This window comes from Cygnus atratus, chromosome 22, assembly GCF_013377495.2.
Source record: "Cygnus atratus isolate AKBS03 ecotype Queensland, Australia chromosome 22, CAtr_DNAZoo_HiC_assembly, whole genome shotgun sequence".
Taxonomy (NCBI): Eukaryota; Metazoa; Chordata; class Aves; order Anseriformes; family Anatidae; genus Cygnus; species Cygnus atratus.
The window spans coordinates 1,190,333-1,334,219 of record NC_066383.1 but is presented as its reverse complement, the minus strand read 5'-3'; the positions used below and the strand labels follow the sequence as shown (position 1 = coordinate 1,334,219).

Sequence of the window (143,887 nt, the reverse complement as noted above, 5' to 3'; positions counted from 1 at the left end):
GCTCCAGTACCTGACTTGTCATGTGAGATTAGGTTCTTCAAAGCTTTTCCTAAACATTTACCTACTAGGCTAACTAAATATGAACGAAAGGGACAATTACTAAAACTGAATACAGGTATAATTCATCTAATTTCAATGGAATCAGTCCAGTGTAAATTTGGCTCAAAGCTGTGAATCAGGACCAATGAAGCACTTAATTCTTTCCCTTCTCATTTTTTAGGCCTTTCTTTTTGTTCTGGTGATGTCGTGTCAGTGTTCTTTGTGCCACTAATCTTTTAGCCTGCTTTGAAACACCTACAATTCAGTTTCTTTTGGTTCAGATCACTAATGGGAATTTTAAAGTAGTGCTTACCTTAAACCAATTCGGCAACCTAAAATTCCCACTAGAGTCAAATCCAGATCCCCTCAAGGGACACTAAAGCTCCCTGCTTATTACTTCCCTCTTCAAAGGGGAAGCAGCCAGCCAACTTCTGTTTTTGACCTCCCCAAGCTCTCCAAGCTCTCTCCCAGTATGGTAGAAGCAATAGACGGGATTTTCTGTATTGGCTCCCACTCTCTTGCCTCTCAGACCTGTCTACCCCCAAGACCTTCTGTGTCAATACACTATTTTCAGAAATCAGAAGCTTCCACCCCTTGTGCACCCTGCAGACAGTGCACCATAAATGCAGGAGGTGGCTCACAATGCAAGTTCCTAAGAACCTTCTTTGACCTTTCCTGAAAAGCACTTGTTGATGCTACTGTTTTCTCTAGATCGCTTTCCATTATCACACTCATGCTTGATGTCTTATGCCCCAGCGATATTTATCTTGGCATCTGTTCATCTGGCTTAACCACCAGCCCTAGTAACAACAGGCAAATTGCATTGCTACCAACCACAGGCTACTATTGGTTTCAGAACCTTCCAAGGCATTTAAGTGAGTTTTGACATGTGCAGGAGCAGCAGGCGACCCCTCCTCAACTTTCAGCCACCCTTTGGCGGGGGGAACGAGACAGGTAGTAGAAAGAGGCTCTCATGCCTCATTTCCTTTCACCAAGTTTCTTGCTGGTTTCCAGCTCCATCCAGATCTGTCTGCCCTTGACTGTTCCAGGAGAAATGTAACAGAGAACAGCTCTGGGAATTCACGTTTCCTGGCAGAAGTTCTGTGGACCCCCCCCAATGGCTGGTAAGCGGTGATATTCTGGGGTAAATGGCTGGTCCTTGAAGGGGCGTGATAGTGGAAGGTACTTTCCAGCCATGCAGTTTGAGCATCCTGTACCTGAAAGATACTAATGGCCTCTTGTGTTTCAAATGTAATCAGCAGCTCATCGTAACACTAAGGTACATCCTTACATCTCTGGACTACAGTGGGAATGAGGGAGTTTGGCAGAAGGATGCAGCTTTACCCTCCTTTACATACAATCACAAGACAAAGCAAAGTTGCTACAGAAGTGCCAGGCATCTGTTCCTTAAGCAGCACAGCCCAACAAAAGATGTACTAGCACTATATAGCCTGAGGTTCTATTTCTTGTCTGCAAAACAGGCTTGTGGTTTGGCGAGCATATTGAAGAAGGAGATTAACAGCTGAGATTCACACTTCTGTTAGTTCACCCTGAATATCTTCACAAGCCTTTTCTACAGAACAGGTAACTTGGACCACATTCAGCCTGTGGGTGGCTGATAAGTTTGCACATGCCATACTGAGTGCTCACAGAGATAAGATAGTTTTATTTATTTCTTGATTTCACAACACAGAGTTTTGATATGCAAATGTGCCTTCTCCACAGTATCCCACAATAAAAGCAAGGTAATTTAAGTTGGCTCATACTTTAATAAACTCTCTCAACTGCCTTCTGTGCTTCTGTTTAGGGAGATGTGTTCACAGAGTAACCATGAAGCAGATAACAAACAGCAAAATATTTCCTGTTTGAAGCCCTAGAGCTTTCCGTCCCAAAGAGAAAAACAGGGAATTATAGAAGCAACGTTCACCACATAGATACAGCTACTGCAATCTGAACAGCTACTGTGTGTGGGAGTAAGGTCAAGAGATAAGGGAGTTGATCTTACTTCCTTCATTCACCTGAAATTTGGATATTATATCTAAACTTGTCACACAGGATGTCCACACAACCTGGTGGTGTGCAGGTGAGATGAGATGCTGTATAGAACAGCTCTTCCAGTCCTCTTACACTCTAGCTCTGGTATCCCAGATCAGCTGCCTGGGCTTTCCTAAAACTTTGAGGGGTAAAGTGAGGTGAAATGAATCCTGCATTGGATTTACACCACTTTGCTAGGACTATAGAAATCTCAAATCACATCCCAAGGTCTGCTTTGAATTCTGTATGAACTAGGACAACTGACACAAGATTTCTAAATGCTTGTTAGTAACTGAAATAAGAGCCATGTTTTTGGAAGTAACTTAGCCCTGTGTTCAAATTAGGCACTTAACAGAAATAGTTAAAATAGGAATTTTGGTACCTAGAGCTTGTGTAGCTGGAGAGTCAGCTATCTAAGTTTGACAGGAGTGACGAGATGGATGAAAAGTACCTTGAGGTGCCAGTTTTTGATGACTGGAGAGGAACTCTGAAGAATCTGAGCTACTAATGTAGGCTCTTCAATAAATTCCCTCAGGTCGGTGGAATGAATCCACACTGTAGAAAAGATTTTCAGTGAGACTTAAGCTCATAATGCAAGCAGGACAGATGCAAGTTGTCTGTGCAGATTAAGCTATGCTTTCCACTGGAAAAGAGACAGTGGGTTATTTGTAAAGGGTATCTAAGAATGCAACATTCATCTCATGTCTGTCTGGTCTTGTCTGGAATATAACGACCTTCTGCTGGAAATGCGATAGATGTTGAACATTATGAGGCACAAAGAGCCACTGGGCACTTTGTTGATAGGATAACTTAAATACAAGACTTGCCCAGTGTGAACACTCAAACTAAAGACTTTCATCTGCTTAGCACCTACTAATCAGCTTAATATTTGTCCATCTCAGAAAAACATTGTATATGCCCCTCTTTTCAATCCTTACTGAGAATATTAAGATATTAGGCACACATAAGCTTTTCTTATTATTATTCTGATAATAAATAAGTTTCTACCAATATGGCAATTGGGCATCTTCTATCTATGTATTCTCCTAAAACCTGAGCTCCATTAAAATACTGACTACAGTAAACTGATGCTCTTTGCAGTCACTGAATTCATCCACACGACATCCTAGTTTTACTTCCATATTAAGAGTAGATGGGGAAACAGATACTAAGAGGAGAGCACTTGTCCCATAGTACACAACAAGAAGGGAAAAGCTGGGAACTAGGCTCCAATATTTGGACTCTCCAGGGAATATTTTATCACTTGATTATGCTTCCTAGGTGCTGCAGCCAGAAGCCTTCTTATTAGGACAGATCAACTTGCTTTATGGGTTGAGACACAATATATTCACTAAGTTTACTCTTTACTGTGAAACAACAAAGAATAGAATGTGCTGAATACTAGTCTCTGACCTTGGTAATAAGTTGATTTAATTGGATTTGATTTTTCAAATGTAGCATCTTAAGTCAGCCATAAACTCTGGAATTAGCATATCACATCTCAACACAGGAAAGATTTTAAAGTAGCATAAGGAGATGAAGTCCATGCCCAATGAATTTCAAATTACACTGAGGATGAACTCAGCCATATGCATGTTAAACTAAAATTGTGCAGACTCTGAGTGCATCAAGCAAAGTTATTAATGGCTTACATTTGCTATTAAGAATGCGAAGTAGCTATTTTGTACCCAGTTTGTTCATATGTCTCTTCACATCAATGACCCATGTGATGGGTCAATAATTCACTCAATGTGCACTGAAAGCCAGAAATGTCTTGCAAGTCAATTACACTTATATAAATAATTAGGAACACAAAAGTAACTGAAGGGTTGGAACAGAAAAAGCTGTACTGCCGAAACACTGCATACCCCAGGGACAGCAGACTGTCTCTGTCTTTAGATTTGCAGCTGGTGTACCCCAATACCTTCAAAAGGCACTGTGCATGCCCCTGAAAGCAGAAATTAGCTTGAAAGGGGCAGTTTGGAGTTTTAGTATTTCAGGGAATAATCAGCTTTCTTCTGTAACTAAAAGTTGTTTGCTTTCTGCTGGAGATGTGGAAAAAAAAAAAAAGTAGAATATTAGGCAAATAGCTGCCATCTGAGATTTGATTCTCGAAACTTGCTCCTGAAATGTTCAGCTTTAATGGCATTCAATTGTAGTAAGTCACAAGAACATTTTAACCAATCCATTAGGCACAGGTGGGCTCTGGCTCTCTAATTCAGACAGACAAAACTTGCTTCAGCAAACCTCATATTAAAGAGCACAAAAAGTCTTTGATACCTTTGACTGCAGCTGAAAATCTCACAAGTCAGATGCAGCAGCCAAGCAGAGATGAGGGAAAAACTGTTGAGATGAGACTGTAAGGGGACAAGATGCATCTAGACAGCTTGGTTGAACATCATAGAAATCAGACATCAGGAACCGGAGGTAGGACATAATCTGCCAATCAAAGTTTGCAGTGCTGCCAGCGCTTGTGATCAGAGCACTGAATGACGGAAAGAAATCTTTCAAACTACTGATGTCTGATACTCTTACTGTTGAACCTCAACTGATTAAACATGCAGCATCAGCCAGCAAGTGCCAATCTACCTTGCAGCTGCTGTGTGACAGACTTGCAGGCGCAGTGAGCAGAAAAAGGAATATGGCAGATCAGCAGGTAGGTGATCATGTGTTTCAGTAAGTGCAGAATGTCAGATGGGCAGATTACTCTATGACATTGCCATGAACTTCAGTGCCCTAAGCTTTTTTTTTTTTTTTTGACTGCTTGAGGGGCACATTCTGGTAGATAAGGGGAAAAAAGAACAGGTGTCCCACAGAATATTTGAGGCTTGTAGTCAAATGCATGACTGATTGACTGATTACCTAACTTCAAGATTTCTAGGAAGACCTCCTATACAAGAGAGTCTAAACTATCCAAAAGGGTATAAGTGAATGTGCATCTCTTCAAAAATGCAATGAGCCATTTTCATTTTTAACAATTTTATGATCTCACTTGTTTGTTTCTTTGCTTTTTAGACACACAATATGAAGTGAGATGCTACATTGTCCCTCCTAGATGCTCCCATTCCCTTTTACCAGCTGTAGCCCACCTGACTGATTACAGGAATCAGGGTCTCTCTTTATCCTTCTGGGATAAAACAGTAAGTTCAAGGAAATAAGGCCAAAATTTCTATTAATGGAGAGCAAGTCTGGAATGATACTCCTTTGATAAATCTACTGGAAAACTTCTAAATGTCCCTTCTGAATGTCAGACAGGCCACAGTCATTCAGAGCGTCCTAACACATGCTCATGAAGGAAGTAGTCTGCTAATATTTCTGCCTAAGAGAAACTATGATCCTTGGCACAGAGACTCAAGAAACCAGGAGAATTGGATTACAAAACAATGCCAAATAAAATCAATTAGCAGAGAAAAGCAACAAATAGATGGAAAAGTAGTAAAAGAACTAATAGTAGAAAAAAACTCTCATAAAATATACGTGGGTTTCACTTATGAGAGTACTAGTTACCAAAGGAAGGGGAATGAGAGGTTCTAAGTATTAAGCCTTATAGAATTTGTGCTGCAATGTAGCAAGTCTTTAATGTCTGGCAACTGATTTGTGCGGACTGAAAACTACTATACACACAGTTCAGTGATATAAATTTTCCAAGGAGAAAGATACACAAGAACACACACTTTCATCTTGAGAAAAGACCTTCCTCACTTTGTTCTTTATCTTAAGAAAGCAATCGAAAAAAGTATGAAAGAGCTGCCCTCTCTATGGAAAAAATAGCAATAATTTGTATTCATAGTGCACCATTGCTCCTGAAAGATCCAAAAATACTTTATAAATGACAGCTGTGTTCAGGGATCATTTCAGTTACTACTGAAGCAACATGCTACTCAGTACAGGAAATCCGAAAGTTGCTCTGTAATAACATAACATTCTACAGCATGAAAAAAAACAGTATCAGTACTAAAATAGCTTTGCAGTTGCATATAAAGTAGTGGAATTACTGTTATTTCCTTTGCAGACAAGGAAAATGAATTAGAAAGCAATGGAAACAGTCTGAGACCACACATTCAGGACTACAGATTAAAAACTGCCTGTTTCCAGACCAATGAATCCAACTTTCTTCTCTTCACATCCTTAACCATTTAGGTGGAACCGCAGGCTACTGCTGCAGAATGCAGCTACCATCTATCACATCATCTGGTACATCTCCAGTTTCTTTTTTTCCTCACAATCTCGCCATCTGAGAAATGCCTGAGGCTGAGGCTCCCAATGGCAACCTTGCAAAGCAGGGATTTGAATTTGGTTTATCAAGATCAAGGTTGCAGCTATTCTGCTGTGGTTAGATTGATGGTTTAGCAATATTAAAGTCACCTTGCTAGCCACAAAAGATCGGGACGCTAAGTTTACAGCCTAGCTAAGGTAAGGACTGTAGTAGGACAGTGTTCTTAAAGCTATATGAAAATATTCCCGACTGCTGACTGGGACAGCCACCCACTGCACTGTTTACCCTGTTTCTATAAGCAGCTGAAAGATTGCAGCAGAGCAACAACACTGCAGTGTGCAGTTCATACCATGAGTTGCAAACATTTGGTTGAAGCACCGATAAGCTGTGTGCAGTCTTTGTCACCAAAACACAGAGACAGAATTCAACTCTTCCTACTGCAGTATAATCCAGGTTAGGTGCTCATTTGCCTTTCTCTTATCTTCCTCAGGTTCACACAGAAGGAGTGTTACAGGTCTGGCAACTAGTAAATCCAATCCTGTCTCTAAGGCTGACTGAGCATGCCGTGTGTGACCACACAGCAGGGCACGCAAGGCTGTTGCAGCCTGTTCTGAGTATTCTCTTACTGCAGCTCTACTCAAATTAGCTATACCCTGTGATGTGAACTACTGTGAGAAAACTTGGTATCATAGCAACATTTGATTTCTTGCTTTTCTTTAGTGCTGTGCAGAGTGCAAAGAGAGCAACTTCATGCTTTTCTTGTGCACTGAGTAAGCAAGAGCCTTCTTCCAACCATGCTGGGAGCTGTTGTAACAATGCCAAATATTTTCTCTCGGTTCTAGGTCCTTCTGTCATTATCTTCAGTCATACCCATTGCTAGGTCTTTTTTGGGGTGGTACAGAGCCACTATCAATTTAAAGTCACCAACATGTTGGACAGAAAGAGTTTATGTGAATGGAAGCTCTGAAATGACAGGATAATGCTGAGATACCTTGAGATTAGATGCCAAATCAGGGTCAGAACTGTCACGGTGTTCAAAGGTGGTCTTGCCTTGGGTAGCGGCTGTCTTCTAGCTGTGTGGCTGATACCTGAGTCAGCTGCCTCTCAGCCTTCAGGGCGTTTGCAGAAAGCCCTTTCAGTGCACCGAGCTGATGACTGAGACTTGACATTGCCAATCTGCAGAAACAAATTGTAAGTTAATGATTCAACCCGTTTAATAACTCAGCAAAGAATAACAAAATGAGAGTGCGCGCAGAATTGGCTCACATGACTGTGTCCATTTTCCCCGTGACTTTTATAGGTGCTGTTTATGCGGTACAGCCTTCCCAGCACACACATTACTGCAATAAGCTCTGTGGTTACAGATTGCTTCTGCTCAGTCACACAGGTGAGACTTATTACAGCCTCCATCCCCACACCTTTAGAGTGTAATGCCTTTTTCTGGCAACAAAAAAGAAAAGTGACTGGACAAAACTTGCCTTTCTCCTTTGAAAAATTTAACAGAAAGCAAAATATTTTATTTTCAAGATTTTTTCAGTAAATCAGTAAGTAGAATACTCAACTAGCATAACACTTTGGTTGTGTTAAAGCCCCAATTTTTTCTTTTGCAACCGCAATGACACATCACGCACAAAAACACTGCAAGGAGAATCTTTTTCTTTTGACCAAAGAGAAGTCCCAAAAGATATAATTTGCTTGAGAAATAATTTCTCCCAGAGAGCCACTTCCTGCTGAAAAATTAATGTTTTCAGTGAAAACCTAATTGTCTGAAAATAGAAATAGTTCTGTTGGGAAATCCTGCTACATGGTAAAGACAGCTTAGCTCCCAGTTCTCTCTTCTCCAGAGGCAAGATACCCAGCATGAGTGCATATCTCTCGACATATCCTGAGGGTGAACTGGATCATCTGCAACACGGGAATTCTCTGTCATAGTAGAAGGTGTTACGGGAGATGCAGTCTAGCTGAGAAATTAGTCTGGCATTGCAAAAATATATAATCAAATAATGAAGTTTCCTTTAGTCCCTATGAAGTGATCATTGCTAGAGAGCGCTGGCAAATGTTTTTGTCTAGACAGCTGTTTTACAAGTGCCATGTTTCCAGTAAGTGGCAGAAAGGGAGTATCTGTGGGCCAGGGCTGGCCTCTTGCCTCTGTGGCTCCTAAGGCAGGAAGAAATGCTGCTTTTGTATGTTTACCCAAGCGTCGATGGTGTTTGCATATGAGACATATGCTCTCCACGCAGCTGAACTCTTCAGGCTCTCTCCCTCAGTAAATGCAGCCATGGATTAACTTTGTGTGCAGCACTAAGTACCAGAATATTAATTGCTAACAATGACAGTACTGGCCTTACTGCTGTAAACCTTTTATTTGTACACCTCAAGTGTGTTAACCTTTGAGGACCCCAAACAGCCCCAGCCTACAAGAAAATATGATTTCTCAAGTGCCTGTTGTTGTGGTGCATGTTCTTTCATTTACTCATTTGCCTGTGTTCTCATCTATGAATTATTCTTTCAAGTCAGCTGTGTGAGGGGAAACTGCAGCTTGTCTTTTCAAGCAATGTGCAGCAGGCATAGTGTGAGCAACGTTTCTGGATGCAAGCAGCTACTGTGCGTTATCACTGACGCCTCAGTGAAAGGTACGGCTCCAAGGCACGTTCATGTGAGTGGCAGTAGGGATGCTCAGCAGAACAAAGCAGAGAGCAAATTCCATAAAGCAAGCACAAAGTAGAATGAGAAGGAAGATCCAATTAAGGTAATGGGTTAGAAACCCCTACTGTAACCAGCTGGCAAGGCATTACAGCCGTCTTCCTGAAGTCTCTTAGTCCCTTACATAATGATGGTTCCTGGAGAATCCATACACCCCATACATCAGTCCATACAGGTTTCCTTCCCTTAAGAACCAGGACATGGGGGAAGCAAGGGAGGAGATGGCACATGTACTTGTGCTATCAAGGCCAGGGGTGGCTGGAACACTTCCGATTCACCCAGTTTGAATGACAGAAGGATGAACCTTTCTTCCCCTCTGACTACAGAGGATAGGTTGGGCACTTAAGTGGACTCACATAAAGCTGGATAGATCATACCTATGTGTTTACAGTAATCTGAGACAAAAGGTACCTGTTCTAAAGATATTTCATATTCACAGTGATTACAGAAAATGCACAGCCCACAGGTAGGTATGTACTACCTTGCCTCTTGCTTAAAAACAGCCATCACTGGAATGGGAAAGGGTGGCTCTAACACGTCGTAGTAACTCTGCTTGGCAGGAGAGGGGACAAGGCAGTGGATAAAATCCTTTGGTGTACCCACTAGAAATTCCAGTCGGACTTTAGGTTAGCAAAACATAGTCACTTGGAGTGGGGCTGTGCCAAGACTCCCAGTTAGCATGCTTCACCAGACTGAAGGATCACGTCTCCCAGGTGTAACTCGAATTTCAGTCAACGCTTTGGAAGTACAGCCACGGTGTTCAGTGCTCAGATCTGATATCAGGAATAAACACCTAACAATGACATTGCCAAGTCCAAGAAGAAAGCTTGCCTGTGTCATTTTGACAGTACCAGCATTTCTGGTCCCTTTGTTAACATGTCTGTCATAGATCAAGTGGGCACAGAGGATGGTGTAAATCAGATTCTTTTTAGAAAAATCCCTAGGGCTGAATGTAACTGGCTGCTGTAGGCAAGGTTATATTCTTTTTGTACTTACAATTGATTCAATTCAAGGCCAGCTCTCTTTGGCAGTCCTTGATTCTGATATAGTTTTGATAGAAGCAGCGAGACAGGGAGTTGGGATACTGCTACTGCCCTCCCATCCCAGCAGGCAAATTCCTGCTCTAGCCAGGGCATCTACTGAAAAGCAAATGAGCTGTACTCTCTAAAATTCTCAGTAGTAAAGCAGCCAACAGAAAATACACAATGAGACTAAGTGTTGTGGTTGGCTTTTCTAGTGAAAAAAAAAAAAAAGGGATTTTATAATGTATTAGGAACTGGATATTTTATGTACTTTGTTCAGAGAAAGTTCAACATAAAGAAACTATGAAAAGGACTGAAAGAAGACCTGATTTTTGAAAAGACCAAAATGGGACTGAAAAAACAACCCTTTAACTCTGTTATCCCCCTTTCTTCTGCCGAAGCTCAATAGAACTTCATCTGAATCTCTAATAAAAATGTATTTCTATCAAAAGTTGCAAGTTCAGTGGGCTGCTTTTCATATATGCTGTCTCCCCCTAATGATTAGTCTCTGTCAACTTTGCTCATACATCCATTACTGAGGGAAGAAATATATTTGAAGCTATGGATATCAAAACTTCAGTGAAATAATAGGTGACAAAGCATTGTTCTTGCCCGACCTCCATCAAGCCCCAAACACCTTCCCTTTCCTTCACTCACTGATCTCCACCAGTGCTGCACGTGACTGAGATTAAAGCCATTTCCCCGGATTTCCAGCATTGCATTCAGGACTTACCCAAAGATCAGTTAAAGCTCCTGGTCATTATCCCCTGCGTTCAAAATTTTTCAAAACAAAACAATTGAAAACAAGTCGGAGTGAAGAGGACCACTCAGTTACATTTCTGGGTGAGCGGAGGAACTCCGGCTGGTATGTAGCAATCAGGAACTCTATGGCTCTTGTTACCTACTTGCAGGAATATAGATGGAGGAAAAGCAGAAATGCATCTCTAAAGAACTAACTTTCTTAGCATTTATAAATTACTCTGGATAGAGGGAATAGGTTAGTTAGGAAAGATCAGGAATTTGAGAACGGAAATCTAAAAGTTTCTGCTTATGCCAGTGATCTCTGTGAAATAGGAGACTGGAACAGCAAAGTGGAGACTCCTTGTTTTTGTAGCTAACCTTGACCTGTCATCTGTAGTCAGAGTGGTTCTATTGGTAAATGTCCCATCGCTTAATACAAGCGGTGCATTGCACCTTCTATAAACATATTATGCCGGGGGACAACAGCAACATTGCTAACTCCTACAGCAAGACATTTCACATGCAGAACAGACTGCAATACCACATTTATTTGGGCCCAGCAGGAAACATATTCTGGTAAATATTAGCTAAGACATAGTTGGGTTACTTTGCTGATTTTAACTGAAAGGACCGAGTGCTATATTATATAACTTGCTTTATATAATCTCCTCTAGACAGTCTGTGATACACTTGCAGCATGCTTTTATACAGGAGGGAATTTTTGTCTTGCTGAAGAGAATCAACATACTTCAGTTGTGTGGGGGAGCAAGAAAGATTTGATGAAGGGACAATTCCTTTGTCATCCTGCCTGAAGAAGGGTGTAATTCTTCAGACTTTTATCTACTTGGGAGTAGCTAAAACAGGGCTTGTAAAACAGTCTGAGGACAGCATGTAGGATTTAAAGAGGCAGGAAAAGAATGGTAGAGCTGGGGATCTACTTTCAAGGTTGCAGTCTGGACCATGCTGATTAGCTTGCTGTCATCATCTCTTCTGTGATTGTTATCTGTTGATTTGTATGTCCAGATCCTCGTCAAATTTTGAAAGATTTCTAGTGAGGGCTGAATCAGATCTACCAGAATTGTGGTTATGATTTGTCACAAACCTACGTGGAAAGATGGCTAGATTAGAAACCCGTTTTCTCCCTCAGATTTCTCTCCTCCACACTTGTTCAGTAGGATTAGGAGCTGACCTATGCCAAAAGCATGCACACGCAGCATAAGATGCACAGGGTGTGGCATCTGAGCACCTCGCACTGCCTCTGTTCAGATACTGACAGTGTCCACATTGCTGCCAAAAAGCATGAAATGAATAGCAATGACAGCTGAAGCTGCATGTTTCCACACACAGGGGAGTTAAACACTGGAACATTCCTGGGAATGGTGTGTTGCACATTAATGTTTTTTTCTTTTGCTCAAACTATGCATTAACATGAACACATTAATAGTGCATCAAGAAAATAAAACTTGAGGATTGTTTAGAAAGTGACCTCATTCTCCCCCTTCCTCGGGTACCTGCTTAAAGTTTAACCATTGTCAGCTACATTCACAACCAATAAATTAGCAGCAAAAGTTTTAAACAGTGAAAAGCTACATTACAAGTGACCTTCACTTTTGTCATCCTGAATTTAATAAGCAGAGAAAGGTGGTTTCACTTAAGTGCAGAAAAAAGGCAGCTATATGGGACAGGAACAAATTCATTCTCAGTGCTGTTGATACAAGCAAGGACATCAAATCACAGAATTTGCTTCTGGCTTTACAAAATAATTAATTTTTACTTACTGATAATATTTTCCCTTTGCTACTGATTACTGTATCAAAAGGTAATCTGTGGTCCCCATAACCATAACGTCTAATGGAAAGACTTGTTTTAGCCAGCTAAAACATCAGGCAGCTTCTCCAAGTCAATCTAGATGCCTCCAGAGTAAATGAAAGAAAGATTTGCCAAAGAGCAGCTCATCACTTTGTAAGTGTGGAGACAAGACAAGTGGCTCCTCAGAGGGTTCATATTCTTCCTTTACTGGCAATTAGGAGTCAGCTGTACAACTGGTATAGGCAATTACCTAACATTTAAATGGCTGAATCTTAATAAGACAAATTTCACAGTAAAAAACTCATGTCAATATATGTAATCCACTGCATATTCCTATGGATTACTCCCATTCTCGATAGAGGATATCAAGGCTTGAGGCAGCTCAACAGCTCTTCCTGCACATAATTCCCACTGAAATCAAGTGAAAATTGGGCAGTCGGTTTTACTATGGTTTGAGCCCAAGTGTTTTGCACCTAGCCAAGATGGAAGCCAGGGTGGGACAGTGATATGACACAGGCTTTTGGGTTAGTAATGTAGCATCTTTAGCTCGCATCTCAAAAAGTATTTGTAAGTGTTCAGTGCCACCTTTTACTGGGAAGGGTAAAATGGCAGCAAAAAAAACAAAAACAAGCCAGTAGCAAACAAAAAGTCCCCAGCACCGCCTTATCTGAGATGCACTACTAAGTGCCACCTCTTTCTAAAGCAAACAGCAGCCACAGTAGCTGCAGGTCCCCGAAACATTCGAATCTCTGCATGGCTGGGGACTTTATGCCCTTAGAGATGCGGTAAACTCAGAACATCCTTTGTGTGAGTCACCAGGGAGAATAGTTTCCCCTCAAGTTTTTAATTTGATTTTTTTCTGAGCTGAAGCATTTTGCCCCCAAGAAATGAGATTACAGTACATAGCGAAATTCAGCTACACAAGAAGAATTTTGTTTAAACAAAAGGCTAAATAAATAGGCATACAGGGTACATTTCCAGGGCGGCTTAGCTAATCTAACACATCTTCTCTGGCAAGAGAACACATTTTATGCTTGAAGGGTGATCAGTTCTGAAATGAATTATTTCTTCTAAGAACTTTCCTAAGTTGTGGGTCAAAATCTGACCCCAGACCAGCCTGTGAACACAGCAGCCGCTAACTCTACAGTGGATCAACCTCACCCCATGCCTGCATGTCTGAATAACTCCAAATCTGGGAACTTTCCAAATGCAGGCTGATCCAAATTCCAGTCTGAACACATCTGTATTATTTTCCCCATCAATGACTCATATTGCCTGGGTCTCTTGTTAACATGGCCAGTCAAAGGACAAAATTAACAGGGACACAGAGCTGCATTTTCCTTTAAGGGTGGATTTCAGAATCTGACTCTTTTAGTCTTAGCATTACCTTTGTGGTGAGAAAACATCCAACACCCCTGTTGCTGGAATATAATCATTTACTTTATTCTGACCTAATAGTCCCAGCTTTTGTGTTTCCAGAATTTGAAATTCACACCCTCAAACCCAATCTATAACTATGCTAAAAATAACCGCATCTGCCTGTCTTGATTAGACCTTCTGCACCCTCTATTATTTCTTCCTAAATTCACTGCCTGTGTCACATTCAGGGTCTCCTAATGCCGATGTATGCACACACATACTTCTTAGGCCCCACTTCATCTTCTAGAAAGCAGAAAAACCTCGAAACTCAGCCACTTCCCACCTGGTCTCCCAGTTCATGTCCACAATGAAGTCAGCTGCTTCTCTATGCCTCTGCTTATTCAGCTGAGCAGGGGACAATGTTAACAGTTGACTGATTCAAAGTTTTGCGAGTTTACTGAGCAAGCCAAAATGATTATTTTTTTTTCTGGAATGCTCCTTAGGCAAGAATCTGTTAGTTTCTTCATATACTTACTGGAACTTCTCCCCAGTAGCAAAGGGAAAATATGCAAATGATGTAACTTTTTCCTAAGCAAGTGTCTTGAGACTTCGTCAGGCTTTACGTCTTGCCTGCAGGTAAATGAGACCTGCATTACCCATAATGTTTATTACTTCTCATTCTCCAGAGCCCTATCAGCAGAGGGAATGTTCAACTACCTCCGGAAACGCTTTGCCAGCCAAATCACAGAGCGAAGCCGGCGAAGAGCAAGGCTTGTTTCTAAAGATGGAAGGTGCAACATAGAGTTTGGCAATGTAGAACAGTCAAGGTTTGTCTTTTTGGTTGATATATGGACAACTATCCTGGATCTGAGGTGGAGATACAAAATGACTATCTTCATTTCAGCATTCTTAGGCAGCTGGTTTCTTTTTGGTCTCCTCTGGTATGTTGTGGCCTACATACACAAAGATCTTCCAGAATTCAACCCTTCCATAAATCACACCCCCTGTGTTGAGAATATCAATGGTCTGACTTCAGCTTTCCTGTTTTCCTTGGAGACCCAGGTAACCATTGGCTATGGCTTCAGATGTGTCACAGAACAATGTGTCACTGCCATTTTCCTGCTCATCTTCCAGTCTATCTTGGGGGTAATCATCAATTCCTTTATGTGTGGTGCCATCTTGGCCAAGATATCAAGGTCCAAAAACCGGGCTAAGACCATCACCTTCAGTAAGAATGCTGTCATCAGCAAACGTGGTGGGAAGCTCTGCCTCCTAATAAGGGTAGCGAACCTCAGGAAGAGTCTGCTAATTGGGAGCCACATCTATGGAAAACTCTTGAAGACCACCATCACCCCAGAAGGAGAGACAATCATTTTGGACCAGGTCAACATAGAATTTATAGTTGATGCTGGCAATGAGAATCTCTTCTTCATTTCCCCATTAACTATTTATCATATCATAGACAAGACCAGTCCATTCTTCCACACAGCAGCAGAAACCATTCTGCAGCAAGATTTTGAATTGGTGGTGTTTTTAGATGGCACTGTTGAAGCCACCAGCGCTACCTGTCAAGTGAGGACATCTTACATCCCAGAAGAGGTGCTCTGGGGTTATCGCTTTGCTCCCATCGTGTCCAAGACCAAAGAAGGGAAATACAGAGTAGACTTCCAGAACTTCAGCAAGACAGTAGCTGTGGAGACTCCACACTGTGCCTTCTGTCTCTACAATGAGAAAGAAGCTAAAGCCAAAGAGAAGAAAGGTTATGACAATCCTGGTTTTGTCTTGTCAGAAACCAGTGAAACCAGTGACACAAAAATGTAGCTCCAAATAGTTACCAGACTGCACTTTTTCATAATGAATTCAATCTTGAGAAGATTAATAACTTAGTAAAACAGAAAAGAAACACGGATTTGTTTTAACTCTAAAACAGCATTTATCTTCTCATAAGCCTCAAATCAAAGAGGACCCACACACCAGTGATCTCCAGAACACTATTTAACTATGCCATATATTTCATAGAATTTTTATTTTTATACCTATGGGACATTTTATGAAGCTGCTAAGTTGGAGTGTCCAACTAACCTAAGTTCCCAGAGGCATGCAGGTCTTAAAAAGCCTGAAAAGATGGAGAGAAACTTTAAATCATGCTAAAGATGCACAGATGTCAGAATGAGAACATGAAAAGGAGAGACAGAAGGTAAATATGAAAAAAATACAAAGGGACTTAGGAGCCAAAATCTCCAAAAAACGTATGTTTCTGGTTGCCAAAGTCCTCTGTGAAAGGAGATTCTTTGGCTCCATACCACTTGAGCACTTTCAAATATTTTCAAACAATCCCTTCTTTCTTTGAGGCTGGTACATCTACAGAAATGGAGCACTAAGGGATAGGACATGCTTGGAAGGTAGTTGAAACAACAAAACTTGGCTTGGACCATCCTGCTGCATCTACAACTTAGTTAAAAAAAAAAAAAAAAAAGCTTCTCTTCTGTGAAAGCCTCTGATTCCTTCCAGGGAAATAGCTAAATGTAGAAGAAGTAGAAGGTGAAAAACAAGCAGAAGCAGAGACGACCACAATGGGAGAAGAGGAATTTTGTAGCTTATTCTTAATTGTGTCATCCTTCAGATACTCTTCTCTCCATTTCCCCCAGGAGGTGACTACTTGTGATATATTGGAAATCTCTGAAGACAATTGTCCAGAAAGGTGAGCCGCAGTGGGGAGATGAATACATTGATTGCTTCATGCCTGGCAGAAAAGCAGTTCTCTGGGAAAAGACAGGAAACTCCCAGCAATAGATGTATCCTTCAGAAAACCCATAAAACAAATACCAATGATCTCTTTCTTTGAAGAATGAAAGTCTTCTTAAAACAAGAACACAGGAAAGACGCAGAGGTTCCCCCACCATCAACTTCAGGTTTAGTTCCAAATGGTTCATCTCACCGCAGCAAAATGCGCACCTCTATAGCAAATGAGTCCCGCTCAGTGGTAGCTAAGTGGTGGTGAACATTTTCCTGGTACAATTTTTGACATTTAAGTTTCAAATACGAGATGCTTCAATAGCTTTTTGGTGAATTTCCACATCCTCACAGCTTTTGTTTTCCCAACTAGTTCTTTTGCTGAGAGTCCAAGTGACGGACCAAAGAGGGAGGCTTTTTGGGAACTCTTCCAGTGACGTAATTCAGCTCATCTATTTTCACCACTTTGGTGAAACAGAAGGGCCTTTTAAAATGCTGTTGGACTGAGTGGTTTTTAAAGAAAGGGAGAATTAAGCAGTCAAATGATAAGACAATTCTGTAAATGAATGGACTGTGAGAGTAGAAATATAAACATCTGGAAACCAAGACTGTTCAGGTCTCAGCCCCAGTGCAGCATCAACCCCTTTGTTGGTTCAGAACAAATCACTGTGTTTCCTAGTTGCCATCGGTAATGTGGGACAAAGTACTTTGGCTGTACAAAGAACAATGTTAAGAACAATTATGTGACTAAAGCACTTTAAAAGCCAATTCTCAACTGTCTCAGTCTTTCCTCTCTTCAAGGCACGGCTGTTACACCCATCTTCACTTCTAGGTGGAAAGGTCAGCACAAAGCTCTGTTCCCAGCACGGCTCACAGCCACTAAATACGGCTGCCCAACAGCTGGCTGCAGGGCATGCTGCAACTGCCAGCAGAGATCTTTAAGGTAATTCACAGACATTGCCCAGTATCTCAAGTGTACTGATTTTGCAGTCTTGCAAGCACTGCCAACTGTAAAACTATTTTTACCGCCCCAATCACCACAGCATCTGAGCCCCCCCGACCATTAGTGCCTCGCAGACCATCTGGAAGGACAGTCATTATCGCCCACATGGAGTGGCACAGCAAAGCACAAGCAGGGAGCGATTAGTGGCTATCCACAGAAATCTAGGAGTGAGCAGGGAAGTGGAATGAAGTCTCAAGAGTGCCTGGCTTGTCTGCACCAAAAGGCTACTTCAGTGCTTCTCAGCCCTTCCATAACTGCTGCTATATTTCCTCTGCAGACTTCCTGCACAGTTGCCCTGTGTGTAACTTCCCTGGAAAGCAGTACTGTCAGCACTCAAGGCTTACAAGTCACACCCCTCACCCCTGGGAGAAGAGACACACCAACATGCCCCTAACTGAAGAAGATAGTCTTTACTGCACAGAAAAAAACAAATCAATCATAAATCCATTTAAATAATCCATTTAAGTTCAGTCCACCTCGACACTGAGGTGACAGGGATGAATCCTGTTTTCTTTAATGAAAGTTGGTCTGCGATGTTAGTGCTGGGGAAAAAAAGGAATCAAAGACTACTTTAGTGCCTGTCCAAGGGCAGCGCACATCCTCCAAATCTTAAAGGATTTCTAAACAACGCACTTTTGGGCACCTCCCTCGTAAAGCTATCTCACAATCCTAAGTCTCTAAGTTCTTCATGAGACAGCTTTCCCAACCTTTTCCCCTATGCCTCTATACCACACGTGTGAGATGTTATTCTGTGCCTAGAAGCATTTAGAGCTACCACAACTCAAACAGAAGACAGTTGATCTCACTGCAAGGATTGCTCAGTCTGGATCGCCACCTGATTGCTGTTTGCCATTGATGACTCTGAATGCCATCTGATGTTCTGATGTTCACACCTTCTCACTGTTCGGTTGTACCTTGCTCAACAGCCACCTTGCTGCCTACAGTATCAGAAAGGCGATTGCGTTCTTTCACGTTTTAGCACTACAGAGGTGGAACCGGCTGCTGCACGAACAGAGACAGCACCGGGGGGACAGACCCCAGGTTGACAGGACCATGGCTGAGCTATCAAGCTTACCTGGAGAGGGATCATACTGGGACTGAACTGGGAATCTAGGAGTGAAGCCCTCTTGCTGACTGTCACCTCAGGAAGCGGCTGCCAGTGCCGCCTGCCCGCGATGCAGCCGGCAGGAGATAGAGCCCTGCAGCCAGAGCCCAGCAGCAAGAGAACAATGAGTGGAATTTCCTCTTTCTGTCCAGAGAGGGCTGTTTGTCACCAGAGAGATAACGTCCCAGGGCAGGGAAAAAAGGTTATCGGGAGACATGCCGCACACAGTGCCACTCAGGACAGACTCCATAGGAAATCTATTTTGGGGGCTGTCACCCGTACTGCCATTAAAAGAAAGTTCAGTTAAGACGATGAAAATAAATTTAATCTTGCTAAGCAGAAGTGGCTGGAGGGAACCACAGATCCGATACTGGAAAACAAAGACTGGTTTCTTTACCCGTGACAGCGTTTCATTTTTGCCTCTCTACAGCACTCTTTTCTAAAGCCTTATGGTTCTCTTCTCCCTCCCTGTCTGTCCATCCAGTCTGCAATCCGTCCATACTGTAGCAGAAACAATTAGCCCTTTCCACAACTAGTCCTTTCCACACAGTGGAGTATGATGCAGGGGCTAACAGCTGGGTTGGTATAAAGCAAAGCAAGTCTCTTTCTCTTCGGGAGAGGAAATCAGACCATGTACTTACTGCTGGATTAAGGCCTAAAGGGTTTAGCTGTGAAAGTGCTAGCCAAGCAGCTAAGCTTGGGAATAATGTGTCTACACTAAATTTAATTTATCTTCTCATTTCACAAACAACATGTTTCTTCTACTGTATTTATTTTAAACATTCATTCAAGCTGTGCATAATATTTCAATCATTTTGAAATAGATTTACCCCCCTGCTGGCAAATGAATACGGCATCCTGCTGACTGCTGGAGAAAGGGCCATGAATTAAAATAACTGCTTTTAGTAAACTGACACGTGCTGGTTAGCTGTCTCCACACACCCTTTGGTAGTAATGGGTGAAGAGACCCCTAAATAATAATAATAAAACAAACCCTAGCAAACTGTTTAGATACTCACACTGACTCGCATCGCAGGAATGTGGCACACCACTGCTAACCAGCTCACAGCAACTGCCTAGATAACTTCTGCATGTACGTGCTTCTTGTAAACTCAACTACTCCCCCATAAACGAGTCAGCAGTGTGCAAAGCCCCAACACAAATGAGAGCAGCTGAGGTGTCACAGCCTCCTTCCTCTCCCCAGGCACCAAACTGATGTGGTTAGACACAAGTGAATTCAGCTGGGGAGAGCCTTTATTTCCCTCTCCCTTTTATTTTGCCCCCTTCAATTAACCCCTGCCTTGAACTGTCATGGTGCAGGCCCAATGCTTGTTCCCCACACAAGCAGAGGGAAACCACAGCACAATGCAAGGAATGTGAGCAGAGCCCCTGCTGTAGCACGGATGTGGGAAACAGAGAAAGATCCTAAACCCTCCAGTGAATCTGTGCCCACAGCTTGCTGCTGCAGCCTGGGGAACCTCTATGACAGCACTGTCACTGCTCCTAAATCAAGTATAACCCTGTGACGATTTCACTGGGACGAGAGTGAGGAAGGCTAAAGCCCTCTCTCCACAGCTGGGCGAATACACAACATGTTTCCTGAGGCCAGGCTGACATTCCTGTGGCGGAAGCATCTGCCTGGTAAAACTCATGAGTTGAACAAACTCTCTGCTGCACGAGAAAGACAAATTCTCCCCATTCCAGGGAGCTGGACAGCCAAGGGGAGGCTGCAAATGAGACCACCTCTTTCCACCTCCCATCTGCAAACCGCTAGCCAGCTTTAAGCACAGAAAGCATTAAAGTCCTTGCCCTCCCGGGTGGCCACATCTCACGTAAGTTCTGCAGCTCAGAGACGAAGTTACTGCAGAGTTCTGGTAAGAAAACCCGCCACCGGGGCAGGCTAGGATGCTAAAGCCCAAGCAGGGGAGCTGTCAGACCGAGCTGAGCCATCCACGAGGTGTCTTCTGTCCTTTGGTCGCTGGGTGGCACCCCTTCCCTCCGGATCAGCTCCGCAGCCGGCCGGCAGCCCGAGCAGGCGGCAGTCCTGCGCTTCGCGTTGGCGGCGCAGCGAAGTTACCAGTGCGAGCCATGGCAATCTTGAAAGAGCAAAGCAAGAATTTATTGGAAGTGTTCCTTATTTTATTACACAAAGTTTAATGCATTTAGTGACTTATTTTTGGCATGAGCTCTGCTCGCTGGATATATTTAGCCACTTCACAGAAGTGTTGGGAGACTTAATTCACTGCAATGAATTCAGAGGTGGTGTGTAAGTGGAGGGCTGGGGGCTGTAAACATCACGTCCGCAGTGGCACCTAAAGCACCCTTAGCAGAGCCTACGGTAGGTGAGGTGGGTTAGTAACGGCGAGGCTGGGTCTGGGGAGACCTATATTCCTTTTGTGACTGTTCTGTAACTCCAAGCGAGTCGCATTCCCTGCTTGGAGCCTCAGTTTCCCCAGCTGGAGAGAAAAAAAAAAAAAAAAAAAAAAAGGCAAAAAAAAAAGAAAGAAAAAAAAGCAGCAAAACAGGCTACCTTGGGAAAGCTTTGAGTTCTAGCTCTGTGTTAGTTTTGCAACAGTGCCCAGAAGTGCCTGCTCAGCTGCAGCCCCCCTCTGATTTGGGAGTGTTTCTGGTACGCTGCAGAGCCTACAGAAACTCGCACAAAGGACTTGCTGCCACCGTAGCGATGTTCATAAACCATTATGTGGCTGGGTGGTGTCTCCAGAAGTCCAAATTATGAACTTTCGTGCTCCTGTGCTGGGAGCTTTACCAACACGACCAAAAACTCCTCCCCAGCACCCAGAGGGGAAGTCACTGCCCGGTGCCCCCTGCTGACCACCACATGCCCCTTGCCCAGAGGGGAGTGGGCACAAGCAGCAGGAGCTGTGGGACGGGCAAGGAGAGGCTTGTTGGAAGGGGGCAACCACCACCCGCCCCACTGGGCAGTTTGGGGCCACTCTCCCCCCTCGCTGGGGAGATGAGCAGCCGTTGACTGCTCCCTCAGTGCCCCCCTACACTCCGCTGGGGTTTGGGGTGGCTTCAGGCAGGCCCCAGCACCCCAAATTATCCTGACCAGGCTGGTGGTGCTGATACCCCAGTGTCTGTGGAGCCTGTGGTTTTTGTGGTGGCCCCAAACTTGAGGCACAAGAGCTTTAAGGTTCAACCCCTCCACAAGGAGCAGCTGCCTGAAACAGAAACACCCTCCAGTCTGTTTTAGCTCATGGTTGCGGTATGTTGGTCCCCAGAACCCGAGCAGGGGCTGGGTTATTTCCAGCACCAGCTGCCACCCCTGCATGGGGGCACCAGGACCCCAGAGCTGGCGCTCCAGGGCTGGGCAGCGCTGCCCTCCCCGCAGGGCTCAGCACCCAGGGCCGCCGTGTGGGCTCCTTGGCTCTGGTGCACGGGGCTTTGCAGCAGCAGGGAGGGTAAAGTAGGTCCAGCTCCAGGAGACAGAAAGCTAACAAAAAGCCAAAGCAAATAACAAGTTTGCAGCAGTTCCTGGAAAGGAAGAAGAAACCTCTTGTGTTGAAGTAGCTGTGCATCGAACTGCCAGAGTCCCTGTGCTCCTTCTCCTTTAGCAGTTACAACCAAATGTAAGAAACACAGCTCCTTTTTGGCCTGCTCCCTAGCCATGGGGATAAGGAGCAGGTAAGTCCCCTCACCAAGAACACTTGCCCTGCCCAGCAGACCTTTCGGTGTGTTTGCTGTGGCCATTCATACTGGTTGAAGTGGCTGCTCAGCTGCGAGCACACCTGGCCCTCACTGACACACCTGCTCGCCCAGGGCCTTGGTGGGGGCAGCTCCTTCCCTGCTGCTGGTGAACGCGAGGTGAAGAGCTGATGAGGGATACTGTGGTGACCTCAGAAAGCTGCCTTTCCTTCTTACCTGAGTTTCTTTATAGTAGGTTTAATATTGGGGTCTGTTTGCTAATCTTGGAGCCTGAAGAGTTGAATTTTGTCAAGGATCTCTGAGATGTTCCTTATCTGGCAGAAGAGTGTGAATTTTATGTGCAGGGATTTCTACTTCTACAGATGAAAATATTAACACGTAGGTTAAATTAGTTCTTTGTGTGACCTAAGTCTCATTTCTTTTCTAATATGTTAGAAAAGCGTGAGCTTTATTTGCAAGGAGTTCTGCTTTTACAGATGAAAATCATAATATGTAAGCTATGCTAGGTATTGTGCAAAAGTATACAAATAAGGTCTTTGAAGTGAATTTATAAACCACAGTCTCAGATGTGCCTCTAGACTACAGCTCTAATTAGCACCAAATGCAGCAACACTCAGTTTGATGTGGGAGAACCTACTTTGTTAGGAAGCGGGCTGAAGTCTAACAAACTAATTTCACAGATGTCATTAAAAATACTATATCAGCATAACAAGGCAGCTTGTAAAAATCTGTTATTGTAATAGTATAATAAAGTGAAGCTGGCTCCCTTAACCCAGAATCTTCAGACCAATGGCTCTTTGCTTGGGATAGTAGGGGTGGGAAACAGCAGCTGGGTTCATCAGTGCTTTTAATACAAAGCTTCAGGCACAGTCATTTACTGTCACTGTGGACATTAAGAACGCGTATGAAATATTATCAGATAACTCCAGCTTCCCATTAAATATTTGGACCAACAGAAGTTATAGCAGATTTCCCATGTAGTTAATGTCTCACTAAGACTGGAAATCAGAGATGCTTGCTGGGCAGAAGAATGACAAATCCTTCCTTTCCTAATGACAATAATTTTTACACTGTAATATATAATATGAATAATATATACTTATAAATAATTTATATAAACACTTCCTCTTTACTAATGGGAACGTCTTAGAATGGGAAAATCCCTCTCCATTGCAAAGATGCCTGTTAGAAACCCAAAGTTGTTTAGAAATTGACCTTCAGGGTTCAAATATAATTCTTAGGTGTAGGAAATCAGTAAGCAGTCTCAGATAATGCCAGGTGCTTCCAAGGAAAGTCTGCCACGTGTATGTATAGACGATGGCTTCCGTGGGCCCTTATTCTCATTCACAGCTGGCCTATGAGCATTGTAGATAGCAGTAATCTCAGATGCTTGACACAGGAAGAATTTGGCATCTCCTAACTTAAAGCATCTAACAAGTGCTTAAGGAGCGGCCTTCATCCTCTGGACTAAGGAGTGATCAAGTGGGAATAAAAAGGGTTCTCCAAAATATAACTGAAAGCAGGTTCTAAACCTGATATCTGTAATTAAGCAGTAAGAATAACTTTTTGTTCTCCCTTTCCAGGTTCCTCTGATATGCAGACACTGAGGCAGGTACATCTCAAATATAAAAACCTGTGGGATAGAACCCAGCCAAAGGAGCTCTGAGACTGTAAGGCCATCACAGCTTCTACTTACTCTATAAGCTGCAACACTTAGAGAAGGTGACATATAAAGCTAATTCTAGTTCTGCGTATTTAAGCTAGATCCCATTAAATGTTTGAATTTGGGGAGCAGAGCAGAAGTACTGGGTGAATACTAGACCACTAGAAAATAATAGCTAAATTACCACTCATTTCAATGGGAGCAGGGCTTCCTGGTGAGGTCTGAGTTCTGAACTTCAATGCAGAGATGATTTTCTGCTATCCCAGTTGCCTCATGGCTCACAATCACATGATCCCAACCATCTGTTTTGTAAACTTTCTGATTTAAGCTTGAAATACTTGAATTCCATCTGCCTTGTCCTCCTGGGAAAAGCAAAAAGTAGCTTTAGTACCATCACATTCCTTGTTTATTTTCTCTCAGTTTGTCCCAGAAACTTGTGTTGGGAGGGGAAATCCCCCCCACAATCCCTAGGGCTTCCAACATTGCAGTTAGCCTGCTTCTGGGGGTACAAATGGGCTGCTCCACTTTATGTGTTATCTATAGCTTGTTCTTCACCTGAGGAATGTGAACTATTAAGATCTTATGAAAATGCTAAAACGTGCCTGGGGAAGTGCCCCACCGGTCTGAGGCTGTCTAGCACTCTGGTGTGAGATCTCTCTACTCTACGATCTCTTTATCTCTTTTTTTTTTTTTTTTCATGAGAATGCAGCCTGCAGTGGGCTGCAAACTCTGTCTAAAGCTAAATATTAGCAAATACTAGCAAAGATTGGTATCAGCAAGTACCCTGAAGAGATAGATGAAAAGAGACTCAAGGGACTTGAGCTGTGGTGGATGCTGTTCCATCCTTGTCAAGCCAAGCTCCTCTGAGATGCTGCAAGATGGACAGCCAGAAACAAATGCTTCTCAAATTGTTGGTTGTTTTCAAAAGAGGTGATTTTTTTTTTTTTCCACCAAGGATGCTGCTGGCCAGATTTTGCTGTCAAAGACATCTTCTTGCTCTGATAACCTTCAGATTCTGCCTCTAGGCATTTTTGTGCAATCTCAGTCTTCAAATTTTCCTATAGCAGGCAACTGGGCAGGCATATTGTATGAGAAGAAAATACTTGATACTTCTATTGATGATGCATAGCCAGAACGAATCCAGATCACAATGAAGCGAAAAACAATAGAGACATGCAAAAAACACTCACTTTTATGGCTAAATTGAGCAACTGTGGCTGAATACACAAAGGGAACAGCTCTGTGGTGCTTGAACACACTCTTTAACATAACTCTTTTTCATAGCCCAGGCTTGCTAATTAAGCCGGTGAAAGCTATTGTACTAGAAACTTAGCAACAAAAGGTTGTGTGTGGAGGAAGGAAATGGTGTACTTGTGCAGTTGTGTATTTCTAAGGGTTTATCAAATCTGCAGAAAGATCAAGCTATCTCTCAGGACCACCGTGTGTCTGAAAAAATACAGGAAGTGCCTTTGCCTGACCTTTATACACAATCAGAAGATTCCTTGGCGGTGCTTGTTTTTGCAGACTCTTACTCCATCTCAGGAATGCTTTGGAGCACTGGGTTTCCCTGGGGTTTGGGGTTAGGTGAGAAACATGAGCAGACAGGCAGGCTGGTAATACACACAGCATTGCACATACACATTCTGCCAACGGCTTGTTGAGTACCCTGAAGAGTGAACAGTCGGAGATGTCCATTAGGTCGGTTGTGGCGCTCACAGGGAGGCTGCATGTTCCAGCACTCGGCACAGGGCTGTGACCCAGTCGCTGGGGCACTGGGCAAAGGCCTGCTCACAGCTCTGCCACCGTCCTCATGCAAGACACTTCACCTCCTCGAGCTCCAGCTACTCCATCACGTTCTCATTCTCTCTCTCTCTCTCTCTCCCCACATGGACAAAAGATGGAGCCTAGGTTTCTGATTTAGACACTTCAATACCTAAATTAGGTCTGATAAACGCCAGCTCCAGAGACACAAATTTTCTGGAATAAGAAGTTGATATTATTTTACAGTGATAAGGATGATGATTGCTACTACTATGGAGATTTGTTGTTTTCCTTTTAGTTGAATTTAATTTAGATGCAAGTTCATGCTCTTTCAGCAGGCATGAGAGGGGAGGGAGAGAGTGGGACAATATGATGCCTTAGAGAAGAAAACCACCATTTATTTTGTCACATTTTTTACATCATCTTCTTCATACAACAGTTTCATTGTAACACTTAATACATTTTTAAAAAACACCAAGATTACTTGCAAAATTATATATATTTTAATATCCAAAAAGTACATTGCATATATATAGTAGCAAAAGCCCCATTTCCATGGGTAATTTCTTCATACTTAAATTTTGCGATTATTGCAGTAATGTTACTTATAAACATCCCAAAAGCACTAAGACCTAAACTGATTAGCTTGATCTTATTCTTCCTTTTTGTTAAATAATGGCATCAGTGCTTCTGTTTAAAGTTATGAGCAGACTATAATGTTCTGGTTTCAGGCTCTCATCCTGCAATCGGATGCACATGGACCAAATCTTGCACACACACAGAGTCCCAGAGGTTATGTCTAGATTAGATATTTGTGATCCTGTTAATTGGTTGCCGGTTAATACAAGTTAGCTAATAGGTTATAGATGTAAGTCTAACCCGTGATAGACATCTGTTCTAAAACATGAATGATTGTGGTTTACCCTTCTGTTTATGGCACCAAATCACCATTTGTGGATCATCAAATTAACACGTGCAAAATTAGAGATGGCTGAGAATTTTCAAATGTTTAGCATTTAAATGACAACCCATAGCAAAAGTCTTCAAAAGATGTCGTGAGAAGTATTTGATAATTTTCCCTGTGAAGTGGTTAAAATGTTTCCAAAGTTCCAGATTTTGGTGAAAAATAATCACAAAATATTGAAGTAGGTCACTTTAAAATGTCAATGTATGTTTTCAATCAGCTTCAGTAGAAACATGTTAACTAAATGGAGTTAATTTGCAAACAACTATGACAGGCTAATACAAGAAAAAAAAATCTACTCTAGACAAACCCAGGAAATCTGGAAGGTTTCTGGCTAATTTGGGAGTCAATTATGGATCCAATTGCAGGACCAAGACTATCTCCAACAGATACATTACTCATGTCTTATTTTTTTATTTTTTTTAGCAAAAAAGTACAAAGCTACAGCCCAAATGTACAGATTGGAAAGATGTACAAATTACATTAAAAAAAAAAAACAACAAACAAAAACAACCCACAAACAACTGAGCTGATAGTAAAAAACAAACCTGCATTTGTGACCGAGGTCAACTCGTTTTATTTACTCTCTCTTTTAAAACTGTGAGATATAGGGAAAAATAACTCTGCATAATTTATACAGTAATTTGCCTTCTGATTTGTTGACCCTTTGAATGACGGTCTGACAAACGCACAGCGTTCGCGAATCGGTAGCATTTAGCGATCCCTAAGACTCTGGCAGAGCTCAAGGGCCTGCTGTCATTTATTTTACTTCACTTTTGCTTTCAAAGAATGTCTGTGCTTGATATTAGGTTACTTTTTGTTCTGGTTTCTGATGTTTCTGGAGTTAATACACAGTCTACTGAACTTGTACAGCCTAGAAAAGTTCCTTCAATGCCCTTTACTTCTTAAAATATACATGTACATATATATATATGAATATATATATTTTCTTAATTTCCAGTTGGGTGAAAATCCTCATCTGCCTTAAAGCTAAGATTCCAGTTGTGGTCCCCTGCAGCCCAAGGTCCTCATGACTTTATGGTCAAATTGCCTACCCTCTTCAAAGTGAGAAAAAAAAAATGTAGTCATCTTTTCCTAAGACCCACAGTTGGGTCTATGTCTTGTCAACCTCCTTTGAATTCTTAAAAATTTCTCTCATCAAAAAGCTAATAATCATTCCAGGTAATGGTGAACAATCTTCATAGTCAATTCCTACAGAGGACATAAGCATTAAAAAAAAAAAAAAAAAAAAAAAAAAGAAAATGCAGAGTACTGGCCCAAAGAAGCATCCATCTCTCAGTTCAAGACACAAGAGGCAAAGTTACAAAAGTAAAAGGGTTGATCCAGGAATAACCAATATCCAGTTTTAATTCTTGCCCCAGAAAGGCCACAATTATCCATTAAGGGTCCCCCCAAAAAACATAAAAATACCAGAAGTAAAGAAAAAGTCCAATGAGACTGATTAAGGCCACTCGAAGATAAAAGCATCTAGTAATAGCTGCCCAAGTGTGGTGATACATGGGCGTTGGGATGGCGAGGGACATTGGGGTTTGGATAAATGCTTCCAGCAGGGGAGGTCCAATAAGGTGAGGCAGCTCCAAAGAAACTGGATGATGTGACAGGCATAGAAGAAGGGTGTGGGGGTACAAAGTTCACCTTCTGCTGATGGGCATGGTAAGAAGGCATGTAGGAGAGATCTGATGGATACTTGTACATTGATGATTCAGTGGGATGAGGCTGGAGAGCCTGGGCAATGCCATGAAAGTCAAATTTGTAGGCATACCTTTTGCCATGCACTTTGGTCATAATGTTCTTATCATAGTAGTATCGGAGGGCTCGGCTCAGCTTGTCATAATTCATATTGGGCTTGCTTTTGCGTTCTCCCCAGCGCCGTGCCACTTCATCAGGGTCCGTCATCTTGAATTCCCCATTGGTCCCTTCCCATGTGATACAGCTGGCGTTGGAACTGTCCGACAGCAACTCGAGGAGGAACTGCCACAGTTGGATCTGCCCGCTCCCTGCGAGAAGCAAGCCAAAAGGAAAGGAAATGACATTGTGCTTCCTGCTTAAAAGCAAAGACAAAGGCAGGAAACAGAAGGACTATCTCGATCTTTACTGGGAACTGCTCCTTCAAGCCTTAGAAAATCTTACGTAGGAATGGATAAACTATTTCCAGCAAACAAGTTAGTCAACCCTTTGTTCTGTTTATGAGTTTGAGGTCAGATTAGATTTCATAATGGTCGCCTTTGGCCTTAAAATCTTTGAGCTATTCATAAACAGGCCTTTTCCCGAGCATAGTGTTCTGCAAAATTTTTCTCTGAATGGTTGACATTCAGACTATTTCAAGTCTATTCAGACTATTTCAAGTCTGAATTGCTTACTCTTTACCATAGATATTATTTTGGATACTTACAGTTTATTTGCCAGTTGGTAATCTGAGATACATAAGATTATTTCTTCCCCAGATGAGATGTTTTATTTGGTGTGGTTATACTAACAGTAAAGGTAAAGAAGCTTATGAGGGTGTTTCCTTCACTATTGCCTTCAGACATTACATCAGTAAGCAAACAGTATCAATGCAAAATGCCTATAGTTGGCCTGGCCCTCTCTAATGATTAAGCCCAATTTTTTGAATTTCCATTACTACTCCTGAGCAGTATAGGAGTTTGTTTAGTTCAAGCAAGATTTAGGCAACATCTTAGTCCCCAAAGCCAGGAATTGTTTCCTTCATATGACCTGCTGGGGACAGTCACTATGCTGTGACTTTCAGAGATGTTTTGTGCCTTCCCTGCTCTTAATCCGCAGCAGACAGAGAGTTTGTTTGGAGAACAAACCTGCGCTGCAAATCTGAGAGAGTAGGAATTAAGTCCCCTAAAAGGCTCTTCTTTGGGAATACTAGTTTGGGGTAAGCACATTCAGGATGGTGATTTTATCCTGATAAAGGTGATATCACACCACTTTCCTTACATTACTGTGGTGATTTTTGCAAAAGCGGTTGTGAGGCCACAACTACTAAGACCCATGACCCTCACAGTGTACCCCAAAAGCAGACAGCTACTCATTCAGTACAGACTGGAGCAGTAGATCACATGGAAGTGACAATGGTGGTCTGGAATTTAAGAGGAACTTACCTGGATTGGCAAGACGGCTACTGGTAGGCCCCAGGATTTGATAGGGATCTAAAGAAAAAACAAAAACAAAACAAAAAAAAACAACACAAAAGCTATTTAGAAACCTGTCTCATCAAAAAGAAATAACAATTCATTATTATTTATTCTAGAAACAAGATCAAATGTTCACCTTCTTGCTTCACTTGTACTGCCTTTTCTCCTAGGCTACGGAACAGACCTGATGTGTCTATTTCTTTTTTAGCAATCAACCACCAATTATTTGTGGAATCCAAAATGGCACTGTTGTTCTGACAGTGGTTTCAGACTTGCCTGCTTTCAAAGATCGTAATCTCTTTGGACATACCCTACACTTATGTGTCAATTAGAACATTTAGCTGCGTGGAAAAAAAACAAGTGTGGGAGAGCAAAGAAGTAACAAATCAGAAGCAAATATATTTCTTATAAAAATAGCTAGTCAACAGAAGAAATTTTCAAATTCACTTGTTAACTGTCTAGCTTGCTTCCCTCTGAGGTCAATGAAAAGTTCACCCAACTCTCCGTTGCTGAAGCAAACAGAACGTTAGACAAATGAGAGTAACAGGAGTTTTATCACTGGCTCCAATGAGGCTGTGTTTCTTGAAAACTCCACGATGCATTTATTAGGAATGAATTCCTTCCCTTTTTGTGGGGCCTCCTCAGCTCTAATGTCTACACTTCTCCTTTGCTTCCCTCTGGTTTTGGTGATTTGGATCTATAGCATTTGCTCGTGGATTGAAATGATGCCAAACGAACCAACCCCCTAAAAAAAAAAAAAAGATAGAAAGCAGCTGTGCAAAGCAAAGAAGGTGGTGTTTAGCTTTTCAAAGGCCCCTCGGGAAACTAGAAGGAAACACTACTGCTCACTGTCCAGCAGGGTTTGCTTTTCTTATTTGGTTTTCTTTGACACTGGGGAACCCCGTGATTCTGTTTGGAGATGCCTCCATTGAACATCACTGCAACGGAGGTGAGGGGCTAGCGAGCAGGCACTGCACTGCTGCAGCATTAACAGCTCCATGCCTTTAACTGCTTCAGGACCCATTGCACTTCATATCATGATGCTTCAAAGGAGATGCAACTGATGCTAGGCACTGCATGTGACTCAGCTGAAACAAGGATGTTTCTTTTGAATGGGGAAGGACAATAGAGTAAAATAGAAACATTTTGGAACAATTGCTGTCACTGCTGGGTCACAGTTGACTCATAATTCTAAGACTTCCCTGTAAGGGTCTGCATGTTTGTCCTGTGTCCATGGTTGTTGCTGGTTGACACATTTATTCTCCCAATCTAGTACAGTTACTTAGCAAATGCAGTGGTGACACAATCAACAGTTACCTGGCTGGGGCCGTTGCTGTTCTGTTGTCTTATTCACATTTTGCGTCCCTGCAACAGGAGGGCCTGTAAAAACAGGAAAGATCTTATATGTACTAGAACAGACAGGGAGGAATGGTCAGAGAACAAGACAAGATACATTGAACAGGAATAATAGTGACTGGGAAGTTTTCTAATCCTAAGAGCTGGTATTTTTGAGATTGCACTAGAAAAATAAGAGGTTTCACTGGAAACTTAAAATTTCACTGTAAAATGAAAATATGTAGACTAGGCAAGGAAAAATATTATGTAGATACCTCATTCATTTTCTGTCTTTTATTATAACTTAACTCCCATTCTAGTTTAGATACATGCTTTGAACAGGAATTGGAATTCTTTTAATGTATAAATTCTGACCTACTTCTATGTCGGAACTTCTTTCAATATTTCTTTGGAAATGGGAATACTTTTTTAAACCAACCTTTTTAGGCGAACAAGTTTTGGTTTTATTAAATCAAACATTTAGTTGAAAATATCATGGCCATTTCTATAAATCACTTCAACATTAACATCTGTTCCTCTTCTTCATATCATTTCTTGTAACAGAAAACTGTAACTCAAAGACTAGTCTTCACATTTAGAGCACATGTAGTTCACAAAGCTGCAAAGCAAAGGAAGCATAATCTGACAGCCAGGTTCTGCCACATTTATTTGCACCTCATAGGTTCTTGTTGAGGGTCAAGTGAGTCCATCTTGCACTGCTGTACAGGGATATGCCCCAGCAGTGGAAGCAGGGGAGAGTATGGCTTGATATCAGCTGGTTAGGTTAACTAGAATACAGTCTTTAGGGACAAGGAACTGATATTTCCATTGAGATATCAGCCTATGACCCAGAGTGTATTGTGAACTCAGGGACACAATAAAAACAGTAAGAAACAAGAACAGTTGTGTGAGTAGCAGCTCATGTAGTAGGGGCCCTAGCTGCCTGCTTGGCTTTGTATGGAATCTTACTTCCTGAAAAGTAGTAGGAAATTGAGAATCTGCCCTTGCTGTCTATATCTGTCCCTAAAAATACTACACCAAAATACAGGGAATGTGGTTACCAAGAGTTTCTGTTTATAGGGAGGACCTGATCCTGGCTCCTTAATTAAATCTGGGGTGTAGCAGAGGTTTGTTCTACTGTAACAGCTGCAGTTGTCTTTAATACACGATTCAATGATAAAAGTATTTGTGTCAATTTTCTTTTCATAACATAATTCTAGCTCTTGTCTTAGTATCCCTAAGTCCTCCACCATTCTGATGCTCATAACACAAGCCAACCATGTCCATCTTTCCCACAGTCTCATTTTGATCTTCCATTGCAGAATTTGTGATTCCCGTTGGGACGACTTACTTTTGGTAAGGCCAGAATTCATATTACTGCCCCATCCTGTTCTCCTGACTGCATCATAGGAGGGATCTAATGACAAAAGACAACAGGCACAGAGGGGTTGAAATCAACTCTTCCCAGAAAAAAAACTTGCAAGAATCTAGCTTTGTATCTTGGTCCCAACTGCCTTGGTATTATGCATATACTATTGGTTTTCCTCTGCCACATCTCCTGTGCTCCTGCTCCCTCACAGCCAGGCAACAGGCTGTCAATGTGATGGTCAGGACGATGCTCGGATATGACACCTTCTGACCATGAAGTAGAGTCAGTGCACTCAGTGGAGTTCAGAGTGCAGCTCATCCCATCGAGAAGGAGACCCTCTTTCTCTTATCCCAAGATGACAGAAACGGGCAGGAAAGGAGGACGAAATTTTGTGTTATTCCATACGACGGACTTGAAACACACAATAAAAAAAGCTATTTTAAGATGGAAAGATAGGAAAAATAGCATCCTCTCGGGTGAAATTCAAAATACCCCTCTGGCCATGCTGGTGGGCAGGAGCGGGCACTGCCCCGTGCCCCATCGTGCCACACAGCGCAGCAGGGCTGCGCAGCTCCCTGCAGAAACATCCCAGGCACTTGCACATTCCTCCTGGCGCTGGGAAAGCCGCTGCAGCTTTGAAATTACAGCCTTCTAGTTATTGGCATGAAAAGGAAAACAGAGAGGGGACGGGAGAGGGGAAGGGAGGGGAAGAGAGGGAGAGAAAGAGGAGGAGGGAAGAGAGGAAAACAGGGGGGAAAAGAACTCATTTAATGTGCCTGGTGTTCTTTTCATTTTATTTATTTGCCTTTTTTTTTTTTTCTAACTAGAAACCGCAAACCCCAGTGCAAACAGATCAGACTGAAAAACAAACTGCTACGGTTTCAGGCTGGTACAAAGAGCGCGGCAGGACATCTCGGGAGGAGGGAGGCACAGCCCCAGCCGTGCTGTCCCCGCTCCGTGGCCGGGCACGGAGCAGCAGGGCTGGAAACTGGCTGGCAGCCGGGCGCTGCCAGGGAACTTTATCCCCAGCTCAGTCCTCGGCAGCTGTCGTTGCTGTAAATAAGCCACTGTTTGCATGGGTGGCATTTTCCTTGCTGGAAAACCATCGTGCAAATCCTACCACGGCTGAGCGCGCCTGGAGCTCGGGCTGCTGCTCTGTCAGTGACTGAGACCGGGAGAGCAGAGATGAGGTCCGGAGTAACCACTGGCTTTTCCCATGTCCTCTTTGCAGCCAGCCTCTGACTTTCATTTCTCCCCTGGGATATCCTTTATAAGTATTACCAGTAGAGCTATTAAAGAAATGTTTGGGGAAATATTCTGAAGACAACATAGCAGTTCTGAGTTGAGAGAGAAAGGCAAAACCTCAGAAATTTCCACAGATTGTGATGCTAATGTACATTTTGGTTGCCTCAAAAATAGTTTTGCTATTATGTGATTTTAACGGAAGCATCACTTACGTGGTGATCCTGTTAAAAAGAAAGAGCAATTTTCCAACAAAAAAGTTATTTTCAAATCAGGAAAAAATCCTTTCCAAAAAGTAGCAGGACTCCTTTTGAAAATTTTCAGTTTTCTCTGATTTGGGTCAGAAATTTGACTGAGGCGAATCAGCTGCCACAGATGGGTTGGTTGATTCGCATGCATCAGCGTGCTTTGGGTAAGCAAATAGGCCATCATCTGGATAGATGATCATCCTCCTCCTCCTCCAGATGGAGAAGCTTGTCACTGAGGAGGAGTCTGCTTTGCTCACAGTGTCACGGAAAGAATGTGGCATGCATCTCCTACAGTTTTTTTAACATTACGTGACACTATCACAATCAGATGTGCTGACCAGGTGTGTGTGCTACAGCTGTTTGGGCTTTAAAGGATCAAGGCTGGGTTCTCCGGAGAAGTTTGGCTAAGCCTGTCTGAATTTATCATTCAAAACCTCTCTGAATGGGTTTCCTTGTAGGGTACAGTTTAGGCCTTAAAATGTTGGCTTGGAAGGTCGGTGTGCATGGGACTCAGCCCAGGTTTAACCCAGGTTTAGCATGCCTCAGATGAGTCCCTTTGCCTCAGTTTCCACATATAGAATGTATTGCAGAGTGATGGGTGGGCATTTATAGGGACAGTCATGTTAGGATGTTAGGATGAAGCTCAGTTTTGACTGCGACTTCGCACCAGTGAGAAGGGTTAAACATCAGAGCAATACAGGCATTGCTATTGAAACGTGTTCACTCAGCTAGCGCAAGTTTCCAACTTTTTCTTTCTCTCTCTCTCTCTCAAAAAAAATAAAAAATCCAAATCCACTAAGCTATTTTTGTTTTGTTTTCACAAAAATCCGTGCAATGTGAAAGAACCACATCAGCCCTCCCAGCTTCCAGGCCCAGACTCTAAAGCTGAACGTGTTTAAAACAAAATGGAAAAGGCAGAGCCAGGGAACCTATCCAGAGACTCGAGTTTCTGCAAAAACAATATCGTTCCCAGGACATGACGCCCAGTGGCTTGAAGAGATCCTACAGAACTCCAGCCAGACGGTTAGTTACAGGGAGAATCTTATCTGTCTTTAAAACCACTTGGATTTTACACCAAAACTTGCCGAGCTATGGAAATTCAATTAAAAGATTTGGAATGAGGTTCTTTTCTGGTGTAAATCAGCAAATAGCTACAGTGAAGTAAGGGGCCAATTTATACCAGCAAAGGATCAGGTCCCTCAGTCTGTTTTAGACTCAAAAGACCCAGTGGAACAACAGTCCTATGATAAATGTGTATTCAATACAAAATGGAATTAAAGAGCACAAAATAAATCATAGATGCTTTCAAGAAATGTCATTCTGCAGCTGTCTGGTTTATGTCCAGAAATTCCCCAGAATGAATGCATACTCTATTATGAGTAAGGTAAAGGATATTAATAATGCTTTGCACTTTCACAGCACCTTTCAACTAAGGATCTCACAGCTTTGCAAACATTCATACTCACAACACGCCTGGGAAGAAGGTTAAATATCGTTTTATTTATTTACATGCATAAACGCTCTTTCCTCAGCCTTAGCTGCCTTTTACCAGATGAAATGCCTTTCCCAGAAATCCGACTGTCGAACACACCACGTGGCATTGGTCTCTGGACCTTTCCTAACCGTTGCCTGTACTTTCTCCCCCCAGATCTTTCCTCAGCTCCTACCTCGCCAGCCTCTGTGCCATTTGGACGTCCTCATCCTCTTCTGTGCAACACACTTTTCAAAGTCTATTGATTCCTCAGGAATTAGATGTAAATGAGAAATAGCACAGTGGTGGAACAGTCTGCTAGGCCACACAGAAAGCCGGGAAAAGGCTTAGGACATGTCAAAATCAGTGAGATCAAGTCTGGCCATCAGGCAGGCTGTCCTGTAAAGACCAAGAGATGAGCTAAAGGATCCAGATCTCTGCAGCTTCTTCTTGTCAGACTGCCTGGCACAACAAAGGAGGGACTTGATGTGGGGAAGAGGATGAGGAGTGTGTCCCAGGCATCTCCTGGATGAGTTTCGGGGACAAGGAGGAGGAGAACGGCTGCACTTTGTACTGTGTAAGTGGAGGAGGTACGGCACTGCAGGAGGGAAGATAAGGCAGGCCCCACCGAACCACTAGCCCACCTTCACAGACCCCCCCCCACCTCTCTGCTTGAATGCTACTTTGTTCCTGTTCCCCCTACCTCTGGATCATATTTAGTCTAAATAGACTAACAGGCTTAAATATTGCTGTGGGCTAGGGACAGACGGAGAGACACCCACAAGCTCATTTCCCTAGGAAACCAGGCTTAAAATCCCCAAGCAGACTTCCACACCACAAGAAGACCATCCCAGATGCCTAGCAGTTGTTTAAGCTTGAATGCAGTCCAATGAACAAGCCATTAGGGAACCTGTGTTTAAGATATGATGTATTAGAGAGCAAACCCTCTTTGATAAGCTTTAAAAAGTTTTTTTTTACAAATTAAAAGAAATGGTGCTTTATAAATCTGAAAGCTTGGGACAGAGGGGAGAAGCAAGGGGGGGGGGGGGGGGGGGCGGAGTTTCAGCTGAACAATAGGCTCACAGTCCCCGTACTTCCTGAGCTGCTCAGTGAGTGCTGACAGCCCCTTCATCCTGCTTTCTCCGTAGGAGCTTTTTCAGTCAAGCCAGATTCAGGCACTATTTTGTGCTACTAGCCTGTCCAGGAGAATGACGGGCACTGGGCCTGTCGATATCCTCCTTTTTGAGTTGTTTTCTTTTTCTTCCAGGATGGATACAGTGGGTCTGGGTCATTTATGGACCAACCACTCTCTAGGCACTATAGTAGGATCTTCCCTGAAACGCCATCTCTGCTGGCGTAGGACCCCAGTTTCCAAGCACGGTTGGGAAGGAGCAGCGCGGCGTATTTATTGTGTTCATGGCATCACTGGCAGCAGCGGCAGTGCTTTCCCAGCCAGGCACTGGCTGCTTTGTGAACTGCTGGGGTTCACCGTCAAGGTGCGGGGTGACTGGTCTGAAGATTAGCTCCCTCAGTCAGACCCGTGGGCAGTATCATGCCTGGGTTAGCACAACAGCCACGGGACTGCGTGTCCGGATTGAGCAGCGTCCTGAAATGTAACACTATACGTAACACAGCAGTGTCTGAATGCTGAGGTCTGCCTGAGCAAATCCTGTCCCCGTCACATCTCCCACGTGAGGAGCCCTGGGAGGTACTGGGGAGGCACCACTGGAACTCACGCTGTCGCAGAGCTGAGTGGGGTCTCGAAGCCTCCCAGGAAGCTTTCATCCCCTGAGGTGGGATTTATTCCTGGAACCAACTTTTGTAGAAGGTGTCTGGGGAAACACATGTGCAGCAAACTCACAGGAGCATCTGGATTCCCCAGCATGGTAGGAGCTAAGAAGTAAAGAGAGCTCCCCAGTCTCTACCTAATGGAGTTGACACCTCCAAGGAGACTAGGCAGCCAAAAGATGGAAAGTGGCTTGTCCTACGTCAAGGGGACAGAGCCAGGAAGAAAATAAAGGTAACTAAGTCTCCCAGGTCCCAGTGAATTGTCTCACTGCTTACCATCACTGCCTCCATTTCCCTTTGAAACACACTGGCAGCCTCTGCCCCAGTCTGTCCTGCTGGCTGGGCTCAGTAGTAACAACAGCAATAACTGCAGCCATTGAGCGATTCTGTACCAGGGAATCTTGAGGTGCTTTACAAAGAAAGGTAGAGTGACTCCAGCTCACATGACAAAAAAAGACCCCCCAAAATGAAATACAGAATGAACTGCTCCTGAATACCTTCTTATTTTGTTAGGGAGCACAGGCATTTCATTAGCAGGCAGGACTTGGCCTTACAAATTTCAGTGTAGCAAATCAGGGGAAGGAGGCTGCAAATCTGAAGCGGGCTATGGAATCCTTGGGATTCTCCATACTGAATACATTCTGGTTTTTGCAATGAGTCCTCCCGCTTCAGTAGGAAGAAAGATCCTGGCTTAGTGGCTGGAATTTAAATTAGCGTCTCTAAATGGGGAAAGCAGAACCAGGTGTCCTCAGGGATCCAGACTTGTGATTAATCTAAGTGGTCACTTGGGGTCTATTTTGTGGCAACTGGTTTAGAGAGGGAGAGAGAGAAAGGAGGGCATGGGACCACACCGCTTTTCCTCCCGAAGCGAGGTAGTGTGTGGTGTCTAGGACTGGCACTATTCTGGTATCCTGGAAAAATCCCAACGTAGGCGCATGGGAACAAAAAACACTACTGCTGCAAACCAAACATGTAAGCAAGACCTGCCAAACTGCTGAGCGTCCAGCCCTCACACTCCTGTCATTTAACCTGCTGGAGATCGCATTGAAGAGGTGGAGTTGTGTTTAAAGCCAGTTGGAGAGAAGAAACCTAGACTGTGGGTTTCTGGAGGGGCAAAGAAGCCAAGAACACCTCCAGCTCCTCCTAGAAACATTAGATGGATTGTTTTAAATCATGGCAGCAAACAGAAGGCAAGGGCCTTCCCAGGCCCACTCTGGCTCAAAGTGTAAGTGCTAAATGCTCAATACACACCATGCAAAACTTTACAACGTCAGCAGCACCCTAGATGCAGTTTTTCTTAGCACAAAGCAGTAAGACTGTGGGTGCTGTCATTTGTTTGCAGGAGGCTGTACACTGTGGCAGAGATGGTGGAACAGAGGGGGAAAGCAGAACAGAGTGCAAGGAATCCTCTGGCCTATTCAAACTATTTGTGCAAATTAGTACTTGGCATCTCTTAACAATTAGCCTATGGCACCCAGGTATGAGCCGCATGGAGTTCTGTGTACAGAGACCTCAAAATCTCACCCACAGTATCAATTCTCTTGCAATGAATTACTTTCCAATTTACTATTTCTGCTAATTAAAATAATTAGTTAGTATGTATGCCATATGTCAGGCTCTGTGTCATTCACAGCCAACGTTACTGTGGCTGTTCTCATGATTATGTAAGACTTTCCAGTGCCTTCCAGCACAAAACTCATTCGTTTCTGCTTCAAGACCACAATGTCCTGCTCCTTCTGCTACAGAATCACCAGTATGTGGATCATATGTGGAATTAGGTAATTCTAAGTCTCTCCAGTAAGAGGAAGCAACTAGCTGAGTACAAAATAATTTCAAAATAACTTCTGTGGTACAGCCCCATTTTCAGACTATCTGGTTATTTCACAATTAAGAAAACAAAAACAAAACCAAAAAAAAACCAACAAATTTATTATCAAACAACTCTGCATTGCTATGAACCTGTTTTACAGATGAGGAACTGGCACAGTGAGCACAGACCAGGCTTGGAACAACATTGGGTTTTGACTCAAAGTCAGCTCCAACCAAGGGAGAAGGGACTACGTGAGAGCTGGATTTACACGAGGAACCTGAGGCAGAGCATGCATGCGAAGAGGAGGTTTAACCTGGGCAATCACTGGAAGTAGCTGAAAGCCCAGTTATGCGTTGCTATCTCTAAGGAAATACACACCAAAGCGTTCAAACTTTTCCAGTTTAACTCCTGTCCTAGATCCATTTTTGGATCTGAGCACCGTGTTGAAGCCCGCTTCGTCCCAATGTCAGCCAGGATCTGGAGCCTAACAGAGTGCATGCACAAAACTAGGGTGCAGGATTTCCAAAGGGTGACCTGAAGGAGCTGCTACACACAGCGGCTCTACAGCCTGCAGCTCTGCTCCCCCACTCGCAGGAGGGCTCTGGCCTCCCAAACTTGGAGTCACTCCCAGTTTGCTTTGAGCTATAGGTGACAGCCCCCAGTTGCGCGAGCGGGGCTAGAAAAACATCCCTGAGCCGTGCAGCGGTGGAACTTCCTGATTCATGTCTGAGCTACCCTGCGCAGTGCTTACAAAGACACATTATAAAGAAAAGGAGGAAGTAGTGAGAATTTTTCTGTTGTTGTTGCTTTTTTTAATAACGGCAGCAGAAGTCCCAGTGCGCAGCCCGTGATGAAGACTGTGTCCTAAGAATCCCTCCCCGAGGCAGCTTTGTAAAGCAGTCACTTTCCAGCCAACGCGCACAGTCACCCACGCGTTGCTGAGCCATGCGGGGCTGCAGACGTGAAGAGCCACATGCAGACAGGCATACTACAGAGCGAAAATGCAGACGTACGATCGCATGTTGTTAAAGGCATGCTTCTGAGCACCCTTCGCACATCTAAATGCACATTCATCTAAAGCACACACACCAATGTGCACAAATACGCTCACAGCACTGTGCAGGCACAGAAGCAAACGGGGCAGGAGGAAAGTGAAGGGTTAATGTGTTTGCTGCATTCATGTACTGAAAATGCGCGGAGACAAATGGAGAAGTAAAGAAAAAGAAACGCATATTCGCAGAGAAAAAAGCTAGACGCAGCAATACACACATAAGAGAAAAGGGAAGGGAAGACACACATGCGCACGCTTTGCAGCAAACGTTTTTACAGCATTTGCCCATTTAACTCATTATCAGGAAACACATTTACTCTTGTCTTAGGAAACAGCAAAAGTACTTCCAAGAGCTTTTCATAGGAGGGACTGCACCCCAGCAAACATGTAACCCCCCCACATGTGCAAAAACATTGCTTGCCATGCACCCCAGGCAAAAAAATAATAGCTCTTTTGCTGGGAGAAAAGGAAGGATAATGGTTACTTAGAAAGTGCTCCAGACAAGCTGTCAGGTTGAATTCAGAGAACTGGAGTCTACTCTGGGACAGCGCTGGCTCAGGGTGATCCCTTGTGAGTTGGGTTTCCTGCCTGCTACAGCTTAAAGACAACGATTCTTTGTTTCCAGTTTTTCTGGTGAAAAAACACACGCCTGCCTCCGAAGAGGGTCAGGGAGAAAGCAGACAAAACACTAACTCTGGAATTTCAAAGGAAAACAATTAAAAAAAAAAAAGAAAGAAAAAAGAAAAATCCAAGAGTGCTAGCTACTGTCTCTCCTGAAATCATAAATCCCTGCTTTGGCCACACAGTCACAACAAAAGAAGCACCAAAAAAGCCTCCCCTTTTTCTGCTACCAAGCTAAAAATGGATAAGGGATATTTCATCACCGGGCACACAAATATCATCAGCAAACCCTTTAGCGTGTGCAGTTAAGAGGGCGCAAAGCTGCCACTGCTCTTTCTCTGACACGAATAAGACCAGAGGGCTTATAACCTTTGCTGTGAACAAGGGGCCTTGCTGACATACCCAAAAGAAGAGTTTACTGAAACTGGTCAGTAGTTTTCACATGACGACCTTTCAGACCTGAAAAAATGGGCTTTTCGAGAGAAGAATTTTATGCAGGAGTTTGAGATTACTTCCCTGAGGGAACCGTGCTGGTGCAATCGTGCCGCCTGTGCCGCCTGCTCGCCCCTCTCCCTCCTGTCCCCGAAACTTTTGAACTTGTCACTTGAAATTGTCACCAAATTTGACAAGCAGGAGTGCTGAAGAGTTTTAAAACATTCCTACCAATTTAAAAGAAACTGCTGGGAAAGAGAAGAGATCAGAGAAGATTGCAGCCCGGACTGGGAGAGAAGCTGCAGCTTGGACTCATTTTGGAAGGTACCAAGAAATCGGCATGAGAGGGATGTCATTAATGCTCCGACATCAGGAAACTCTTCCCTGGGAACTCATAATGAACACTGGTACAAACCCGCGGGAAACCACGCTGTGTGAGTTTCAGAGCTCACTGGTTTATCTTTTTTTAATTTGCCAACAACTGAATAAAACAAAAAGCAAATACAACTTATATCCAAACAAAAATACTTACTGTTCAGGAGCGCTTTTATAATGCAAACCTAAACACGTAACAGCGATGGACAAAATCCTTAAGATTTGTATCTTACATTCATGTATTCACAAGCAAATCTTGTATATCTTTGAAACTCCAGGTAGTGCACCAGCTTTTTCTGTATCCTTCTGCAGAGGCAGATATTTGCTAGAATTTAGGTTGGATTTATGAGACTTCAGGCAGTCCTCATTTACCGCTGTTGTAAGCTAATTATATTGCCTTAGGCTGATCCTGATGTATGCAGGGATAAAGACCCGTGCTGAACCCAGCCTTATAAACAAGATCATATGTAACCTGTAGCCTGGAAGCAAACAGCCACACAGAATCGCTCCCCTAAATTCTCACATGCGATGTGCTGGCATTGCCTTTATCGGCCGAGCCTTCCTTCATCCCGCTTTGCCGCCTCACTGCACAAATACCTGCTGCAGCGCGTCCCAGCATATACTGCTAAGCACCACACACGTCGGGTTAGACACGTGTAATTTTACACATCAACACTTAACGGTTCTACCTCTTTGGAAGTTGCCAGCACTCCCCTGCTAAGAGATCGGCACCTGGGTTCAAACCCTGCACAGCGTTTAGGCTTGTATGTTAACCACGTGAGTTATGCAGACCCCAACACGCAGGAAAGTAAGCATGGATTTTAAAAATGGGTTGGACTGAGGCCTGAGCTCTCACAAGCATACAGGACACAGCCCTCTGGCCTTCTAAATGCCGTTGTATGCGAATATACTTTCCATTTCCCTATGGAACCCTACTTAAATGACACCACGCTGAAGGCAAGCAATTTAAAATCTCCAGGGACTTAGGCAGATAATGCAGCCTCAGATTCTTCTCCCGTGTCTCCAGTACCTACAGCAGGTCAGTCATGACTCCAAACAGTCACGGAAAATGAAACAGACCATCTCTCTCGTGGAGTGCTGGGAGAGGGACACAAATCTTTCCATTCAGCAATGAGAGCAACCTCGTTTCATTTTCCAGAAAATAGTTCTCTCGCCAGAAAATACTGGTGATTTTCATTACAGCAATTTATTTCTCAAAGGCAGCTGAAGACAATTTGTACCAATGACGCTAAATACCATACTTTTGAGTGTTTATGAGGCTGAGGAGCAAAGAAGCTTGGGCAACAACAAGAGTCCTTTGAACACGACCAGGATTCTACCTACACGAATCTGCGAACAAAAGAAATATGCTTTATGCACCTATGCACCAGCCATATAAATTTACAGTATCTGTTTCTGTCCTGACAGCAGTTCAAGTCCCCTAAAGAAGTGCTACAGATTCTTCTGGCACATGTGTAGAACTGGCATCACAGAAGAGAAGTGAGGGGGCAGAAAATGGAAAGAAAAAAAGGAGTAAAGCCTGCAGCTGCAGCCAGACAAGGCAGTTCTGTCTCCAGAGCCATGGCATGAAAGCCAGGCCTGTGACAGCAGTGCTGCCCTCGCTGACTGTCCTTGCTGCTATGCCCACAGCAAGGTGGGGAGGGTAGAGCCTTATGCAGCTTCCCTCCCAGGCTCTGGAACATCTGCATCTGCCTGTGCTGCAGCCATACCTTTTATTGCCACGTAGGCTGGCTTTCACAGTCTGTGCATGGAATATGTTGCATACAGTGGAAGCATATGCAAAGCATGCATTTGCCCCTGGAATTTGCACAAGTAGGATATTTGCATTAGCTATGTGCTCTTGGAGAGTGCGCAAGCAAAATTACGGGATTGTGAAGAAAACATCATTTTTTCCTGTCTCTGACATGCATTGTGCTATTCCATCACCTCCTCCTGCTCTGCTTTTGTGTCCTCGAGGGAAAGTGGCTAGAAAGATTTGACTGTCTGTTTTCATTCACAGGCATAGAGAGAAGAAAATTTACAGGGTTACTGTAACCGTGAATCTACAGGGTTAGATTCATAATGCATTAACATTAAAAAAAAAAAAAAAAAGTTTAACCTTTTGGGAAGCTGACAGGAAAATACTTAAGAAAATAATCGTGATTTTTAACCTTAAATTCCTTTTCACCATCATTGTGAAGCCAGCCCATTAAAAAGCCTTAGAAGGAAGCAAAGAAAATGTTATTTTCTAATGGACTGGACCAAGACTGAGAAATTCCAAGTCCAGTTTTATGTCCATCACAAGTTATATTGGACAAGACACTCAACTCTGCTCCCCTGATTCCTTATCTGTCAGCCTGTCATGTTCACATGTCTCTTATCCTGTCATCTTATCTCACTAATAATATTTGGAGCATGAATCATTTACAGTAAATTGAAATTGGTCAGTTTATGCTAGAACAGTATTCAAACGTTAAATGAAGGCGAAGGAAATTTATGCACTGTAGGATGAAATTGAAGAGTAAAAGATGGGATTTTAACATTTCTACGCTAGTTCTTAATTTTTATTTGAATATCCCATGGGTGTGTTTAGTCCTTTATTGACACATGATGAAAGTACCATGTAAAGTAAAAATGCCTGGCTGACAGAAATCAAATGCAAAGTTCTTTCAGCTGCACTAAAGAAACACACTGGAGGGTAGTAAAAAGTGGAAGGAGGGGGAGGAACATTTTTCCCCTCAAATTTCTTTCTGCCCGAGTGACTGTAGGCCCAACTCGGAAAGATAAAGGGTATAAAAAATTCAGAGGAGTGCAATTTTACATGGAGCATTTCTCTTTAATAAAAAATCACAGCTTTCTTCCCTTTATGTTTATCAACCACCTGGCCTGAGACAGAAAGAGCATGGTCTTGGATGCATGTGTTTATGGGGCAAATTGTGGGGGAGCACGTGCATGTGTGCCTGCTTTATTCAAATAGGAGCTAGCCAAGCTTTTATTAATTTTAAATAGATGACTGTTAGCATCAAAACAGTCAGTCACAGAAAAACCTGAATGGCTTTGTTTTTGTAATGTACCGTATTTTATCAACTAATGCCTGTCTCATAAAGAGAGAACAGCATGCCAGGGAACAGAGCGCTCAAGTGGATGGTTATGTATTGGACAAAAGAAGCTGCTGCAAAAAGCAGCACTGATATTGTGTCCAGGGTCCAAGACAGATGTTGGAGATGAAATGCAGTGTGGTACAACACGAGAGAAGTGCTGGCTCTGAGAGCAGTGTTACTCAATGAAGCAGCCAGACACACCATGTAGAAGCTTGTTAAATGTGTGATCTCAGTTTGCTGTAGCCTTTCAGTGAAATCGGATTTTGTCTTTCTCCAGCTGCTTACATAAGAGACTTTCTGCTTTTCCCCACTGCTCTTTGAAATACAAACTTGTGGTTCATCAATGAAGCCATGTTCTCCTGAAAAGCATAGAAATGTTCATATACTAGGTGAGGAAACTCTGTCAGAATGAGAGTACACATTAGATTTCACACCTTCACCTCAATTTTTTTTCAAATGGAAGCACTGAATACTGTTTAGTGAACGAAAACAACATCCCTGCACTTGCACTAAGCGAAAGGAAGACCGAAGTCAAGGCTTCTAGTCCCACATGGCAAGTTAGTGAGCACAGGAACAGATTTTTGCACTATAACACCCTGCTTGTCCCTTACCAAGTCAACTGTCTGATTGTGACTTACTGTCTTAGCTAGGCAAGGGATGTGTGTCATACTCATTACAACAACTGTCATTATTTTATCATCACTGAGAATCCATTCATTAAAAATAAGAAAAAGGAATAGGACTGCAGCTGTGGAGAAAAACCTGAAAAACCTGACTGAACGATATAAAAATAAAAATTTATATTTTATTGATATAAAAATATCAAAACCCTTACAGAGCCCAAAGTGTTTCATTAACCTCTAAACTTCAAGGTTTCTAAACTCCATCTATATGATCCATGAATCTTCAGAATTTCCAATAGATTAAAGATTTGGGAATCAACTGTTATTTGAAAAAGGAAATTAAAATGTTTCAAAGTGAAAGTGGCAAAAGAACACACTAGGTCTTCTTTGCCAGTTGAAACTAATGGACAGATTTATGAATGGTTTTGGAAGACCTGAGTGGCTTTTATTCTGTGATGGAATCTGTTGTGAGAAAATTTTATCCATTCAACTACAAATTTATGCAGAGAGGAATACTGTCTCAATCCTTGCTGTGTATCTGAGATTTAAAACTGTTTCACATAAAGAACAGAAAAAATGGCATCAGCTCATCAATTCAGTAATACACAAGTGTGAAAATGACAGATATAAATTTTATGCCACATCACTGGCCAGAGAAGCAGAGATGTGACTTTCAGCATGGACGGGGCTTGCAAACTATTCCATTTTAAACAGGTCGTGCATGCACTGATCACAATGTTTTCATGCCAAGGACATTATAAAAAAGGCCTACTTTTTAACTCAACCAAAAATAATTCCACAAGCACAGGAAGCCAGGACATTTATATGCAAAAGACTGACCTTCTTTGGTGGCAAGACGCGAGGAAGCTTCTGTGTGGGATGGAGTATTGTAGACCAGCAGTGAGCTACCTGTAATGAAAAGAAAAGGAGTTATTGCACTTTGAATGTACTCTGCCAGTGGGGGAACCATTCAGCCAGGTAGAAAACCCTATTTCTGGGATCTAAAGACCAAATTTTTCTGGCAATTAGGCACACAGTTTCTATGACAGGTAAGAAGTTCTTTTAAAAGTGTTGTAGCTGTATGTCACGTATGTGCTACTGTTTCTGCACTTGCAATCAAAACCAAGACTTTTGCCTCCTTCACAAAGCACTTTAAGGTCCTCTGTTGAAAACTGATATAAAAGGGGAGGTTGTATAGTACATTTATACAGGTACAATATGTAACACAACAGAGCCTCTAGAAATTACAGTGGCACAGACTATAGTACAGGATAAGGAAGAAGCTTTCCTTGCCCTCTCTCGCTATGACAGAGAAATTTCCTGTTTGAGGAACACACAGTAGAAGTGACATGAATTGCACTGTCAGGATCTGAACACTTTTAGAGCGTCACATGCTTGGTTTTGGGCTGACAGCTGCACAAATCTGATTGGTATTCCTGCATCTGCCATGCTTTGTGCAAAGTAGCTTTCTTGGTTCAGAGCGGTCTTTCCATCGAGTCCGACTTGAAACAAAAACACTCAAGAGGAGCACAAAAAAGAACTAATTGGAAGGGTTTTTGTTTTGCACTGTCTGTGGTGGAAATGTTCCTTCCTAAGCATTTTACTTTGCCTCTCCCACAAACTCCTTTGGAAGTGGAGGAAGAGGCCCTGTGAGCTCTTGGAAGCCAGCATGTAATACACATTTCATGGTTGTCTAGTTATATGTGTTTACACTACATAATTTCTAGGCTCGCTTTTCCTACAGCTCTTTGAAAAAGTTTCCACTGCATCAGGCAGTGACATTCTTAACAAGGGCCAGGGCCCTTCTCAGTAAGGACTGATGCTGTGACCTGGAGCGGGGCAGCAATCCTGCTGCGGGATGGGAGGGGTGAGAAGTGCTCTCACAGACACTTTCTGCTCTTCATATCTACATGTCCCTCTATTCAGTGAGACTCTGTCCCAGGTAAGGTCCTTCATAAGCTTTGTCCTAGGCAACACGTAGCAAACTACAGATTTCTGTTTATGATATGCTGCCCCTGAACATCTCCAGATTTTTTGGCAGGACCAGGAGTACCTCTTTTGCAGGTACCATAATGCTAGGTGATTAGGATCTTGTGACTAAACCATGCAGTCCCCACATTCCTCTAATCCACATGATCCCAAATAGCACTGACCTCACTTGCCCCTCAATAGCATTCACAGTATGTCTTACTTTCCTGTGAGAGCTGAGGATTAGGCATTTCCCTGCCAGAAGTAATAGCCGTTGCAGGTGTTGGATCTTATTAGTCCTGTGTTCCTGTGTTCCTATAGATTTCTTTTCTTCCCCAAAAGCAAACAAAGCCAAAGACATGCAAGCATGTACACAGAGGTAGAAGGTATTGAAAGCCAGGGCTGCACTAACTGGGAAAACAAATCCTACTCATAAAGACCAGAGGATGGATGCTACCAGAGGCTGCAAGTCAGTGGATGTTTTGGAAGACCAGGATGGATAACATGGTAAACTAAGAGGGAGAGTTCAAAAGATCCCTGAGATACCTTGAACATGAGGGTTTCAGATAGCTATAGTGATTGTTAGAAATATTTAGAGAGCGTGGCTGGAGTTTTGCTGCTGCTGGAGGAGCTGCAATAGCTTTGTCCACCTAACTCATGTTTTCATCACATGGTTTCTGGCTTTGGTGCTTCTTTCTTGAATATCTGTGGGGAAACTCCTGTCCACCACTTTCCCCTTTCCAGGTTATTTGAAGTGGATCCTGAATGCAAGACCCAGCCTCGCTTGCCCCAGCCAGACAGGGAAGTGCTGGGGAATTCAGAAATGCGGCTTTCAATGACTAAATAGGCTGCAAATGCCTGGGGTGGGGGTGGGGTGATGAATAGCACTGAACAAGCTTGTACGATCAACCTATGGCTACTTTATGCTAAAAAATGCAGCCCAAACCAGTGGAAGGGGACAGCACCTCCCCCAGTTTAATTGCTAAAAGTTCTCACCTTTGCCCGACAGTCTGAGGTTTCTGGTGGGAACACCACAGAAAAGGAAATGTGTTTCCTATTAAGGGTTTTCAATGAAGGAGGAAAAGAGAGAAAGCCAGAGACACAGATCAGGACAGAGAGAAGCAGACAGACAGACAGAGGCCAGGCTGCTCCCTCCCTCCCTCATGTTAGGGCAAAACTTTGGCTGTGATGAATTTTCATTTGGTTCTTATTCCCCCTACCCCTTGCTGGGCCAGTGACAGCTTAGATAAAATCAGCCCTTTCTGGAAACACTGGTAAAAAGTGCAGGGCTATTCTTCTATAATTAATATCAGACATATTATCTTATGGCTCTTCTCCTTTCTTCTTTTATTTCTCCTGCATTAATTAAAAAGGAAGATGGAAAAGGAATGGAAAGCAGAGAAGGAGAGTTCCTTCTCCATAAAGCCTTCCTTTTCGCAAGGCAGCTCGCAGCATATCTCGCTTTCACAATCCTGAAGTCTATTTAACCTGTAAGTGTTTTTTATCCTGACCTTCTGAAGGCCGTGTGTGCTTCCCTCCACATCTCCTGGTAGAATCAGGGTTCTGCTGCATTTAGCTGTATAGTTTAGTTTGGCATTAATATATGGATCAAAACCACAAAGCAGCTTTCTGCTTCCAGTCCCAGCCACAGTCTCACTCTTTCCCCTTCAGGCGCTTTTCATTTGTACACACCCCACACAACTCACCCCCATAACTAGAGAGGAAAAGGACAGGAGATGACAGTTCAGGTTTCTTTTGATGCTCATCCTAAACATAGCATGATAACATTCAGATCTCCCTTCCCACCCCCCACTAGCTGACTGGAGAAGATTCACCGGGCAGACAGAAAAAGACACCGACACGGCAGTCGGTCAGCCTGGAGCCCGACAGCACAGAGGGAAGAGCAACAAAAAGTAAAAACCAAGGCATGGCTTCGCAATTCCAGAGAGGAAACTTGAAATAACACTTCAAGAAATATGATTGCTTTGGGGGCAAAACCAGTATGTTGCCTGGAAAAAATACTCAGGGGTCTCTTGAATGACTGCAAAGGATAGGGGTTCTGTGGGTCTGAAATGTCCTGAGGATCAGAGATGTGTCAATTCCTGGGTGCTTCAGTGGGTTACAGAAACAAGAAACAACTGTCCAGTTCTGATCCAGACCTAGATTCTGTCTGAAGGCTAAAGATGCTGTGATCTTAGTGCTTAGGTGCTTAGTCTCATCTATATTAAATAGCTCACCCGAACCTTCTATCGCCAAAACTAAGATTGAGCTTTTGTTGAGGTCTTGCAGATATTACCAGTTTACTTTTTCAGTCTGGACTTAGATGTGCCAAAACTACTTTATAATGTTTTTACCCTGATCTGGAGTGTAAAATGTTGAAAACCTTCTGAGGAAGCTCATTATCAGGACTGTCCTGACCAGTGAACAAGCTCTGAAAGTTCAGCTCAGCTTTGTTTCATGGAAAACAAAAATCAAAGTTTAGGATTCACTGGTCATCACAAATACCGCTTAACATCCTGAGAGGACAAATACCTTTCAAGAAAGAGACTGGGCAGATGTAGTCTAGCCCATAGACCTCCGACTCCCCCAGATTCTCCTGTGTTTTGTTGCCATCACGCATTCTCTGCCCTCCACATTTACGGAGCTGGATGTCTCTGAAACAAACAGCTTCACAAAGGGGAAAATTCAAGAAAAAAAGACCATCTCCCCATGGCACTGAGCTCAGAGGCTCGGCACTAAACATCCGCTGGAAATCGGTCTGGAAAAACAATAAGCTCCTTTCGAAGGCGTTACTCCGTGAGGGAGTTAACCAGCAATCCAGAAACCAGACTGTCATTAGGCAGCACTAGGAACAGCTGCATGGAAAGGAATGCTCTTCAGAGGCTGCCCGACCTCCACTCAGACAGGAGCTTGCTTTAATAAGGACAGCTCTTGTATGACGTCTTAGAACAGCCCAAGGGGCTGAACAGAGAGAAATCTGTAATCATAAAAGCTAGGGAAGGAGTGGGATTGAATTCTCCTTTCGTATGCATCCCAGTAAAAGTGAAGTAACTAATTTGTCTGAATCCAGCAAAGTTGCTTGGGTTTTGCACTAGCTTAATAGCATGGAAATCATTGTAGGCATTCCCCTAGCAGAATATTATATTTTTATGATTATTATTCAGCATGTACTGCAGCAGCAGTTACATGTTCCAACTGTGTTAGGACTCCATTGTGCTGGCTCTTGAGAGACACGAGGCACAATCCCCGTTCCACAGTTTTGCCATCTCAGCCAAGACAATAAGAGGACCAAGAAAGCAGTATTACCAGCTCCATTTTAGAGAAAGTAAAAAGGAAGCACAGAAAAATTCAGGCAAAGACGTAATTTCAGGCATAAAACGTGGTAGGTGAATTAAGGGTCTGCCATCCTGAATTTCAGTGTGTGCTCTTGCTTCAGAGGTCAGTGTGACCAGACTTTTAATTTAGGTACGTCAGATATCTAAAGTTAGGTAGGATCAATCAGAAATTTGCTCCAAAATAAATGGAAGGCAGCCAATAGTCAAGGCAGCAATTCAATCCAGGTCTTCAGGCTTATGCCATGAGAACAAGGATGCAGTTCCTCTAATACTCTCTTTGAGCATTCCAAGTGATGGAATATCTAGCACATTGAAGATGCTGTCTGGAGCTAAATCAACAAAAGAATCCCACTCCTCTGTCAACTTTCTCAAATTCCACATCTTTCTTTAATTCAAAAAACACACAACTCCTTCTTCATCTCTTTCTGTGAATTCTCAAGCCTTATCAATGAGACAATTCAAAAGAAAGTGTCTCGCTTGAGTATTTATCTTGTGGGAATTTAAAAACGTTTCCGGTTACAAAGTGTCTGAGTTGCCCAGCTAAAGTCAGCAGGTTTGTCCGGAGCAACACTGGCTTCACAAAGTGCCTTAAGATTTCCCATAAAAATGTATAATTCTGTATGCGAACCTTAGTTAGAAAACTATTTGTGCCTGCAATAACCTTGAAGTGTTCTGTGAACCAGAAGCTCTTTGCTGATGAAACAGGATGAAATTTGTGAATTGTTTTGGACGGGATTTTTTTTTTTTTTAATTGTGAAGTCACAAGGGACAAAAACTGTTCAAATCCAACAATTCGGTTATTTGTTGTGAATCATTTCCTTGGCTCAGCTTCTCAAACAAAATAAAGGTGGGGCTTACAGAGGCACCCATCTGTGATCTAACTCTTGTCCCACAGTAATCTGTAAAACTCCCACTGATTTTAGCAGGGGTAGGGAGAGATGAAGACATCTTCATCTGCCTTTACATCACAATTTGATTTCCCAGTAGAGAAAATATGCTTTTTTCTTTCTTTTTCTGCCTTCCCACCATGCTTTATGACAACTTCCCCTGATTTTTCAGTCCTCAGATAATTATACTCCTGTAAAAACTGCCACTTGAAAAAATATTGAAGCATGTGGGATTTAGCTCCTGTTCTCTGGTCTCATCATAATGCAATTATCCTTAGCACACCTTTGTGAAGAAAGGAAATGCTTTCACCTCCATTCTATAGATGAAGAGGGGACATACAGAAGCTATGGACATGCTCATGGTTGTCCAGGAAGTCTCAGACTTCCCAGCCTCAGGAGCGTGTGCTAACCGTGATGATTCCTGTTTGGGTTGCTGCAGTAGGCTTTTATACAAGTTACTCAGAAGACCGCTCATGGCTTCTGTTTTAGGGCTTAATACAGCAAAAAAAGAATATTGGACCCATCACATAGTCTTGTTTGGGACAGAAAGTGGCAATAATGAGGTGCACAAAACTTGGGTGTTTTTGAATACTAGGTCATTTGCATGATGTCTTCTTCAATGCACTTACATCTGGGGAATCGCTCTTGTATTTTTTCCTGTTGCCAACAGATGTGGGTCTCCAGAAATATAGAAAATCTCCAACTCTGGCCTGTTGTGGGTCCTGTTGTGAAGCAATAGTTACCAGAAGCCTTGGGGGAAAGTGTACAGCCCTCTAACTGCAAAGTTACAGAATAATTTGCCTGTGACCCATCAGTTAATGGTTGGTTTAATCTCCACGGCAAATGTATGTATTTTTATCATATTGTCACAGATGTTTTTATTATCTGTAAGATTATCTAATCTTCTTAAGAGTTCTGCTCAGTTCTTCACCTCCCTGATATCTTGTAGCTCCACTAACTCCATCTAAGCTATAATAAGCTTTCCGACCCGATTTTTATTCCTCTCTTCCTTGTTTGCACTCTCTGTTTGCCTTTCTCTGTTCTTTTCCCCTTATCCTTGCTACTATTTGTCTGCAAGAAGAGCCCCAGAACTTCAATACTTGTATGTAACTTATCAGCATGTCACAGTAGGGCTGGGATGAGTCAGGCCAATACTTACTTTCCCTGAGGTAACTGAGGTGAGACAACAGAACTTCTGTGTTGTAGAGGGAGGTGGTTCGGAGGAAGTCATCCTTGTTCATTTTGCAGAGCTCCTTGCCATCCATATTCTGGAAGAGGGTGGTGTCAATCTCCATTAATCCATACTCCTTTATGGCCCATTCCAGCCACTGGCGCACATGTTCCTGGGTCCATAGGGTGGGATCTGGCAGAAAAGCACAAAGGATGGTAACATTATATGTGAGCCTCAAGCCTGTAGCGCTCAGTGTAGCCCAACCAAAGCACTAACCGTTGTTTCTACAACCAAATGGATTTAATTTACTGATTCTAAAGCATTTTGCCAAGATAAGCAAGAATTGTGCTAGAAGAGGGCACAAGGCCCATAAACTGATCATACTGACTCCCTCGCAGGATAAGTTCACTTGACTGTTTCCCACCTGCCTTAAACTTCTACCTACTGCTTGGGAACAATCTTAATGGCATTTGACTGTGGCTGGTCTCTCTTTGATAAAAAGCTTCCAAATGCAAGCTCATCCCTTTGAAAGCGTATGCTTGTCACAGCTTCAGTTCTGCACTGCTATGTAATTACATCAGTGCTGTATAAGTCACACCATCCTTCGCAAGTGCATTACAAGGTCCCAACAGATGGCATTTTAAAGTCTGAGGATGGCGGCATTTACGGTCAGCAAAGGGACTCTGAAAAAAAAATATTGCTTAAACAGAACAGCTTGCCATGTATCTCTGAGTCACATTTGTTCACCCTGCTGACAAGAACACAATTCTACCTCCGCAAGCCCTGTAAAACCAACACAGCTATTGGATGGCAATGTGGATTTTATACTGTCTCATGCATCATTATCAACTGTCAGCAAAGCTCCAGCTGTGGAATCTTTATTACTGGCGATGACGTAAGAGAGAGATTGAACCCGGCTGGAATTTCAGACCTCGTGGTGATGGCTTGCTGCATCAGTAGTTAAAAAAAGAAATCATCCTTTGAGTTTTGAAAAGAGCAGTAGATCAGAAAGTAATGGCAAGAATTTGTGCCATGATACTGTTTTTACAGAGTCATTTTCAGAGCATATCTACATTTTCAGATATTTCCTGTGCTACTTCTCCCCATGTATGCCATTTAAAAATTTCAGCCCCAAATTCATGTTGCATTGTGGCTGGGGAGGATTGTGAAGTCAAGCCTAAATTTTGGAGAAGTTTGATCTGGCTGTTGGAGCCGGTACCTTCCTCTACAACAAAGCTCAAATGCCTCCAGTCACAAGGTAGGAGAGAAAATGGATCAAAACCAAGTAGCTGTCACACAGCTGGTAACTTGTGCTTTGGAGAGGGCAAGAAATGCCTCTGCCACACGTATAGTGTGTAAAATAATGCCTCGGTCCAGGACTGTAAGCTACGTGTGCTTGGGCTGCAGCGATCCTGTGACACAAGGGGTCAGGTAGTGGCTGTACCTGGTGCAATCCTGGGCAGCTAAGTTCTAGACTAACAGCATAAAATGGAGAAGTAAGCACAAGGAATATTGAAACTATAACTCTGACATTTCCTCACTGAATTTCTAGTTAACCCAAATGATTTAAAGCTGAATTCTAGACATTGAACCTACAACCCAATACATTTGCAAGTCTGCTTTGGGAAAGAAAGATAGACCTCCTTTAACTTTCAGCAACAACCAAATTAAATCCTCCTTTCTAAGCCCTGGAAAAGAACTGTAAATTTTACAGTGCATGTATTCAAGGCAGAATTCTTTTTTTTTTTTTTTTAATTGGAAGACTCATTTGTCTCGAGTTTCATAAAAAACCAACATTTAGAGGGCATCATGAACTTGTGGTCTCTTTTTAAACAAACACTTTTGACTTTCAGATTCAAGCCCATTTATCACTGCAAAAGACACTGAATGGTCTCTGAAAAACTGCCTTCTTGAAACATTGCTTAGAGTTCATTATTATTACTATTGCAAGCCTAATGTGACATTATTCTTGCCTATCTTCACCCTAATGCACTATAAATCTTTACTCTGGATTGCATTAAAATTTCCAAATGCCTTTCTTGGATGATTTGGGCTTCATATCCTGCAGCCAGAGATCTGGGATGATGTTCATTATTGTCTTCCAAAGTCTGGTAAATCACTGCTATTTCACAAGTATCTCAAGGTTTTGATTTGTAGATGGTCACAAGGGGAAAAATAAGTCCTTTTTTTCACTTTCCTTCAATGAGGAGATTTTTTTTTCTCCTCCTCTAAGGGCACTAAGTGTCATTTCCCCTGTTTCAATAACGCTAAACTTTGGGCCACCCTGGGTCTTTTTAAATATGCAGAAATAGCATGGCAAAGAGCAGGATAAATGTTCCATCTTGAATATCTTTAGCATCCCTTATAATGACTAGCAGGTATCAGCTAAAACCCTTCTAGGCAACATATCTGATCCTGCCACCGGTTAGGTTAGCCAGTCTCTCTAAGCAGATCCTAACAAGGGCTTAAATGGTACTTTGAGATTTGCTGTCAATCTTTTATTGGCTTCCCTTCACTACATTCAGTTCAAGCTTTTCCTTTTCATCCTAAATGGCAAACAAATGCTTGGGAATTGTCATCTGTTCGTGGTCAAGCCACGATCAGAAAACAGAGCTGAATTCCACGAGTACATTTCTTTCTGCCAACAGTTCAACTGCTTGAATCAGCCACAACCCTTGACACATTGTGTGAAAAGCCAGACCCCCCCCCCATGAAATCAGTGGAAGTTTTGGTATGTAAATCAGGCCAGGGCTTGACTTACAATATTTCCCTTGCTGGAAAGCTCCCAGGCTAACTTGTTTGCATGTACGGTGTTTATAAACTTTACAGGGAAGGACTCCCTCTCATTTCAGGTTCAGACTTCACAGGTTGCCTGCCACAGCAGCTCTCATCCTTGACTATCCAAATGCATTTAATGCATCCCGCCAATTTCAGACAGCAGATGTGGATATCAAACAGAGAACTGGACAGGAATGTTCTCTTGTAATATTTTTTGGAAGGTTAACACAGTTTCTGCAAATACAATTTTCTAGTTTTCTACTTCCAACCAAAAAATGAAAACATAATAGTTCATTTTGAATCAACATGACATGAATAGTGCATCTGGATCCTGCAGAGAACCATGGGAGTTATAATTTGGGTGCACTTCATGCCTGTTCTTGCCTATGAACTCACTGTTTGATCACACCATGCATGTCCCAGGAAGCACTGCAGGTTCTACTTTGATACATTGCAAAAAAAGAAAGAATGGAAAAAAAAGAAGTAATAATTCACTTCTTATTCTGATTTGAGGTAGATCATATACTGGGACATATGAAATTCTTACTAGCCAGAAACTCTGACTTTTTCCTTACTTTTTACATGGTTTGTAAGCAAGAGAACTCCTCAGAGGGTAGATAAATAAGTCTTATCTGTTCAGCTGGATAGTTGAGACAGTCCAAAGAAACACGACACAAAGAGTTTGATGGTGGTGGTACCTGCTGGGACAATGACTCTCCTCTCATTGGTGGTCATGTTGGGGGGAGGCCCATTCTTCTCATCCATGTAGGTGCTGTAACTCATTGGGTTGGACTCTGTCCCTGCTCCGACGAGCTTGCTGCATTTGTTCACACTACAATCTACAGGGGACTCCCTGAAATGTGAAAGGAAACAGATGACTAGTCGTTATTATGCACCTTTCATCCCTACCGTAGCAGAAGGAAATCTGGGTTACAGAAATGGCAAGTATCCTGGAAGGAAAACGTTAAGGGGACTTTCTGTAGATGTGGGACAGGCCATTCCTGGCCTGGCACATGAGTGTCATAAGGTGTTCTATGAATCACACGTCTCATAGAAGTGATCTCTGATAGTGAAATCAGCTTGAGGAAAGAGTTGGAAGTGCAAGGAGGAGCGACTTTCAGTCAAAGGCAATAGCAGCTGTAGGATCGCATGCAAAACCTCTGAAATATCAAAATTCATGAACCAGATAAAAAACAAGTATATGTAAGTCCTTACCACCCGGGTCCTAGGTCTATCCATCACTTGCCCCCTCTCTGCACCCTGTAGCACTCAGCTACATCTTAGCAGTCCCGCAGACACAGCTTTATGCTCCTAGAAACCCTTCTTGGACTGTTCCACTCTTGTACTGTGTTAAAAACAACTCAGCATGCTGTCTTTCTGTGGCAGGTGAGTCTAGGAATTGACAAAAAGGCTGTACTTTTCACCTCCCGACCTAAGGCATTTCTGCAGCGTGAATCAGAAACACGGTGACACGATGTCAGTAAGACAGGACACAAAACACCCATGCCAAAGTGACCAGACAGTCGCAGGAGAACACAACGACATTAGCACAGTATCGAAAGGGTCTTGTTTAGACACAGCTGAATGTAACTGATCTTGCCTGTTCTTACGAGCTAAACAGTCCCAGGCTTGTCTATTACTTGGATAGGAAATCTAGAAATCTTAGGTGCCTTAGGCATGAGTCAAGGACTGCAGACCACAGAAACCGTGTGCGAAAAAGGCTCTGGCCCCAGTTTTACTTCTGAGGTGATGGAGTGATGAGGAGGGAACATTTAGCAACTCAGGTGGCACTGTGCGAAGACCTGGACTACATGCAGACCCTTGGCAAGCAGGAGGCTTTCTCTGTCCTGCTCTGGGAGAATTATGAGCCTACAAACCACAGATAGGGAGTGCAGATTTTGTTTTTCTCCAGCTGCAGTAGTAACTCTTGCTTTTAGCTCTAGAGGTCACTTAAAATACCAGTCTACAGCCTGCCACATGCACAGAGAGCATCCCAGCCCTGAGGAATGTACTAGGGAAGGGCAGGATTATTGCTCTCATCTTTACAAGGGAGTATTAGTGTGCAACCTCTATGCAAAGCAAGCACAGAGCCCATATCCAGCGCAGTTCAGCCCACTGCTTTAATCGCACGGCCATCCTTCTTCCCTGCCAGAAGAAAAGTGGCTTGGGAGGAAACCATTTGCTGAAGGGTAAGAACTATGACAGTGCACCAAATCCCACCCTCTGAGTTCAGCTGGCAAGACTTCCAAGTTTGGACACTAAACAAATTTGTTTCTTAATCTGAATGGCAGGGAGGGGGCGGGGGGAGAAATTACTGAAATTCAGTTATCATGGCTGGGAGATAAATGCTCCACGGAGATATTCTAAGGCAGATGGTAATTTTTTCCTCATGTCTTGCTGAGGGAATGTTGCTTGAAAATGGAAATAAGATGTATAACTTACACATGTTCGAATTTAAGGTTTTACTATTTCGCCTACTGTTTTTCCAGGCAGGGAACCAAAATCCGCCTTCAGAGAGGCAAACTGCTGAAGGTTTAATGTCCCCGTGGCAGTCAGAGGAGAGTCTGAGCAACTGCAGGGACACCAGGATTTTCACAGGGAATGTGATCATTTCTAACTCTCTGTTGAAATTCTCTGTGTCAGGTGTTAAATGCTGCCTGTACTGGCAGAGAAAAGCCCCGGAGCAGCACAAAGGATCTTATTCTTTCCTGAGGTACAGGCTGTCCTGACAAGACTCAGCGCGGACCAGGGCTGGTAGGTGACCAGGAAAACAACCCCCTCAGCTGAGATGTGCGATATTTATGCTAGAATCGTTGCTTATATAATATTCATACAGAACAACAGGATATATCCAGGCTCTCAGATAAGCACATCTTCCAAAAAACGTATCTGTGTAGGAGCGTACCCTCTTTCCAATGGCGTGAAGTGGCACACATGGACAGAACGCGGGGCTGTTGGCTGCCTTTACTCTCTGCTAAGAATCATGCACATCCACATGACCGACACAGCGAAGCAACAAAAATAACACCGACACTGCAAGATATCTCCTCAGCAGTTTTGTGATCATTTTTCACTTTGCAGATGCAGTCATCTCTCTTGGCTTGGCAGCTAGGGCCCTGCTGATCCTCTGACTTGCTCTGTATGTCTCAGAAGCCAAAAACAGATCAACAAATATCCAAGGCTGTGATCTCAAAAGAAGCTATAGGGACTGAGGTGGCCTCGCCAAGCACTGATTTACCCCCAGCATCCCCCAGGGGAAGAGAGGCCGCTCCACTGACCCTGTGGGATATGTTACATGTGCTCCACACACCTGACAGAGCTGGTCCATGTGGACATATGGATGCCTCCCTTCCTTCTGAGGAAGTTTTCAGGACGGCTGGATCCAGAGCTAACCCCAGTGGAAATCTGATAATAGAGGACAGACATAACTGGGAACAGCATTACCGAAACATAACTGGGCAGGAGACTGAACTGCCCTTCTCAAGAAAAATACTGTGAAATCTTTAACGACAGAAAGCAGGAAGATCCTTACTTTTGTGTCCTTGGAAACCCAGCATTCCCTACCAAGTCCATATTGGGACTTTTATTGGGAAATGAGACAGCACTGAATCATCTCTGCAGCTCATGGAGGTCCATCACTGTACTGCCCCAGCCTGTTCTAAGATGAGGGATTTAAGAGTGTCCCAGCAGAAGGCAGTTGTAGTTGTGGGCCATACAAAGAAGAATTCAGTATGGGAACAACTACAGTATCAAATGAGAACAGGGAGCTGTGAGCCATGAATGGCGTATTCATTGGATGTAGCTCCTTTCTTACTTCATGCATTACCCACAAACAGACTTTGAGCTATATAAAAATTTCCTCATTATTTGAAATGGTTTGTGCGAAGGGATTTCAGATGCCAGGTTAATCCTTGACTATTCACAGAGACCCCTGCTGCAGACTTTCAAGTGGCTATACATGCTGGAGTTGCTCAGGTTTGGGGAAGAAAACGCTGTAGATCTACTAAGGTAAAGGGATATAGGCTTCTTTCACAAAATCTCTTCAGTGTATTCACTGTGGAAGTGACAGAGGCCAAGGAATATGAAGCAGTACTCATTCCCACTGTCCGTCCAAAGACTCTTCGTTCCAGCAGCTCCAGTAGCAGTCTCTGGGGATGCCAAGAGCTTGGTGTTTTCTGAAAGTTTATGCTAGACTGGCCAAAATGGACAAGCAGCTAGCCTGGCATTGACTAATAAATCCTCTGTACAGCTTCAGTTTGTGTTCCAGATACCTGGAAATAAAGCAATTACTGTCCCAGGGCCTCTGTCTAGGAATCACCTTTGGCATTCATTCGAAAAAGCAAAATAAGGGATTTCAGTGATTTCTGAACCTGACTCAGCTGTGACCACTGGGATATTTCCTCCTTCTTTCTGTCCTTCTCTTCCTCCACTCCTCCTCTCTTCCCATCTTTTTTTTTCTTTTTTTCTTTTTTTTCTCTTTAAACATGCCACTTTTTGTCTAAGTCCCCATTTGGTCATCTCAACTTTAACATTTAAACTTGAAATAATTTTTTTGTTGTTGTTCAGTGAAGGAAGTAAGAACAGACACACTGTGATTCTGCTTCTGACTCCTCTTATGGGCAAGGAACGGAGCTATCAGGGCAGAATCAAGGCTCCTTGAACCTTAGCTTTAACCCTGCCTCACATTTACTCACCCAGTGTAAGGAATATCTGAGAAGGAGGTTCACACTAGAAAAGTAGCCTACACTATAGGTCTGCAGAAAGAAGAGACAGCTGTAAAGAGGATGGAAGAAGATATATGGTTTACAAAACTCAGGCTGCATGAGTAGAACACTAAGGCTCATTGGGGTCTAAAATGACTGTGCTTGTCACTGACAGGTAAAACAGCCTGCTGCTCTGCCTGGGGACTAGAACAGCACGGTGAATCCCACTAGAGGGCTCACATGCTATTTAAAGGGCATATTTATTCTTACAGACATCATAGATGGTCCCTTTGTTTTGCTTTGAGAAAATCATAATGGCATAAATATTTTCTGAGGTCCCTGAACCTTAACGTTATTTACATATTCTGAAGCAAGAAATGCTTCCAAGGCATTTTCAAAGCACCAACTACGGCATATTAGATAGACAAAATTCATAACTTCTCTTGGAATTGCACAGGGGTGTTCATCTGCATCCGTGCAGGCAACCAGAGCATTAGAATATTATTTTGCATTTGAAGATCATACAGATTTTGTAATGACCTTTTAAAAATCACTCTCTGACCAAATGCAGGTCTGCAGTGGCTTAGTAAATACAGTCAAAATTTGGAATGTCTGTTGTTTGGCTCTCTCTTTGCATTTGGGATCGGTGTAAAATCTGTTATTAAAATTGACTGTAAGATGGGTTAAACTTTACACAGCGTTTTCCTAAATAATCCTCCTTAATTCATTGGAATTTAATTTTTTTTTTTTAAAGAAGCATATATAAATGTTTGTATTTATATTATGAAAGCAACTAAAGGCCCCAACAGCAGCCCGGGCCTAGTGTGTTGGGAACTGTACAAGCACATTGTAGAATACAGACCTTTCCCCTAAGGGGCTATAAACTAAATAAACAGAAGATACAAACCCAGCAGAGCACAGAGATTTCAAGCCACACTTCCAGTCCCTCAAATAATGCAACGAGAGATGAGGGGTATACACCATACCTTTCAGTAAACCCGTGGAAACCTGGACCTCTTTTTAGTTTGTGCAACAGGTTAGTGCTACACATACAATACACCCCTTTCCCAGTGCCTAAGGGGGAGTAAGAAACATGAGGGCTTTAAGTTTTCTGTGTAGGATTTTATCTGCCACACGTTTGGACACTCACCACTGCAAAACATAAATGTAGTGCTGGGTTTTTGTCTGAGCAAGCAGCTGCGTAGGAAGGCAAGAACAGATTTTGAGGCCGTATACTGCAACCAGGTATGACAGTACTCAAAACTTTCCCCAAATTTGTACCTCTGAATCTTGCAATAGTACAGAAGCCCCAGCATCTCACCTGAAGCAGATTCCTGCCACTGCCTGAATATCCCATATATACAATAAGTATGCAGCTATCTGGGAAATTCTTTCCCGTTTGGGAGCAAACCAGGAACCTCTGGTGTGGGGTCGAAAGCTGGTCGGGGTTGCCATGTGGTTTTGCACTTGGAGGGATGGCTCTGCACAACAGGCTTGGAGATGTTCATCAACAACCCCTTCTCCCACCCTGCTGGGGACCAAACCAGCTCATCCCACGGTGCCTCACAGTTCTCAGACCTGCTTCTGGTCACTAAGAAAAAGAAGAAAAGCTGGACACTGTCCCTTACCGTCATCCAGCTCCCTCCACTGTCAGGTTTCCTACAGCTTTATCACTCCCTAGAGTACATAAACCGTTCTCTCGACAATCAGAAAATGCTAGCGCTTCAAGTACAGGTGAAACAGAATAAAGGCTGCTCTTTCTAATGAGGCAGCTGGAAGCTGGTAAGAGAGTGTGCTTGAAAAACAAGAGAGAGAAAGACAAGGAGAGAGAGAGGGAGGGGGAATAGGTTTTGTTATTCAGCCCGCAGTTCAAGTTAATCTGTATTGAGATTGGTGTTTGCTGCTCAGATGGTGTGTCAGTTTTGCCAGGCAGCTGATGGGCAGAGGAACAAGCAACTGGCGTGGTCCTACCCGAAACAATGAACTGTGATGGACACGAGGGGAAAGGGCACATTTTTAGCCACGAGTAGGGGGAGTGGATGGATACATCAGATGAATGTTCACATTTCTTGGATGGATTGGAGCTCTTGTGCTAACAAGTTATCAAAAGGCAAGGCTGGAAGCTATTTCGGTGCTTAGTTCTGACATCCAAAGCAGTCTTTTTTTTTTTTTTTTCTAACAGGTTGGGAAGTTGTTGCCCCCTTTTTAGAGAGACTGAGGACACAATTTCTGCCTAAGAATCCTGCAGCCTCAAGCAAACCCATAAAAAAGAATTTCCTTTTTGTCCAGAATAAACACACTTCTGGAGGGCCTTTTCTTGGGATATCAGAGCACTTACAGTTGCTAATGAATCAGTCTGTCAAAGCACTATTATTTTGCTTTTTTTTCAGAACAGATGACAAAATTGTAGCACAAAGACCACAACGGAAGGGCAATCCAAGACATTTGACTCCTAAGTACATGTAATACACACACAATAAAAATGCTGCACAGACTTCTGGCCATACAAGCACAGCCACATGCAGAATCCAGACAGACCATGCACTTAAAAGATCTGAAAAGCACCAGTCTGCACTGCCTACAGTAGCTCAACAGGTGGGACAGGACTACTTGTTTGCTAGGCCCTCCAACGTTTGCTAGTGAGAGAGACGGGTAGAGTACTGGGAGGAAACACCCTCTGAGTATCGGTCTGACACCATTGGTGTGAGCAACCGATGTGATGCTATAAAGGGCTTCCTCACATGATCAGGGGAGTGTGCTGCCTGTGCCATACGTGAGACTGATTCTGCCACCTCGGTTCTCATGACTAGTTCAACTCTCTGTAGGATGGAGAGGTCAGACCTGCGCACCACCATGCATAAGCCATGGTTCAAATCCCACTCTGCACTGCCCTCCTGAAGATTTTAGAGAGAGATTAAGGAGGCTAGCCTTGGTAGCCCAAGGTAGTCCTCGTGACTGCCAAAAAACCCCAGTCTGCTGGTACTTTCAGGATCCATTCAGGATCCATCCCATTGCCTGTGCTATCCAGGGATGGTGTTCTTCAGGAAAAGAAAAAATAAAAAATCACTATCCTATGTTTCAGCTTGGATTCTGAGCAAAAATCCCTATAGTTCTTTCAAAGTCCAGATGCAACTCCAAGGTACAACTGGGACAAGATCAAATTCAATCTACAAATGATCATCATCAAAGACCAACTGACGCAAAGACCTTTATCTTAGAGTAAAATCAGCATCTACTGTATACTTATGAGGAAAAAAAAGCATGCTGCTGTTTGAAGTCTTTAACACCATCATCTCACTATAGAAGTCTGAAAGTGTGAGGCTGCTTTCTGTTTCAAACTCCACACTTCGCTAGGTTCTCAGAAACCAGGAAAATAGCTGTTAAAGAAGTCCTAAACTAACAAGAAGAAAAACCCTCAATTGTTTAACTGTAATTAACATGGTACAAATGTTACAGATGTTTGTGACTTTGCAAATTAAATTAAAACAATGTGCTCTAAAATATAATGCTAAAAACTGAAATTGTTTTTACTGTATATATTTAAAACTGTCATAATTTGAAATTTTTACACCTTATGGCTCTGTAGAAGAGGATGCAATTTTTTTTTTTCCCCAGACTTTTGACTGGTAGAAATGAGCTGTGATAAGAAAATGTTTTCAAGTTTTTGAGATCCTCATTGAATGGGGGAAATCATAGAATCAGAAAGGTTGGAAAAGACCTTCAAGATCATCTGGTCCAACCATCACCCTCAATGATCCATCTCCCCCAGCTCTAACTACAAATGGTGTGGGGCAGGCATGGGGCAGACAATGCTGTGGCTAAAATCCATAGAGGATACAGCATAACCTGTGTGGTTTTGATGGTTAACATCACTGCTCAAACCTACTCCTAAACTCTCTTGTCCACAAGTGGTGACATATACCCACCCTGAAGGTACACATCTGACTTTTGTTCTGCTACACCTTATAGGCTGCCATATTGTACCTCTGTCTCCTCTTTTTCTCTTCTCTATCAAATACCTCTCCGGTTTCCTATTGCTGCTTCTGCCCTCGCAGAGCACGAATCTAGCTACAGGTGCAACAAGAACTGTCCTCCAATGAAGCTCACAAAGTGCATGCAGCTTTCACTAGCTTCACTCTGAAGCACTGGGATAAATACCAGCCATTGACCAGCTCCATCTTTAGGAGACCCTTGAACCATGGCACATTTGTGGGATGCTGAACTAGGTGATGAAATGTGTAATTCACAACAGTGTTTGCAGCATGAACTCTGTCCTGGCAGTCTCACGTCCCAGTCTGTACAATGTTCATGGAGACTCGTGGAGATGCATGCTAAAGAACTGCAAGTGCAAGGTCCTGAGGCCATTAAAATAGGGGTGACAAGAAACCCTGGTTCCAGGGACAGCGGGATATGATCCTACATGAATAGCTGTGTTTGTTGGTATGCAGGACAAGAGCACAGATGGACGATACGCACTTTACTTTTATTTAAAGTTCAGCAGAGGAGGAAAGGTTTCCTTACCTTGATCCATTCATGTGGTCATATTCTCTTTTAACATTGACCCGGACTGGCTGATTAATCCACTCCTGCTGAGGAGGCAAAGGGTTGATTTTGTGCGGCTGGCCATAGTCAGGGTTCCCTGAGGCTGTCATATCTGCCTTGGGGAGGTGAGTGGCAGCGCCGTATGTGGAGTCAAAGAGGGACTGGTCGTCGCTCACCACCGACAGAGCCTCCTGAGGAGAGAAAAAACAAGTGCTCAGAGTCATGACTAAACCAGTAACTCCACTCGCGTTCTCTCTTTGAGCTGGTGAGCACCTGCAAGGGCCCCACAGCTGCCCAGCTCTGTCTGAAATTGCCATCTGTCAGGATTGCAGATTGAATCAGATTCTTTGGGGTCCATCAACCCGTATGCAAAACCAGTGGGTTCTTTTGCTAGCTGCTGTGTTGCTCTGGGTGGGGCAAGAGTTAAGGTTAATCTGACTTCTGCAAACAGCAAAGGTGGCTGATGGGAACCACACCGTTCTCACTGCCTGCTGTAAACAGTCTCTGAGAAGCAGCTTCATCTGTGATCTTATATAGTTACCTGCCCACCTGTCTGCACTTGCTGGTTCAAAAACAACCAAAGAGATATGTGCTGTATAACATTTCTGGAGTGTCACTTGAAGGTGCATATTATTTCTATACATCTTCTTTCAAAGGGTGTTGTGTGGTGTTTATATTTGAGGTTACTCGTGAAGGAGAAGCAGTCAGTACAGGTCAGAGTTATGGGTGTTAGTGGTGGGATAAAAAATGCATTACTTTACACTTTTTGTTTATTTTGTGGGAGATGTAGGACCAGTGAGTTACCAGACTGGATTTCTAGAAATGCTTAAAAACAGGAAATTGTTATCCTTTTTTTTTTTTTTTTCCTGCTGAAACTCAAAATGTTGACAAAACGTTTTGACTCTTGATTCCCTTGCGTTGATGCGCTTGGCTTTTCTAAATGAAGCACGCCAGGCTCATAAAGGCTTTGGCACAGCCCTGCCGTATTCAAAGTGCATCTGACAGGGTCTGCAAGTTCTTTATGGAGCTAAGCTAACCGCACATAACACAGCTGCCATTATGGCTGGCAGGCCAGAAACTGAACGAGGAACCTCCCAGACTAAAAGTACACAGTACTTTAATGTGAGTTAATGGAGCAGACCTCCGAAACAAAGACAGCACCAGACTCACCTACTCTGTGGATTGTGCATTCAGAAGACCTGTGACGTGGCTGTGTGTGCAGCCGTGGGTTCCCACTGCACACACAGACACTGCCTTTGCTTTCAAAGCTGATCTGTTGCTAACCCCTTGGTGCCCAAAACTCACAGAATACAGTCCAAATTGTGAGCTTTTAAAAATAATGAATTGTTGCCCTCTCTCTTCCTCCCCCCAGCAGTCATTTCTGAGGTTAGTTTTGCACACTTTTGCCACAGCCAGGGAGGGAAACAGAAATTGTGAAAACAGAACCGTGCAGCTGCTGGAATCCTCCGATTACACGAGAATCTAAGTGAAAATCACATTACAAGGCGCATGATATCATCACCAAAAATGTCAAAAGCTAGTGTCTACCGGCTAAATGTGAGAATCCCTCTCAGCCTGAAATAAACGCACTTAGAAAGAGTCAAGTCGGTGCTCTGCATCTACAGCTATCAGCACTTTTCTATCTCAGACCTCAGATCAGATCACATAACAAAACCAAACAAGCCTGAGTAGCCTCGAGTTTAAGTGGGCCTGACTAAGCTTGAATTCAGGGCAACCCTCAAATGTGTGTAAGTCCTGCTGAAATCACAGTATTTTCTATGAATATTTTGTGAGCAACCCCTCACACTGATGAGCTGTGATTCCTTCAGCCTTCAAATAACAAAAATGAGAGGTTTTACCACAGGCTGCCTACTGCTGCTCGTTGCAAGGAGCTCACGCTGCACTCATCCTTTGCAGTAGCTCTCTCCTGGTGGATGTAGAAGGAGCACCTTCCCTAACTGCCCATTCCCATTTTCTGTTTTAATTAGGGTAAATCAGGGAGAGAAAGATGCCCTTTGGAAGAATTTCCTTATGGTGCAATCCCTGTGATCACAGCCTTCTGTCAGAAACTCCTTGAAGAGACTGAGAATATCCCCAGGATAGCAACTTTGCTGCACAGAAAGGTGTAAGGACAAAACACCGCCTGGTGACAGCTCTTAAAACTGAGCCGGCCTTCCCTTCAGAGGTAAGGATACAGCATCTTGCTGCTTCTCTGATTTACTGAAGTCAGGATGTCAGACCGGGGTTCCTAAATGACACATCTTCCGTAAGCCTCTGCTTCCTCTCAGTACAGAGAATGCGGGGTTTCCTGTATTATGGCATGAGGTGGTAGGCAAACCCCAAACCCGGGGTGCTGGGCTGCCGTACAGCTCCCTAGACCCAGTCTTAGCTGCGTGCCTCAGGTCAGGGCTGATCGGATCAGTGAGAGGCAGGGAAACCGTGAGTAGCGCTGTGAATTCACCGAACATGCTTTGAAAACGTTTGCTTTTGCTTTTGGAGATTTCCAGTTTCAAAACACACACAAAGCTCTTTTTAAGGGAAATAATATCTGGGAAAATGCTCTTTCTGCCTAAAGGCATTTTTCTTCTGAAGATAGGTTCTGACAGAAATAATTGGGAAGCTGAGATCTTTACGGCTACCTGCCGCCCCCCCAAAACAAACAAACAAAACAACAACAACAAACCACCACCAAAGAGCAGCCCCAGACTAGGATCAATTACTAAGCCAGCATCCAAGTACAACTATCTCTGCAATACACTGAGCTAACAACAGGCAAGTACACACTATTCTTGGCCATCAGGAGGAGTCTGCCTCCTCAGATAAGGATCTTCCTTGAAAGACCAGTGGCTGCTGGGCCCTGCCTGCAGCAGCAACTGGAGCTAACCAGAAGAATGAGAGCCTTATGGGCAGGCAGCAGCTGCACGGAGAAACTCTGCACTTTGCTGCTCAAATGCTCGAAGACTGCAAAATGTACAGTCTTTAAAACTCCGTTGCAAACAGGAAAAGAAATTCAAATGTGATGACTGCCGCCATGGCAGGCCCAAGCAGTTACTGAACCAGGAATTGTTTGAGCTAAAACCCTGAGTTAGTTCCAGCCACAGAAGCTACAGACTCAAGTCTCCGAGGGAGCTGACGACGCACAGAGCTTCTGCAGATCAGGCAGCGATAGCAGCTTGTAACACCTGCCCGTGATCGGCTTGCACATGCAAACAGCAAACGAGCATTGCTGACTGCACGGGAGGGGAGCTGAGTGGCACGCTGCCAAGCCCTGCTGCAACCAGCTTCGCCGCGATGTGCGCACCTACAGCGTGGCAGCAACCCCAAGGGGCGGCAAGCAATGCGGAGCCTGCAGCTTGCAGGGTCAGAGGGCAGGGCCCACTGAGATCCCATCCTAGCAGTGAGGACTGTCTAGGACTCCCTTTGTTCTTTTGGAAGAGGACAGGGCTCGGCTGGCCCTGCAGGATTTCAGGCTACTGACCCAGATGGGGAATGTGTACAGCCTTCCTGATACTCACTACCAGAGGCTCTGCTTGGCAAGACTGCGTTTTGAAGGACCTAACCTGGTCAGGAAGTGTTTGGCTTCAGTTCTAGCTGAGGAAGAGATCAACAGTTAACTGCATACCAGAGGGCAAATGTCTGTCCCGCCAGAATCTAGAGTTACTTAGCGTTTGGCGACGGGCAATTGGGAAAACAGGGCTAGGCGTTAAAGCTGCTAACATAACCTAAGCAGACAGGCCACGGCTCGCCAGAGTTCCCCCCATGCTGTCGCCTCCTGGGCTGTGTCCTTGAGCTGGCCAGACTGAGTCTGAGACAGGGGTCTTGTGTGTATTGCTCTGGCATATATGTTACATTATATTGCCTCTGGGAATAGGCTGGCTTCAGTTTTTCCAGTTTTTAATCACATTCCTGGCATAAATGTGGCAAGGCCCGTCTACGGCAGCTCGCAGAGCAGGGATAGGCAAGTCCAAGTCCCCGCAAAGCACGGCCCCAGCCTTCTCGAGGCAGCCCACCAGTGGACCGCCACGAGTTCCCATTGCCATGGGCACTGAAACAGGTTCGCATAGAGCTGGCACACACTTATGGATCCCCTAGACATGAAAATGTGATACAACTCTTATTAATAACAGTTTATAGTTGTGCAAAGGCAAATTTGCTGTTTTTCTTTTTTTAAGGCAAGCCACCTAGGGCCAGGTGCCAGGTCTCAGTGCTGCAGCAAGGTGAGGTACCCCTTGATTTTGTCCCTGTGCTGCAGGAAAGGCAGTCTGCTCTCCTGGCCACACCGTGGGGAGGGCTGACAGCTTCAGCGTGAGGTTTCACTTGAGTGAATGAATGGAGCAGGCCGTTTGGGCAGTGTACTCTGTATAAACAGAAGGGACCAGAGAAATAACCCCAGGCAAGAGCCAGGGGCAAGGGTGCCAGGAAGACAAGTAAGGTGAATCACCACCATTTACCGAGATTCCTCACTGTCCCCACACAGCCTTTGTTGCACTGGTGGCTGCGCTAACAACCGTAGCCCCAGGATATCCTGACACCCTCCCTAACCTCCAGAGGTTTGCTTTGGATAAGACCCTTAAAAGTTCAGGTTTTTAACCTTATCCAAAGTTCACTGGCAAGGAAAGCTCTTTCGATGTTCCTGGTTCCCTGGTTTTGGCTCTGTGAGAAAGGTCATGAAAACAAGAGCTGGTGAGGTGACAGCAGGCAGTGTTTTCATCCCAGATATGACCCAGTGTCTACAATCACAGCTCTTTCCAGGTGCATGTAATGCATTTACGCTGAATATTGACTTTGCGCTCTTTACATTCACTTTTCTGGCCATAACCACATTTAAAAGGCATTGCTAAAGATCAAAGATTCATCCTCCTCCACAATGTCTGGCTTATAAGAGAAGAAAATGCTGAGTACCTGAACCATCATGCTATGCATGGAAAGATTACTTCTACCTCTAGAGGGGTTAGAGGGCTTTCTTTTCTTTTCTTTTCTTTTCTTTTCTTTTCTTTTCTTTTCTTTTCTTTCTTTTCTTTTCTTTTCTTTTCTTTTCTTTTCTTTTAGCAATAAAATACATTCACTGCTCTCAGTCCTGTGGGAAAATCACTCCTGAAATATCTTTGTAAAGAGAATGTCACCAGCTCAGAGCCACCATCCGCCAGGGCCCACATGTACGACACAAAGCACCAAAATAAGAGGTACCAAGAGTAACGAGCCTTACACACGGCTTGAGGTTAACACAGAGGATCTACTCCTTGAATAGAAATGATTTTGGCACTGCAGTTTTTACAAGTCAGCACTTCTGCTGCCAACGTCTCAACAAGCAGGGAAGAGATAACATCAGACTTACAAGAAAATGAGTCAAATACAAAATTTACAAAGGAGCAGAGTCTGGGTTGATCTTGGGACAGCAAATTCAAATGGATTGGGCACTGACTTAGGAGGCAGGAAGGCAGAGTGTTATTCCCATCTCTGCCCTTGATCTCTGGCAGAACCTTTAGCGAGGTATTCCCCCGTCTGTGCCTGTTTCTCCCTTCAGCCCTCTGTTGCCCTGCCCCGCTCGTGCTGGAAGCTCTGCGGAGCGCTGACCCTCACCCAGTGCTGTTACTGGGACACCAACAGGAACCTTTGGGGTAATTCAAAGCACGGCCTGGGCAGCAACCCCGCACTGTAATATATCCAGTCTTTACAGTACACCTAACCAAACCAAAAAGATACATTTTTGCAGCTTTTTGTATTCCACATCCTTCCGGTGTACTTTTCTTGAGGTTTGCTCATGCTATTCCACCTTCCTTACAGGATATTATGGGATTGGTGCAGGGACTCCCGTGACTCCCCCTGGAAAATTATAATCATAGGCATTTTATTGCTAACAACCACAATCCAATCTTGTGCCCTTCGCAATCAATTTAAGGGCTGCCTCTGCAGCAGAGGATTTGTGGGCTGCAGCTAGCACCGGAGACCCATCATCGTGCTGGAGTGCAAACAGCAGGCTGAGAGCCATCGCTGCCCCCGGCCCGTCGCCCTAGACCTCCTGTATCTACTTACAGCATCGCACGGTGACTGACAAACCCTTCTGTTCACACTGTTTTCCAGTTGAGCTGCTGGCATTCGGGTTGTGGTAACCCAAATGCTGTAATCCCTGCCCGGAGGAGGAGAGATGGGAGGAGAAGCAGTCTGGCTTTCCCTGCTGCAGGAGCAGGTCTGAGGATTAGGGAGACAGCACCATCCCCTTAAGACTGTGTCAAAGTTTGTGTAGATTTGAGGCTTTCTTTGTGTATAAAGGAGGGCCACAACATTGCGTGTTGGTTTTTATTTAATTATTTTGATGATATCTCACACTCCAATAATTTTGCGCTTCCTTTGCACTGGAGGCTTGCTCAAAACTACAAAGCAGGCCAGCTACCCAGACAAACTCCAGTGCAAGCTCACTTCTGCAGCTGTGACAGCCCTTCCTTCACTTTCCACCAGGAGTACTACATCTGAGCTTAACGTGGCAATCTTAGAGTGCAGCACCATTTCTTCACAATTCAAATAACTGGGAAACCACAACTTGGTAACTCATGCTAAGAGGAAACGAAGCAGGAATAAGATAGGCGTAACTAGCAAAACCAGACCAGAAGCCGGGATCACACAAAACCAGCTAAAAATTGAGGTTAAATGATTTTGCAAAACTTCTTGTAGGGAAATATGTCTTTTTTTTTTCTTAATTTGTACATTCATTATTTCCATGAAATTTCACATTGGGTAGATAACAGAAGGTTGCTAAAATTAATGCTTTATTATGTTATCTCAAGATCCCCAAAACCTCAGAAAAGGAAAAAATAAATAAATCATGGTTTGTACTTCACTTTTCAGAAGAGCACTGGAGCACTTGACTCCACGCACACATTTATCGGATCTGGACCAAAGCACTTTTATCTCAGTCTAAGCTTTGCATCAATCAGTCGAGAGCCCAAATTGATCTGTTTCCAACAGGCTGAATACCAAGTGGGCATACCTGGGCCCCAAGTGCTCTTCCCAGCGGGTGCCTGCGCCAGGGCTGGTGCTGAGGAGGCTGAGGAGCGCCAGCCTCAGCCATGCGGGCAGCCTCCAGGAGATGGTTTTGTGTGGCCTGAGCACAGGACCAGGAGAGGAAGCAAAAAAAAGAACCTGCTCAAATTACTGCTGTGGCCTCTTGACCTCTTAAGAGTAATATGGTGAAATACGAGGCCAGGAGAATGGACACGTCTGAGAGATTATCGCATCATGGACATGTCTGAGAGATTATCGCGTCTCCATCGTATAAGCTCCTAAATCTCGGAGGCACACTGCAGCTTTTCCGCAGTGTGCTTTGGAGCATGCCACGTCTCGGCCAGCCTCCGGACAGCCTGATCGTGTCCCTGGGCCTCTCAGGAAGGATCCCCCTATGGATTCCCACCTTTCCCTGGTGCTTCGTACCCTGCCTACGCCGATGCACGCTGGCGGTAGCAGAGGAGCTGGATGAGGTGCCTGCCCCTTAGCAGACAAGGGACAAATCACAGCTTCTGGCTTCTGGTCCCAGAAAGTCTGGGAGAATTCCTGCTCAGGTCTGCCAACCCAAATACATGAGATGGTTTAGGGTGAGTACTGAACCTTGGGGGAAAAACTTTAAGCCTGCTAAAAGTGCTGGAAGCTTTGCTGTTGGCATTGCTTGAGCCAGGTTTCATTTCTGACAGTCAATTTCACTAGAAAAGGATTTGCCTCCATGAACAAATCGGCATAACTGTGGAGTTAGCACTGTCTGCCGAGGTGGGAGGACTCTCTCATCTCTCCGGGTCTTTTCCAAGCCATGTCATGTTTCCAGAACACCAGTCTGCCTTTGCCATGTATTAACAGTGTCCTTGGCCAGTTTACTGGGCTTGTATCACCACTGATCTCTGCCCACATCTTCTCCACTCCAGAGCTGCCCACTAGGCTTGGCACTGCATGGCTGACTGCTTCCCAGAGCTCAGCACTCGAATCCACCTAGCGCTAGTTCACCTTCCTTTTAATTTTTTTCCTTGCCCTTGTAAAATAATTGACTTGCACTGAGCAGATGCATTTGTAAACAGAGACACATGGATATAACTGTGAACATACACACTTCAGTAAATATTATTGTAGCATTTTTATGGTCTCCTCTGCTGAAGACACATGGAGGGAAAACTGCAAGATGGTTTTGGAGTCTGGCTGCCTGACAAACCAAAACTATCCTGAGGAATAAATGCAGTCTACTGCTCTGCAGAAATTCTGTGCTGACCTCAGCTTTGTCCCAGAGCACCCACTGCCTGACTCCTCTCCTTGATGTAGTGCCAGAGGCTGGTTTTTAGTGGCAAAATTTTGATCAGGAGCTTGCAGGCTGACCAAGCACTTTATTTCAGAAAACTCGGGCTTGCTTTAAACTGCATTTGCCTGCTGCAGTTGTGCCAGCATTTCTGCAAAGGGAGAGTTTTTTGGTGGTATTTTTACTCATACCAGAAACTGAGCCTATATAACAATCCTGCTGGTTTTGTTTTCCACATGGAAAGAGCAATTGAATCTTTTCAATATAAATGATTCTTCCTAGAAAGGAAAATGACAACATGAGAAGTACTGGGGACTTTGTCATGAGGGAGGGTATCTCACATCTACATGTCTCCCCTTCGAAAGGCTGCCTTGGAAAAGGACGTTGAATGGACTCTAAAGCATGAAGGAATAGGTGCAAACCCCAAAATCTTATCCTCTCAGCTTGGTTCCTACTGTCGAAACATTGGAAACCGTAAAAAGAGTGTTCTCCCAGGAATGCAAGGTCTGGGAAGTGGCACCTTATAAAGGCACAAATATTCCAGGTTCCTCTGAGCTCTGACTCACCGCTACACCAATGTCCATTCATTATTTTTTATTTCACTTTGATACCATTGTCCCAGTTACATTCACAAACACCGCAATCGTATCCTGTTTTGTTCTCTGACACCATTCCCTTCACAATCGCAGGAAGCCCATCAGGAAACATTCATCGGGTGCTGTTATGTTTCCATCCGCAGAGAACAAAACATGCACTTTCAGCCCAAGATGACTTATTCCAGACTGAGGAAAAACAACAGCATGAAGGAATCAAAGCAGAGTCTCCAGGAGAGAGCGCAGTATATGCTTCTCCCCTGAAATAGAGGTAAGAATCCTAAGCAAAGCTGATTGCCTCTTACACAGGGAATACTTGGTGATGGAAAGGCTCAGCCAAAAGGAAACAAAAGGCATAATCAATCAGTGACATCTACACTGCATATTACAAGGTCTGGACACTGTATCAGTGTGAGCAAATACAAGACCAATGCAGTCCTGCAGCTGAATCCTGAACCAGATGTGGCTTGAGATTTCAAGCACTCGGGCTCGAGCCTACTTGCATTCTGGGCTTGGCCTCGGTCCCTGAGCTATGGTTGGATTAAATCCGTACTTGGGGTCTCAGTGCTTATGACACTCAAAGCGTAAACTCAGTGTTTCAGCCCAGAGCTGGTTTCTTAGGCGTGTTGTCAAGTGTGCACCACATGAAGCATGGAGATAAGAGGAAGCGGGGAGGTGGTTCAGGACTCACAGGAACCTGCCTCTTCCCCAAGTCCAGCTCGCGCTCTGCACAGCTTGCTGTGCTCGTCAGTTGAGACTCAGCGTATGCACACACTCGATAGGGTGATGCGAAACTCTTACCTGCCTCCTTCCCCAAAATGCCATTTACTGGGATGAAAAAGTCCCAGGGTTGAGATTTTCAAAAGAGCCTGAAGCTACGCAAATTGCGCCCATATTTAGCAGGAGTTGGATGCCACAGGCCCTTGAATCCCTCTAAAATGTTAGGCTTAAACCTCATGAGGCAGCCCAGCCAAAAGAGGAGCAGTTAGCAACAATGCCCAGACCAGGTTTTCCACTTCCTTCGCCCACTGACCCTGGCTGCAAATACAGCTGCCACCACTGCCCAGCTGAGAGCTGAATAAAGCCGTGCATTGATGCCTTGTGCAGAATACCCAGCCTCTGCTGGCTCCTTATCCAGTTCCCAACTGGTCTCCTCCACTTGGCAGTGGAACTGACGGCTGCCACCCTGCTGGGATGGCATGGATCTGTGTTTTTCTTGTGCACCGAGCCCAGCCCCTGTGGCTCCAGTGACGAGATTGTTTCTGCATACGCCTATAGGAAAAGCAGAGATTTTGTGAACAAGCCTGCTTGTGGCATTCCAAGGAAAACAGCTCGGCAGGATTACACTGAGATATTTTCTTTGTCAATCTCAATCAAGATATTTGAACAGGAAAACCCAGTTTACACCGCTGGAAGGTCCCAGGGGCTTTTCGTTTCGTTACAAAGAAATATTGATGTTCTAATCTTAGTGCAAGAGAAAGGTCCTCGGAGGACTCACGGATAGCCAGCACTCTCACCTCTTGGACAAAAAGTCGTGGGTCCAAATCCCATTCTGGCACCTGGGCTGAAACCCAAAGCTAACACTACAACACAAAAAGGACTTGACAAGGTGATATTCTTCCTAGCGATACCAAACATCACAGAGAAAAGAGCATCCTACCCCCACTCATGTTTCAGAAAACTGCAATAGTGAAATACCTTCTGATGCCGGGTGCAATGGGAAGGTATTGCTAAGGACAAATGTGCTATTTTGTGAATGCACTGACTAAATACAGACACCAAATTCCACTTCTGATGTCTGACTCCTAGAATCTGCCTCCTGGCTAACTGAACAGCAGAAGATGTGGGAGTCTGTTTACAAATGCATTCATGTCTCCATCTCTCAGCTTCCATATCTGTACAACGCATGTCCCCAAAAGTTCTCCGATTTTGCAGAGCGCTCCAATGTCCTCGGAAGACAGAGGTCAGAGAAGTGGCAAGTGTTATCCTAAGGCTAGAACTGCTAGACAAAAGCAAAACCTATTCTCCTAGGAGGCTGAGCAAAAAAAGTTACAAAAATCTCTTATCAGTAACCATTAACAGAAAGTCTGTTGATTTTATCAGCATGGTACTGAGAAGGGTTCTGAGCCTTGCTTAGATAAATGAGGTCTTTTGCTACTGACACCTCGAGAAGTCTGCTCTCACGGCTGGTTTTCCACACCTATGAGAACTAATGGCTTCTTCTTCCCAGCTCCCCTCGGCCCTGCTGAAGCAGGGCAGGGAGGCAGAGGCCATGAACAAGTTCATGGCAGGGAGATTCAAATGTTTTGCTGCAGTGAAAGCAGGCAAGAAGCAGAGCACAAGCTCGCAGTATGTCTGGGAGGGAGGGGGCTGGCAGCCAAGGCTGCTTACAAATCCCAGTACTGAGACCGATTCAGTGCTCCAGCTTCGGGTAGGGTCACTCAACTCTGCATCCCAGCATCTCCTCTGCTGGAGGTGGTGCTAAGGTACAAACACACGTGCCCAAGGGCCACTTTGGGGCTGGTTCAAATCAGCTTTCTGTTGTCTCTAGGACCCTTGCTCAGACCTTCACAGGATCCATGCAGAATCAGCCCAGCTCTTCATCAGCTCATCTGCAAATCCCCACCTGCAGCAAGTGATTTCATGTTGGTTTGTGTGTTTGTTTTTTAATGAAAATCATCAGCTCTGGCTCGATAACTGTGAAATACTGAGCTGCCAGGGTCCTACTCGCACAGCGATGTGCCTAAGAGACAAAGCCAGTATCTCAGCGGTGCCATGCAGAGCTGAGATTGTTCCTTCAATTTTACAGCAAGTTACCAATGCAAAGCAACCAAGTATTCTGCTCAAAGTCATTTGGTAGAGTGTAACTAAGCTAAGAACGAAACCCAGGCTGCCAAAAAAACAAAAGCCAGCTTTCCTATGGAAAAGAGGACTGCCTGTACATGCAACACTGATGTTTTCTGAGATGACTGCAGTTTGTTCTCCTTTTGCTGAAGTGTTTCTTACACTTGAATCATGCTAACATAAATAAGAAGCAGGCCTCTCGGCACATCTCCATGTTCTTAGCAGAGCTGATACGGCTGGTCTTATCTCTAACAGGGCAAGTCCCCTGAGCTGTGTTGAAAAGCCTTTTATCAGATGCAATTTAAAAAGAGTTCTTTCTGAGATGTAGTTCTGCAGCTCTGGCAGGAAAGTGGGGCTTCTGACTAAATCTCCTCTGGTTTTGTTTAGCATTGGGGTGAGGGAGTAGGACAAGGTCCTATTTGTGGGGCCGGCAAGACAGGGCTGCTCCCTGCACCTTCCCTAAAACAACGCTCTACTCCCTCCGTAAGAGGAAAACCCTGTCAAAATTGGCTTAACGATCTTCTAATATTTCCATGCAATTAAAGGCCACATCTGTCTCACAGACCCCGTCCTCCTTTGCTAATGTACAGACATGAACTAAACAGTCTGTCTTGTCGATTCGCAGGGTAACAAAGGGGCCTATTCATAACACAGGCACTTTGGCTATTTTGTGTGTGTGAAATGAAATAGAGTTTGCATTTGGAGAATAACCTGTGCTGGAGCTAGCAAGATATTTCTGCTCTAATAAATCAATCAGCTTTACCGGCTAATAAAATAACCCCCCTCCTAATTCTGACTGTGCTAACCAGACAGCCACCCTACAGAGAGGCAACGAGGGTTTCTGTGCCTTTGCAAAAGTGAGAACCTATGTTAGCCTGCTAGTAAAACTCCTACATGGAGTTTAAAAAAAAAAAAAAAGGGTCAGCTTGGTTGGTATTTTTAAAGCAGCTTAAGAGAGGAGTTATCCTTGGCCAAGAAATTCGGGTGTCTTCTCAGCAGCCTCAGCTGCATTAGCCAGTGGGTGCTCGCTTTACTGCTGTCACTAGCTGGCTTTCTTTCTGAAGAAAATGGAAGCATTGCAGAAAGAGAAAAAAAAGAGAGAGAAAAAAAAAAGTAACCTTCAAAGACCCATTTCTGATTTGTTAGTGAAATTGAGGGCTTAAAAAAGAAAACAAATTGAGGCACACATTGGCACAGTCCCAAACCAACCCCAGCAACATGTTTTGCCCTGACTAAGAGTTTCAGGTAGTACCTGCGTGTACATCCAGTGTATACCCAGATGTTGAGGGCAGTGCAAGGAATATCTTGCTGCTTGTTTAATGCTTTGTTTGTAAATGCCCTGGGGGAATGGGTGGTGTGTTTTTTTCTCTTCTGAGCCCAGCACATCGGCACACGGGTCCGTATTTGGTCACGGTCTGTATGGCTGTTGTCTTAGTGCTTTCACAATACAAACAAAAACACTAATAATGTTCACACCTCAACATGCCTTACTTCCTCAGCTTTCAAGTCAGCAGGAAGTGTACAGGAAGTACAGAAAAGATGGTCCCGTGGTTTCAGTACTCGAGTGGTATTTGGGAGATGCGGGCTCCTTTACCATGCAGGCAGCATGCTTCCTGTTTGGCCTTGGGCTTGCTGGGTCTTTGGTTCTAACCTGTACCATGGCGATCGTTGTTTGGCCACCTCACCGGGATTTTGTGAGGGTGAGCTCTACTCTCTGAGATATGAAAATAAAAATAGAGAGAAACATATGTCCAGTGTTCAGGCTGCAAGCAGTTTCACAACTTCAGTGTGAACAACACAGCAAGCAGGACAATACTGCCCGTATTGTTTTTCATAATAATAAATCCTCATGAAGCTCTCTGAAGCTCAGGGAAGTAGCAAGTTCTCAGTGCCTTGGACAAAATCAGACCTAAGTTCCTTATCTAACCAAAATAAATAAATAATAATAATAATCAGAAATTAAAAGCAAATTCCAAACAAAGTCATGCAAACACATGATGCAATTGCAGTCAATACACAGATATACCCTAGGGCTATATCTCTCAGATAAACCACTTGCAGCAATTTATTTATTCAACTGAAGCAAAAGTTCTTTGTGCAAAATGAGGGGCAAAGTGGTTGACGAGGCCACAAGGTAAGAGAGAGATGTACCTGGGATGTGGTTAGAGAACGTTTCATATCCTGAGAAACTTATGGAGGTTGTCAGAAATTTTCCAATCCTGAGTATGGATAAAAGTCAAAATGATTATCTAGAGAAGTCCACCTTAAGGTAATTGAAATATTTTATTGCAGATACTCTGTCTTGTTGCCGTTTGAGCCTTTTCAGTTTTCTTAAATATTGCAGGTGGCTTATGTTTCAAAATGAAGAGTAGTTTCAAAACAAAACTCGGAAAACTTGAGAAAGCATCTAGGAGAGTTTTGGCAGCTTCAGTTCTTTTATTTTTTCAAAATTAGGAAACTGTCAAAAATCAACCTTTCCAATGAAGAGGTAGGGCTTTGATAAATTTGCATCTTTCTGATGAAAAAGACATTATTAAGCTTAAAAAGATTAGACCATATCTAGCAAGAATCTTATATACCTCCCTGACACAAACTCAGAGAGGATTCTGTTACAGTTTTTGGAGACAGAGCCGAAGTCTTTTTAGGCTTGCTACTGTGTCAGCAAGCCAGTGGAAGTTTTGCCCTTGTCTTTGGGGTGATGTATGATCAAATCTTCCGTGTAGATGTTTGCATATTCGTCCACTTAAATGTGAATGCATGAATGACTCCTACACAAATGCACAAAGTATTCACCATCTCTCCTGGCAAAATTTCAATATGTAAGCAGTTCTAGCATATAGACTTTTAATATCTTTTCAGAGACTTTATACAGACACCTAAAGAAGCAATTAGATTCTTAGAAGTATTTGAAGAACATCTATGTTGATACCTCAATAGCTTTAAAATTTGGCATTTTGATATCATGACAACTAAAACTATGCCAGATTCTTGCCCTAGAGGGAAGTGGAGTTGTCCAAGAGATGCACATAAGGACCAAATAAAAACTGCAGCCCCCTTCTGGGGTACTTATCACAGGCTAGGCTGCCTTCTCTGGGGGTCTCGTTCTCCTCCCAGTCCTCAGCTTCTCGGGGGAGTCCAGGAAAAAAAAGTGCTCCCTGTGAGGGGCAGGTTCCTACTGATTCAGAAGGTACCACATGCACATCCAAGGGAAGAAGTACGTCTTCCTTTTGGCAAGTCTAGCAGTCACTTTCCTCATCAGCATCCTCCTAAAAGCAAGTAGTTTTGGTGGTAAGGAGGCAGCAATTCAGCAGTGCCTCTGTTAGCTGTTCCATCTGTTCCTGCTAATTTGTGAGGATGGTTAAGCCAATTTCTCACGGTGGGGACAACCAAGAGATTTGAAGCACTGTTTCACGTGATGTTTACAGGCTGAACAGTAAGAAAAACAGCTTCTTACAAACTGAACAACAGACAGTCAACAGCAAGCAAGGGACTCTGACTGTTATTATTGAGAAAAAATAGCTTTGAGGGGACCTGGGCTGTACTGGGTGGCATGGTGGCAAAACACCTTACAGAGCTGCTGCAAAGTAGGCGTAACAGTGAAAGTGACCTTTCGGGTAAAGCTCTTCAAAATTAATGGATGCAAAACACTGCGTGAGAGCTAGGTACGAACAATCCAGAGAACACAGGAAGAAAGAGCTCGTATTAGTGTGCCACGCACTCCCACAGCAACTGCAGTTCTCAGAAGAAAGCTACGAAGTGGAGATGGTGGTGTCACAGTCATACTTCAAGAGATTTTGAAAGATATTAGGGCCTCTCTTGTGCCTTGGAGCGGTACGCATCCAATTCATCCCCGAAATTCATTTCTTTTGGCTAGGAATGAGCAGGCACCACAGACAGAGAAGGCAGGGGCTAGCTTGCAGCATTCACTGCCCGGAGAGGTGGGCACCGCCTACTGGGGGGCACCATTCAGGCTGACAGAAGAACCTTTGCTTCACAGGTGCTGCTTCATAAACCACAAAAGGCAGCATGATTGGAAGTGTGCCATCCACCTATCAGTACAGCTTATGAGGGATCAAAACTAAGTGTAAATGTTGCCTGAACCAAGCCAGCAAGCATGAGAATAGATTGGCCTACCTGGAAATACGAGTCGTGACTCAACAAGAGCTAGAAGGGCAAAACTTTATGCATGGTAACGCGCTCACGATACAGATAAATGTGTGGGGAAGCAGAGCACCCTCTGTTCTGCTTTCACAGGAGAGCTGGGCAGTAGCAGTTAGCTTCCAAGGGCTACACATCAGCTGAGAGCATGTCTCTGACTTCAGGAAAATAATGAACCGTAGGGGAAGCAGCTGAAGAAAATGAAATGACAATGGTTTCTTCCTTCTCCTTCACTGCCTGTGCTGTCCCCAGCACTGGGTGCCCAAAGCTCTGTCTCATTTTCCTAGAAGTCTGGAGCGTGTCCCTTAGCTCCCCTCCACAGGTACCTAGGCTGGCAAGGATGCCTGGAGATCACAGCAAGATACATTTTACCTATCTTACAGTGATATAATTACATCTGCTCTGCTCTCCCCTGTCACTTCTTCATGTCACAGTAGATGTACCAGGTTCAGGAATGCCAGAGGACATCAGGATTTATCATCAGGGAAGAATATTCTTCAGTGTCAGGAAAGAAAAAATGCTAGGTGGATGCTGTTAAACATACCAAAATATTGCCTTGCTTTATCTCATATATCTCACAAAGGTCATGTTTCACACCATTTTTCTTGTCTGTGAAAAACTTTCACATGCAATCAAACAAGGACACAATGACGATCATTCATTGAAGGTCAAACGACACAATGGTTATAAAGCTCGGCCGAGCGCCCCAGTATTTGGGTCCTCATGGCATCCCTTTAGATGCTGAGCCACACTGTGACATGTAAGGAGGTGGTTTCCTCAAAGGCATAAATATGAATTAGGCAAGCAAAATATTTCTCACCTTCATTTAAAGCTCTTGAAAATGCCACTCTGCCTTAACTCAGTTAATACAAAAATTGCAGGGAGGTAAAATATCAATATGCAGGAGCAGAAACAGAGCATTCTGTCTCTGTTTCATTCATCAGGCCTTTTTTTTTTTCCCCCATATTTGCCTGCTATTCCCATTTCCTTCCTTGCCTTTCACATGAAATGTATCCATTGTACACACCCCTCTCTACTTCATTTGTTCAAATTCACAAGCAAATTGTTTTACAAAGATCTTTTTTTTAAAAAAAAAAAACAACTCTTCTTCTAAGCACTTTTTTTTCTTTTCTCACAGACAGCAATGACTGGATTAGCTGTTGGAGCCTGGTTCATTTCAGAAATGGGGCAGTTTCTCTTCAGTTTGTCCATTTTATGCCATCTTAGCAAAATTCTCTTCCTTAGCCATTTTATCTCATAAACTTAATTTAACTGCTTTGTTGAATGAAGATGGGATCAACTGCCTGATTAAAACTGGCCACATGCGTCTGAGTCAGATCCAAGAAACAGAAAAAAAAAACACAAAAACAACAAAAAAAAAGGTGTAAAACTGTAATCCAAAATAATTATGGCCAGCAAATGTTTAAATAAGGTGACAGACTTTTTGAAAGCCTGAAAAATCCCCAAGTGCGTTCAGCTCTGCCCTGTGCAGGAATTCAGAGCTCCCCAGGGCTGGGAAGCTGCACTCATCTGCCCCAAACCTCTCTGCAATCCAGCAAGCGGCAGCGCAGTGCCTGAAGGGCCTTGGACCCTGGCGTGCTCAGACCATATCGGGTTAGAGACGAGGCCCCGCCAACACAGCTATTTCCCCCTCAGAAGTGCTGGGCATGGCGGCAGCAGCTACGTGAGCTCTCTGTGCAGAAGTTTAAGGATGCTCATCCAGGAAGCAGGAGAAGTCGGTTCTGGGCCTTCTGTGCTGCCTAGGCTCAAACCACATCTCCTTTCCCTACGAATGCCTCCAGGATGAAGTATATTTTATCAAGCAAGCTTCTATACTTGAAATGTACTTAGCGGCTCAAGCTGGTTAGAATGGCTACCTCTGTCCCCTCTGAATCTCTCTGCAAGCTCAGTAAGTCTGGGTAATACAAGTCGGGGTTTGTGTTCACCTTAGGAGCAACATTTTCAAAACTTCGGCAGTACAGTGTCTCCTTTGGAGGTGCCCAAGTCGTTTTTTATATCTGGACCTGAGCTTTTGGCTTAATTTAGATGGAAAACCTAAGCCGTTCAGCAAGTAGTCATAATCCTGGCTTTTAGTTTGTTCTGTGTAGTAAAAACACCATTGCCAACACTATTTCAAAAAATCACCAGTTTCTATTGAGTTCAAACTCAATTGACTTTCAATTGAGTTGAAAACGCTTTACTTAGAGGAACTTTTGGTCTAGGCCTCTAAAGACTTAACTCATACATCAGAACTCAGCGGCCTCCCTCCTTCCTTTACTCCTGCTCCTTTCCTTTCTTCTCATTGTAGTTATGCAATTAACAAGCAGATGTAAGCATGCATTTTACTTTTGGTTTTCACTAAAATAACTAATCCACTTAAACAAAATATAAACTTCAGTAAATAACAAGCATAAAACATTCAGGAAACACTTTGCATTTCTGCTCATCTCAATTCATGTTTTAAGGTGTGTTTAATTTCCCTTAAGTATGACAGTCAAACTTAAGAACAGGCATGCATTGAAATAACTTAGGATGAGGAATGTATATTACCATGCCTCAGGATGTTCCAGTCAACTCATCTGTTCACTAGCACAAGAGTTTATCATTTTGCTGCCCTAAATTCTTTACATAAAGAAAAGAATATTGCTCAATTCATTAGTGAGGAATGTTGTTCTCAGTGGAGCAAGCCACAGGTTAACTGACAAATCCTACATTTGTTTAGAAAGAAAAGCACATTTTTCTTCAAGCCCCTAAGACAATCGGCAGGAGAAGCAGAGAAGAAGGTTAATGTATGTGTTACTATGTGGATTATAGTCACACCCTCACCCAGACGCAAACCCTGTGCGAGCTGCAGTAAGAACAACAGGAAATGGCCTGGGGTATTTATAGCATTATTGTGTTTATCCTGAAGTGATGTTCTGCACAGATTATTATGAAGCTTTTTTGTGGGAGAGGATACAGCTTGTGTCAGCTGGAGATTTGCATGCACTTCACCCAATGTGCTCTCTGCTAAACTTGCACAGTCCCCCCCGTCCCTCTCCTTGCTTTTTAAAGGTTTGCTGTGTGCTGGGGCTTCTCTGCAGCTGATTCCATGGGCCACCCCCCTGGCAGTGCAAACAGGAACCCTGGTAACCAGTGTGTTTGGCCTAAACCTGTTTGCTTCACCAGATTTACAAATCCACAATGAGATGTCATGAAAAAAACAACTCACGGCAGTGGTATTGAATTTCTGAAAAACGCAGTCCACGCTACGCCCAGTCAAAACTTCTTCTGTGCATTTTGGGTCCAATTAAGAAAGAAACTGATGGCACCAAAAACCTTGTATCAGAACCCAGCGTTCTTTCGTCAGGACAGATCAGTTTGCTCCTGGGATTCTCTTTGTTTAGAGAATCATTTCCATGTCCCTTATTTTCAGGTGGGGTAATGAAATACCTTCCCATTTATCCCTTTCTCCTGGGGAAGCATTCAACAAAAAGTACCGTATTTCATGCAAAGACCCTCTACATATACCTAGCCTTAGCCTTGCCATATTTCTGCTGATTTGAACATTGTAAGGAGACTTTTTCTAATTCATTCTCATCTAAATTTGGCTTGAAGTTCAATAGAAAAAAAACATGGGAGATGAAATAGATAATATAACAACTTAGTATCTCTGCAGGGTAAAAAGCCTTCCACCCACTCACAAACCTATGCAAGCACATATCCATCTATGCAGACCAGTTTATCTCAGTGAGAGATATAGAATAAGAAAAAATAAAATAATAATGATAAAAAATAGTATAACTCAGGAAGCAAAGAACCTGTTATTACTTCATTGTCAGAACAGTATTTCTTATCTTAGGCAAATCTTCTGAGGTTTATTCAGAGCCGTTCAACAGTTGCTCATTTCTTTGTTTACACCCCATGATTTCTAAAAACCTCGATTAAAAGCAATCAGAGAAATCCATCATATGACACTTAGGCCTTTTACAGCCAGTGACAGTTATTAACAAATGTTAACCTTTCCTTTGAGAAAACAGAAGGAAATTCTGCTTTAATTTAAGCTTTCAGCCATCATCCCCTCTCTATCTCTGGAGTAAATCAGAGCATCTCCATGATTCCATTGTTTGCAAATATAATAAGTCCTGGTTTTGTCTGTTTAAAAAACAAGCAGCAACAGAAAAGCACCAGGAAGTCCCTATGAATGGGAGCAATGCTGCATTTCTGTATGTACCGCATTAATTAATGCAATTGAGCCAATATCCGAGCAAAGCTTGTTCCTATGAATACTATTCAAATCATTATCAGTTCTATTAGAGCTTCATTATGGTTGTGCTGATGAAGACTAGATTTGCCAGGCTAATTTGCATCATATTCTGACAGGTGCTAGTCCAGGTGTCCTATTGTGGTTCTGAAGCATGAATTAATAAACACAACTCAGCCCCCACCTCCTTTTATCATTTGTGTGATAGAAGGAATAATAGAAATGAAATGGGCCTGGGGGGCAAAACAACTTATCTGACTTCATCTCCCAACAAGGCCTTTGCTAGGGTTTTGTCAGGTTTAATTTTCAAAAGACAAGCTGCTGCACCACTTCCTCAGCATCACCTACCTGTCAAACGCCTTCCAAACCCCTTGCCAGCTCGTGTCTTAACCTCGAGGCAGGGCTGCCCACAGCACAAGCCTGCACAGTGTGCCTTATTATGGTTTATTTTTCCAGCAAGCAAGCCGATAAAGTACACTTCTACCCACTAAAAGCTGAGATTCTTATGTAATTAGAATGCGATTCAGGCTTTCCAGATGAAAACCAAATACCACCAGAGCTGGCCATGTCATCCAGCATTTCTCTTTCAGTCCTCCTACAGCAGTCAATTAGTCCCACACTGTCCTGTGTCTTGCTTCTCTTTTGTACGCTGTCGTTTCTCAAAGCCTCTCTGGCCATGTGGTATCCAGAACTAAATTGTCTTCTGACACGTGCGCTTGTATCACACCGAGTGTTTATTATGAGCCCAGCTTGGCGACACGGGAGTATTAATGCAGAGGCAGCTCACAACTGCACTGGTCTTGTTTGCTGCTTTCACCTGCCTCATCTCTCTTCTCAGCTGAGTTGCACCTCAGATTCCTCAGGTCTTTTTTGACAGAGGAAAAGCATTTAAGCCTAAACCCAGGGCTGACCTTTTAGCCTTTGGGTTGGTGCAAAAGCTTCGCCCGCTCACTTTCTGCAGGGGTAACTCACTTGTTTCTCTGGGTTACTCGAGTCATATGCCTCTTCCCACGTGTGGTGTTTACCTTGGAGCTCTGCTCTCCATTGCTCACCTAATCTGCAATGTAATTGTCCATTTAAAAATACAGGAGCCCAAAACCAGGCTTTCTTCATTATCTTTACTAAGATGGGTTTAAAACAACTGAAGCTCCAGCTGTTCGTGATCAGCTATATACCTGAATTTCCCAGTGCTTCTACAAATTCATTCCATCCTGCTTAACTTTCACCCTGCCTCATTCCCCTACGGTATGCCTGGGCAGAGAAGACCTGCACTTCAAGGTGTGGTTCGTAGCTCCTGCACGAAGTAAGCTACTGTGTGCCCTTGACCAAGTAAGTTACAGGCACTTGTCTAACACAGGTTAACGCTTACGCCCAGAAAAACGTGTGAATGATCCTGTCAGACCTCCCGTGCCTTGGCTTGCCTGTCTGGCCTACGTTGTGCATTCTGTTATTTACCTTCTGCATCTTTTTATAAGGATGAGCAAAGAACTGGCCTCTTTAAGTAAAATGTTAACATCTGCGCTCAGGGTTTCCACTACTGCAACACCCCCACACCCAACCGCATTCTGGGGTTCCATGAAACGGGGGAAGGCTCTGAGCCTGCTCCAAAGACAAAACTCATTTTAACTGCATTTTCTCTCCCCTTTGTTTTTTAAGAATCATTTGCAACGAATGGCACTCACTAAATGACTGTCTAACAAGACAAAACGGTGCAAACCTCCCCCTCTCCCCCCGCCGACTGGAAAGCACTTGTCCTTAGCAACCCCGGCGCTGCGCCCTGCTCGCGGACACCGTCAGGTGCATGCAGAAGAGGGTCCCACTTCTATAGAGCACTGAGAGACAAGAGCTGTTTCTTGTTGTTGCAGCCCCTAATGAAAATTTGCCTGCCACGTATCCAAGTGTGATCTGGAAGCAGATTTGCACCTGTCTCAGCAGGCCGAAAGCAAACAATAACAGCGCTGAGAGCGACTTGGTGAGCAAGCAGCAAGGGCAGGGCGAGCGGGTGAGAGCCCCCTGGGTACGATTCTGCCCTGCTGCTGCTCATCAGAGGCTTTTAATCAGATCATCAGAGCAGGGATTTTTTGCGCTTTACGTGCACACGGTACGTACCTTTCTGCTCAGGAAAAGCAACCCACAGCTAACATGACCTTTTCATCTTTCGTTATCAGGGCTGGAACGAGAAGAAGTGTCCCTGAGTGTGTGTAGCACTGAACACACGATGGCTTCTGCTCTCCCCAAGGCTTCTGGAAACAGAGGTGGGGTGCAGCTGCCAGCCCTCTGCTCATGCTGAGGGCATGCAACTGTACCAGCTCACTGCCATGCATGCCACAAGAAATTTCTGCTAATGCAATTCTAAGTTATATGGGCTTCAGAGCAGAGACTTTTTTTCCTTTTTTTTTTTTTTTTTTAACCTTTTCATAAATTACTAGAATATTTTAGGTCCTATAAATAGTGTTCTTCCTTTCCTAGTTGCAAACAACCCATCTTGTGCATCTGAATGCTTTGAGCTTTATCTCAGAGAGGTTTTTCTGTTGACATTGTAGGCACCTTTATCATTTTTTACCCAGGGCATACAAAGCTCTTTGTGATGATTTGTCAGTGTTCAGCCTTACCTCTGAAGAGCGTTAGCTATTATTATTTTACAGTTAGGAAAATTAAGGAACAGAAAGCTCTGATGATTTGCTCAGGGTCTCTGTGTAAGAAAGAGGAATAAATCCCAGGAAACTCTGCTTGCAGGCTTCTGCTCTAATTACTGAAGAGCATTCTTCAAAAAGTGTAGCTTTTTTGAAAGAAGGGACATGTGAGCGTGATTGTTATCTGCTGAGCAGAGCAGATACCAGATGAGAGATCTTTCCTCTTTATCTTTTTACGAAATAATAGATGTCTGATTATGATCTGAGATGCTAAGAAAACTTTGTTACAGATAATTTCAGGTTTCCAAACATGTTTCTCTTTAGTAGTACTCTTATTTACATAACCCATTAAGTTAGCCATAACGAAGAGCAAATAACCAAATGCACATCTTGGACATGACTCCTGCCGAAATACTCCACAGCCTGACTCAGAAGGAGTAAACCTCAAGTTGCCACTGCGCTAGCACTGGGCAAATACACTCCAGAGGATGGCTCCTGCTCCAAAGAGCTCAAGGTCTAGGGAGGCAAGACAGCAGCAGGGAATGGCCCCTCCCGCCTGACACTTTGGTGGCGTCCCATGGTCATACAGAAAGTCCCTGGCAATGCCAGGAATGGAAGTCAGGTGACCTGGAGCATAATCTCATGTTGTAAGCACCAAAGTTTAGTGGTGGTGTTTGTTTGTTTGTTTGTTTGTTTTTGTCTGACACAGTTGTTACTCTAACAGCAAAACTATCTTTCAGAGGTCCTCTGTAGGATTCCCTCAGGGGATGGGAGCTCGCAGTCCTGCCCCCTTCAATGCCCTGTCAGCTCTGGATAAAATAACCTGTACATACGCAGGTACGTAGCTGCATGTAGTGCTTCAGTAATGGGCTTAGTAACAGAGGGATTCAGATTAAAGATTAGGATAAAGGACTTGTCCTGCAAAATGACTTTTGAAGCATTTTATGTGGGCAGTGCTACAGAAATCTACAGTGAGAGTCACCTAGACCTGCTTGCCCCACTGACCCCAGTTGGAATCCAGGTCAGTTCTGATGGAGTCAATGGAATAGCAAGTGTATAAAAGATATGTGCACGTGTATGTGTACGTGCACGTGTATGTGTATGTATAAAATCAGCATTGCCTGATCCATCTTTCAGCTGTTTGCTTAGCTCAATCAGTTTAATTTGCAACTTAAACTGTGGGAGAGACGTGTAATCCTTTTATCCACTGCAGCTGATGATACCCCAAAGCCCTTTGTTTACTTAGTATGTTACACATTCATTGAGACTTCCGTCACTAAACATGGCATGCGCTGACACTATCTGCATCAAATGCTGCTCCATGAACAAAACTCATTTGCAGACACAACCTAACACCTTGGTACAGTTCATTCTAAACAGTTACATTCCTAGAGAAGCACTCTAGAACATCTGTGAGCACTCGTGTTTGTGAACGCGTGCACGTGCAAGGCAGAGGAGATGCGAAGGAGGAGATGCATCTTTTCCATGGAACTGAGATGTAAATGTTTGCAAGGGGGGTTCTTGTGCAGCAGAAGAGGCAGGACAAGAGCATGTACCTTCCTACCGTGGGAGCTGATCTCAACAAAGCTGGGTCCTCAGGACCTGAAAACAGCGGGTGTCACTCATGCCGTGACTGAGTAAAGAAAGCCTTGGGCAGCATTTGGGGGAATGGTCTGTCGGGATGGGAGGGATTTCTTTTCTCTGCACAAAAGAAAGAGAGCCTGCTCTCTTTCTGCTCCTTCGGCCTTGCTGCACAGACCTCAGTCACCCTGAGGCCAACTCTTCGTCTCTCTGCTGGTGTACGCACACCTTCCACATCGCACGTTTCCAAACACGTTGCATGCCATGTCAGCCAGCCTCCGGCCCCTCCTCCTTTTTCGGGCTGGCACAGAACAGTGCTTGGTGAGAAAAGTGCTGCTTGCAAAGTAGGGTTTCTGTGGTTTAGGGTTATTTTAATTAATTAATTCTTTTTTTTTTTTTTTTTTTTTGTAAGTCTGCAGCTGCTAGTTTTGAAACGACCAATCCTAAAGCTGCAGAAGTATGAAAGAGAGGGTAAGAAATCAATGGAAGAAATAGACAATCAGAGCGGGGTCCTGACCGTGGAGTGGCTGCTATATTTTAAAACCCATAAAAGTTTGGCTTGTGTAAGAAACCATCTGGTATTTAGGCCTAGTTGAAATTTTAGCTGTGTGCGTGCACTCTGTGTATGAATCAATGGAGCAGCTTCACAGGCGCATGCACGTACTCTGCTGGACTCCTTCACCAGGCAGTGCAGGGCACTTGCTGAAAATATCTGGAAAACCTATTGGACTTCACACCCCTCTAACTCCTTCTGGACTGCTCATAATGGTCTTTGATCTAAGGGAAAACATGCGTGCCCGCCACAGCTGCAATGCTGCAAACCCACATTACGAATAGGTGCATGACCCAAAAACCAGTTAGCGATGCACATCTCAGGAACATTGTAGAAAGCTGCTGAATATTTATAAAGAGCCTAATGGCAAGAACCACTGGGTTTCTTTCTGTTCATAACAAGGCAAGCAGGACATGCCTGCACCGAGATCGTTGTTGCTGCTGCACATGAGTAGAACTAAGTCTGTCCCACCTTGTAAGAGCATCTACCCCAAATCAACCCGACAAGGTAGAGAAGAAAGGAAGCATTTGCTTACCTCTACAGATGAGAAACTGAGATACAGAGAGATGAAGTGAAATGCCTAAACTCATACAGGAAACCTGTGGCAGAGCAACTAACTGAACCAGGCTGGGCACTGCTGAGGACAAAGACTGGAGTGAATTAACTGCTCACAGACTTTTCTGACTCACCAGGAGGAAAAAAAGGGAAAAAAAAAATGTCATCACAAAAACCCAGAATTGCATCAGGGAGGGTTCTTCCACTGTGTGTTAAGGCCAGGCACTAGGAACACCGTGTGCTGCCCCTGTGACTAATGCTGAGAAAAGGCAAACTCAGATGGGAACAGGTGCAGCTGAGGGCTAAGGAATAACCAGAGAAAGGGTGTTGATAAGAAAGATCAGAAGATTTTTGTTTATCCCAGCTAAACAAAGACTGAGAGCAGCATGGCAGTGGTCTGTAACTACACGGGGAGCAGAATGTCAGGGAAGGGAAAGCTCATAGACAGTGCCGGTGTGAGAGACAAAAGGTATAAATCAGTCATGAGCAAATAGTTCAAAATCAGAAGAATGTATTTAAACATCAGAATGAGGAAGTTATAGATGTCCTTTCCGGTGGGGAGCAGTAGTGGTGGAAAGAAAATACATCCATCCTTTACAGACACCTTGAGGAGTTTGTGAAAGAAATCACAGAGCACGGTCAAGTCTGACAGCAGAGCGGACTCAGCTCAAGAATTGCTTCCACTCTGGAGTTGAAATTAAGTGCCTTAACTTTTCTTCACTCCTAAGGAATTTAGAAGAAGAATCTCTTGTTACATAGAGTGCATAGCACAACAGAGACCCATCTGGTCTCTAGGCACTACTGTAGCACAAATAATTCATAACACTAATGATCAACCATAACTACATCCTTCCTGAGGTAGAGATGCCATATGAGAATCCCAAAAGTGAAAAGCAGGGAACTGACTGCAAGCTTATTCCATCCTTTCATGACCACCCCATATTCTGTGAGAATGAGAAAACGTCTACTCTCAGATACAGTGGTGTAAATCCAGAGGAATTGAAAAAGCATCACTGCAAGCAAGCTTGAACTTCAGTGGCATGCTTTCTTTTTCTAAAAGGGACGAACTCTATCCATCTCTTAAAACCTTCGCCCACTGCTCTGGAAGTGCTGCAAAGGCAACGGATTCCTATAAGTGCAAGGCTGGGTTCGGGAAGCCCTGCAGAAACCAGCAAAGTGGACAGAAACCAATCTCATCTTTAATACCAACGTGCAGAAACCGTGCGTCCCGGGCATGAGTTTGTTGGGGCTCCGAGGCAAAGTGGATATAGCCTTTTCCTACCCAGTAAGTGTCATCTGGTACATTTTTTACACAGCCTTCCCTATAACATTACTCAAAATCCAGAGGACTTGGTATCATCGTCAAAGAGAGGACAGGAGGGTAGAGCTGCTGTTCAGGAAAAGACTAGAATTAGAAGGGAGCCTGGCAAAGCCCTGTTCCCTATCTTCCTTTGTGAAATTTCTGTGTAGGTAAGAAGCAACACTTTTCAGCCTGGATCTGGCCATGCCCCTTCTTCTACTTCATGCAATGAGAGGGAAGTTTTCAGCACAAAAGCAGTGCAGTGTGAGATTCTGCACAGACGCTCAGTCTGCAGCAGGACTGCGAGGAGCTGGAGTTTGGGCCATGTGCCATCGGAATGGTAGCAGTTTCCCTTCGGCTTACTAGCGACGTCTCAGATTTCAAGTACAATCTTAGTGTCACAAGGGAATTCATGATCACTCGGATAAAATGTAGCACACACAATTTGCAGGCACACTTGTCTGGTAGAAAATGGGATTCAGAAGAAATAGGTTCAATTAAAAACACCCCAGATCCTGATAAAACACACTGCTTTTTTCTGGGCATCAGTTCCTCTCTTAATGTAAGATCATTCCTTCTCTTGTCAGAGTGGAGTCTTAACAGACAAGTTTGGTAATATTTGCAAGATGATACTGAGAATTTTTGCCTTGAGCTAGCAAATCACTTCAGTGCATGCTTATTTTAAATCTGGTTGGTTCTGACAAAGTCAAATGTATTCATCTATGTCTCTCAGAAATATCGCTAAAATGTAGTATTTGTTCTGTTGGAAGATACACATGCATACGTTAGATCTAACGAAGGAAGAACATTACCATGCATGTCATATGAATTTTACCAGCAACTTCGTATTAGGAATGTCATTATTAGAAAAATTATTCTGGCTGCAGCACACCATCTCTCAAGGACCAGGAGTCACACAGACTGTAGCGTAGATTCTCAGTATGCATCAAAACCACCCACAGCAACTTTAGTAACTGCTCCAAATGACTTTCACTCTTTTGGGATCAATTTATAAATAGTGATCTGTCTGGCTTTTGAGCCTGTACGTATATCAGCAGTTTCTGACTCCAGTGATTTTTCTGTGTAGCAGCAGTAAAACTTCCCTTTCAAAGCTCATGAAAGGGTGCGTAAGGTCCACCCTCTTCTACAAATGCCGTGGCAATTCTACGGCCAGGGATGTGTGGATGGCCACCAGGACCCTTTGTGTCCCTAATGCTGACTTGCTGAGTGACCAGGACCAGTTTCTTCCTATATTTCATCTCCTAGCTTTTCTTTCTTTTTCTTTTCTTTCTTTCTTTCTTTCTTTCTTTCTTTCTTTCTTTCTTTCTTTCTTTCTTTCTTTCTTTCTTTCTTCTTTTTTCTTTTTTTCCTTTGCCTGTTTAGATTATGGGCTCCTACTCCATCTTCGTGCCATGCCTCATCTTGGTGGGAGTCTCCAGGGACATCTACCATAATACACGGAATTAAGCATACGAGTCACGACTTCTGGTTCTAATCAGGAGTCCGTCCCAGAGGCTGATCTGCAACATGACCCTGATGGACAAATCCTCAGAATTTAACAGGGATTAAATCAATGGAGTTTTCATAGAAATTGAATTAGACTGTATAGAAATTGTTCCATAAACAGAACACAGGAGAAAAGGCTAAACTTCCTTGATTTTTCCCTGTATTTTACAGAAGGGATATAATTTTTTGTTACCTTTTCCTGTGTAATCCAAAATTGTGTGATAAAAAAATTACACTTTTCAATGTAAATGCATAGGATTTTGTTATTACATGAGAAAACCTCAAATCTGCACTCTGAAACCTGCAGAAAGGCAGTTCTGTAGGAAGGCAATGATGTTTGCTCTTTTCCTTGCTTCAAGTAACATAGGTCCTGCTCCTGTGTTAGGCTGGGGTGAGCAGAGCCCCCTGGCAACTCTGCTTTCTTGTTAGCTGGTGTGGTGCACTAACCCTCGGCTGTTTCAGTCTATTTTAACCACCGCCTGTCTCTTTAGGTATATGCACCATGTAGATTAGGACATATACAGAAAACAGGCCAAGTCCACTACTTTTATCTTAATCCGTATTCTGCCATTCCTGAATGTTGATGATCTGAATAAATGAACCTTGGACACAAGCTACCTGTCTGCAGAGGCTGAACTGGCAAATTCACTTTGTGCCACATGCAGATGGACAACAGGCAGTGCAGGTTGCGGTTTTGCCCCTCCTCTCCTTAAGCCTGCTGAACTCTGGTGGCTTGGATAAATGGATAAACTGTGAGCATGAACAAATTGCACCAATTTCAGTGGGAATTTGAAGATACTCAGTGTATATTTCTAAAAATCAGGCCCGTATTTGCACTTTGGTCTGCTCTACACTTTTCTAGCTCCTTTTAGTTGCATTCAGGAGCATTCTTATAGGCATCTACTTGGTCCTGATCTGAGATCACATTACTCTTTCTGAACAAGAAGACAAGTTACTGTAGAGCATGCACGAGATCAAGCATCTCAAATAACGCCTAAGATTTAAATCACCGTGAACTTGTGATTCTTATAAAGAATAAGCATCACGTCTGACATGCGAAGATTATGAAGGCATGGTGCATCTCAGCAAAACAGTAGACTTGTAATCTGGGTGGGGTGCTCTAGCTGTGGAAAAGTGGTGCTTTCCCAAGAGACTGGCTCCTTACTGCATGGAATAATTTGGATTTTGTGTTGAATCCTTCATATCAATAGTATGTTCCTAATCCAATTGACAAGAATGAAATAAAACTGCAGCCTTGTACCAGTGAAGGGGAAAAGAGTTGGAAGGAAAGAGTATCAATCAGTGTAGATGTTTAAGAGAATAATTCCTGTTAAAATGTTTAGGGCTGCCAGTTCCAGTAAATACCAGGGCAATGCCATTTGTACTGTACATGTGTAAACATTTTGGGAAGCATTTCTGACAGTGGCCTACGTATTTCAGGACACAAAATTCCAGTCCCAAGTTCAAATAGCAAATATGCTCACACATACAAGCCTGTGCAGATCAATGAGATCTCAACACCTGATAGTTTGCTATACCACAACATTGAAAACCCTGTCTCTCTACTAAAATGCAGGGTTCTTTGCTACAATTTTCCTTTTTTTTTTTTTTTTTTGTAGACTAGAGCATGGCAGCTGCTACTCTGGAAGTGGCTTCATTTCAGCAGCAAAGTTCTTGCCCCTCTGCAGCTGGCAATGCAAAACTCAAATAGATATGAAGAGGGCACTATCACTCTAGGCAGCCTGACTCAGAGTCGGGGCAGAAAAAATAAAAGGCAAATGTTCGATGCTAACATTATACGAAGTCCCAAGGAGATTTGGAACAGGAGCAGCGGAGGAGTTACAGCTTCCTTTGTTCTGCTAAAAGGAAAAAGGAAACACATCAGGAAACCAGACTGTGGAGCACAGGAAGTCTCACTTTGGCTGATAAAAAGGAACTGATGTGAGGTTGGTTCAGATGCAGTTATAAGTCAATCAAGCTTGGAACAACAAGAAGAGCTATTCAGAAGAAACCAGAGAGCCAAAGCCTGTGTTTAGCTGTAGAAATGGTGTTTTAACATCTCTTAATCTCTTCCTTATCTTCTTGTTTGAAAGAAAGCTGCTATAAAAATGTTCAAATAAGACTTTTCTCATCATACAGAAATTGGTTTCCCCAACCCACCACACCCTCCACTGACCCCACCATACCTTACTCCAGTTTCTTTTTTTCACTCATCGACCAACTTAAAAAACTGTATTCTTGCTGATTTATCTCCTCCCCTCAGATCAAAACCAGCATTAGTTAAGAAGGGCAGGTTTTTGCTGAGTGAGAAATCAGCAAATGACTAATTAAAGGCTCTCCTGCCCGTTATGTTATTTTCACCCACTCTGCATGATTGACAAGCGTGGGCCAATACCCTAACGTTCAGTTCCTGGTGTGCAGCTTTGTTGGCTTGGAGAGGGGGGTGTTACACTTTTTTTCTTTTAATTGTTGCTTGCTCCTTTACAGCCCTATTGTGGGTTGATCGCTGGGTTAATCTATGCTGGAAGAACAGGAACAAGACACGTGCAAATAAAGCAGTAAGCTTAGCTATATCCATGGCATTTACTGCAGGAGCTTCTACTGAGCTCTGTTTCTGAACTGCATTTTAGAAAAAAATCAGGAAAAGAAAGAACGCTTGATACACCTGAAGAGTCAGGGTCATTTTTTACAGCATCATGCCAATGCTGAGGAGAAGCAAGGGCAAGATGTCTGGGGGATTTAGCCTTTGTTTCCAGCAAGAGTTGTATATTCAATGCCCCTTAACCAGCTGTGTAAATCTTAACATGTTTCCATATAGAATCAAAATGCTTCGTTAAGCACATAGAAAGCAGCGTGGTTTTCAGAGGGAACAGTTACCTTCAAAAGATAATGAGAGCTTTACAAATGAAACTGGTTGCTTAGTCAGGTAAATGTGCACTTACATGCCCATTTTTAGGGCTCTGACTTCAAAACATGGAAGCAAACCAGTTAGACACATTAAAATATCTCTGTTATCAAATTCTGATGGTCCCTGTCAGGTCATTATTTCCAAGTTTTACCTTTGGTGGTGTTTGTCACTTGAGAAACAGGTTTATTGGGACATACTTAAATGTATTCAGCAGTAATATACAGTAACATATATCCCTTTTGTTTAGGTCTCTGTCTTACAGCTAAAGGAAAATCTTTTGGTAGCGGAGGTGGGGGAGGAGGGAGGTAACGTTTGTGGCTTTACTACAAGAGACCTGTTTCTAGATCAGTGTTACTAGCTGTGTAGTTACGCATCAGTAATTATGTGGCCTGGGTAATGAGAGAAAGAAAGAAAGAAAATAAGCTGTAGATGCATTTACATTCTGAAGACTTGATAGTTGGAGCTCAGTGAAGTAAATTATGCATTGTCCTATTCTGTTGCTGTATATACCAGCTCAACTTAGGTTGGCACTTAGGTTGATCGGCAACCTGGCTGCCCAGGGTCTGCGATGACACAGCATGCAGGTTAGCAATGACTTGGGTCTGCCATCAGGCAAATTATTTCCAAAAGAAGGCAGAAAACCACATTTGCATTGTGATATTTTAGTCCTTACTTTCAAAAACAGCTATAAATATGCACTCACAGTCTTGTAAGAAAACATTTGTTCACTCAGAAAGTGTACTTAGGCATCGCCCGTGGAAGTACGACAAGACTCTGTACAACCCGAGAAGTGCACTCCAAGCAGCTCTGTTTACCCACCAGTGCTATGCATGCATTGTGTGCTCATGTTCACATGTGCATGAGAGCAGGAGAGGCGCAGACACTGGAAATGGATCTGTTGTTCAATTCAGAACAAAAGATCTAAAGAGAATTTTACGTTTGGGGGAAAAGCTGGCTTCAAACCAAGTTGTAGACCTTAAACTTAAATATTAGACCTGTCTCTTCTAGGCAAGCCCTGCACACATTCATGCTTGCTCCAGCACTAACACCATGTTTCTGCAATGTGAGGTGTCTAGCAAACCCACAAATGTCTACAAATCTGAAGTTAAGGCTCCCTCGGCTCCTTTAATTTTCCTGCTTGTGCATGTTTGCACTGAGGTGGGACACAGGGTCTTTCATTAAGTAGTTGAGTAAACTCACGCAGAATAAGAAACTTTCATTTTTCAAAGGCAATCTACGGGGCGCTGTGGAAGAACTTCATGCACTGATGTTTTACAGGGAGAAAAAGCCTGGAAGATGTTCCATGTCATGCAGTTACATGTTCATAAGTTCTAGGGCTGATCCTTCTGAGATGTGAACTGAAATCAAGAGGAAAGCCTTCTTTAAAAGCAGAAGGAGAGGCCTGAAGAGAATAAACTCTTGTTTCTGCAAAAATTGCTATAAATGCCCTTCCCCCAGTATACCTCACTTTATCAGCATGTCATCTAAGGCCTTACTTTAGTGAGGTGTGAAGTGCAACCTTACTCATTGCTCCTCTTGATTTCTGCCCCTTTCTCATAGTAGTCTAATGAAGAGTTGTACTCTTTCACACTAAGACTCCAGCAACTTTCTCCGTAGAAGAAATGCTGCAAGGAGTCATAGAAGCTGGACCTCCCCCCAGCTTACAGCAGGAGTATCACGAAATTAAAATAAATAACTAAAATAAAAGCATGAAATCCTCAGGACATGCATGCTACTACTCAAAGTGACCACATCCTGTTAGGGTAAAATCCACAGTCGTGCAGAGACAACGCTCTACGACGCTCTCAGCACCTCTTTAAAGCTTCTGAGTGAAACCCGAAGTGCCTAAAATCTAAGCAGTTGTGCTGTTTTGTTGTGTATTAGGTTTGTTTCAGACTAATCTTCTTTCCCATAACAGGAACAATTCTAGTACAGAGCAACAGAGCTACTCAGTTTACAGACTCTGGAAAGACTTCCCCAGTGCTTTACTCGCGTAGCAAACAGGAGTTAGTATCGATCACCTCAAGTCGGCAGCACCCGGCACGACGGCACGATCACGAGCTCGTACTGAGGCAGAGGGCATGCACACACATTGCTGAGGGAAAACGAAGCAGTAAAAGAAGTAGCATTATGAAAATATGCCAATTGTCAAACATTTCTAACAGTTTTTTACTGCTGTGTCTTAGGAAGCCATCATGCGATATATATGTCACCTGAGCAGCGACCCTGCTTTGGTCCCCAGGGAACAAAGAATTTATGCCTTGGACATTTCAGATGGTTTTCTTTAAAACTGCTTTTGAGGGACAGCAACATGGAAAGCCTGCAGTGAACAAACAATCTGTGTGGAGTTTTTTCCTTCTGGAGACTCTTGCCCTGCGAGTCAATGCCTCGTTGCCAGGAAAGGCCATCTCTAAAAGGCCAAAGCCAGGGCAATTTAAAAATGGCAAAACAGACATTTAAACTGGCCCAAAAAGGAAACATGTTCTTAGTTCGAGATCTTGATGGCCAAGTTTCAGGACAAGAGCGAACGCCTACAGTTCACGAATGACAAGAAACAGTGATTGCAATAGAAACCCTACCCCACCCTTCGCTATAGCAACACCAGCACATAAGTTGTCTTCTCATGGAAAGAAAAAGAGACAAGTATAGTTGTCATCTACTTCGGTAATGCAAAATGTTCACTGAATGTCCTTCAGATGGTCTCTCTCTTATGTCCAGAGCACAAGGATAAACATATTTTCACAGTATGAAGGAAGCAGTTACAAACTGTGCTTTTCTATTTATTATTATTAATTATTATTAACATTTAGGCTTGGGCAAGTTTATTTTTTTAAATTAATTATAGTCCACATGTAAAGTGGAACTGAAACAATTAAACCAGTTTGAAACCACACTATTTGTTATTGTGAGGAAGTCCACGCATGGGCATCTTGTTGACATTAGATGTACCCTTTTTTGATTTAATTTGAGGCAATAAAAACCCAAACCCCCAAAACACGATGTGAATTAAGTCAAAGCAGAATGTTAACCCAAAGAAGATGTGATTTGAAGTGTCTGGAGGCATACAAGAAAAATATTATAATTATTTAAAATTAATCCAAACATAAACCGTCATCGGTTTCTTTGGCTCCTAATCATCTTCTGCAAGTGTTGTTCACAGAATGTGGAATTACTATGGAAATGAATTAATAAAAATAAAGGTCTGCTGCACTTCTTTCTGCAGAAAAGACCTTAATGCGTCGCTGTAGAGGTCACTTTTCAAACCAGCCACTCCAACTCCCATGTCAGGTATTAAACAGATTATTTGAAGAATGCAGCAAAAATTGCCTCCCACCACCTCAACAAGTGATCTAAAATAACTCCCCTCGCAATACATAACTATTTGTGAGGAAATAAAGATACATTCTGGAGCTGGTGCGCTGGCTCAGCAATGCCAGACATGACGTAAGCCAGGGCATGATGGGGAAAGAAGACTTACAGTCCGGAGCTGATCCCCCCTAATATCTCTGTATGTGCATGACATTCCCTGAGCTGTGGGGTAAAGAACCCTGACAACTTCAACTCACATTTGTGCATGGTGTCCACAGAGGATGCAAGTGTAGACCAGGATCATCCTGACCACATCTATCCTCCAGCCGCACTCTGCTTCCCCATGAGCGTGCAGTGAGCCCTTAAGACAGCTCAAGGCTACAGCAGAACTACCCATTTATTACAAAGTCACCCTGCAACTGGGCAGTTTTATAGTTAAATTATGCCACTTATACAACACCAGCCATCAGAAAGTCTGCTATCCAAGCTCTTTCTGAATGGCATAAAAAGATTAAGAGGCAAGTAGAGGCCTAGCACTGTGGATTACAGGGTGAAGGGAGGCATTTTTATAGTAGACTGGACTCAGGCTCCTTCTACATCGGTCAAGTGTGCAATTAAAAGTCCTTGGCTCAATTAAAGCAATTAGTCCATGGAAGAGTTTTGCACAGACTTAAGAAAATACTGTCACTTGTCATGTTCACACTGCTCAGGAAGGCAATCAGCTGCAAGGTGTACCCCTCGAACATTTCTGATCAGAGCTGCACAGCACTGCCTTCTACACAGCCAGGTATACTTCAGTTCGTGGGTGAAGTACTTCTGAACCACGCCTGCACACAATTTCATCTGCCCCCTCAGCGTGCTCTTGATCTAAATAACAAAAGAACCTTTTCCTCTGTTTTTTTTGCCATCTTTGTCATCTATGTGCATCTTTTCTGCCATATCATTTCCCAACCAGAGTGCACAGCTTTGAGAGAAAGCGGTGCTTACAGCCTTCAGGAGAGGTACCTGAAGGGTACGATCGCTTCTAAATTGCTGTCTCCTGAATACAGTACAGGTTTGTTTACTATGTCCTAGAATTTAGCAAATCTACCCCAAGGCACAGATTATATAGAGAGCTCAGCACATTAAAAACATTGAAGCATCTCAAGCCACATCCTCTCTCATTGCCCTTCACCTGAGAGAAGTCAGGCAAGGTGGCCTAACCCCTTCCTTTCGGTGGTAAACTGCAGCAAATCTGCCAGTGCATGGGTCTGACACTCCCTGGAAACCGCTCGTTCCTCCCCAGCAAGAAAATTTGCAAGAAATCTCCTATAATCCTGAGGGCACTACAGGAGCTTTCAACCACTTGTGCAAAGTGCAGAGAAGTGGTAAGTTACAGGAGGAGCTCAACAGGAGACAGGGACCTGCAGCAAGTTGCTGATGACCCTTGAATTGCTCAGTGGCCCCAAGATGAGACTCCAATGTACCAGGATCCCACCTCTCTTAGCTCCAACAGCCAAATGCTTTCTGGACTACAAGTGAAGCAGCAATACGCAACAAAAGGCTGCTCAGCTGTCAGCGGGCAGATCCAGGAGCTGGGGCAGTGACCCAGGATGCGGCTGAGTTCCTCCTTTCACCACAGCCTCCCCAGCATGACTGCGGGCCTAGCTGCAAGGCGTCGCAGTTCCTCATCTCCTGAGCAGGGGGCTGGGGGTGACAGCGACACCACTTTGCCACGCAGGGTGACAGGGGAGAGGAGGAGCTCCCAGTAGGCACCATGGGCTACCTGGGCCATAGCAACACTTCAGCACCTTTCAGAGGATGCTGCAGGGGGGCTCATGGCCTGCAAAGAAAAGCGGGTCCATGTGTGCACTGCAGCAAATGTGCAGATGGGAAATTTCTGCACTTTCACTGTGCAATATTTAGGGCTCCACAAATCAGAGAAGGTTGCGGTGCACTAAACATATCCTGAATGAGGCCCGGGTTACTTTTGCTACAGAGTTGAAGAGGTGGTAGGGGAGATGTGCCTTATTCCTGCCATACCTCCCAAATTTTGTGCTTTCAATGTTCCTGCTTCCTCTCCTCCCGTCTGACATTTCCCTCTTTCATTCCCTCTTTCTTTCCTCTTTCCATTTTCTCTTCCTGCCCATCTCCTTCCCTCCCCCCTTCTCTTGAGACCCTTCCAAACAGTGCACTTGTCACAAGCTGAAATGTAAAGGAGAAAGTTTCAGTTCCTGCCAGTTTGCAGCTTCTTTCTCCCCAGGTCAGCAAAAAAAAAAAAAAAAAAAAAAACTTTTAAGAAGAGATCAACACCCCACCCAGGCGATAGGCATCTTTCGAAATCCTCCAACCCAAACACACCCACAGAGTCTCTCGCTCCAAGGCTGCTCTGTTCGAGCTGCCCTGCACTACAGCGCTCCCTCAAGAAGAGCCCGTACGAATTGCACAAGGGTCCCCCAAAGCAAGAAAGTGTACCCGCTGCTGCCTGGGCTTTGGGAAACAGCACGAGGCACCTCGAGGGACTTGGCGAAGGCTGGGTTCATCTTTGCAAAGGCTGGAGGACCAGCCGGTTTGGTGGGGGTAAAGGGAGGGGGAACCATTCTCAGCAGCGTCCCAGCAGAGTCCTCGCTTGCTCAAGGCCACCAGAGGTTGGTTATGTTCGTGGTTTTTTTGCCACACTCTTTGCTTCCCCTTCCCGCTGCCTCGCCCCAAGCTAGGGTGATGTTTCCCCTCCAAACCGCCCGGTCTCTCGCTCTCCCCCCAAAACTGCCAGAGGCAACGCACCAGCAGACCCAGCAGCGCGCTTCGGGCAGGGCCAGGCGAGGAAATCGGAGCCGGCTGACATGGAACCGCCAGGGGCAGGCAGCTCCGAGCCCCGCCGGCCCCAGCCGCCCCCCTGGCGGCGCCCGGCGGCCCCGGGGGCTGGCAGCCCGCGGCCGGGAGCTGTCACTGCCGGTCCGCCGAGCCGGGCAGCTCCCGGGGGCCCTCCGAGCCCCGCCGCGGAGCCCCCGAGCCCCGGGGAGGGGACGGAGGGGAGGGAGGGGAGGGTGGGAGAGCCCCGGGAGGGTGGGAGAGCCCCGGCCGGCAGAGCGGGAGGAGGGGGCCCAGCCGGAGCCGGCCCCTGGCCCCCCAGCCCCTGCTGCCCTTACCTTAATAGTGCCGTCCATCTAGAATAACTTCCAGCCGGGACCAGCAATATTCCACACATTGACCCGGTTTAGCCTGCAACCGAAGCCTCCTGAAGCCGTTATTCTTCTCCCTCTTTCACTTTTCTGTGTCCTCCCAGTGATTTTACTTTCCTCCGCTTATCCCCTCTCCGGCTCTCTCCCTCTCCCTCCCTCGCTCTCTCTGCCTCTCTTTTTTTAACTTTGGTTGTTGCAGCAGAGCGAAAAAGAGACAGTTAACCGGATGAAACGTTTTTTTCTGCTAATTTTGGGAAGTGAAGTCACTCGAGGAGGAAACTTTCGTCTCTCCGCTGGTCCTGCCTTCTTGATCAAAATATATATATATTTTACATACAGGATATTTGCTCCATTTAGATAAGAAGGGGCAGAACAATAGCTACCTCTGTCAGCTCTTGTTTGTCGCTAGCGCAGCCAGCTCGACGGAGACCTTGCCTTGCACCCCAGCCCGTATTAGCGAGCACTGTGTCATCCCACAGTTTAGTTTAACATGTTTTTTGCCATTTTTTTTTCTTTTGGCTGGAGCAGCTGTAGCCTGACTCACTGAATTTCCGTCTCTTCCCACAGATTTTTTTATTAATGCGTTTTCCAGTCACAGGCAAAAACGAAGGGAAGAAAACCGTAAATACAATTCAGTCGGGGCACGCAGGGAGAGAGGGGAAAAAAAAAAAAAGAGAGAGAGAGAGAGAGAGAAAGAAATATAAAGAAAAGCCTGACGATTAAAAGGTATTTAAAACGTAACGTGGCCCCTCTTCACGCCCGCCCCAAGCAGGGCTCGCAGGAGGGAGCCTGAGCCGGGGTCCGCTCCTGCCAGAAAGGAGCGGTGAGTGCAGTAATGCAGGACAGACAAATGACTCCAGCAATTAAAGCCACGCTGGAAATGGGGCTGCAGGAAAGTGGAAGCTCTTGTCCACTTTCACCCCTGTCCCCTTCACTCTCAGTCATCTCACGGCTGGGATATCGGGCTGCTAATTACACAGACCTCAGATCAACGGGTCCCCATCCATTTATTTCGGGGGCTGGGAGCACCTTTTCCAGCCTCCTCTCTCAACACCAGTTCCTTGGTAAGCTGTTAAAACCCCAGTCAGACAAGAAAAAACAGAAGAAGAAGAAGAAGCAGCTAAAAAAAATGTCAAAAAATCGCATTAATTGTCAGAACACCTGAAATTTCGTGTCAGAATGGGCACTGCAGTAAAACCGACCCAACACACCAGCCTTTAAATCTCTTTTTCGACCTGGTGAGCCCTGACGTGCGATTCTGCCTTTCATTCAAACGGGAGCGATCGCCAGAAAAGAAACGCGCTTTCCTTTTTCCGGACAAGGCTGAAACCCTCCCAAGGACCCGAGGAAAGGAGACAATACGCGCCTGTCCAGCTCCACTTCCCCCCCTGCAAAAATAACAAGCAGCGAGCAGCGGAACACATCATGCGACGCTCTGGGCGTCCTTTATTCCCCACTTCTGCAAACCGCTGCAGCCCGAGGAGAAGCGCAGAGGGTGTAAAATAGGGAGGGTGAAGCCAAGAAAGAAAGTGTCAAGGCAGGAGGGCACTCCTGAACGTCAGATCTCTCGGTGGAGAGCATTACCTTGTCCAGTGCCGGTTGTGTCCAGGCTTTTTGTTTCCCCCCGTCTTTAGTCCAACCACGGGGCGGGGTGGGGGGCAATCAAAATTATATCCAAAGTTATTCTGCACCCGCCCCTTCCAAAAGGGAAATGCAATAATGCCACTAGTGTTTCTACTCGGCTGCGGCAGAGATGCCTTATTAATACTTTATTTCTCCAAGCCCGAAGCTGGCAGGAGAGAGCCGTAGATTCCCCTTGCCCCTCCCTCCCCGCCCTCCCCCCTCCTCCGAAATTAGCCTCATCAATTCAGCTACAATTTGGGAGTTCAGATGCAGACACGGGGCTGAACGTGACCAGACCTGGAGCTTTCGGCTTGCTGCTTGCCAGCGACTGAGGCCGCCTGCAGCCGGGAGGTGAAGGCAGAGGGGGGCAGAGGGGACAGCCCGGGCCCCCCCGCTCCTCCCCCGCCGGTTCACAAGGCAGGGGGCTGCGCGGGGTCCCCGGGGAGCAGCACATCTGGATGCTGCTAGCGGGGTCAGGTCCCCCCTTGCCTAGGGCCACAAGAACTGGAGTTCAATTAAAAGAAATCACGCTTAACCCTTTGCTGTCCCCGTTACTCTTTCTCTCTTTCCCTCCCCGCTCTCTCCCCCCCGCAGCCACTCTCTTCTCCACTCCCCCTTCAGCCTCACCACATGGCTGCAGCAACCAGAAAAGCAAGAGGTTAAAGGGAAGAGTGAAACGCATCCTTTCAAAACCCAAATGGTTTCCTCTCTAGACAGCGCTCTCCACCAGCCCCGAAAAACAACAGGGCTGGGGGTGAGGGAAAGGACAGGCTGAGGATCCTGACCGCGAAAGGCTGGGGGGAAACACCGTGGAAAGGAGCCTCCGTCCTCCACGGACCTCGCGGGGCGTTTTGTTCGTGGGCTGCGCGCCCGGCGGGTCTCGCTCGGGCTGGGAGAGGCGGGGAGCTGAGAGCCGCAGCCAGAAACCCCCTGGAGGTGCGGGGTCGGGGGGGAGCCCGGCGTCCTGCCTCCCACCGCCCGCTGTGGGACCCAGCGCAGCGCCCGCCGTCGCTCCCGGTGCTCCCAGAGAGCGGCGGATGTCGGGCAGACCCCTCCGTCCCACCTAGGGGTATTTTAGGAGCCCGACTCCGCATTTTATTGCCAGGCGGGCACCAGGACCCCCAGGGACCTATTTTGCATGTCTGAGGATGCCTCAGAATGAAGCCCGTTGGGTCACCTAGACTGGACCCATCGGGGTGTTCCCTGCTTTACCTCTTGCGTTTGGTCTCACAAAAGATTTGTGAAAAGTCCAAGACATCAGGTGGCGAGCGAAGTGGCTGAACGCTGTAACAGACAGGCTGAACAATCTGCTATTTGCCTCCCAAATAATGTAACGACAGAGCCTTTGCTTCATCTCCCACCCCCTTTAAAAACAGAACAAAACAAAAAACCTCGAGGTTATCTCAAAATTTTGGGGAAAGGCTGCGATATTCCTAAAATAAAACTCCGTGCGCCAGGCTCTGAACCACGCTCGGTGATCGCCCGGCGACTGCCGGGGAGCAAAGCCGGGCGAGCGGGACCTGGCGGGGCGATGCAGCTGATGCTCCGCTTTTGGATGCATGTGTATGTACAGCAAAGGAATTGTGAGCCGTTTAATGTGGTTACCACCAGACATCTGGAAAACCATTTGATCTTGGCAACCACGGAAGATTTCAAATGCTTACATTGGGACAGGCTGGTAGAAATCAGTTGCTCCTCGATTATTATTTTTTAACTGCGCTTATGAATGAAACGAAATTCTCATCCGGAGTTTTTAATTGTTTCGGTACTGATCTCAAGCGCTTGGCATGCCCCCACCTCCTCTCTTCGTCCTTATAATTGAGTTATGGCGACTGCAGCCTCACGCAGAGAAGGTGAAAAACGCCGGGTTTGGTGAGATCCCACTGAAATTAATAAGGCCACACCGGAGGGAGCCAAGGCTATCTCACATCCAGTATCAAAGGAGTTAACCCCTCCGTGTAGTTCACTGCCGGTCTTTCACGGGAGTACATAACCTCAGGGATGCGCATTTTCTGCCTATAATTCACGCGGGATTAGTGCTCGTCATTTTCGAGTTAAAACCTAGTTATTCCGTAGGAACAGGCATAACGAAAACCTTCTCGGGCCTCAGCTGCAGGTTAGAAATATTCTTTTCGGAGGAGGGGAAGGGGGTGGCTTGTTTCGCCCTCCTTCCCCAGCAGCATCAGCTGGGCCCGCTCGTCCCAGCCGGGGGTCACAGAGGGGAGCCCCAGGATCCAGTTCCACGCCCGGCCTTGGTCACTGCAAAGTCGGGACGGGATCCTCTTTTTTTTTTTTTTTTTTTTAACCCAACTTCTCCCTACGTGTACTGACATTCCTTGCGCTAGGTATATCGGATATATATAAACCTTTCCATATATACCGTCCTCTATAAATGTAGTCACGGTGTTTACCCTCCTCCTTCGCCCGGAGCAGAGGCCAGCGCCTGTCCCGCTGCAGTCTGTACCAGAGGGAAAGTCTCCACCGGCTTCAGCGAACGTTTAAAGTTTCCTGGTCTGAGTTTCCTCTGGCACCGACTGCATTGCAGAATGAAAAACGCAACGTGTTTTGTTTATTTTCTAAACCCACATTCTTACAAGCAAAAAGCCCAAACTACAGCCCTGGGATTTGATCCCCAGAAACGAATCCCACTTTAAACTAAACTAATTGGGCAAACCTCTGCTTCTCAGCTACAGCAATAAAGAGGAATCAGTAGTTTTCCAGCCCTACAAGTGAAGGATCGGGTCCCTGCTGCCTCTTGGTCCACAGCAACAGCCCATGGGATTTGGGAACTTGACGCCGGAAAGTTATTCACTGCTAATCAGCGCTAAGTAAAACATAATGTCTTAAAAGCAGCGTGGAGAAGATGCAGTAGCTTTGAAGCTGCATCGCAATTACGCGGAGAGTGGGTAAGCAGTGTCCTGGCTAGTTTTATTTGAGCTCCATGTCCCAGTAAAACAGCCCCCGCCCTCCCTTCCTCCCCCATCCCGCAATTATTGAAAAGCTAAGCACAAAAAAACAAAAATACTGAAGGCCAAAAAAACAGACGGCAGTGCACTAGCTCCAAACGTCTGGCCCCTCGCTTGAGGCCATAATTAATTTGAGATTTATTTTTATTGGAGAACCCAGTCTCGTCTGACCTTAGCCAAACAAGACTTCAGCTAGACCCTTGATGCGCTTGAATGGAACAGAATATTTCTAACTTCTCTTCAGGCATCCGTGCCTGCTTTGAATTTGTTCCTCAGACTTCATATATTTGGAGATTTGCAGGAAAGATTTAAAGCATTTTCCCCCCTTAGCATTCACTTTCTTTTTCTTCTCGTTTTGCTCCCCTTTCCCTCCACACCTCCCCATTCTTTCTAAACACGGGGTTGGGAAATCACACGAAAGGCTGGAATACAAAATCCACTGGACCCAGAATATTGGTGGGGGGCGTTTTGCTGTAAATTGTGAAAGAACGGAGCCATTAGGAGGTCACAGAGCTGGAGGGGGGCGGCTGCTCGAATGCTGGTGTCTGGCGGGGCGGGAGTCACCGAGCGTAAAATCTTGTCCCCTGAGCCCGACAGCCTGGTTTGTTTTAGAAAGGCGCAACGTGCTACATTTCCAGGAGAAACGACGTTTCTCCCACCTTTCGACTTCAATCCAACCGTGTCTTGAGGGCAGAGAGGGGAAGAAACAATGCCAGTCCTGCCCACGCGGAGCTTGCCTTCACCACAGGTAAAAGTCGGGCAGGATTTGCCGGGCACCGGGAAATGGAAGGGTTTTTTTCCCTTTAAAGCAGCGAGGCGGGTGCAAACAAGAGCTAAATCCTTAAGCAGCGAGTTGTCAGGACGCATTAATCAAAGACTTGCTAAAGTCTAACAACTTAACGGCGTTTCTGCCTCAAAAAAGGAGAACGATTCGGTGTACGCGCGGATTAATCATCACTCGGGGTGAGCAAGACGTAAGAGCTGACGGCAGCGTCAGGCTGGACGTCAAGCTGGAACTGCAAAGAAAGGAAGCAGGAACGGGTAAGGATCCCCTCGGCAGGGACAAAACTACCTGAGCTGGAAGAAAAACAGCCCGTCAAGTCTCTGCTTTCCCCTGCTCTGCGAGGCTCAGCTCTCCAGCTGTTCTTAAAGGTGTGCTGCGGGTTTCTGCCCGCAGCCACCCCTCCAGCATCCACGCATCCCCGGGCACCTGTGGGACGCAGCTCGCTCCCTGCACGAGTCCCTCTGCAGTGCCTTTCCCTCCGTTAGGCATCAGGCATCCTCCCCGCCGCGAGATTTCTGCTGGGGAAAAAATAAAAATAAAAAAAAAAAATCCACCCACGAAATACTGGGGGATTCTTTCCTTGCAACCTGTGCCCGGAGCAGCCCTCTGGCTGCTACTGTTTCAGTAGGAGAGAAAGCGCGGCCGTGTCAGGGTTTGTCAGTGGCCTTCGCATTGCCCTCTCCAAAGAAAATCCTGATGTTTTGTCCTTAAAAAAAAAAAATAAAAAAAATTCTTTAGGGCTTCTGTAAACTTTCCAGGCAGAGGGAAAGCAAGAACAAACCAAATATTGTTTCCAGCCACCCAGACCATTTTGCCTTCGTGAATATGCTTCTTTGTACGGTACCACAAACATTATGGCTGCATGAAATCCATTTTTAAAGCGAGAAGTCCTGCGCTTGCACGATGGTTCCTTCTTCCCATCTCTGTGAGGCTGGACAAAAGACCGTCTTCGTTCCCGTTCAGAGGTCTGCCCGAAGACCATTTTCTGCACAGGTCAGCCAAAGGGAATCCAGTGTTTTAATGCGGGACACCCCAGGGAAAAATCACCCCTAGCAAGGTTCACCTTGGAAGGGGAAGGCTGGAAAGGAGAGCATGAAAGGAGGAGGCGCTGATGCGGTAGCTCTGGGGAAGGGGGAGTCTTGCAGGTGAAGAGGGCGAGAAGAGGGATTCCCGCACCCCAGCAACACTTTGCAGACATTCAAGAAGAGGAGGGACCCCTAACGCCCTCTTCTATGACTTCTTCGCCTTTCCCTGTCCCCACGGGCAGCGCCTGGCAGGAACCGGGGGTCCCCTCGGCCGCGGAGCTCTGAGCGCTGGGGCACCGACAGCAGAGGCAGCGACTTCTCCACGCCAGGAGGGGAGAAGGGTTTGGATGTCGCCCGAGAGCGAAAGAAAAGCGACAGAATAAGACTCCCCAAATTATTCTTGCACTGTCTTTACTCACGTATTAAAGCACAGGCAGCAGCACAGGAGGAGAGTCAAGACTGCTGTGGCCCAGAGTAGCTTGTGGCAGTGGTAATAATTAAAAATGCAGCATGCAGAGGTCATGTTGCTTTGCTTATAGTCCTAACTCTTTCCATACCCTTGCAGTCAGGATCCCAGTGCTGTCTTTCAAAATTTAAATTTCCCACTTATATTACATGTTTCATTCTCTAAAGTCAAATACTCATGTTTAGATGAGATTAGCACCCTCTGATATACTGTAAATTATTAACTATTTGCAGATCAGTAAGTCCCATAATGGCTTAAGGAACAGAAACAATTTATCTATGATGTACAACAAATGAGTAATCATAAATGATCATAAATAATTTTATACTTATGATTTTCTACTCCCCTATTGTGTTAAGGCCCATACAAGAAGGGATACAAGAGAGAATGAGTAGTGCTGTCATGAAGTTACACAGGATCTTTTAACAGTGCTGTAGATGGAGACCCACGTGTCCTGTGATGTAAATCAAGGTTACAACACTGGCAAGCTGAACATTGCCAGTATGACTCAACACAAACCATCCCTGTTAAACCATTTTAAAATTCAGAACCTCTTCCTCCTCCAGCGTCCTTGCCCTACCTCACACTTTTGCATTTTGAAAGCCATGGTGAGGAAAATTGTGACCTGATGGTAGTCATAGGCTGTTTTGTACCTCAGGGGTACGACAGCAGATTTGTTCCTCCTAGGCCTTCTGGAGAACACCCTGCTAGCAACCCCCTCTCATCCGCAACATACAGAGAGGAGGCATTCTTCTGCACAAGGCACGGAATAAACATAACACTTATATGTATGTATTATACACTTGTTAAAGACATTTTATACAAGACACTGATCCCAATTGTGATTTTCTTCTGGAGGATGGAGGTACCATGTCATGAGCTGGGATTCCATGGAATTCATAAATAAATACTGAGTCCATACCTCCCACGAGACAAGCAAATATGTGTTGTTTTTTTTTTCTTCCCCTCAGTAGATGGAATGACATGGAAAAAAAAATATAAAAGAAAATGGGAAAAGAGGAGGATTTGGAACATAACCTCTCACTTTTTAAACTTCTTGCTCACCGTGACTTGTCAAATTGTCAAAGATGAGCGAGGGGAAGCAGGAGAGAGAAGCCAAGTGCTGTCTATAAACTGAACTGTGCCTCCTTCTTACACAGCACTTTCATCCACACTTTAAAGATGGAGAAATTGAGGAACAAAGAGTTGGAGTGCCTTGCTCAGGAACACCAAGCCCACCCCAGCAGGGTTGTATCCGCACCCATGTTTCCTGACTGTCTGCCTCAATCATTAGGCAGTCCTGCCTCTTCGGCAAGTAAGCCAGTCACAGAATTGTTGTGTGTGCCCTGAGTGCACTGGAGTCTGTGGAAACTGTCACCAAATTCAGAGGAGCCAGAGATCAACCTGACCCGTGTTTTTAAGGCTCCAATTCTCCCGTATTTAAGCATCTCCTAACTTTTAAGAACAACCTCACTGACCTTAAGGTACCTTTTTGCACCACTGGTATTGAACTGCCCAACTCTAAGTCTGTGGGAGGTATCTCCTTTGTCTTCAGAGGACTTTGGATCAGTCCTAAGAGACTTCTGTCAAAATCCTGCTGAGTTTTTTAAGCAGAGGAACAAGTCAATTCCCCATTGACATTGGTGTGAATGAAGCTTTACAGGCAAAATACCAAAGACAAGGCCCTTGCCCAAAGTAATGGCAGCTGATGAAGGGTTGTAATAAAAGGCAGAGTTCAGCATCACACAGTTCACTTATCCCTCCACTTGCTGAAACGCTGGATGTATGTCCAGCCATACAAGTTCTTCCTGGTAGATAAAACACATACATGAAGAGAACTTTGTCCAAGCACTTTGCCTGGAGGATTATACTTACTGAGAAGGCTATCCTGATGCAGTTACGGACTGACTCACTCAATCCCATTGGAATGTTAAATTATTTAGGCCTGCAATCTTGGTTCCACTTAATTCAAAAGGAATCTTGCTACTAACTGCAGCAGCAGCTGGATCTAGCCTCACAACAAAAGGCAATGATACCATAATATAGGATGTCAAAAAGCCTTCATCTCTTCATTGTAAACAGAACACATCTAAGATCATTTCCCACACATAGGAACTCCAAAGAGAAATTATTGCTAAAGCCAGGCACAGACTGCATAACTTATTTCTTTACTTGAACTTTTAGTGAATTTGCTTTCATGAGACTTTAATTTCATTTATTTTCCACAGAGTTTATATTCTTCTGGAATCTGGTCCAAAGCTACGTGAATTCAATAAACAAAATTAAATCATCAACATTCCTTGAAACACTGAGCTATGAGTGTGATTTTGGGGGATATTAACTGAATCTGGAATCTTGACCATTCCCAGTAGAATTCCCTACAGAAACCTGGTCCAGAGAGCTGCACAAGTTCACTTGATCAGGGAACACAAGTAATTCCACTTGACCTGGGAGCCCTCCCACCAAGCTTGCATTTCCAATACTAATACCTCTAACAAACTGCCCACAAAATGAGCTGTGGCCTAGGGATTATATACAGAAATCATTCAGTGAATCACTTCCAATAATGTGTATGTACATGAAAATCACAATCGGCGCATGGATCATTGACTAAGGGAAAAGAAGAGAGACAGAGAGAGAATTCCTGTAATAAATTATTCATTACAAATTATCCACCCAGCTCTAGTTAACACCCTTCTGTGTTTCTTCAGCCTGGGAGAGAAGAGGCTTGTGTTTTAGATTTTCTCTAAGTGCTGTTGCATGCAGGGTTTGCCTTAAACGTGTAACCCAGATGTCCCAGGCTTGGTTTATTTACATTCTTGGGAACTGTTGTGGAAAAAAAACTATATGATGTCAAATATAATATAGCACTCAATTGAGTTATAGAGGGACAAGGCTGTGCCAACTCTTCTTTGGAATTTGTTTTAATCTTATGAAAGAGGCAGAAGCGGCACATTGAAATACATTCTAAGATTCACTTTTTAATTAAGAAAATGTACATAGATGATCAGCTATTCAGAGTGCAACATCTAGTAGTATCTGGCATTAGCCATCACCAGTAAAACCAATTGAAGTCAATTTGCCTACTGAATGGCATGGAAGAATTGCTCAAGGAAAAACATAAGTAATATTGTGGAAGAAATGCCAGAATTACAAGGCGTGACAATTCATTTCTTCAGTAACTGAAAGAGATGTTTTGCTTCAACTCATTAAATATTTTTCCCCCTCTAAATCCATTTAGAAATGTACCTTTCAAAACCAGAACGTTTCGTATCATCTTGCATATTGAATTCAGCGGCTGGCACAGCAGAGGAATAGACAGATATTAAATGAAATTTAGCTTTGGTTCAAAACTCAGTGGTATCTAGGAAATCAGAAAATTGGAAACCAATTTAAGAAACCACTATGATATAATATTGGTAGCAAGCCACTGCTATCATACTGGCTTCAGAGTAAGAAACCACTACTATAATGTAATTCAGGACACTCTCACTATAATAGCAGTTACAGTATAATCCACCAAACCAAGCATCAATGCTTTATAAAAGGCAAGACCACTTTAACATATTGTTGCTTCCTGATGATTCAGCTTTTGACTCAGCCCTGCATATTTCCAGAACTATAACTGTGATACTTCAGACACTAACCCCTCTCCCACAGAAGATAAAAGATCTTTGTTTTTTCTGCTAAGTTCAGTGAGAATGGGAATGAGACTTTCAACTAATACAAATGATTACAAAGTTTTGAGGATTGTAATTTTTGACATTACCTGTTTAAAGATGCTGTCATGTCTTACCTTGACGTAAGACGAAGTGTCTGGTACAGTCTGAAACATCCTTACTTGTTTAATAGATATTTTTAAAGGTCTTAAAATTGACCTGAAATGAAAAGAAAAATAAAATAAAATCACATATATATATATATATATATTAAGGAAAGCAAAAGAACAAAGCATTGTTTTAAAAATAAGGCTAATGATAAAATTTAAAGAAAAGTCATCAAGCATTTATGCGTACCCTTTAAAGAAAGGACACAGAAAAAACATCCACCACAGTAACTAAATGTTAAGTAATAGACAGGACTTCATAAAGAAGGGTTTTATTTCTGCGTTTTAACAACAGTTTGTTTTTGCATTTGGGTTTTTCACCCCCTCAGGAAAAGAGCCTTCTTCACTTTTGACGAGAGCAGAAGGAAATGTTTGACATTTGATTAACTGAATTTCTTAGCCAACAATTAAAAGCCAGCTGAAATACTCATGTTTTCATGTCGAGACTAGTTAACCCTGTTGACTTGTATCCAAGGGTTTCACTTGGCTAAATGAAGGGCAGTTGCCTTTCGTGACTCATTGAAACCATTCCGAGCCATTAGCCTGCCGGCCTCCATTGATTTAAAGAACCTTTCTCACCAATAATAATTAAACAATAAATTTAAAAAATAGCGAACGGAAGTATCATTCCAAATAGCAATAAAAAACCCAGGGTTGTCAACCTCAGCCCTTCTGTTTTGGATAGTGCCGTTCCTCAAACGCAGCGGAGCTTTATCTCAGGCTTGCATCAACGCGGTGCATCTGTTTTTCTGTATTTCTAAGACTCGATGATCTCCCGATGAACAGGTTTTTTGCCTCTCCCCCCGGCCCCCCAAGCCACCACGACAGAGATGCAGAGATTGACAACAATTGTGAAAAACTTAACGGTGTGCGGGAAAATAAATCTGTAGCCACCAACAGGTCTGACAACTATTTTTTTTTCTACCCGCTTCTCTCAGGATCTGTAGTCCCCTTGGAAAGCGCCAGAAAACGATTCGCTTACTGCAATTAGTGCACCGTTTAAAAGCACGCCCCCCCCTTAGCGTGCAGCTCGTTAGTGCTGCTGCTCTGAAGCTCCCGTTTTCCCGGGGCGGGTGCGGGGGAAGGCACGGGTTTCTCCCCGGTTTACTGCCGGCGTTGTGCCACAGGACCAGAGCCACGCGTGAAGCCGCGCAGGAGCGGTCCGCACGCCTCGCAGTGCTCGGGACACGCTGCGGGGGCCTGGCTCTGCCCTGCCCTGCCCGTGCCGCGGCCCCGCTGCTCTGCCGGCCGTGCCCGGCAGCCGGGGAAGCGTCCCCGTGCCCGCCGGTGCCTCGCTATGGAGCATCTGGGAGTTACAAGCACCCAGAAAGGAGTTGGGAATAAATAAATAAAAAAAAAAAACCAACAACACACGCACACACACACAAAAAAAGCAGCCCAACAACTCTGGAAAATAAAAGTTCTCTATCTGCACGTATCCCCCTTTTATTGATTTTTAAAGCATTTATTAGGCGGCCAGCTGGCACAGAAGGGCAGCTGATTATAAAATCGACAATGTGTTTCTGATAAGTACTTTTTTTTTTTTTTTCTGTCGTCCTCTCTCCTAACACATTCCAGTTTCTTTTGCTTCTGAACTTGCAACGGGGGGTGGGGGTAGACAGAGTTGAGGGACAAGGTAATTTTCCTTAGCCAGTAAATTTTCTAGGGTCAAGGATTCACATATCGAGTTCCCCTGCTCCCCTCTTTGCCCCTGATTATCGCTCCCCCACCCCGGTTACCTCCCTCTTATAATTACGCATGTTCATATAAATAAATGCATCTGCATATTTGGAACCAGGCTTAAGAAGTCTGCTGTGGATTATTTATCAATCACATTGCCCTGCCAGCATCAGCCGAAATATAAAAGGGCCTCAAAGCACTTTTAGATTCACCTCTCGCTTATTCTTATTACTAGGATTTAAATGACTCACCTTTTTTACCCTTTCCCCTCAACCAGTGGCAGACCAGTTTGTAAAGATCCAGGTTGAGACCAAAAATAAAACTCCCCACCAGCTGTGGATTACTACCCTGCCGCTGCAGTTTTGCAAAGGAGAGATTAAACTTGTTAGATCCAAAGCAGCGCTGAAGTTAAAATTCCCAGCCCATCCAGACAGGCTGCATCAACCAGGCATTTCCTCAGGGGGCTTCTGCAGTGCTCGCAGCTCCAGGACGTGCTTTCCTTTCCCTCTCTTCTGTGCCCTCTACTTTTCATTTGATTTCCGTTTTCCCCTTATCAATATTTCAGCTGCTCCCTCAGATTAATCACGGCTATGTGACATCTTCGCCCAATGAGCCTGTCTGGCGCTACTTGCAACTTTAAAGAAGGAAAAAAAAAAAAGGGAAAAAAATTCACAACTTTCTTAAAAAAATATTGCTGAGGAGTCAAGCCGAAAAGAGACGCTGAGTGGAGCTCAAGTGCTACTTTAAATCCCCTTTTAAAATAAGGAAGTTTCAAATATCCGTTTTAAAATCATCGTTCCTTACTTTGGGCTTTTTTTTCTGACTCTTACCTTGAAAATAGTTAACCCGTTTCCCTCTGAAGCAAAACTGAAAATACTACAGACCACATCCACCGAGCTCGCAGATGCACAGGGCTGGATAAGCGAGTTGAAATCGTCTCAAGCCTACTCTCTCAAGATCAAGAATTCAGCCTTTCTCTCTTCAAGGCGAAAGCTCCAGACCCTTCTAGCTGCTTAACGATATTTATCAAATAGTCACACGTTTAGGGAGGAGAAGGAAAACCGTCTTCAAGTCAGGGATACTTTTTCCCAGCGGTGTCACGCTTCTGGTGCACATTGCCATCTCGGGAGGGTTAGCAGATAATATTTTGCACTAACGTGGGGAGAAACTTCCAGGGATTTTCGTACGACATCAGTTTTAAATGTAACCCTCAGAAGGGTTACCAAAACTATTTGGAAAATGTCCTTCCACTCTCTAGTCTCTTTCTCTCCTTCCCGGCTTTGCCCCAAATTCCAACATATTGAAACATTTTTCTCCTTAATAAGAGGAACATATAAAGTGAAGGGGTGAAAGGGCAACCTGGGAGCCGTGCCTAGAGCTCCGCACACAATTTACTCGCTGGTAGACGAGGCGTTTAGCATTCCTCCCAATTTCCAAGGAAAACAGACTCAGACCTGTACCTAGTGACCAGGGACCTCGCCAGAGCCACTTTTTTAATATAGAAATTCTTCGGATTCTTTGTTATTATTGTTGTTGTTGTTTTTGTTACGCGAGGGAGTTTCCTAGGCAAGGTAAGAGCCAGGGATTTTAGGAGGAAGATCTCGGGAAGATAACTTCCGAGGGAAGGGAAAACCAAAGCGGCGGGGGACGCGCGAGGCGTGCAGCAGGCACGGCTCCCTCGGGGACCGAAACAATCAGCGTTGTCATTTGTTAATGGCTTTCAAAAGTCGCATCCATCAGGGTTAAAAACGCCGTTTGCAAGCCTTAACCTCATTATTCGGCGGGGATGCGAACACCTCTCTACCCGCTCACAACCGAGCTAGCTAGCGACCGAATCAGATCACATCTCAAAGTCATTTTTCATTCTTTTCTCACGTTTCCACGTGTGAATTACAAAAAACACGTCGCTGAAGAGGAACCCCGAGGGCTTACCATTGTGCTAACAACCCCCTCTTCCTATTCTTTCTGTTGGGGGGCAGCTAACGGGCGTTTGCACCTTTCCCGGGCGCTTTCCCCGCGAATTTCCTTTATTTTTAAGCAGACGCGCTCGAAATCGCAGCCTAGTTCCCACAGAGACACGCACAGGGCCGCTGAGCACGGCGCTGACTAAACTGCAATGAAATAAACTTTAAAGGCTGGCGTTAACAAAAAGTTGGGACGTAAAGAACTTAAAAGTGCAGGGGAAACGCTTCCCCTGGATCCCGAGCTGGGTTTGCCACCCCTTGTAATCAAACCCCACAGTCGAGTCGAGAAACCCATGTGGCTAGTTGCAGTCATCTTGGGAGCTTTACTAGCCCAAAAGAAAATTGCTGGCAAATTGGAAACAGCTGCAGCGTTGGAGACCAAAAAAAAAAAAAAAAAAAAAAAATCCTCCCCCCCCTCCCGAGCAGAGAAAGTTACAGAAGTTTTGTTTACACAAATAGCTTCAACGCAGACATGACATCTCAAGTTTTCATCAACAAACCGTAGGTGACTTGTATGTAAGCAACATTTCAACATTCATCACTGGCAGTGATTTTTAAAAGATGCCAATGAAAGCTCTCCCTCTCGCACATCCGCACTTCCACCTCACTTCTGTGGCAGCTGCTCTTGCCTGTGCCTATGCCCCCTTTAACAGGGTGCTAGCAACACAAACAGTGACTTAAAACCCACAAAGAATTTTATCCAAGGGGGGGAAAGCTGACAAGTGCTCGGTTCTCATAAGCCTGTTGGACAATTGCTAGAACAAATGAAACGGTGGAAAAGCTCAGAGTCCTGCAAAATGTGCTCTTTTCATGTTTTCTATTTATTAGATACGTTAAGAGAAAACAGACTCATATGAGTCCCAAATGTAGGCAGAGTATTAAAAGAGGCATGTGTATGCTCCAGCAATTACAGCTGAATTTGATTAAAAACGTCATGAGGACTGCAAAAGCAGGAGTTACCTGATACACTAACCCTGAGGTTGCTTTAGGATGAATTATAACACAATTCATTTTATTTTAATAGGTCACTATAAGATTAACTGTTTAAGGATGGAGCTGTGCTATAAATGTTTACATCAAACCAGAAATAAGCAAGCTTTACTTTCTGGTTGTTTAGAAATAATGTTTATTACATTTTAAAATTCCTCAACATGTTAATTAGAAATAAGGGGAAAGTATGTGAAGTCAAAAGGAGTTCCAGTGCTTGACATATAACCACACACACACTTCTGTGCTTCAGTTTCTCTTTCCTAAGAGGAAAATGGGGTGATTTTTAACTGGCCATCATCATTTCCACATGCTATGGGAAAATAATGGCCACAACTTTTTTCCCCTTGTTCCTCTCACAGTCTTGGTCCTAAAATTGAAGACTATTAGCAGCCTGGGCCCAAGTTATCAACAAGATCAGCCAAAGCCTGGCGTGATGATTCTGTCCTAGTAGTCCAGTGAGATCAGTCACCACAAAAATTTGTGTGGCTGGGAGGGAGAGAGCTTGAAGACCTATCTGAGACCAGGAGGCAAAATCACACATGCACGAAGAACTTCAGGACACCTTCCCACTTTCTGTTCCCAAAGCAGCGAGTGTGTCTTTGAACTTGCTTTTGCTGGTACAAGCACATCTCACAGACAGGTCCAACAGATTGAATAAAAATAGACTCATAAATTTTCCCCTCAAGAAAGGAAGGGTGAAGCAGAGAACTACCAGGGAAAAATGTTCATCTGATTTTTCATCTGGTGTACTGCTGGGAAGTTTTTGGATGAGATAAGAACCCCTCTGTGACTGCAAATTGTGTGTGTGTTTGCTATCTTTAAGCAATGTCTAATACAATAGGTACTCATGCATGGATGGAACTCTAAGAAACAGCTGAATTTAATAATCATTAGTCATAATAGTACTGTGTTGCTGAAATTAAAATATTAATTCTATAGGAAATTCGTACCTGATAACATTTATTTTCATCTAGAATCAACACGAAGGTCAAATTTAGAATTTTAGCATGAAAATACATTTATCTAATGTTTACTTTAGGGAAAATTAAAGCAATCATCTGAGAAAGTTTCATTCAGAAAAATCAGAAAGACCCATTTCAGTGAAGACAGGCTGTTTGATTTTAACTAGTCAATGTACCCAAAAGCACTTCGAAAAATTCCACTGAAAATCAGCAAAGTTGCTATCAATGTTTTTGGGAAGAACATTTCAGGTTTGCTAAATCAATTTCTACCATGAAAAACACTTTTGAAATAAAATGTGTTTCACTCAGGTCTAATATTAATGATGAATGTGATTAGTTTATTAAAATAAATAATCATAAATGATTGATAAAATCATTATCACAACAAAAGAAAAGTTTTAGTTACAGAGTTAAAATGAGGGGTTAGGAAAAAAGGAATTGCCATAATTGTTAGGTTATGTATTACTCTTGAAAAAGGAATGTTAGGTGAAAGTTCATGTGTCTCAGAGGAATTAAAAATTTTGCTTAGTGGGAACAAGAATCTTTTACTGTCTTGGTTTGAGGAGGTGTTACTGATTGGGCTGTTTGACTAATGTTTATTATGAAGTTAGAAGAAGTGTGGTTTTGCCTTTTTTTTTTTTAACAAAACTGTTCAAGTTCTCTCCCATTCATTTATAAACATTTTTGGAAAATTATTTACAGTCTGTAGGATGCTATGTAACTCTCCTGTTAAACTAGGCTGGTTTGTGACTGTACTTGTATGTTTCTCAGTTCACGTGTTTTGTTTTTCTTTAGTTTTCTTATTAGACCTTAGAGATATCCTCCTGCAGGTAGGTTTAGGCAGTATATAAATGTTACAATGAAAGACATTTCCTGACCTGAATACAGTTTAACAGTCAAAAGGACAGGAAGAAAAGTTTAAAGACAGGGTGGTAAGACCTAAGGCCACAGAAAAGCATCCTGGTGGCAGAAATGGGACAGAAATTATTGCAAACCTTTTATGCCATGGAAACTGATGCTCCTGAGTGGTCCCCAGCAGCCTCTGCATGGAGCCTCAGCTCTCCTGAGACCTCATGACTGTAGATGTGAGATTTGTGATGCCTTTTTTACTGGGATTTTTAGGTTCATCTGGGCACAAAATCCCAATTGACCAATGCTGCACCCTTCGCAGCAGCACCTGCAGAAGGCATACCTGTGCAGCCACGGCTGCCAGCAACACAGCTGCCACACACTCTGGACCTGATCCAAGGTCCCCAAATGAAGACTGGTCACGCTGATGTTGCTTTTGAGGCAGGGACATCTGAGGTGAGCGCCTGAGCGCCAGGCAGTGCCCAGAGCCTCCTTCTTTTCACATCAATAGGGGGTGTTCAAGCTTGCTGAGGGACAAGGAGACCTGCTGGGGGGGGCGGGGGGGAGGAAGGAGGCTATGGCTCTGGAGGGGAGAGGGTCTGTGCTGTGGGGTCCTTGTGACCCTTTGGGGTGAGGGAACATTGCTGTGAGGGTCCCCTGCAGGCACCTCCCTGCCACCAAACATGGCGGACGCGTGGCGAGGGGCCTTCCCGCCCTGCCAGGCCCACCCAGGCAGCGCCTCCTGTGACTGGCTGTTCTCCCCCAGGGGGCGGGCCAAGGGCCACAGGCAGCCAATGGGAAGCAGGAGGCACCTCACAGCTACCCGGGGTCAGGGAAATGGCAGCTGTGCTGATCACCTCACCTGTGGCGCTGAGGCTAGTGCTGGCTGGTCAAGCTCAGGCTGGACAACACTGTGTTGCGTTTCCACCCCAAGCCTCCCCTGCTCCTGCCTCACCTATTTCCATATCTCTGACTTGCTCCCTTTTTTGCCCCTTAAGTCTCCTATGCCCCTTTAGGTAAATAATTCCAATATTTGTTGTCCCACATGCACCTCTACCCCTGTCTTTCGCTTCTAAGTGCTGCCGTGGACACCCGCCTAGCTGATACTAACCAGAAAAGTTGAAGAAAAAAGTGGAAGAAATTAAAAGCAAACCTCTTCCTCCAACAGTTTTGCCTCTTAAGAAAAGAGAAGTAGCAATGACCCCACATTCACTGCAAGCTTCACTGCTACTTTGTTTTTTCATCACCAATGTCATGTGAGGCACCTCTCCTAGCAGAGAAGGTCGAAACCTTTTTCGAAACACAAAACTCAGTGAGGCACAGATCCCGTACCCTACAAAGTCCAGTTCTACAGCTTGATCCCTTTGCGTCTGCTCGACCTGGGGTTTCTTCGAGCCCAGCACATCAAGCCCTAAAGGCTTGAACAGAGCTAATGGGAGCCTGCAGCTCCCTGGTAGCCTCCACAGTCATTTTTGGCTTGAGCTCCTGGAGTAGCTGCTGCTCAGGAGAGACCAGGCAGCTGTGAAGACACATCTGGAGCTCTAAAGGGCTTCCATCTGCTCTGGTGTCTGCAGAAAAACAAACAAACAAGCAGACATGTCAATTCTTTCTTTCCAGAGTTTAGTTTCTTAAAATGACTCACCTTGCATTTGAGCCAATGGGGATGGTAAAAGAGGGGAGCAGGAGGGAAGAGAGGAAGGAGGAAGTCAGCTCCACCAAAACAAGGTAAACAGCTGAACACATAAAAAAAAAAAAAAAAAAAAAAGTGAATTAAAGTAAAATAAATGGCTAAAACAGCAGCTTGATGTGATTCCAAGTGTTTTGACATGGAGGCATGTTTCCCATTCCACTTCTCTGCAGAGAAGGTTTCTCTTCGAATTAGATGAACCATAAAATAAAAAGGAAATTTAGAACAACACTGTAAAATGGTGTTTTACAGTGCTTTCCACAAAAAGCTTTCCCTTGAAGAGTTCTTATACCTCGGGCCTTGTCTACGCACTATCATCAAACAGCTTGGAGTACACCACTCAAATTAAAGCATTTCAGTGCCCCCTCCTCTTAAGCAAGGCTGCAGCTCGTTTGGTATGAAGGTGCTTTATGCAAGGATAACTATTCCCATACGGAAAGGAGCGATGACTTGGGAAATCTCTTTGGTTAATATTATGAAGTGCTTGCTGTGAGTGTTTGCTGTATCGTGAAATAGCTCAGTGTCAGTGCATGTCCCTCTTTTCTGACAGGGCCTCCAGGACATCCCTACCAGAACAGAGACAATGGGAAGTGCTGAGATCAACAGGCTTTATTGTGATCAGAGGTTTCTGGGACAAAGAGATCATCTGGGACAAGAAGAAAGTAATGTTACTCCCTTATTATATAATGTTACTCCCCTTATTTCCTTGAATAAGGAAAGGAAATGGGAGGAAAGCAAATTTGCCCCAGATGACAAAAGCGTGGAAAGGATGAAACAGGGATTTGAAGGAGATTCACAGGGGAAGGTGTGTAGGTGAAGAAGGACCCTGTGTGAAGGAAAGGGGAAGGCTCAGTCTCCTTTTTTGTGAATGACTGAGAGCACTTGAAGAGTATGCTTAGGAGTGCCTGGACCAGGGGCACTGCCTGGAGCAATGGTTAGTGTCTGGTGGCTCAAGCACACAAACCTTGGGATGCTGCGGCTCACTACTGAAGTCGGATGTGTGCTAGGACTGTGACAACAAGGGGAGGAAAATTGAAGGTGCTGAGTAGGTTAACTACAGAATAACGCACCCAAATGAGAGGCTGCACTGGTACCTGATAAAAAAATAAATAAATAAATAAAAATAAAAACTTAGCTAAATCATTACAAAATCTGTGGTGGTCCAGGCTTCTGCAGCTGATAGCTGTCAGAAATCAATGTCACTGTGGTCTCCGAAAAGGCAAAGGAGATAAATTCTTGCAAAAGAGCTTGTAGCTCTTACACAGATGAGATTAATCTCATCTACAGTCTTGAGAATCAAAAGCCAGTTCACTGGAATGGCTTTGAGTGCATGCGGGTATCCCTTAGTCAGAATTGGGCCTATTTTATAGGAAATACAGAGTAAATAATTACAGAAATGGACTTCTGCACTACCCTGACAAGGTTTTTCTTTGTGCCACATCCTGTGCTGGTGACCTGGCACAAACCTCTTGTTTATGCAGCTCATCAAAGAGTAGAAACTGTGACACTCAGACCTGGCCACGACAATTTCAGAGGGCAGTGATGGTTTCCTGTGTCAGGCAGTTGGTGTGAGTTAGTTAGATGTGCGCTGTGACAACAGGGAGAAACATTTCCTGAGTGCCTTCTTCTGCTTTATAGAAACAGCAGCTCATGTTTCCCACTCAGTAGCTAAGATATGAAAGGTATGTCATAAATTACAGATTTTAAGGTAAAACCAGGCATCTCTCTTGAAGGACATGGTTTGCAATTCTTTTTTCTAGTTTAGAAATAACGCTTAAAGCATGAAGACATCTTCAAGTTGGTCTTTCAGGGGAAGAGTATACAACTTCACTTTTTTTTTTTTTTTTTAACAGCCATGCTTAGAGACAGTTTTTTGAGCTGTCTAGAACAATGAGAATTACTGTTCTCTGATAAAACTAACTCAGATATTTTTGTCTTTGAAATATATTACAGATGAAGTCTACACACTTTTCCAGTTACTATCACAAACCTTGTCCACATGGGGATAAAACGTGATCATAAAAATATCCTAGTGACCATGTGAGCAGCTACTACCTCGTCCTGTTGGTACTAAGCCACATTGCTCTAGGTGGCATATGAACAAAGACCAGATGATGCTCCAGGCCCCAGAGAGCTTCTAGATTTACCCAACACATTATAAAACCCTGTAGTGTGATAGAGTGACCTGTGAGCTGCTGTTGAAACCAGCATGTGCTTTGCAATCCTTGAAAATGAAGCAGTTTATTTTAGGAGCCTGCCTATGGATCGAGGAGCTTAAATTTGGGCTCCTAATTGGAAAATATTCAGAGTCTATAAAGAGATCAAGATGTTTCCCTTCTCCATCCCAGGCACGAACCCCCCTGAACAATTACAAGTGAATCCCCTTTAAGCGCTCCTGTTTGCTGCGGGAACTGAAGTCGTGACACTGAGTCACACATCCTTGGGTCTTTAGAGGTGTCCGGTTGCTCACTCAACTTGTTGACTCTGCTCCAGTCACTAGCCCTATTTCCTGGACTTATCTCACCGACCAGATTTCCCCTCCTCTCTCTCCCTCCTGTGGCTCATAAACACTTGAAATCTACTGTAAACCCAATCTAGGCTCACAGCTTGTTGTGAGTACAAGCAGCAGCAGATAGCAGGAGATAAGGAGCAAGGCCACATTGTCTTTTTCCAGCCTGCACTGAGAATTCACTTTTAAATCTGAAAATTGTTTGCTTAAGGAAAAGGAAATGTGCATGTGTGTGTTGGGGGGCAGCGAGAGAGGGGAGGGAAAAGGAGGAAGGGAGCTGTTTCAGAGACCAAATTGGGTTGTACCAAAGGGAGGATTGATTGAGATTGATGAAGGAAGTTCAGTAGAGGTCCCAGTGCAACAGGCACTTGTAAACCGTGTGCTCCTGTTATCCTGCCTGTTCCTAAACATCGGAGCATTCCCAGAGGGAAGGCGGCGTTTCCGCAGCAGAGCCCTTGGATGACCATCTCTCTCCAGGCACTCCGAGGCCAAGTTTTGCTGGAGTGACACCCGGTGGGAAGTTGCTGAAGCCATGGGGAAGGACTGCAGGCTTTCTCCACATGACAGAAGCTCTGCCGAGCTACCCTGCTGATGGTGTGACTTAATTGCCAAACTGGTAAAAAATCCCGCTCATACCCAGTGCTCAAAATGGAATGATAGAATGGTAGGAAATTTCTATTTCCCCTCTTTCTAGCATGAAAAGTGTCATATATTTAATGTCCCAACAGCGCTGGATGTCATATTGTCACTTGTCCATGCCAGCCACTGCTCACATCAGCAGAACTGACTTACTTCACTTCCCAGATCAAGAGGAGGTCAGGTCTAGCTGCAGGCTTTGGTAAGCATGGCTCTGGCCGTGATTCCTGCCTGACAGAGCTCAGCCCGCAGCACGATGCTGCTGTGGTGGTTATAAGGACAAACACTTTTACAGGTGCAGCTGACTTTGCTCATGTCGTGGTTTTATTTCACAGCTATGCTGCAGAGCTGAAGCAGCTCTGTCTGTGCTAGGGGTGTCACGGGGTACGCAAGGACTCTTGTGCTGGTGAAATGCTCAGTTTAAAAGAATATTCTGAACTATGTGGCTATAAACACATTTATACAACTGTTTCAGCACAAGGTAGGGATGGTCCCTTTAGCTGAATCACTAGAGTTAACGCAGCAAAGCTTTCTAGCATAGATTTTGATCCCAGCAACAAAGCTTCCACCGGCTCCTACAGGAAGAGAAATCTGCTCCAAGTCAGCACATCCAGCAGCCCCAGAACGCTTCTCTCTGAACCGTGCAAAATTTCCTTTTGATCTTTGAGGTACCAAGATATCCTGACTTCCATGGATCAGATAATGGCTCTGGGCCTGAGGCAGCCAAAGCCTGAAGGGAATGATAAAAAGAGTTGTGATCTCTGCATGGAAAACACTATGTAAATTTATGATGGTGCTGAAGTCAATAAAACTCACTGCTGACTCCACTGGGTGCAAAATTCAGAGCCTTTTTTGTGATAAAGTTGGAGCCTTTGGCACACATTCCCCAAGAAGCTGGGATACAGCAGGAATACAACCAATGCAGGGAAATGCAAGGGGCTGATCCTCCTTTCTGTGCATGCCTAAGATCCAGCTTTAAGGGGCATGTGCAGGAAGCACCCAGATTTTTACAGCACCTTGCAGACCAGCTGCCTCTCAAAAATTGTCTTTGGGAGCAAATGCATTGGGAACAACCAGAAACTGAGAGAAATTAGGAGGCGTATAGGGGAAAAAAATTGGGCTGCCCATTGGAACCTTCTTTATCAGTGGACCAGGCATGCCTCATTTGGAAAACTCAACTCATTTCCTGGGATCAGAGGCTCTGACGAAGCACCAGGAGCTGAAAGAGGATGAGCTGCTGCTTCGGCTGGTGACCAAGTGCTCCATGGAGGCCGCTCCTTGACTTGCAGCAGGTCAAATGCAAAAAAAATCTGTACCTATGGAGGTAAATGGGTCTAGTGGGATTTACAAAACTTTCTGGCCCCAGGAAAGGCAGCAGGAATTAAGTACCAAAGTGCTTCGTCACACGCAGCGTAAGAGTCTCAGCACTTTGCAGACCTGTCCTTCATTTTTTCTGTGTTTTGGTTCCCCATCTGCAAAATAGAGATAATAGCAGGGCTCCATTACACAAAGTCATTGCAGAGATAACTATGCTCAGATGCTATGGCAACAAGGACTGTGTAATATTGAAGATAGCAAGGGATGCTAAGGGCAGAGAGCTGGCTTGTGTCAAGCATGGCCTTTTGCTGGGAAAGGCTGGAGCAAACCAGCAGAGCCAACCTCCATCGGTCCTTTCCCAGAGAAAAATGGATTCTGGCTTAAATGAAGCAATCTTAAACGAAGCATGCACAGGTCTGACACACAGGGAGTGGCTGAAGTATCAGATGAGTTTATTTTAGGAAGGAAGAAAGTGGACATTTATCTCCTATTTGTTGAGCAGTTTCAATTCACGCAGATTCTCCTCTCCATCACTCCTTTCACCTCCCCACGCTGCTGTCCCCGACCTCCCCCAGCCACGTCCTTAATCTCGTTCACGTTTACACGTTGCCACTGAAGTAGAAGGGCAGTGAAAGCAGATGGCAGCTGCAAAACTCCAGTTTTTATGATTAAGCCCTCCAAAAAATGGCCTCAAAAATATGTGGTGAAAATCTTAAAGCTTGGGGAGCTGCCAAAACACCACCCTGAGTCCCTAGCTGAAGTCAGGTAAGGCCTGTTTGGGCTTTCCCTTGCCTGCACCCTTTGTGGTAGAGTGGTTTCAGCTCCTGTTCTCCATCCTTGCCCATTTCCTGGCTCCTGCTGCGAGACTTTGATTCATAGGGCCCAACCACCCGTAACCACCCAGGGAAATAGAAGCTAAACCAGGCAGCCACGGTCATTCATTTTCCCCTCAGGGGGAGGAAAAGAGGCCAAAGATAAGATCGCTTCATTTAAGCCAGAATCCATTTTTCACTGGTCGATTCTTGCAAGTGTGATCCTACCAGGATGGATGGCACGGCTGCCACTGTCTTGGTAGAGCTGAGACCCAGACTTCAGGGGAAAAACATCTGGAAAAAGAATCTTTATCCTCAGAGCCACCTTTCCTTGGCTGGTTCCCCTCAGCACAATGCAGACACTTCTTGACAATCATGACATTTAGCCCTTCCACAGGCACACCAAGTAACCCCGTGCCTCGGTTTCCCCATCTCTATTCATTAGGAATTTTGAGATACAAAATCTTTGGGCATTTCCACTTGTCTGAAGAGCTTTGGTGACAGTTCCTCATCAGCCTGGGAGGAGGCAGGGACTCAGACACATTTCTCTCTCCCCTTTCCCATCTCATTATCCTCTTCAAAAAAAAAAAAAAAGAACTTTCATCAGGCCTATTTTAAAATGTTTGGGTTTTGTTTGCTACTGTAATCATTAGCTAGCCGCCAGATGGCAAGGCAACACAAGCCAGCAGGCTTTCCAAGTTTCTGGTTAAGACAATGATACAATCGAGGACAAATAAACAGAAACAGAAGAGCAAAACACGAGCGAGCGCAGAGCACCCGGATGCGGGAGCTGGAGGGGGCCAGCCCCGGAGAGGCGATCAAAGGGGCACCTGCCCCAGCGGGACGGCCGGGCTGGTGGCTGCTGCCTTGTCCTGGTCCTCATCCGTGGTGGCAAACCCTTCAGCAGAGGGTGTAAGGAGCCTCCCAGAGAAGGATGCAACAACACTGCTCGGCGATTGCTTGTTGTTTTATTTTTTTCCTTTCTCCATTACAAGATGTTCTGCGGACAGCAAAATTAATAAGGCCTGGTTTCCTGTGGGCTCGTATTCCTTGTCCCCAAACTCATCACATTCCTCCCACTGTGTGCTCTCCGTCAGGCCAGAGCCGGGCTGGTGCTGATTAGTGCTGGCCACCGAGCAGAAGGCGTAACGTCTGGGCTCTGCCTGCCTCCTCCTTGGTGGGGAGCTAATCTGGGTCTCTCCCCTCTACCCAGCTCCTGATCTTCACAAAACCTATAGAAAATTAGTAATGACTGGGCCATCTGTCCTTGTAGAGGCTGTTGGGTTGGAGTTGGTCAAGGAGGTAGTGAGGAGAGGAGAGTTAAAGCAGAAGGGCGGGTGGGGAGATTGCTCAAGCTTCCTTTCGTCAGGAGCCCAGCTAACCCTCCCTGCTGCGCGGCTTCAGCAGCACCGAAATGCTTCGCAAATGTGTCTCAAATGCAGACTTTCTTCCAAGTGTTTTCAAGTTTGAAGTGCCTTATTTGGTAGTTGTCAAATAAATGCACTTTTTTTTTTCACCATCCTGAGAAACATTTGATTAGAAAGAACCCTCTGATTTTATTTCAGATAGCACGAAAACTCAATATTTAGGTATTTCAGTTCTTTCTAAAATAAATATTTCTGTTTTCATGGTTCCCTTCCCCTCTTCTTTTTCTTAAATATTTTTGAGCTGGAATAGTCAAAGCTAAAAATCATTGATGAATCAGAAAGTGCATTTTGCACTGCATGGAGGAGTTGCCTGTCCTGGGGGACCAGGCTCATCGCTGGCCGTTCCTCATCCTGCTCTTGCTGTTGGCTTCAGCAGGACCAAGATGCAACCAGCTGACACCAGCAATAGGAAACTTGCTCTATTCTTACATCTGAGAGCTAAAAGGTTCTTACATTGTTACCATAGATAAAATGATTTGCCGAATGTGTGCTTGTTCCTAATGCGTTTTCGGTATCAGCACACTTGGCATTGGGGTGAGGGATGGGGTTTGCTGTCACCCCGAGGCTGAGATGCACAGGCTGTGGCTGAGCACCCAGCGGGGCGGAGTGGAGCATATCGGCTTGCTGCCCGGGCTATATCTGCCCAGGAATTACAGAGACAGCCGTGATGTCACCCAGGGTGGAGATTTACGTTCATCGGCATGAAATTTTGCATGAGCAGGCCGTAAAGCAACGCAGTGATTGTCCCTCTCCAGCACACACGCAGATTAATGGGTCTGCGAAGGAAACCATCGCCCTCGTGCCTTCCGCCCCACACCTCTCCAGCAAGTGGAAAGCTGCTGTTTCTCCTCAGGAAAGGGTGACACCGCGAAACGCCGTGGTTTTGCCTCTGAGGGGGGAATTCTTTCCATTCCTCTCCAAAGCCTCTCCAAAGCCATGTCCCAGATTTTGTCCTGGAATAAAATCAAATGCTCTGAGGATTTACTGCGGTGCTTATTAAAGTTTCCAGCGTGCTCTGTGTGTCTCCTAAACACCTGAGAAAGACGAGCTTTGCCCTAGAAAGCTCGCCATCCAAAACACCTCCTTACCCAGCAGGAACGTTGTCTCTGGGCAGACGGCCACGTCACAAGCTGAGTAGCTAGAGCAGGGTGAATTATTCCTATTACTTAACGTACTACTAAAGTAACAGCCAGACCACTTATTTTAGGGCTCTTGGGAGGGCCCGGGCACTAGTTAAGTTGTGAGTTGGTGCCACAACCCGGCATGGGTAGACGTCTGCAAGGTGATTGCATACCACGAGTGGTGTGTGTGCCTGTGGAGCGGCTCCTGGCTCGACACAGTCCCATGTGCTGGGTGTTGTGACTGCTGCCTGATTTGGAAAGTGACAATTTCAGCTGCCCCATAAGCCTGTGGAGCCTGGACGTCCTCGTTCCTCTTCCGCGTCAGAAAAATGGCCGTAGCTTCCAGCTGAGCTGGCTCGAATGTTTGCAGCATTTGAAACGGCAGAACTTAGGAAAAAAAGCATCCCCCTGCTCCAAATGTGGAGCTGCCAGAAATACTTAAAAGTCCCAGATTTCCCAATGTGCAAGTGTAACTGCGATTACAGCACTTTTGTTTTTAGATTTCCCTACCCCACGCATACAGTTTTTCTCCCTTAAGTTCAGATTACCTGCTGAGGTCATGATGGTTGTCCCAGCTCCAGGGACGGTCCTGCCTGCATGCAAGGGCACAGCCAGCTCCTCTGTAATTAGCTGTATTTTTCTTTGTATTGAAGAAATTACAATGTCACCCAGAGGTAGCTGCTTCACCCAGTGGCATGTAGAAATACCAGCAAATAGTTTGACCAAAGCAGGACCTTGTTGTTCTCTGCTTTAGTCAGAATCCTTCTTTCACTCGTGGTGTTTTCACAAGACACAGAAAGATTTCCACTTTTCAAGGCTCTAGATTATGTGCTGCCCCTATGCATCTCAAAATTGCCAAGGAAAGATATACATCATGGTATTTTCCACTTGACTGGGCAACATGAGATGGACCCAGTTGGAGGCGAGCAACCTTGGCAGACAAGGAGAAGGATGCTGAAGTTTCCTGTTCTGGCAAGAGACAGGACAGCACCACCCAGAGAAAGAAATGTTATTTGTACAGAGAAGCCAGTTTTTGCTCCCAAGCTTTCGAGCTCTCCCTTTCATCATGTGTTTTACTCAACCCCTTGCTCCAGGGCAGTGAAGTGATGCAGAGGGTAGAGCTCAAACCTGGGTTGATCGGTGGGTAAAGCAGGTTTGCTGCTGTAGAGAAATCTCCCTGCATTTCTGGGCCTTTTTTAAATGGCTGCAGAGGAACGAGCCTAAGCAGGCTCCAGAGAGGGTGGTTGAAGGCACTGAGTGGAATATCTGTCTTTATTTAACTTGGAAGCAGCGCTGCTATTGCCTTTCTATAGCCTACTGAGGTCACTGCTGCAGCTCGTCGTGCTTGCTGGCTCCCAGCGGCTGCTCTGTGCCGCCCCAGGCTCCCCGGGTCCTCCATCCGACAGCCGGCCACCGTCAGAGGTGTTTTTCTTTGCACCGCCAGTTCCCGGTCTCGCCAGGAGACCTGCTCGCAAGCCAGCGCCTGTCACCAAACCAGAGCTCCCCCTCTGCCGAGTGATTCATTCTTGCTGGCTTCAGACTTTATATATATATATATATATATACACACATATATTTATATATGTGCAACCTACCGCAGCGGTGTCTGGGAGATGAAAGTGCCCTCTTGTGGCTTGCTGTCCCCTGGCTCTGCACCCGGAGATCCCCGTCCCCGAGCAGGGGTGGGACGGCTGGGGTCGTGCTCTTGGTGGGATGCAGCAGGGGCAGCTGCTCTGAGCGAGGTTGTGGGACTGGGTTCAAATCCCAGCTGCGGCAAAGCGCGCACCAAGCGAGACAAACTATCCCCTGTCTGCCTCCAGCATCGCAGCACAGTGTGTAGACAAATGGATCCGAAAGCTCGGCCAAGGTATGGATGTCATGCAAGGCAATCCAGACCCAGTCGCGACCTTCGAGCTGTGATTACGGGGCTTTATTTAAGCAACCACCTCCCCTGATATGAGAGCTGTATGCAGAGCCAGGCCCATTAGGCAGCCAGCGCTGCTCTGAGCACTTGCGGCATGGGCCAGGTTGGTGTCTGATGGCCTTCCATTGACTTGCCAAGTCAGGCTGGAAGTGTTTGCACGGGCTTGGACCTGGAGGACTCCATGCCTGAGTTTAAATCAGTGACATGAGAGCAGTGCCGAAGGTGGGCAGGGGCACTGGGTGTGGGCTGAGGACTGGCCCCACTTCAGTACAGCTGAGGTTAATGGGAGCAGAAACCAAGCGGCGTGAGCTGCTCTGAGCTGAGCTCAGGATGTCCCCACGCAGGATTGCACCGGCCAGGGGCACTGGTGTAACCCAACGAGCTTCCGCTTCTGCGGGGCCGCGGCCGCCAGCCCTATGCAATGGGCACGCTGCCGCACTTGGCCTTTTTGGGTAAGCTTCAGCCAGCAGCGGGAGGGGATGCTCCTGGTCTTTCTCTGAACCCTGCAAAGTGTCTGGGCAGCTGGTGAGGAGATGCATTTGTCTGCAGATGCAGGGACACCCCGCGACATTGGCTGTGCTCAGATTGCCACGTGAAGATACCTGAGCAAGGACCCCAGTTTTGGCTCGAGACTTGGGTTTCTGTCCCTGGGAGGTCTTCATGGGTGATCCTGGGCAAGGTGCTGCACCAGCAGCCATGAACGTGCTGTGGCACCTCGCTCCTGTTGACTTCCCAAATTTCCTCCGCCTGGATCCTGACCACAGCTCGCCGCAGTGCCTGTTTGCACTTTGGGATGAGTTTGCAGAACGGGGATGAGAACACTTCCTTACCACCCAGGGATGCTATAAATACAATGAAGATTATGTCATGTGCAGATGAAACAGGCCATAAATGTCCATCAGAGACACCCATACAGCAGGAGGGCTACAGATCTGTGCGGGGCTGCCCCTGGGAGGCGGCTGTCCAGATCCCCCAGGCTTCCATGGCTCGGTGACCGGGGACGTGAGCACTCTTCCTGGGGATGCTGCTCACACCTGTGTTCCCGACGTGCCGTGGGGCTTTCGTGGAAAGTTCCACCATGTCACGTCACAAAGAAAGCTGCAACCTGCAGGCTTCATGAATATGCCTCCTTTCCCTTTTTTTTTTTTTCTCACAGTTATTTTTTGTTGTTGTTTTTGCTTTATTGGTCTGACCAGATGTTCTAAACATCTGGTGGCAGCATGTTTATTTTTTAGGCTCTTCTGCAATATGTTAGTGACACAGCGGCGGCGGAGGGAGCAGGAACGTCTCTGCCACATCTTTTGCCCTGCGGCTCAGATGTTTCAGCATCTTCAGTCTGGTCCGCTGGTGCCCAGTGGCACCCTGTGGCTGGCAGGCAGCTGGCAGCATGCCGTCCCCTGGCTCTCTTCCCATGGTCCTGGTTAAACTGGGCAACCTCCAGTACTTCCCAGTGCCAGGAAGCCTGATTTCAAGGTGTGATCCAGAAGGGGATGAATATTCAGTGGGGCTGGGTCTGAGGTTTGGCTTTGGTAGTGCTCTGCTTCGTGACCTAGGGAAAGTGCCTCTCTAACATGCTTCCAGTGCCAGGTAATAAGTCATGGGTAATGCTCTGGCCACAGGTTTTCCCTGAAGAAAGGTAATGATAAAATACTGTTTTATTCTCTAAGTGGAAAGATTTCACAAGTCTCGCTTCAACTGTAGAACAGAAATTTTAGTAGGAAACTACAAATCAATACTTTTTAGTCATTTCAAGAAAAGAGATAACCAGTTCTTTTACAATAAATAAATAAATAAATAAATAAAACATTGCAGGCATAAGGTGGAACATTTGTTTTTCCACTTTTTAGCTGAGAAGTCCATTTGATATGTGTGGGGGGAAAAAAAAGCTGTGCACGCGTTCTGGACAAGCTGCATTTATGAGCATCCCCCGTCTGTCGCAAGAGAGCACACACTGTCAGCTCTCCAGCTGTGGTTTTGAACTGCCGGCCTGCGGTGAGCAGGAAAGTAATTACTCTACAGCACCGTTTTCACAGCTCTCTTTTTATGGAGACAGCATTGTCTGGGAGCAGGGGCTGTCTCGCTGAGCACTCACTGATAAAGCTGCGGCTCGCTGCTCCAGAAATGAGACAGGAAATTTGTCCAACACCTCTGCGGAGCCGCAGAAAGCAGAGTGCTGGAAGACCTGAAAGCGTAAAAAAATATTTCAAGGTACAGAAGTCCTTGGCCTGGGCTTTGGTTTGTGAAAATTGAGGTTGCTGTGCTGACATCAATACAGATTTGCTGCAGCAAGGTGAGGAATTTCATGATTGCTTTAAAGGCATATTCCCAAGCAAAATTATCCTCCCGTGTTGTGGTCTTAATAATAAGGCTCCAAAGCAGCTGGCTGCCTTGTCCTACCTGAAACCAGAAGGGTTTTTGTGTTTTTACCATATTACCCATCAACATCAATTATCTTTTTCCTTCCTTCTGGGAAAGGAGATCCATGAAAAGAGCCAGGAAGGAAAGAAATACATTTTAGTAGGAACAAATGCGTTAATTTTCCCATCTCCCCATCTCCGGGGGGAGTGGTTAGAGAAGGGGGGGGCTGAGATCCAGGACTGCAGGATCTTATTTGAGAGCCCGTCAGGGTGGTGCCGAGGGGATGCCTTGCAGCTCGTGGGCTGCGGTGGCAGGTTGCTGCCTCCTGTGCCCCAGGTGTCTCAGCTCCGTGTGGAGGGGATGGCCTCTGCTAGTGCCTCTCTGGGGCCCGGGATGTGTTGGGGATTAGAGGAATTACCAAAGGCTTGCCGGGGACTGCTGGCGAGCTAGCAGGGGGTCAGAAGGTTATCGGTGTGATGGAGAAGTTGTATTTCTTGTGTGTCTTTCCAGGAGAGGAAAAAACTCAGCTGAGTTGGAAAAGCCCCAGCAACTGCTCCTTCTTTGTCCCCTGGGGTTTAGGGGACCTCCTTACCACAGGGCAGAAAGCCCCGAGGGAGGGTTTGGCCCCCAAAGCCATTTTCCTGGTGCAGGGACCTGATGGAGGGCACTTGGTCAGCCGGGGCACGGACAGAACTGAAAGAGCTGCGAGCTCCCCAGGGCTGCTCTGGGGAACGTCCCCTGGCAGCAGCGGTAACTGATACACAAAAATGGAGAACTGCCTCGTCTTTCTCTCTCTCTTTTGGGGAACTGAGAGGGAACCCTCCTCACTGCAACGTGCCTGCAGATGCTGATGAAGAGCTCCAGCAGCAGGGTCTGCACGGCCCCGGGGACGGGCGACGTTTCCTCTGGGGGCAGAAAGAGGCAGCCCTGACCCAGCCAGAGGGGCTGCGTTGGAGGGAGCCTGCAGGGTGCCCCTTCTTGCACCGGCGAACACCAGCACGCGCCTCGGACGTGCAGCAATGGGTTGGTCACCACCGCGCACCCCAAAAAAGGCGAACCATCCACCATCTGCAGCCACGTCCACCTCCCCATGGAGATGCTTTCTCCACCTTCTCCATCTTTTCCCCCTACCGACCACGGCCCATGGGGAGACAGAGGGGCTCCGTGACAGCTCGGCAGGGCTGGAGAGGGGCCGGTGGGGCACAGGGGGTGCGCCCCTGCCCCAGGTCCTGCCCGGCTGGGCTCGGCCACCGCCCGGCTCCCCGCTCGGTAACCCTCTGAAATGCTGGCACCTTGTGGCAGCTTGGAAAAATAGCATTCAGAGTACCGAGGCTGAGGGTGCACCTCGCGATCCCCTGCTCTTTCAGATCCGGCTGGATGGGCAGGAAATTCTGATGAGCAGAGAGAGAATTCGGGCACATTTGTGTGGGGAGAAGGCATGAGGTTGCCACGAAGGGATGTGGAAGTCCTGCTCCACCCGCCGCGCTCTTTCTGCAGCAGCCCTGTCCGCACGAGCCTTTTGTAGGATGTGGTCTTTCAAAAGGCTCCCCAGATGCATTTTGATCCTGATTCTTTCTCCATGCCATACTTTGCTGCTCTTGGGTGGGGGTTCTGTGTCAATCAGGTGAGGAACTGAGACCACATGAGGCGTTTCCCTCAGTCCTGAGATCTCTCTCGTTTGATTTTGGAAGATCTAAGACCTGGGATTTCACGGCAGCTCTGTCCTCACTGTCCAGCAGTGCTAGATATATTGTGGGGCTAAAAAATGTCTGTGGGTTTGGCTCAGATCTGGCTGAACACTTTTTGCCAGATGGAGTGCCAGCTGAGCTCCGCTGCAATGCTGGGAATCCTTTTCCAGCAAAGGAAGGGTTGTTTCAACCGTGTGAGCAAGTGAGTTCCCACCGAGGCAGTTTAAGGCTGACTCATATAGGTGCTCTGGGGGTGCCAAATCTCTCCGCTAAGAGGCTGGACAGCCCTCCTATGGAAGCACAAGTTTTTATCTCTGTGCATTAAAGTGTCAAGATACCGCAGGACAACTCCCGCCCCTCCCTCCCGCTCCTACGCTGCTCTCCCAGCGCTGCTCTTCCTGGCGTGGCGATGCTGCCCGAGACGCTCCAGGAGCTCCTATGGCCCTCATAACTGTGCCGCTTCAAAAAGGTCTTGGGGACCAGGAGCCCCTTAATAGAACAGGAAACGTCAAATATTATATGGATATAAATAACTCAGTAAAAGTGATTTACAAGAACATCTGGTTTTGCACGCTCCTATACAGTCTGATGGCACTGGGAGTGAAGCAGAGAGAGAACGCACAGCTTTTGTCCATGGGCAGAGACCTCTGGGTGTCAGTGGAGCCAAGCCTTGGTCATCTGAATCTCCCCAGATGAAGTCCAAGCACATCTCCTGTCAGCTATGAGGGGAGCCCGGGATTAAGGATGAGGCCGAGTCAGTGGCAGGAGCAGACACATGTCCTGCCTCCAAGGCACAGTCGTGCTTGTCATCAGCTCTCCTGAATACTTCCTCCTGCTCACCAGTGCTGACTGTCCTGCCCGGGCTGGGGCTCAGCCAGCTGGCCCGTGGCCCAGGGCTGCCTCGCTCGGACGCTGCAAGATGCGAACTCGAGCAACCGGGAAGGATGACACGGCCCCAGATGTCCATGTGGCTGCCCCGATAACCTGGCGGTGCTGCGAGCAGCCGTCTCCTCCCTGCTGCCCATGCTTCGTGCCTTAGCTTCGAGGCAGGAGGACAGGAAGGTGTCACGCAGACAGGGGGAGGCACGGAGGTGTTTTCGGCAGAGCATCACCTTGTCTCACAGCTGGTGGAGGCTGGAAGGCCCGGGGTGGCTACACACTCCCAGGGAGGGCTGCTTGTGAAATGTGTGTGTTTGCAAAATGGGCTGGGTTGCTTCTGAGAAAGATAAGCAACTTATAATGAACATGGAGGCTTGCTGAAGCAACATTCTCACAGCCCTGATGGGCTACGGGAGGTGATGCTAGTAGAGGAAAGACCAACTTCAGACAGGTGGGAAAAAGTAGAGGCACTTTTGGGGTGAGATCCTTCTTCAGGGACTGCTTTGTGCTTTTATTTTACTGGAGAGACAGTCAGTGAGCACTTCTTTACCCAGAGAGGCTTCTGACATGTAAGCCCAGCTCTAAATAGCTTCCTTCTTTATTAGAAATAACCATTGGCACAAGCTGCCACAGGAAGCGATGGATTCTCCATCTCTTGAAGTCTTTAAATCAAGACCGGATGCCTTTTTGGAAGAGATGTATAGCCAAACAGAAATTATTGGGCTCACTGTAGGAATAAGGGGATGGACTCATATGGCCTGCGTTAGACAGGAAGTCAGCCTGGATAATCTATGGTCCTTTCTGGCTTTAAGATCTATGAAAGTTCAGATCTGTAGCCAAAGTATGGGACTCTTCATGTGCCTTCAAAACAAAAGCGCCCCAGGGTGTGGGAGAGCCTCAGAAGTGCTTGGAAAGCTACCAGTACCCACGGCTTTATTCTGACTGGTACCTGAAGTGATGCCATTTCCCTGTAAATTCCCTCTTCCCTCAGCTTAGGATGGGGAGAAGAGCCCAGAGGGCCAGCGGGGGGCTGGGAGGCTGGCAGGGCACCGCAGGATTTGCCCTCAGTGGGTCGCAGCCCTGCCTGGGGGAGGTAACGGCTCTGCTGCTATGGGGTAACCACGGGGAGATCTGGGGCATCGCCCCAGGTGCTGGTGTGTGTCTGGCTCTGCTCCTTGGCTTGCCACAAAGCAAACACCTGCTGCAGGGGGACCCCAGAAGGAAAAGGAGCGAGATGGCTGCTCAGTCTGCCGCAGCCAAACGGTAAGGAAAGCAAGGCTTCACCGCTCAGAAGCAGGAGGGCAGACAGGCAGGGTCGGGGTTCAGGAATGAGTCAGGGTGAGCTCGGTGCATGCAGCCGGGTATGTCACCGTGCGGGGCCACGTGCTGGGCCCCCCGTCCCCGGCTGTCGTTGCCCCACACCTGCCTCCAGCGCAGGTGGTGGCTGCGGTGGTTGGAGTTGGAGCCAGACCGAGCCTCCACCAAGCTCCCTTCGTGCTACCCACCAAAAAAAACTCCAAACGATCGTGGCTGTTGGCTCCCAGGGTTGCCTCTCAAGCCTTGACTGCAACTGTGGCTTCTCCGCCATCCATCCTTTTTCCAAGCCGTTGGCATTTGGGAGCCCCCCTCCCTCACCCCCTCCTCCCAAGCGATCCCATCTCACGGCAATGACAGCAGTGGAAGCTGGTGCAGAAGCCCTGGTCTTGCAAGCTGAGCAGCCAAAACGAGTGGAGCTCAGAGGATATGTTTTTGGCTCCATCGCCTCTTTTCAGCACTCAGGAGATGAATGTGGAAGGCAGGCCAGCAAAGCCAGTGGTGAATGAATCCACTGGGTGCAAAATCGCGATGAAAAGCATGATCCAGATCTGTTAACAGCGACGTTGTGCTTCAGATCTTGCAAAGGTGAACTGAAACGAACAGAGGCCAAAGAGGAGTTTACGAGTTTGCAACATTTAACTGCCGATCTAATAAGAAGGGAGCGTGTTGCCCTGTGACTTTTGCCTCCTGAAGGAGGGCAGGGGACAGCGAGGGACTGTTTCTTCAGCTACGAGCCTGTCTGCACCTGCCAGATCTTGTGATCTCAGCCGGCGAGGAAGGCGGCTCTGCGCTCCCCTCGGCTGGGGCTCGCTCATCCCGAACCTCCCGGCGCCTTCGCTGGCTGCAGCCCAGCGCTTGCAGTGCCGGGCGGGCGGCGGCAGGCGGCTCCCGGGGATGCTTTTCAGGCCGCAGCTTGCTGCAGGTTTCACACAAATCCAGAAACGCAGGGAAGCTGAGGGTGTCAAAGCAGAAATGAAAGAATAGGCGTATATTTAGTTCTGCAGAAAAAGAAAGCGTGCTGAAATGGAAACGTGCGCGTGTTTTCAGCGGTGAGAAGCACCCGGGGTGCACCCGGCTCTTGCTGCAGCTCGGCTGCTGTTTCATGTAGTGCGTGCCTTTGAAGTGAAGTCTCCAGATGACAGTTTAGAAACTGTCTTAGAGCGCTCAGATCCACCCTAGCCTTACAAACAAGCTTCTTCATTACCAGATAAATGCCTCTGCATTTTCGCCTCCTCTCTTTAATTTAAATGATAACATTATAATGTTGCAACCCGAACACTGCAGCCTTGTGCTAGTAGATGAGAACTTAAAAGTGGCATTGACTTACTGCTGATAGTAAAAGGAAGTGAAACTGGTTAAAATGTTTTCTTTCACTGCCCAAGCAGAAAGAAAGAAAGAAAGAAAAGAAAGAAAGAAAGAAAAGAAAGAAAGAAAGAAAAAGAAAGGAAGGAAGGAAGGAAGAAGAAGAATGCATTATGATTTTTTATTTGTGGGAGGGAAAGACTTCACTGTAATGCCAGTGAGAACTGTGTTTACTTTTACTTGGACAGTGTGCTTTTATTGTAACCAAAGTAAGTATCAGAGAAGTGTGTTTGCTGCAGGGGGTGCACTGGCAGCATGCTGCACTGGGCCTGGGCAGGTTTCAGAGGTGCCAAGGAATGGATTTCTGCCCTGCTCAGCAATGGAGGGCAAATCCTTCCCTTTCTTCTTACTTCGGTTTCCAGCTGCATGAAGGGGAAAACAAAATCCTCATTGTGCACTGAATTGTGCTGAGGATGAACACTGCAGCAAAACCGAGGATTTGTCCTGCAGGACATTGTGCCCATGGACACACATGGACACGCATTCAGGATGCCCTGCATGGACCTCGCCAGGTCCTGCTGGGGGGCAGGGTCCCTCCACGTACCACGATGCTCTGGCACTGCTCCACAGAGGTGTCCACGCTGGCTCTGCTGTTTTTGGAGCAAGTCCCTTGACCCCTCGCTACAGCTCAGCTCCTGACCATTTGGAAAGTAAATCCACTCCTTCCCTGCGGCGGGGCCGAGGGCACTTCCCTGCCCTACAGATGTGCAGCAAAGATAAACAGCCTGCAGGCTGTGAGCTTCTCCAGATGCCATGATGGGGGCGAGTGGAGGCAGAGATAACCCAGAAAAGCAGGATCCCACCCCAGCTGGGTGCTCCAGACTTCCCCAAACATCATTTTTCCTTTAGGCTTGCCTCATTGCAGCACAGTGATTTTTTTTTTTTTTTTTTTGCTGAAGCAAGGGCTTGCTTGTGCACAATATCCCTTCTTTATCAGAGGACCCTGCAGCCCTTGCTTTGCCCCCCCCAGGGAGCTGCGGGTTGCCTTCAGGAGGCGTGCTTGTGCTTTCTGCAGTGCAGCCACCCTACAAGAGAGAGGCAAAGCAGCGAGGCAATCCCGCCTGCTTATAGCAAAACGTGTCTCGAAAACACAGCGCCTTCACTGCAGGAGACGCGGCTTTCTGGGAAGGTGCTGCCTACCACCGCTGTGAATTCAAAAGAAAAAAAAAGTGTGCTCTTAATGGCGAACTGCAAAGGTTTGGGGTTTCTGAAAAAGGAAACGAACTTCTAGGATGCCCCATGGTGGGAGCAAGCTGTCGGCTTCAGCACAACAAGTAACTGCAGCGAGGGAGAGCAGAGCTCGTTGCCTGTAAGAGGTGGAGATGCTGCTCCAGTGTGGGTGGGGAAGGTGTCCCAAAACGGGTGCCCACTTCTCGCTTGGGTGGAGGCCATGTTCATCTCCATTTCCCAGGCAGGGCGGTTGGCCAGAGGTTTTCGTTGTCCTGTGCCCCAAGGCGGCTGCACTGTCCTAACCTGCACCGTCACCTCCGTAGGGCGAGACATGCGGAGCGCAGGGAGTGGGAGTGGGAACGGGAGAGGGAATTGGCAGCTCCTGAGCATGACTGGAGGAAAAATAAAATTAAACTGGAGAAAGCCCCAGCCCCAGCTCCCTTTATTGCTACCCCCATGCCTGGGTGGGACTGGCAGCTGCATCCCCTCGGTGCTTACAGAGCAGCCCTGGCAGTGCTTGATCCCATGGGGCTGGGGCTCCACCACGACCCCAGAGGGATGGCCAGGGAGGTGTCCAGACGAAGCCGGTGGGGGCCGCATTATTTTTGCTATGACTCCTCTTGATGAAAGCCAGTGGGGCTTTTCACCAGTGAGAGAGGAGTGAAAGCAGGGCCGCAGCGTTCGGCTCCTTGTTATTAAATTGCTTGTAATTCTAGGCAACGTCCCAAGGCTTGCCAAAAGGGCTGTATTCATCATACAACAAAATAATAGCCATCATAATGAATAAACTCTAATAGGGAAACACAGAAGCCAGAGCGCAGGTAAGTGGCAGGGGCAGAGCATCCTTTTAATGACTGCAGGACTAACGCTGTGTGCTTCCCTCGCCGACATCCCACAGACAAACGCACTTCACGCATTTTCCTATCGTTCATGCATTCTTTGCTTACAGCCCTGTCTTTCCGTCCGAGAATTGCCTTTGCCATGCTGAAACCAGACAAGAGCTGAGATTTCCAGGCTGAGGCACGGGGCGCATCCATGGCTTCGCTTCCTGGCTGCATCCCCCCGTGGTCCTCGCCCTTCCCCGCCAGCCCCGTCCCCAGCACGTCTGGCCCCAGTGCAGGAGCGCTTAAAATAAACCCGGTGTGTGCTGCGGTGTTATTGCAGCCGGGCTGGGTAAGGCCGGGGCTGCGTCCTCCCGAGAGGAGTCCTGGCCGCCAGCAAAAATCCTCTTAACAACAATTAATGGCATCTAATTACTCTTTCCTTTGTCTTTTATTTAGCAGCGGGGCTCAGCCCAGGAAGTCCTGGCTTCCACCGTCAGAGTGTTTTGACTCCAGGGCTGCGAGCAGCCTCGTTTCTTGCACAAACTTGCCAGGCCCCTCCTGCCCACCACGTACACCCAAGGACCCCGTGCTTGTGGTGAGCCTGGTGTGGGTGCGACCCCCTGTGCCATCAGCATCCCCTCCACCGCACTGTGTTTCTGCATGGGCAGAGATGAAAAATTTTCCCTGCTTCCCTCCCCAGGTCCCTTTCTGCCCCTGGAGCTGTGTCCGTCCAAGGAAGGAAGCCACCAGCTCAGAGGTGTGCGATGAAGCGGTCACATCGGGCCAAACCAGTGGCCCTGCTGATGGCTCGTACTGGGAGCCAGAGGGGAAATACAAGAAAAGGGCCTGATCCTTCCCTGTTATCCTCTCTGAGCGCTGATAACCACAGCACTGGGATTTCCTGACCCCAAAGTGGTTTCTTTAGAGGCCCTCAATGGATTTTTCTTCCTTGACTGTCTTTAGCTGCTTCTTGACCCCGTGACAGCCTTTCATCTCCCCCGGCCCGGTGCTGGGCACCGCATGTTCCCCGTGCTCCCAGGGCATGTGGGAAGGCTGCGAGGTGGGGTACGGCCGGAGCCGGCCCTGGCAGAGCATCTCCGCAGACACGGGGTGCAGGAGGGTGACAGTCACCGGGGGGGGGACCTGCAGGGACAGAGGACAGCAAGCATTGACTTTAACCACGTCATTTCGGATGCTGAGCAGCAGCGTAGGTGGCACAAGTGGGTATAGAGGTCTGGGGTGCACACGCAGCTCATTGAAGATCACATTTTTGGGGGAAATTAAAAACCCACAAGGTTTTCACCCCTTATAGAGGAGAAGGCTGCAGGGATTTGCCGTGCCCCGCAGTGTGCATAGGAAGGGGGCAGGAGTTTGTGCTCCTGCCTCAATCGACTGGCCTCAATCATTCGGAAAGCAGGAAAATGGGGCAAAACAGTGCCCGGCAGCGGAGGGCAGGAGGCTGACCCCCTTCTGGCTGGAGATGTTGTGGAGGGGGCACGGGAGGAGACGGGCAGGGAGCAGCCACACATGCAGGCAGGAAGAGGCAGCTAAAATAAGCAGATGGGTGGAAAAGGGAGGAGAGAGCATTAAGGAGATAACACAAAGGTTAGAGAGGAAAGTCAGAGGAAGTGAGCCGAAAACAGCTGAATGTCATGAGAAGGTGAAGCTGAGCCTCACGAGCAGTGCCGAGCAGCAAGATTAGCGGGGCCGAGATGCACAAAGATGGGTTGTGGTGCACGAAAAGCTGCCGCCACCATCACCCCCCCTCTGGCACCTCCCAGGGGTCACTTGCAAACTGTCCGTAATGTCCCGGCGGTGCAGGTCCCTGTCGGGCTCCGGGGCTGTGCAGGTAGAGGCACTGCCTGGCCCACCTGGGATTTCTCTTTTATTCTCCCCGGAAGAAGGTCTGGTGTTAATTTGCGTGCAAAATAGCATTGGCATTTGGGAGCGAAGCACAAATAAATGTTCGGCTCCAAGCGTTTCTCATGTGGGCTGGTTTTTGTTTCAATGGCTCGTCCACGTGTGGGAACGGAGCCTGTGTAATGCTTTGCTGCTGCTTCAACAAAAACTGGACATTACTGCGAGCCAGATTCAAATACTCCAGGGCTTTGTGTTTTCCAAATCCAGAGCAAGCTCACGACTAAGCCCCCAGGTGCCATTACCTCATGTTTGTTTGCTTGGGCTGGGAATAACACCAGCAGCAGTTGGTGTCAGAGCCCTGCCAGACACCTTTTTGCTTGATGTAATTCTTGCAGCAGCCACCCCAGCACCGAGGATGCTCTTTGGCCCTTACGGTTTACTCCCATTTCCTGGCTGCCAATCTTCATTTAACTCGCTGGGCTCTGCGTCACGCCGCAGCCGAGGGATGAGCCTCGCTCGTGGCCTCGGCAGAGGGTCTGGGGCCGCAGCAGCTGTCGTGAAAGGAAGAGGGGGGGGGGGGAGATAAAGCCCCCTGCCCAGCAAGCCTGCGCTGCAGCTGATAAGAGCCCTGACGGGCTGTAATGGGAGCCCTGGCTGCCTGTTTCCTCACAAAGTCATGACTCAGGGATAATGTTCACATCCTCTGAACGGCGAGGGAGCTAAAAATACAGCCAGGAAAACGAGAATGAGCGAGCGAGCATGAATGAGAGCGTGAGTGAGAAATGCACTGGGGAAAAGAGAGAGGAAGCATGAATGAAAGAGGCTGGGAGAGAGAGAATGAAAATAGCTGGGCCCTTCCAAGTTTCCAAGCTGCAAACCTTCGCCTGCAATCAACGCTCTGGCAGAGGTGTGCTTCGGGAGCGCAAGCCCGTGCCGAGAATTTGGCTTTGTGAGGCAGCCTGCGGCCGTCCTGCCCCAGGGGCTGAGCCCCTGCACTGCGCCAGGCTGGGGTGCAGCTGGGCAGCCCCCGTTCTCCCCCCAGACCCCGTTTCTCCAGCGTTTCCCAGTGCTTTTTGGGTGAGATCATTGCTGTGAATTCCTGCCCCACTCTCCCATGCACCCGCGTGCACACAAGCTCTCATTCTGCCCCCCCAAAAAAATGATTTCGCCACCTGCCTTACAACGTCCCTGTCCCCACCCCCCCCCCCCCCCCCCCCCCCCATGTTATAAACGGCCCCTGGGGGCTGCAGGGCATTTCACACGTCCATCACAGGGCTGCAGCCTCAGCCCTTTGGCACTTGGTCCAAATGCAGAGAAAAGGATGCTCCTGGTGCCTCGAGCTCTCCAGCTCCCCTCCTGCAAAGCTACTGTGCATACCTGGCCCTTGAAGCACATCTTTATGTCAGGACACCCTTT

At 45.3% G+C, this 143,887-nt stretch overlaps 2 protein-coding genes and 1 long non-coding RNA gene across 10 annotated transcripts; 2 read left to right on the top strand and 1 right to left on the bottom strand.

Moving 5' to 3' along the window:
- The first annotated feature begins 14,622 nt into the window (after positions 1 to 14,622).
- Positions 14,623 to 15,744, top strand: KCNJ1 (potassium inwardly rectifying channel subfamily J member 1). Its single transcript, XM_035555640.1, has one exon. The coding sequence runs from the start codon at positions 14,629 to 14,631 to the stop codon at positions 15,742 to 15,744; it is 1,116 nt and encodes a 371-aa protein (XP_035411533.1). The 5' UTR covers positions 14,623 to 14,628.
- A 10,120-nt stretch (positions 15,745 to 25,864) lies between these two features.
- Positions 25,865 to 115,425, bottom strand: FLI1 (Fli-1 proto-oncogene, ETS transcription factor). Of its 8 annotated transcripts, none has more exons than XM_050715089.1 (9): positions 113,106 to 113,181; positions 64,812 to 65,023; positions 56,286 to 56,440; positions 52,798 to 53,001; positions 46,289 to 46,357; positions 32,669 to 32,734; positions 31,300 to 31,362; positions 29,950 to 29,997; positions 25,865 to 28,836 (listed from the first exon to the last, which is right to left on the bottom strand). In XM_050715089.1, exons 1-9 carry the CDS (start codon positions 113,142 to 113,144, stop codon positions 28,307 to 28,309), a joined length of 1,386 nt encoding a protein of 461 aa, XP_050571046.1. In that variant the 5' UTR covers positions 113,145 to 113,181; the 3' UTR covers positions 25,865 to 28,306. The 8 variants fall into 8 exon arrangements, with proteins under 8 accessions (XP_050571046.1, XP_035411531.1, XP_035411529.1 ...); XM_035555638.2 differs by lacking the exon at positions 113,106 to 113,181 and adding an exon at positions 104,030 to 104,119; XM_035555636.2 differs by lacking the exon at positions 113,106 to 113,181 and adding an exon at positions 102,413 to 102,743 and having other exon boundaries at positions 25,866 to 28,836.
- LOC118252403 (uncharacterized) lies at positions 101,765 to 108,491 on the top strand. Its single transcript, XR_004780125.2, has 3 exons — positions 101,765 to 101,911; positions 106,756 to 106,974; positions 107,647 to 108,491. It is a non-coding gene; the product is annotated as an uncharacterized LOC118252403 (long non-coding RNA).
- Positions 115,426 to 143,887: the final 28,462 nt, after the last annotated feature.

Coding starts and splice junctions, on each gene's coding strand:
- KCNJ1 (XM_035555640.1), top strand. CDS start 14,629: ATGTTCAACTACCTCCGGAAACGCTTTGCCAGCCAAATCACAGAGCGA.
- FLI1 (XM_050715089.1), bottom strand. CDS start 113,144: ATGTTTCAGACTGTACCAGACACTTCGTCTTACGTCAAG. Junction 65,024..113,105: donor ACACTTCGTCTTACGTCAAG/GTAAGACATGAC, acceptor TTCTCTCCTCAG/GAGGCTCTGTCGGTGGTGAG. Junction 31,363..32,668: donor GAATTCTGGCCTTACCAAAA/GTAAGTCGTCCC, acceptor CTGTTTTTACAG/GCCCTCCTGTTGCAGGGACG.